The sequence below is a fragment of the Chelon labrosus genome, assembly GCF_963514085.1.
Source record: "Chelon labrosus genome assembly, chromosome: 1".
Taxonomy (NCBI): domain Eukaryota; kingdom Metazoa; phylum Chordata; class Actinopteri; order Mugiliformes; family Mugilidae; genus Chelon; species Chelon labrosus.
Genome location: NC_140337.1, coordinates 23,373,061 through 23,517,239, shown reverse-complemented (window position 1 = coordinate 23,517,239; position 144,179 = coordinate 23,373,061). Strand labels below are relative to the sequence as shown.

The 144,179-nt window shown below is 43.0% G+C and overlaps 1 protein-coding gene across 1 annotated transcript; it reads left to right on the top strand.

The window, feature by feature from the left end:
• Window positions 1-68,193: 68,193 nt before the first annotated feature.
• On the top strand, window positions 68,194-142,643 carry ank2b (ankyrin 2b, neuronal; the record flags this gene model as incomplete). Its single annotated transcript, XM_084548355.1, has 48 exons — window positions 68,194-68,334; window positions 75,262-75,363; window positions 82,506-82,604; window positions 83,965-84,063; window positions 84,235-84,333; window positions 85,296-85,481; window positions 88,703-88,726; window positions 90,280-90,288; window positions 90,862-90,960; window positions 92,517-92,615; window positions 93,089-93,187; window positions 94,805-95,002; window positions 95,128-95,226; window positions 95,670-95,768; window positions 95,895-95,993; window positions 96,082-96,279; window positions 100,006-100,104; window positions 100,450-100,548; window positions 101,729-101,926; window positions 102,165-102,263; window positions 102,439-102,537; window positions 102,776-102,874; window positions 102,973-103,071; window positions 103,254-103,326; window positions 105,995-106,136; window positions 107,560-107,647; window positions 107,980-108,077; window positions 109,493-109,531; window positions 110,657-110,881; window positions 112,102-112,200; window positions 113,839-113,993; window positions 114,092-114,303; window positions 114,630-114,834; window positions 114,927-115,023; window positions 115,121-115,349; window positions 115,751-115,876; window positions 116,000-116,122; window positions 116,602-116,634; window positions 116,916-116,937; window positions 119,290-123,915; window positions 124,428-124,505; window positions 124,642-124,773; window positions 124,873-125,022; window positions 125,127-125,352; window positions 125,819-125,879; window positions 141,271-141,354; window positions 141,478-141,642; window positions 141,953-142,643. 48 exons carry the CDS (start codon window positions 68,194-68,196, stop codon window positions 142,313-142,315), a joined length of 10,392 nt encoding a protein of 3,463 aa, XP_084404481.1. The 3' UTR covers window positions 142,316-142,643.
• Window positions 142,644-144,179: the final 1,536 nt, after the last annotated feature.

Sequence of the window (144,179 nt, the reverse complement as noted above, 5' to 3'; positions counted from 1 at the left end):
TTTAAAGTCACTGTACTCGACAGTGGACCTCCTTGTATATCCGTATAGTGGAAGTGACTGGGGCACCGAAACGCAGCCTCTAAATAACACGTTATCTGCCGCGAAACTCGTTCATTTCACCAATATTTTGTTATCGTACACTAGTGATATTCCCTGGTTGAGTCCGGAGTTACCTGTTATCTATTCGCGGCAGGTAATGCGTTGTTTAGAGGCTGCGTTTCGGTGCCGCAGTCACTCCCACTACATGGATATACGTTGTGCTCCACTGGATCTAAACATCATCCGAACGACTCCAAATTACACCAAAGTTATATGGGTGAGTAAACGATTGTATTTTATGCCAGAAATAATGTCCAGGTTGTAAAAAACGATAATACCCCTTTAAAGGAGAGAATGTACACCTATCAGCCACGAGATTAAAACCACTGACAGGAGAAATGAATTACATCGTCCAAACCAAGACCGACAGAGAGTTGCGTGCTTCAGTTCATTCATAGAAGGCCACAGCATACAGGTGTGTGTGATTTCTGATAAATGATGAATTGCTGGAACAGTGTTTTCCAAAATGGAAAGGTGGCTGCAGTCCTTGCATTGACATTAATTCCAGAAATGCTGTGACACTGAAGACTAAAAGCCTTCAGAGGCATTTTTTCAGGCCAAAGCTGGTAATTATAGCATTCACCTCTCCTGGTGTTCAGCCAAGTCACAGTGTTTCATTAAAAACAACTTCAGATGAACCTTTGACAGGGACTAGTGGCTCAGATGCTAAGTAGTCTAGTGTTTATATAGACGACACATTGACGTCTACAAGCGAGTTGCAGTTGGCGGTTTCTATTATACACGCATTTTCAAGTGTTTATATATTTATTTGAAATGTGTAATGGAGCGTGATACCCTAGGATGATGTCTACTGCTGATGAGCGGTTGTCCAAGGCAACTGTCAATCATCACGACGTCACATCCTGTTTCTATAGTGTCAAATGGCTAAAAAAATAAATAAAACATACCTCAGCATTTTATTAACCACCTAAAATGACAGAAACTGTCCTTGAAATTAATGTAACTGCCGTGTAGTTTAGTGTTAGTTTAGTTTTAGGCTCAAGTCCCATCCACTAACACGAAGGAGGTGGAGCTTATATGACCTATACTGCAGCCAGCCACCGGGGGGAGCTCCACAGGCTTTGGCTTTTACTTTTGAGGAGCTGTCACGGCGTCCTGACAGTTCTTCTCAATTTTAAAGCCACATTGTGAATTATTTATGAAACCCTGAGATGAGTGGGAGGGCAGAGAGAGGCTACTACGTTAAACAGGCTTAGAGAGTCAGGGGGTCATCTCTATCGTATCAAGATGCATAATTACTTAGTGTTGTCTCCAGCTTAAGGCTGTAACAGTAGAACGAAGTATAGTGATGACTGATGGTGGAGCCCTTGCTTTTATTACCTCTGAACGGTATTTAATTTGATATTAATTATGGATACTCAAGATGGCATGCGCATCTGCAAACATATGATGGCTCTCTGCGGGCGACTTCATGAATATTTAATGCAGCTTTAGTACACACTCACTCAGCAGGACACATGTTATTTATTGATCATTTCAACGGACCAAAAGCTTCCAAAATGGCATTTTTTTTTTTTTTATTTTAACTGGTCATTGGTAGTTGGCTGGCTGTGCATGTCAAAGCTGTCATAGTCATAATGTGTAGAAGTAGTAAGTGTGTTTGTCCTTTTCATTCTTAATCGGAAACTGCTTCTGACCTAATTTGAGACATCCACTCAGAGCACGCTGCTTCAGTGACCAATATCCAAGTCTGTATAGTGTCAGGCTTATGATAAACAAAGAACTGGAACCTTATTACACATAAGCCTCACTGGGTTTGAAGGAAAAATACAGTTGAATATCATAACGTTCATATTAAAAGGGCAAAAACAGAAGGGGCACCAGAACTGACTCCTGCGGGACACCACAAGAAAGTGATAAGTACGAGTGCGAATCGAAAACCTGTCTCGGCTCTAGTTTTTACGATGCATGACCCTTCCTAGCATAATGTTTTCTCGTGTTAATGCATCGCGGGACACGATGCAACGCTATGCGACTCCGAGGTGCTCTGACAAGGAATCATGAAGACGAGGAAGCATGTTTTACTAAATGAGATGAAAATGATTGTTTGCAATCGGTGCAAGGCTGTGGTTTTATGCTAGGTGGGCTGTGGTCTAGTGATTAGAGAAGCAGCTTCTCAGGACTCATGTTAATGTCAGGTCCTAAAATAGGGTCTAAGAAGATTGCAAATATATAGTCCCCTTTTAAGTAGGCGAAATGATGGGTTTTCACCCTGATTGGTTTCCCTAAAGTGGACATAATAATAAATCCATGCGTGTTTTGTGAAAACAGGAATAAAGGGCGGGTCCCTGCAGCAGAAGAGCCCCTTTCAGACCTGTCCAGACCTGGTATTAATGGCATTTGAGACTAGATCCATCAGACCACAAAGAGAAACTGGAAAATGAAAAAAGCCACCATCGTCGGAGTTTGTGCACAACAGATCTGGATGTTAGACTCCCACCAACAGAGAGTAAACAACCCAGGTTCATTCCGCTATCCGTTGAGCCATCTTTTATGCCGTCACTCCTCCTCCTCCGACTGCTGAGTCATGCCACAGTCCATTAAGAGGGGAGGTGTGTTTTTTGTGCCAAACTCCGACCCAATGTAACTGTAACTCAAACGCTTCTGGTTTTATTAAGACGGGCTTCACAAATCATGTTCGTAGACCAGATTTAACGTCTTTGAACCTGGACGCGTGTATATTTATCACCCTGGATGTTCATCCTATTAAATGCGATGAAGCTATACACCGATCAGGCATAACATAATGACCGCCTTCCTAAAATTGTGTAGGTCTCCCTTGTTGCCTCCAAAACGGTTTGGGATCCAGGTCAACAACTTGCGCTGTTTTCATGTTTTTTTGACTGCATCCATCAAGGAGTGTCATTGCTATGGGGTGGGGCTGCCTGGTCTAGTCTGGTCTGGTCTGGTCTGGTCTAAGTGGGTGGTACACGTCTAAGAACCACACAAGGACACTGATTTGTCACAAGATGGTCAATGTCATTTACTTGGTATTAATGTTATGGCTGATTGGTGTATATTGCACAAGAATTTGGAAATATTCGGGTTTTATCGTTTACTGGGTGCGTTTACTGATTAGGCTTTGGGGAAGGAACTGTTCACCAGTCTGGTGGTGTGAGTTTTCATGGACCTGTATCGCCTCCCAGAGGACAGGAGGTCAAACAGGTGGTGGCAGGGGGTGAGAGGAGTCCTTCACAATGGTTCTCCCCCCTTTTAGAGATAGTGAGAGATTCCCAGAAACTCAAAGCCGTGAACCCTTTCCACGCAGTCTCCAGTAATAGGGATGGTTGGGAGGTCAGCTCTGCAGTTCCTGAAGTCCTGAACGAGATTGAGTTGAGTTTTAATCTCAGTCTATGTAGTGTTAACTGACTTTTACTTTTACACATCATCTCCTCGGCTCGTCAGTCAGAGCCGGTAACCAAACACCTGTTGGGGAGCTGGGTCTGTCGGCGTCACGGTACCCTCCCATGCCAGTCACACTCCTCTCACCCCTCCAGAGCAGATCTGATTTCCACGGCACAACTTTTAATTTTATGGAGAACTGCCAAGTGAGTGCTATTTTCATGCAGGGCCCATCGGCGTCTCTCCTGCTCCCCTCCTCCTCTTTTTTCTTTTTGTGTGATGGAGCACTTCGACACGTTAGTGAGTCATGTGAGCCACTGGCCAAGAATACACGCAGTGACAATAGGCGTGAGAGCGGCAGAGAAGGTCAACAAGAGGGAGAGGACATCTCAGAATGTGGACACTGCCCTCTAGTGGACCAATGCCAGACTTTTCCTGTTTACTAATCATTAATAATAAACAGTATATCTAAAATAAGATTGTTATTTTACAATCTGATTTAACTCCAAGTGAAAGCTCTTTAAAATTCTTTTACTCACTCACAAGGAAATCTGGCGGTGTAATGACACCAATCCTCCACAAGGTGGCACCAGTCACCTACTCAAATTAGACAAACCATGGATCACTGAAATATGGTGTGAATGAGAAATGCCAAATCTTTTTTAATTTTAATCAATTTAATTTCAGTCTATAGTTATAAGGAGTGATTCTTCAAATATATCTCTTTTTTGACTGAGCAAATAGGTACGAGCCTCCTGTTGGATAATTACTGCATGGGTGATTATCTCTCAGCTGGCAACAAGTTATTTAACCCCAACTGATGCAATGAGTAGCTTCTCATTTCTTAAACAACCATGTCTAAAGACACATCCTGTGGTCGAGGAAAAGACGTTAGTCTGTTTGTGAAGGGTCAAATCATCGGCATGCATTAAGCAGAGAAAACATCTAAGGAGACTGAAGAAACTACTAAAACTGGGTTAAGAACTGACCAACGCATTAGACATTAGTAAGAAGAGAGGCAGATGAAGTGATGCACCCATCATGCCTAGTGTCTACTGTACAAGCCTGTGGGGGCAGTGCTATGATCTGGGGTTGCTGCAGTTGCTCAGGTCTAGGTTCAGCAACATTATGTTGCCCAAAGAATGAGGTCAGCTGACTACCTGAATATACTGAATGACCAGGTTATTCCATCAATGGATTTTTTTCTTCTCTGATGTTCACGGGCATATTCCAAGATGACAATGACAGGATTCATGGGGCTCAGATTGTGAAAGAGTGGTTCAGGGAGCATGAGACGTTATTTTCACACATGGATTGGCCACCACAGAGTCCAGACCTTAACCCCATTGAGAATCTTTGGGATGTGCTGGAGAAGGCTTTGTGCAGTGGTCAGGTTTGTTCAAGGTCCTTCCATCTACCACTGATTGTCAGGGACTCCAGCTCTGTCCCTACCACAGAGTCCTCCTCCTGTATCAGCTTGTCCATCAGTGACGTGTCCTTCTTCTTATTGCTGCCTCCCCAACACACCACAGCGTAGAAGAGGACACTGGCAACGATAGTCTGGTAGAACATGTCCAGCAGCTTCCGGCAGATGTTAAACAACCTTAGCCTCCTGAGGAAACAGAGACAGCTGACCGTTTTTGTGTACCGAGTCTATGTTAGCCGACCAGTCCAGTTTGTGATCCAGATGTAGACCCAGGTACTTATTGGTCTGAACCACCTCTACACACTCCCCATTGATGGTTACAGGCTGCAGGTGGGGCCTGGACTCGCTGTTTTGTTTTGTTCTTTTGTCACTCTCCAGCCCTCGGCTCTGTAAAACTAGGCCAGGAGATCGTCAGGGGCTCAGTCTTTCACTAACGTGAACCTGCTGTTGTTTTTAAATGTTTCTGGGGATGGAGGTGGGCGGGGTAGATGGCTGGGTAAATGAGGCGTGAGATAAACGAGCGCAGTACATGAAATCTGTTTAAAACAGTAATTTGGCGGCGGGGTCTGTGTGTCCGGGTGAACGAATGGATGATGCAATTTTAGTTCAACATTACAAGAATGCAACAGGAGCATCAGTATGATCTTTATGATATTCATAGATCCATATTCAGTCTGAAATCATCGCGTCTGAGGCCCCGCCCTGCTCTTTGTCGTCTCCTCCTCGCCTCCATCGGTATTTTCCTCTCTCAGCGTTCCCCTCTCTGCCCTCCCGTTGCCCTGACAACAGACAGGCAGCTAGCGCGAGGGTTTCCTTGGAGACGGGACAGATGAGGGTTCCCCTGCCTCCCCCCGCCTCCCCCGCCACCAACCCTGCCCCCCCCCCCCCCCCCCCCCCCGGCGTGGCAGCACGGCTCGGAGCAGCGTCGCCGTCACCTGTGAGCGCAAAGTCGCAAAATTCAGAGGATAAACGGACGGCTGTTTTTATATTTATCTAAACTGGGAGTTCGCTGAGGCTTAAAGCTTAAGGTCCAACGGGAAGTTGTCAACCTCCTGCTCATTCATGAGTGCAGGAACATGTGGCTGCGTGGCGTGACTGTAGATTTGACTAGTGGACAGTGATCTTGACCTGGACTGGCCTCTAACGGCACGGTAACCCTAACCCTAACCCTTAAACAGCCTCTTATATGAAACAGCGACTTATCACCACCTCCTCTAATTCCCAGCAAGAAAACAGGTGCTTCTTCTTGCACATTTACCCCTGACAGGTAATTATTACAAGAAGGATTTGGAAAGGGTGGCGGTGCCTTCAGGGAATACCTTCTATTTTCCTCTTTGTTGTCTTTTTTCCTCCTCTGCTGCTTTCGTTCCTCCTCTACATTTATTGGTTTATTTTTTCCTCACCATCACCATCACCATCACCACCACCGCCCCCTCCCCTTCCCCTTTACACCGGGGCCTGTTTGATCTCCAGCACTGAAAAAAAAAAAAAACAGCAGCTACCACGGCGCCGTCGAAAGCATCTCCGCGGTTGCTATGGTTATTCACTTAGATACAATTACTATAGCAACGCGGTTGCCGAGGGCCGGGGAGGAAGCGTGCTCAGCGGGAGCCCAGGTGTACATACACACAGCTCAGCTTTATACTGGCGTGGGCGGGGAGACATTTCCAGTGAATGATGTCTGTGAAACAATTACCCTCGTATAACATTTAATTTAATTTACTTTTATTGCTTTGCTTATGCATACTGTATCAACAAAATGGTTTTCACTGGATATGCTTTGAAGCCCAGAATTGAAAGTTATGGTAGCGGCCATCAAGAAGTGCAAGGTCCTGCGCTGTTGACTCAACTGCACAAGTCAGAATTAACTCATGCCACATTCAAACTCCAAGATACACCCATCAGTCAGCCACAACATTATGACAGGAGAAGTGAAGAACACTGAGCATCTTGTGACAATTCAATGTTCTGCTGGGAAACTTCTGGACCTGGCATTCATTGGTGTGGATGTTACTTAGACATGTAGCACCCACCTAGACCAGACCAGACACCCCCACCCCTTAGCAATGACACTCCTTGATGGCAGCAGCCATCCCCAGCAGGATGCAGCCTGACACAGACACAAAAGAAAACACTTTAGGAACAACTCAAACAAACATGAAGAACAGCAGAAGGTGTTGACCTGGCTTCTAGATCCCAAACTGATCAAGTATCTGTGGGATGATCCACAGAGGCCCCTCCCCTCAACCCATAGGACCCAATGATCACTGGCAAAAATCACTGACACTCATTAGGGTAGAGCTGCCAGAGACGCATTTTCACCTCTTTGGGTGCCGTCCCACATAATACAGAAGCGTAACTACAAAATCTGAGGGATAATAATATAATAATGAGAGAGAGAGAGAGCAGCTGGACCAGGAAAGTAGTGGATTTAAACCTCTTTACTCCTTGTCACAGTTTTGTAAAGTAAGACATCCAACGGATAGCCCAGGTCGAAGCTAACCATAAACGCAAACATCCGCCAGCCCAGGCTTTGTGCAAACAGGACACGTACCTTAATGATGTGCAAACATTGACTTTACACAAATATTGCATGAAGGCATCAAGGCATACATTACCAACCACAGCACAGTTGTGTTTCTGGAGGACAACGTTGTTCCCTCGACCAACTGAACAGGCAAGCAAACTACAGCAGCCTTCAGTTCCTAACAGACCAGCGATCTCCATAATTTAACAACTGGGACATAAGGATTGGTTGACGAAAAGGCTGACAAACGTTGGTGGCCTTTGGTGGCACTAGACAGGCTACCTTGAGGTAGTTGTTGTTGGGTGATGCACTGGTGCATTTGGCACACACGTAAAATTGGCGTGTATCCTACTCTGAGGTTGATGAATATGCACAAGTTGACTACCTATGAGCCCCCTTGTTAGTCTTCATGCTACGCCATGCTGTTAACCTCCAACACCAGATTGGCGAGTGGAGGTATCAACATTTTCGACTTTCGAACAAACAACGCATCACGGTGTCCTTATTTGCAAGGCCCTCAATCAAAACCTTCAAGGGTATGTCTATGACCTTCTTCCAATGCTCTCGGATGGATCGACGGGAGGCTGATCCAACCCTGCATCATCGGGCGGGGCCGCCAGAATCGGAGGCTGGATCCGATGTGACGTTGTTAGCCCGATCAATCGCTTCATCGTTGCTTTTTTTAGCCCCCCCGTCCTGTCCAGGTCATCAACAGCTGTCAATAGCCTCATTAGACCCTGCAGCTCGTTGCTCTCTGTCTCATCCACTTAGCCTGTGAGTGTGTGATGTGGAGATTTACAGTATACTGTACACAACTAGAGCATGCTAGGGCTTCCTCTTTTCTCTCCTCCATATTTTTCTGTCTCTACCTGGTTGGCCTCAAGCTGATGGGTCCCCCCCATATGAGCTGGGTTCTGCTCAAGGTTTCTCATTGTTATAAAGCAGTTTTTTTTTTTCCTTGACACCATCGCCATAGTGCTTGCTCTGTGGGTTTCAGGCATCTGTATTTGCCGTGAGTTGGTAGACGCCTAGCTAGAATTAAAAATGCGCTTATTGTCCGTTCTTCCAGAGGAATGCTAAAGATTCCTCCGGTAGGCTTCAGAGCAACATCTCCATCGAGTGTCTGGCCAGGCTGGCACCACCCCAGAGGTTTGAGGCACTTTGATGTGCAAATGTCATCATGCCCACATGTGCGCAGTGACAAAATTAACATGTTAATATTTAGCAGCTAATGTATACTGTAGTCTTAGTTTTTACTATAAAATTCTAAAGTTGGCTGAGGTTTTCTGCAATCAAACCAAATTACCGGACTGTTATCTTTGCATTAACAATTAAAAACATTAAAAACCCAGTACTTTGTCTCCATGTCATTGCACTGTGGCTTGGTAATCTTTGTGCTGTATTAACCCTTTATAGGGTAGTCATTGAAATACTTGGAAATTCTAAATTTCAACCCTAGAGTTTTATTGTAGGACATAAAAAGACTTATTTTTTGGGTGGAATTTTTCAGTCTTCACGTAGAAAGAAGTTGAGATCGGTGAAATTACCATAGATATGCCCTTTGGCCACATTAGGCCACTTCTTCTTCATGGTACCGAATAAAGTAGTTACGCTCAGTGTCCATGCAGAGGTGGACCTTGCAGACCACATTTCACCCTGATTTGACCTGAGAATGTCGCCTTGATCTTCTCTGATTGACTGAGTGAAAACCACATGCTTCTAAACCTCACTGAGAGGCATTGGGACACAATTTAAATCATGTGCTGAAGTTACCATATATGGTTCCTCGCCCCATGAAGGGTTAAGTGAAAGTTGAGCTATCTGAAATCTTAATAAACATCCATTTCGATCATGCATATTGCCGTTCCAGTCAGGCAGCAATATCAGCTTGTGATGGAGAAGGAAAATAAACTAGCCATTATTGACCATATGTAAGAATAAATACCTGAAGGAAAATTTTCAAATGGGTTTGTCGGTAGACGCTGCAAACGTCAACAATTTGCATGTACAGTGTCAGTTCTACAACAGTGATCTGCTTCAGTTAATAAAGTAGATTAAACTGGTTGTCCAGAATGACAGAGCATTGTACGCCGTTGTTCTCCAATAGCTCCATTAAATATCTTAAGCCAATGGAGAACTCAACAGCCTCATAATGCACAGTGTGGTTGGAGGGAAATGGACCTAAAACTGTTTATCTGTTGTTGCAGAGACGGAAATCTTTGCCACATCATATTAGTGCAAACCTGATACAGTCCGCCGTCCATTTAATTTCGCCCCCCCCCCCCCCCCACCGTACCCTCCATCCAACCTTCCCCACCTCCCCGCCCGCTCATAAAATATTCAGAGAGCCTGGCGCTAGGCCAGATGCCCCCCACCCCACCCCACCCCCTTCTCCTCCCTCCCTCTCTGCCAGGCAGGCAGCCAGCTGACAGGGCACGTGGCTCTCTGAGGGGTTCAAAGGGTCGGAGGTACAAAGAGCAGGTTTGGCTTTAAAATGCAAAACAGGGAGATGCTCGTGGTGTTAGTTTGCATACACCGATTGGGCATAACATTTTGACCACCATCCAGATATTGTGTAGGTCTCCCTTGTGCCTCCAAAACAGTTGTGGCTCATCAGAGAATGGACATGGGCCTTCTGAGGGTGTTAGTGGGGGGGGCCTTTGGGTCCTACGGTTTGGATGGATGGATCATCCTACAGATACTTGATCAGTTTGGGATCTAGTGAATTTGGAGGCCAGGTCAACACCTTGTGCTGTTTTTTTTTTTAGTTGCTCCTAAAGCGTTTTTGTGTTTATGTATGTGTCAGGCTGCATCCATCAAGGAGTGTCATTGCTATGGGGTGGGGGTGCCTGGTCTGGTCTCGGTGGGTAAGTAACATCCACACCAATGAATGAACGCCAGGTCCAAAAGTTTCCCAGCAGAACATTGAATTGTCACAAGATGGTAGATGTTTCCCATGCCACATAATCAACATTAACAACACTACTTCCCGCCTTTGTACTATTCGTCGTTGTAGAATTAAATCAGCAGAATGGCCCCGATATAAATTCCTGACAGACAGGCCCGTGTGAAACACAGTATTATCAGGGCTCTCTAGGATTTGAGGCCCAGGGGCATGTGCCCCACTTGCTCTTTAGGTAATCCACACTTGTGCATAATCACGGCCTTTCCTGCAACGCCTAATCCCCCCTCGTTCTCTTAGAATACTCCTGTTACTGCTGAGAGAGAGGAACAGGAGCTCAGACACAGATTTAATACCATACAGTGTTTTTTATCTCACCTAAAACCCAAGAGCTTTGTCACTGCACTGAGACGCAGACTGAAACATCACTATATCCACTAGGATGCGGTTTTTCTTTTCTGATAGATTGTCTTTTTCTTCAACCTGAGGTGTATCTGTATTTCATTTCCTCTCTTTCCGGCCCTTCAGTGGAGATTTGTCTCCAAGCTCTTGTTAAGCTGTGACAGACACGTCCACAGTAGCATCCCTCAAAGTCACTTCTTAAGACATTTGCTGCTAAATCACTTTGATTGCACTGGGAAGCCTTTATGCTCGTCCTTTATGTGTGTGTGTGTGTGCGTGGGGTGTGAGGCATTCACTGGCAGTGAGGAATGTGTGGAGTTCCTTTTGTCTTGGTGTGTAACGCACCACAGCCGGGCCTCGTAATGGAAGTGGTGTCAGGCCAGGTCAATGTCACTGAGGCCTGGTCTGGAAAACAGTTTGAAAAGACTCCTTCTTCTTCTCCTTCTTCTTCTTCAGGTCATAAAGTGAAAGATCTCGGTCCCCCCTCTTTGTGTTTTAATTTATTAGGGGTAGAACACAGAATCCCCTTGTTCAGGCTTCAGTACACTGTTCTCATGGAGATGCACAGAGGCGACAAACCAACTCCAGCTGACATGCACTTACTTGGTTAAGCTGATCCTCAGCTTCAGTTGGATTATTAACCACTTAATGTGAGCATGTGGTTATTATTCCAATACTGTTCCCCACTTGTGTGCAGATATTTCAAGGAGACCAGTTTTGATTCCTTTCCAGATCACTTGTTCTGTTTGGGTTCCCAACAACACAGTTAGGCAAATACAGTCTGACTTTGGATCGGTCCAGGCTTCTCTAGTGATCACATTTCTCCTCTGCATTAAATCCCAGAACAGAAATCTAGGTATTATCTTTCATAAAAACTTCACTGTCTACCTACAATTTCACTTTGTTGTACAACTGTACGTACACCAATCAGCCAGGAGAAGTGAGTAACATCGACCATCTTCTGACAATTCAATGTTCTGCTGGGAAACGTTTGGACCTGGATGTAACTTAGACATGTACAGTATCTACCTACCAACCAACCAACCAACCAACCAACCAACCACCTAGACCAGACCAGGCACAACCACCCCATAGCAATGACACTCCTTGATGGCAGCAGCCATTAAAAACGCTTTAGGAACAACTCAAAAAAACATTAAGAACAGCACAAGGTGTTGACCTGGCCTCCAAATTCCCTAGATCCTAAACTGTTAGCAGATGAAGTTTCTTCAATAATGCGTCACTTTTCCTATCTTTACATCTTTTTTTTTTTTTTTTTGCAGCTTTATGTAAAGGTCAAAAAAAGCCCATTCAGCCAGCAGGCATTCAGCTTGCTATTGTACTGCACCGTATCGAATCTCATCGCTGTCAAAAATGAAAAGGTGGGGAAGCCATTTATGGATATAGTGACAGGAACAGCGGCAGAGGAAAGTAATACAACACTAGCACAGCTTTAAAAAAAAAATCGGAAGCTTGGATTTCTGCTGAGTGTCTTTTAAACGGTGGAAAATGTTAGTTTACTGCGTGTTGTCGGTGTCTTTTTCCTGTTGGCAAACGTCTGCCATAGGGGAGTATAGCTGCCGGTATCGTCTCATTAGAAAATAATTGCGTCGCTTGCACAAACATATTGCCGTTGTTAAATTTTAATGACCGTTCCTGAGCTGTGTTTGCAATAAAAGCCTATTAGATCTCTCTGCAGTGTTCAACAAATTGCACATAAATGTCCAAGCCACGAGAGCGTAGTGTATGTAGTCCGCGCTATAACCCGACGTCATGAGCTTTTGTAGGTTTTTGTTGTGGTTGATTTCTGCTGTGATGCAGTATTTAGAGAAACATATCTTCTCCACCTTCATGGTGATTGCTCTAAAAGTGTCTTCTTCTGCATTTAGGATTGGAAAAAAAAAATGTAATTTCAGTTTGAGTGTTGACCTCCAGGGTAGTGCTTCTGCAGTCAATGAATGCCTTCTTGAGTACTTTGCCTCCTTGTGCAGTATTTTCCTAGTTACGTCACCGTCCAATCAAGTGGTCTCATAGATAAAGGGTTTATTGTCCATGTGACAAAGCAAGCAATGGACTGGACAAGCTTGTGGTTGCATCCAGTGTATCCTGTTCTTTTGACAACACAAGGACAGACTGTGTCTAAAATGTCTGGTACGACATTATGTCATGTCGTTGCTCATTGATTTGACATCTATGTACCACCAACGCCTGTCTGACTGTCCGGAAGTTTGGTTTGGTTGTTCGAGGTCTTGACCGGATAATTTTAAATTACTTCAACCTGACATTGAATTTTAATCCCCTTAACCTCAAGTCATCATCAGCCGAGCCATTCCACTGATCAATTTCCGGTTGCACGACGCGTGGCAGCAGGCTAAGAAAGTTAGCCTGAACATACGGCCTTTTCTTGGGGGGGATGCTGATTTGTTCCTAAGCTAGATGCGAACTACAATCTCTTCAGCATGTTTTGGGTTTATGTCAAAATCTCTTCCTAGTTGGACCTTCCAGTGTGATGCATTCTCTTCAGATGACCAAACTGCTTTTAAGTTTCTTTAAATTCTAATTCCTAAAGCCATCAAGGGGGTTTGTGAAATATCAGTCGTGACTTCATTGGCTGAGCGTCTTGGTTACAGCTTTAAGTTCTTCAAAGGTACTTTTATAATTAATTAGTGTCCTCTCTCCTTTGATTTTGAGAAAGTGGTTTCCTCTACAGTGCCATGGAATGCAACTGTACAGAGCTACAGACCCCAGGAAGATGTACGTCTGGCGTGGAGACATGCAACAGATGGCATTGGGCTAATAAGGTGCGCAATTAACATAGCTGTTGGTGTTTGATCATAATGACGGTCTTACCGGCTTGTTTGGTCTCTGATCTGGTCTGGTCTGGTCTGGTCAGGGAAGTTAAACTTAATCTGACACATGAATACAGATGCATTACAGGGGTTGCGCGACTTCGGATTTTTTAAAGTCGACTCTTATGCAGTGAAAGTCAAGTCGACATGTCTCTGATGACGTCACTAATAAAAATCCAGTAGAAAGTAATGAAATCTATATTCTTGACCTGAACACATACGCTGAGAACAGACAACTCATGTGCTACATACTGTGCTCTGCAGATATGTATAGCCTGTATAAAAACAGGCAGTGACTCAGCACCATCAGTAGCATACTTCAGCTAAAGGTCAATGTGCAACCTCCTTGCCTCTGTTAATGTCATAAACATAAAAAAATTCCACCAAATCAAAGCATTATTTCTTAATAAATCACGTAAAATCACTATTTTTATCAACCTTATTGGAGAAAATTTAGCCGCTTCATCTTGTAGGTTACACACATAATCTCTTTTCATATAAATCTACCCGTGCTCTGTAGATTATTTCTTCCTGCGTCGACGTGGAAGCTTTGGCCTGAGGCTGGAAGTAGAAGAAAGATCAGAAGGTCACTGACATCATTATGAGTCATGAATATCTGCAAGGCCTGGTTCAAAATACACAAACAGAGGCAAACAGGCAAGAACACTAGCCCTAACCCTAGATCCCTTATTAGACCAGTCTTGGTCAAATTTAAACTCTAACCCACCGCATTATTAGATACTAGATGGAAGGTCGTAGAAGTCAGGGGAAAATGAGCATACTCTAATTGTAAACCGATAGTTGTCTCGTGTCGTATGAATAGACCATGCTGCCAAGTGCCAAACGGCCACGTGCTGTGCACCTTTTCACGAACAGCTGATCTCCTTTATAGACTGGCTGTCAGCGAGGACACGCTGTATGTTCTTTAGGGTCACCTTTAACTCACATTCACACACATCAGGTACAGTCAGAGCGGCCGTGAATGAGGCCAGGGTGAAGGCAGACGGACAGATGATATGTGCCGGTCGTAAGTGTGCAAGAACTGAAAGCAAGCTCAGGCCTTTTCTAATTTGGGAACCAACAAAACCACAACTGAACTATTTATTCCAATTGTCCTGGACCGCTTGGGAGACTAGCTCTGGAGATAGCTTTTAGCGTCTTTCAGGAGCTTATTCCAAGTCAGCTAGGAGAGTCAGTGACAGCTTTTGCTTTCAATTGCCACCAACTCAAGAATATTGCTAAAACCACCATGTCACACACCTTATTGTGAGTCAGACCAAGAAGATTCACTGTATTTAGGGTTATGTGTACATCTTTTGGATGGATCTCCTCAGTCAGGCTGATATTTTGTAGTCTGAACCCAGCATTATAAGTAGGTTCGGGGTACAGGTCATAAAGTTCCTGTAGTGGAAAAACCTAAACTTCCATTTTTCAACCCCCTATAATGGGATACTGCTCCAACCTGCTGTGACGGGGGAACCCATAGCCGGGAGCCATCATTAAGATACAGACAATCAATGTTGTTTTTTTGTTTTTTTTCAAAAGGAAACTCATAAAGCTGTGGGTGGAGGGGTACACACATGGATTTAAAACCTAGCAGGCCCTCAGACAACAAAGACTGACAAGGCGGTGTGGATTTGCTGAGTGTGTCTGGGTGTGTAATCCTCACTGGTTAGAAGTTTATTGACTGAATGTATAGAGCAGGCATCCAGACATGCTGGCCCTGCTGTGTGTATGTATAGATGTCTTGTTGCTCCCTGGTTGCATATGATTTTATGCAATTATGTTGGTCGGTGTTGAAATGACTAGTATTAGTTATTAGAGAGTACATTTATGTCATTTATCAATCAAAAAATACAATTCTTCCAGCACTTGCTCCAGGTTTTGTATTTACTGTATTGACATATTCGCAACAAAAATGCCACATTTCTTTTGCAGCCAAATGCCTCCAACTAGACACTAGTCATGTGTCTTTTTGTGCAGGCTCTGTTATGCATTGTCACATTTATTTTTTTTATTCGTTTGTTTTTCATCAGGTGAAGTGACCAGCTGCGATGCACCTGTATGAATATTTCACGCTGCGGTTACTGTAGCTGAAATCATCCCAACAGTAAATGTTATATTTATAGACGGTATGATTCAGTTCACTTCAGTTCGCCACATCATGAGGACAATCTCAGGGCAATTAGGTGTTTTAGAATGAAAGATTAGGACTGAATCCTAAATAACCCTGGCCTTTCCTAGCTTGGGCTGAACCAGAACCTAAAGGCTGTTACATGCTCCTCGAGAAGCGAAAGTTTTTCTCGTGTGGGGTCCGTCAGCTATTGCTGTCAGAAATTGGAAGTGGGCGTGGTTAATCCGGAAAAAACAGAAATGCTAGCAGCCACTCTGAGCGCCCCGATGCTAATATTTGCAGTGTGGTCGCTAATCTCTCCTGGGTAGAGATCGACATATTGTGTCTGGGTGCATGCTGTACGAACGGTGTGATCTGACGGACACAATCGTCAAGACGGCTGGCCGACATCCGAAAATAATAAGAAAAGTGCCTCTCGTCGTTCGTCTCCTGCATCTCCCACAATGCTTAGAGGGTGTGACGTATACTGCAGTGGGAGGGGCCTATGAGTTCGGCAATTTAGTTTCTCGGAAATGACTATACCAGAACGAGCTTTGTTCTTGTTCTCGCAGCCCTAGGAGAGAGAACAAATTTCTCGCTTCTCGCAGAGAGCTTAACAAGCTTAATGCCTGTTCCTCCAGTTGTTGTTCCCACAGTCATGGTCATGAACTGTGTTTGGTGACTGATCTGTGCTCAGCTTTAGAGATAGGGTGAGAAGCTTATCTGTGAAGATATATCCAAAAAACAAAGCTGAGCCCCATCTGTTCACACCTTGAGTACCATTCATTGGAGAAAGAAAGCCATATCAAAACAGCTTTCCGGTGGGCAACACCCACAGATGTACCACGAAACCCCAACTCCTCCTCCAAGAACTGAAGCATGAAACATCTTCAAGTAACCCAACAAGTCCTTGTCTCAGCTTTGTTTTTGGATAAGTCAGGAGCTTGGATATCTTGAGGGTAGAGCTCCCTTGCGTCGAAAAGGGGCCAGCTGAGGTGTCTCCGGCATCTGTTGAGGATGCCTCCTGGGTGCCTTCCCTTGGCGGTTCACCAGGTTTGGACAGCTTGGAGGAGACGCCGGGGGTAGAGCCAGAATACGCTGGAGGGATTACATATACCAAGCGGGATTCCTCGTGGTCAATTAGACTGCGTTGCTAGGACCGTCGCCACGGCGACCTGACTTAGGATGCAAATAGGTGGAAGGGCATATCGTCGTACTCTGAAGGACTCTTTTGCAATTGCGCTCACTAATGACCAAGCCCAACATCTTGGGTCTGAACTTTACCACAAGTTGCTAGGAATCTCAGTTACCTCAACTTTCTTGGACCTGACATTCATTCATGTGGATGTTACTTAGACATGTAGCACCCACCTAGACCAGACCAGGCACCCCCACCCCATAGCAATGACACTCCTTGATGGCAGCAGCCAAGGTGTTGACCTGGTCTCCAAATTCATTAGATCCCAAACTGATCAAGTATCTGTGGTATGATCCACAAAGACCCCTCCCCTCAACCCACAGGACCCAAAGGCCCCACACTAACACCATCCTGTCACCCTCAGAAGGCCCACGTTCATTCTTACTTTTTTTTACCCTCATGTGCCTACACACACTTGCCACTTCATTCATATTATTCTTTCTTCTCCTTCTGTTCCTTTGCACCTTAGGTTGGAGAGATATTCATATTTCTTTAAAATTTTATTTTGATTCATCACAGTTGCGTGTGTTAAATCATATTTGAGTGGTTTCAACAGAGCCGGATTCAAAGTGTGTTTGTGTGTGTGTGTGCGCGCGACATGCACGTGTGACAACTATTTTGGTCCGCCAGCGAGGTCTCCAGATAAACACTGGTGGCAGCTGCTGCCATAGCAACACCATTGTGCTCCCTCCCCCTTTTCCTCCTCCCTCTCCCCGACCACTCCCCCCACCACCACCACCACCCGCCACCCATCTCTACTCCGCCTGGCTTGGCACTCCACACAGCCAGAGTGTGAGGACCGGAGAGGAGAGAGGTCAGCTCGCTCTGTTTCACAGTGGCGACTCGTTAGAAAGTAAGGGAGAAAGAAAGAAAGAAAGAAAGAAGAAGAGAAGGAAAGAAAAAGAAAAGAAAGAAGAGGTGGAATAAACCAGAGTGAGCCGCGGTTGGGGTTCTTCTTTTTTTTTTTGTTGTCCGGCGGGGTTGGGGGGGACACAGAATGAGTGAGGACAACCACTCCCACTACAGGCTGGACCCCACCGATCGTCTCAACGGGCTGGGGCAGAGGAGAAAGAGACCCAAGAAGGTAAATGAATGGATGGAGAGCCACATGGTGGAAGGGAGTGTGAGGAGCTGCTCCCCCCCCAGCAGGAGAGCAGGAGCTGGAGGGGTGGAAGGGGGAGTAGTGGAGGATGAGTGTTTCCTCCACTAATTGGCCAGAGAGTGTTCTTGCATTATGGTTTAGAGTTGTGTTTGGCTCGTATCAAAGCTAATCTCTTCACATTCTGACTCAGTTCTGCTCCACGTCTCCGTCTCCTCCAGTGGAGTGGAGCTTTTCCCAGTGGGGGCGTTCAATCTCTTCTGATTCAACCTCTTTTCACTCTGTGGTGGGTTACTCCTTACAGCTCCCTCGTATCAGTTCTGCTTTTTGCACCCCCTCCCTGCCGTCCCCTCTCTTTTTCTTGATCTCCATCCTTCAGTGCATTATTATTATTATTGTTGTTGTTGTGCACACGCCTCTAGGTAGTGAGTAGTAGGCGGAGGCTCCTCTCACATGCTGACAGGGTGGGTCCCTGCTCCGCTCTGCTCCGCTCTGCTCTTTGTGTTCCCGCTGTTGTGGATTTCAGCGCTCGCAGATATCGGCTATCAAGTAGTTTCTTTTTTGTTATCCCGTCAGCCCCGTTATAAAAGGCGTTTGTGACATTTGTGACAGCCTATTGTTTTTTTTTTCCTTTTATTTTTTTTTCTGCAACCACCACCAGGAGCGTGCACACGCCCATCACCCTCCGTCCAGAGTGTCAGCTTCCGATGACGGCACAGATTGTTGTGCTCGGAGAAATTGCAGGAACATTATCAGCGCTCACTGTTATTTATTGAAGTGTTCTACAGTGTATTTTCTATATTTATTGATAGATATTTTACGTATAATCTAACATTTATTCATTCATCTTCGCTTTATACGGTATATGTAGGATCGAAAAGCAATAAAACAATTTTAAAAAATGGCCACAGTGCTCCACAAACCCAAGGCTACATCTTTGAGTTGCATACAAAAGATGTTCAATTCAGCATCACACAAAACCGTAGGTGGATTCATTTTCCCCCATTGTCTGAGCTCTGATGTGATTATATAAGCAGACGGACCAATGAATGGCATTTGGCGTGGCAAATTTCTGTTTTTAAGTTAACTTTTTAAAAATAAAATGTCTGTCTAGGTAAAAAACAAAAAAATAGGGTTAAGTTTTAGTATTTCTACGCATGTGCCGCGTTTAAAAACAACAATAAGTTGCATTGCAATGGATTCGTACCGTGAAGAGCGGTATTACGTGGCTTTCTCTTCTCAAAGTGTTCTTTATTTGTCAAATGCAGTCGAGCAATATCAGCCGCCGAGCTAGCGAGGTGGTTAAAAGCCACAGCTCTGTTTGTTGCTGCTGCTGCGGGGAGGTGATTTTCAGGAGGGGGTGCCAAAAATGGGCGTTAATGGATTTGTGGAAATGATTTGACAGTCAAAAATGCAAATCACCTGCGCTCAAATGTCAACCTGCGCCCCCTCATTTGTCGCAAAGTGCCACAAAGTGGGATTTACTTCCAGCTCATTCTGCAACAGGTCCCGCAACCCGTTCACCTGTGTGAGTTTAGTTGGCTGTACTTGGTTATGGTTGGAGAAAGAACCAGGTTCTTGTTGTTAAAAGGCGCCAACACTGAATGTAAGACTGAACGTAAACCTTCATTTTTGGCATAATTCTCCTTTTTGCCTAATATATAATGTGTATTTTGTCTAAACCGTTTAAAAGACAGTTGGTCTTTTAACATTTATGGTGCACAACAATAGAGTAACCGTCATTCATTTTCCTTTTTCAATTTTAAATGAATCAAAATCGGACTAGACGGTGCCTTTTTTTCATATTTCTGTCTGTGCTAAGATGATCTATTCTCGCTTTTTGACTCTACTTCATTTCCTCTCTGTCTTTCTTTCTCATATACATATGAAAGTCGTGTTTTTCCCTAAAGCAGAAGGCGACACACAATTCATTTCTGTTTGCTTTTTAAGGGAATCCAAGAGATTGAGAATTTGTCTTTGACCAAAAAGGTAGTAGTAGTGACGTAGTGATAAACCTCAGTGGTGAGTTCACGTCGCCATGTCGCCATTGAAGCCTAGTACTCCGTTTTCCTGAACCGTGTCCTTAAATGTGCAAGACTTTTAAAAATAAGAGTGGAAATGGCTCTTTCCACCATTCCACCAGAAAATATTATGATCGCTGCCCTATTCCGAACACCAGATATCACTCTGTGTGGACAAACACTTCCATAATGACCACTTCCCCGACTAATCCTCAGACAAAATAACATGACAATACAGCAATTAGCATGCAGACACTCCTCCATTCATCGGCCGGGATGCCTGCTGCCCGAGGGCGTGTCTGCTTCTTTAATTGGCCGGGGAGCGGCGGAGAGGTGCCAGAAAACAAGTGCGCCTCGCCGTTTGTAGCCAACGCAATGGCAATATGTGGATAAATGAAAGAAAATGGGCAAAAAACATGAATAGAAATAGCCGGGAAGATTCCAGTTTCCAGCTGAGCCTCATCAAATGTGAAATATTCACAACCAGTGGCCTTAACCTAATCGTATTTTAGTATTAATACGTAGAACACGAAGAGGTTATCTAATATTTACGCATGGCAAATAAGATTTCGCATTAAAAGTATAAAATTCTTAATATTAGTAAAAACACTGTAAAAAATGACAACTTACTTTGTCTTCTAGGGCTTTTAATCTGTCTTCATCAGCAAACTCTATATGCATGAGATATTAAAATAAAAATAATGAAACGTCCTTAAAGACCTTAGAGACTGAACACATCCTTAAAAAAAAGCATTTGTCATTTCAACAAACACCCAAAATAAGTTACATTTACCTCATGTTGAAATGAAGGGAAGTTCCTACTGAGCAGAGGATGAAGTCGGGTGATGCATTTGAGGTTGTCACCGACTCCACAAGAAGCAAGAAATTTGTTCTCGCACCAAAATTACATCATTTTGTTCTCACAGACCCAGTTTGGGAGTTCTTGCATCTTGTTCTCGGCATGTCAACTGGGCAGAACTTTTTTCTCGTGTAGTGTCCAGCAGCTATTGTGCGATTGGTCAGAAATTGGAAGTGGGTGTGGTTAATGTGGAAAAGCGGAAATGCTAGCGGCAACTCCGTGAGCTCCCAGATGCTAATATTCACAGTGTGACCGCTGTTTGCGGGTCCATGCTGAATGAACTGCGTGATCCGACGGACACAGTCGTCAAAATAACTGGACGAGATCCGAAGATAACAAGAAAAGTGCCTCTCGTCGTCCATCTCCCAGAATGCTTAGCACGTGTGACTTATGCTGCAGTGGGAGGGGCCTCTGAGGACTTCCCCGGAGTTCGCCTTTTTTATTGTGAATTATAAATGACCTGGCCAGAACGAACTTTGTTCTTGTTCTCTCTCGCCCCAAGAACAAGAACAAATTTCTCGCTTCTTGAGGAGTATGTAACAATCTTTATAGAGCCCCAGATTTTGTCCAGGGGAGGAGGTTGGTGTGGATGGATGAGTTTGCAAAACGCTGGACTTTAAACATTTCAAACTGAATTCCTCAAACTTAACTGCATGTAGTTCAGGCTAACCAAGTTGTGCCTAAACATAACCAAATCTTTATCGTATAATAATTTATCTTCGTGTTTTTAACAGTTTATCAGCTGCATATCTCCTCCGGTTCATTCTAAACCAACCAGTGTGTAGTTGGAGGACTTATTGCCCTTCCCCTGCGGTACCGCCGCACCACATGTAATAAATCAAGCTGACACATTGCTCAGAAATTGGCACTTTTTTTTTTTTTTGCTGAGCATTGAAATGTTGGAGCTCAGAAGCAGCAGCCCATTGTGACCAACCAGAGCGGGCAGTGATAACAAATGCTACATGACAAAAACGGCTGTACCCGCTATTCTGCACAATTTTATTTTGTCCCAAAAGAGCTGGAGAGAAAATACACAGGCTAAGGCAGGTAAGGCAGCCAGTGTCTTTAACGCTGAATCTACAGAAGGAAATTATCAGCGGCAACGCATTTGGCAGCGAGGGGGCAATCGGAATCAATGGATGAATTATTGATACGCTCCCTCCCCCATGCTTAGATGGTGACCTATGGGAGCTGATCTTTGCTGTGTGCAGGGCACGAGGGCGAAGAGTTCCGCTTATGTTCGCTGTCTCGAGTTCATCCGATGTGAAAAACACTCCAACACACTGCGCTCTCAGCTTTTTCACAAAAGCCCTAAATCTTCCTCTGCCTCACTTAAAACTCACCACCCCCTCACACTTATCCAGAGCGTTGTTCGAAAACACAACTGTGCTGTAAGGGTTGCTTGCTCGTTGCGTGACTTTTAGAAATGTCGGTTTTGTTTTTTGTTTTTTTTTTCTGATGAGCGCAGCAGGGTTTCAGGTTCTTTCTGTACTGCAGGGCGAGGACAGTTTGGAAGAGATGGACTGGTGTTCTGTTTCAGCAGACGAAGACTTCTGTGATTTTTTTTTTTTCTGTGACTCAGCTGTTTCGGTACTGGGAAAAAAAAGGAAAAAAACATGCCAGTCATATTCTACAAATCATTTGACTGACTTGACCTTTTGTTGTTGCTGCAGTCATAATTGATCAATATGTCAATCTGATACAGTATAAATATTGCTGTGTAAACCTGAAATGAGGATTGGGTCAATTTCCATTGCTAACGCAAACTCCTGAGGCATGATGTCCACAAAGTTTTGCACGACTTGGTCAGTGCTAACATGTGCATGCCATGACGGAGATGCTACTTGCTATTTTAATGCATTAAGAGCAGATGTGTCCTCCACTAGGGGTGGATGCAACTTTGTGATATATCCTTTAGGAGGTTGTTGTCAAACATTGGTTTTAGGATGAATTTTTTAGAGGGTGCCTTAAAGAGTCGAAGGAAAAACTCACAAACTCACTGAAAATGGCAACTTGACGTTGTTCTACATCGGGCGAGGTGACTTCCTCTGATGCATCAACCAATCATGTGTGCTTGCTTAACCCATTTCCGTGTTATATTTGCCCCACCAGTCGATGGCGTCACCAAGTGCTTGAGTGACACTCCCAACTGGGATGCTGCCGCACGATTTGTGCCTTTTGTTGCTTGTGGTATGAACAGTACGAGTGCCACAATGGGTAGCAAGAACGTAGGACCTGAGTGCGAGGGAAGCTACATCCAAAAACACAAGTCAAACAATTGCGAAGACCCTTACTCTAACCCTCACTCCTAAGGAGAGCATAGCATATACTCTCCCTAACAGTTTAGGGGTCCTCCTCCATTGGGTAATCCCCCTCCAGGACTAGAGATACATATATTAAGAGAGTTTACCACTTTCAAAAAAGGACTCACTGAACCAGTGAGCGAGAACTTTCTCAAGCTTGCAGTTGCAGAGCTCTTCCTTGATCCTTGATGTGTTGGGCGGTGCGGACAAGCCTCCAGTCGAACAAGTTCAGCCACCGAGCTAGCAAGGTGGTAAAAAGCCAAACTTCTGTTTGTTGCAGGTTTCAGGAGGGATGCCAAAAATGGGTGTTAACGGGCGTTTGGGGAAATTATTTGGCCGTCAAAAATGCTTTCCCAAAAAGTCACCAATTTGGGCCAAGACCAAAACAAATGTTGCGTTCATAGCATTGTTAACAGAAGCGTGGATTCTTGCTAGCTTACCGCCTGTATAATGAATTTTATGAAGGATTTTGCATTGAGACAGGATATTTTAAAGCAAAAGCAAAAACCGAGTTATTCTTTATCAAGGATAAAATTCTGATCAGATCTGATTTGGATATTCATGCACTCAATTCACTCAATATTAAGTGTCAATCCTTAAACAGCTTTAATCAGTACTGATCATTTGTCTTGATTTCTTGGTGTCCCATCGCATTGGACCGGCTCAGCTCTCACATGCTGGTCTATAAATGGCATCCATGACTCACAGCTGATCAGCAAAGTGATTAAAGCCAATTTCCTGTGCTCCTTCCACAGACTATCCACCCACCAGAATGGGCACATTTTCAAATCCCGCTCTCACAACAAACACTACAACTGAAAACCATAAGATGTCCTTCGTCTCTCGGGGAGGAAGACATTATAGTTTTGGCACTCCCCTTACCTTCTGCTTTTGAACGAACACTTTAAGTCTCCCAAGACAACCCGTCCAAACCAAACTAACTTTTCTTATTGGCCAAATGTATGATTTAGCCAGGTGAGTTTAAGTTTGGAGGCAGATGCTAAGAACGGCAGGTAAAGATTGCCTTTGATTATGAGCGATGACAGTTATTATTGACGTGAACACTTTGGCGCCATTTGTCAGGAAGGTGTGAATTAGATACTTTCAAGAAATCAAACACATGGTGAATGATGTTCTTACCTATTTTCATCTGTTTCATCCAAAAATGGATGAAATGGCAGAGCACCACACGAAAATATGTTTTTTGTTCATCTGACAATTTAGGGTAGCATATTGGCGACGGAGCAGTGGTTCAGGACTTGTTGCTATGTAGTCTGGTTATTTTCAAAGAAAGAGATGTTAATAAATGAGGAGACCGTGGTCCCTGCCGGAGGAGAAATAGAAAGTCGATTCTAATCGGAGGATTGTTATTGACTGGCTCGACACAATTACTGGTTCACGTCTCTGCTGCCTGGTCTTGTTTGTCTGGAAATAACTCTGAAGGATAAAGAGGAAGTACCACAGTGTGTCTAGCTGATCCAGTGACTCTTCCCGCTGCGACGCTGCCCGACAGGAGACGAATGAATCAGACTACAAATCCAAGAGTTGGTCTTTGTACAGTTGAGGCTTCCACAACTGTATCGCTGAGGCAAGCGTTAAAGAGAGAATTGGGATTAGGTCTAGACTGCAGTCAGGATTAAGATTAAGCGTGTGTGAGTTTGAACTGTACTGGTGGGAAAAAAATAAAAAATAAAAAAATTCCCAACAGACCCACGTCCTACTTCATCAGCTGTTTTGAACAACTGAAGTATTATTTCAGTGTGTAGCCATGAAGAAGATTTGATGAGTTCGTTGACCGTTGGCGGATTTCTTAAACCGTCAGCTGTTTTCTGTGGGTAGCATGAGGCCACTGGAAATTGTGTGTGTGTGTGTGTGTGTGTGTGGGTGTGTGTGTGTGTGTGTGTGTGTGTGTGTGTGTGTGTGTGTCAGGAAATATCCTTATTATTCCCCAGTAGACTTGCTGTTTTGTTGACTGTGTGCGTTTGACCCTTTCGTGCAGCGTCTTTTTTTTCCTCCTTCTTTTTCTTTTTCTTTTTGGACGGCAAACAACGACACAGATGGTCTGTGAGGATGACACCCCGACGTTGCCATGGTGACCGAGAGCCTTTGCCGCCAAAAAGAAAAACATCTGAGACAACGTCTCAGACTTTGGCAGCATATTCTCTGACTGCCAGCTTTGGTTTTTGTCCGCAAAGTGATAATGCAGGCCATTTTGCCCCGCATCTGACAACAGACAACAGAATAAATAAAGTGTTACTATACACCGATCAGGCATTATGACCACCTTCATAATATTGTGTAGGTCTCTCTTGTGCCTCCAGAATAGTTGTGACTCATAAGAGAATGGACATGGTCCTTCTGAGGGTGTCCTGTGGTGTCTGGCAACAGAATGTTGTTAGTGGGGGCCTTTGAGGGGAGGGGCCTCTGTGGATCATCCCACAGATACTTGATCAGTTTGGGATCTAGTGAATTTGGAGGCCAGGTCAACACCTTGTGCTGTTCTTCATGTTTGTTTGAGTTGTTCCAAAAGCGTTTTTGTGGTTGCATCCTGCTGGGGATGGCTGCTGCCATCAAGGAGTGTCATTGCTATGGGGTGGGGGTGCCTGGTCTGGTCTAGGTGGGTACTACATGTCTAAGTAACATCCACACCAATGAATGCCAGGTCCAAACGTTTCCCAGGAGAACACTGAATTGTCACAACATGGTCAATGATTTTTACTTTTCCTGTCAGTGGTCATAATGTTGTGGCTGTTATGTATGATAACTGCAATGAACCAGTCCCTGATTCAAGTAGACTCCCTTGGTACATATAATATCAACCGGATGGATTTTGTCTGATTTTTATTAAAATACTTGGGTTTAAATCATTCAAAGCGTCTTGTTGTTTTCTTCTGTTTCGACATGTTCACATAATGGGGAAAGGAAGCGATGCAGATGAATAGAAAAGACTAATAGAAAATGTCAGAGTTAAAAAAAAAAAAAAGGTGGGGGAAGAAGAAAGAAAGATGGGCTTAATGAGCGTTTAATCTCAGTATGGTGCCACAACTGATGGTGCATCAGGAGCTAGCTTCAAGCACTCTCCCTCTGCTTGGACTCCTGCTGCCATGACAGATGAATAATACTGAGCGAAGTGGAGGCAATGGTGTTCTTGTAGGGCTTCCTCGTGAAGCGCTTTGCTGGTCCTCCACTTGTAGTAAATGAGATGACAATGGAGCGTGTAGCACAACCATAATCAAAAGTTGATAACCCAATTAGCTGATTATAATAGGTCACAAATACATTTACAGTTACAGCTGGCGTTATGTTAGAACTGAGCTCTGTTCTTTAACATTTTCTTGTGATAAATTCAAAACAATGACTGGGTGTTGGATTTCAGGCAGTGGTACACCGCTTCCTGCTGTTATTAGGCAACCACCGACTAGCTAGCAAATTAAAATGGACATTAGGAGTTGGTGGACACTTCCATACCTTTCTGACGAGTTCAATGTGAACCCTGTTAAAGGGTCTTGAATACACACTTTTGGACTGCATGATGAAATTGTATAAATTAGCATGAGTTTGGCTAATGTGATACTATTCCAAGTTTCTCTTTGGCTCCCGGAGTCAAATGCCAAGCTTCCAAGTGATATTTGCTTTACAACCTCAAGAACATGAGAAATCTAAATCTCGACCAAGCTAGATGGATTGAACCATTCAACCGGTCATTCACGGTGCATCAGGGCTGCATTAGCCCTGCAGTGATGTGTAGTGACAGGTCTGAATGCCAGCTCTGGGCCGGACTCGGAGTGCTCTGTCTAACACCAAGCAGGCGTCTTCTACCTCGTTTATGGACGGCCAGGGATTATTTATTGATGAGAGGATCTATCCATTAGTAATGCTCGGGGACTCAAGGGTAGTGGCGCGTGGATCAATTGAGCTTCTCTGGTTCGGTTACTGCAAGGTGTTTGGGCGAGCCAGTGGCTTGTGGCCTCAGTAAGAGGTCGCACTGCTGAGGGCGAACATGGCGCAAAGGCTGTTTTGTGTGGTTTCATTTTCGTCTAGAGGAGAAGTTCTTTTTAGATCCCAGTGCGGACTGTGAACTTGACCGCTTAGACTAAAGTCTACAAACACTGAGCACCTGATCTGGATGATAAATGATTTTCATATGGTAACGCCTTTTCTACCCATAGGTTCTTAAAGTACTTTACAGTCACAATGACACATCTTCACATTCACACACCATTGCCAAGCACTGGGAGCAACTCTGGGTTCAGTGTCTTACTCAAGGATACTTTGGCATACGGCCCATGTACTGGAAATCGAACCCCTCTGGTTCTTGGACAACCCATTTGACTTCCATATACCTCTTTTAAAACGTAAGCCAAAAAAGTTCTGTATTGGGACAACATTATAATTTCAGTTTTATTCCTAAAGGTAGATTTACACACAATTTTTGTTCATAATACAATCTCTTCTATCCACATCTCTCTATCATCCCCTCCTCTGCCTTATATATTCCTGGTTTTCTCCAGTTTCTTTCAGTTTCTTTTCCCCTTTGGCTGGTTGCCATGGCACCTGTGTCCTACCTTCAGACGCACAGAGACACACTTTCATGAACGCATCAAAAGATAGGAAGATGCAAAAGAAACTACTCCTTTGCTTGGCAGTAGGATTCATTTACATAGGAGTTCTCCAAACAAGTTCATCTTTCAATGTTTGGCTAGTTATAGTTGGGATTTTTGTGTTTTTGTAGATAGCATCAAGTTGAACTGAATCTATCTTAGCAGTCTGGAGATAAAAGGACGTCATGTTACAGGGTTGTAATGATTGTGATGAGGATTATGGGAATGAGGATAGCCAGAACATCGACTAAATGGGGGAAATCAGATCCGTAATAAAGCATTCGACCTTAAGTGCAGTGATGGGAGTAACACATTAAGGAGGCCCGGCTATTAGCTACAGAAAGCAAATGGAAGGCAATATTGCTCCCCTGTGCTTTGTCCACCGCCCTCACCCTTAAAGGGGAGTGAAATTTAACCTGGTGAGGTTGGAGACAATGATTAGCTGTGATCACCGTGCATTCAAGCGCGCACGCCGACGCTGTAACACTAAGCCCACGTTTGTTTTTCTTTGTGTGTTTTTTTTTTTTGTTTTCTCGTGTCACTCAATCCAGATTAGGAAAGCGTAGGCCCCTGTTAAGATGTCGGTTGATCAAAGATTCTTGGGGTAATTCCAGCTGTATGGGAAAGAGTATCATTTAATACAGTATTTCCTCCCTTTTTCTTTTTCTGGAAAACCCCAACTTGGGAGGGAGAGGTGAAGTAAATGGTGAATAAAACTGGAACTTCCAGGATCAGTTTCAGTTTCAAGTTAGAAAACCTCAATTAAGGTCCTACTGACCTTTATAGGTACTTTGTGGGTACAGTAAGACAAGTTCATGGGTTACTACATTTCTGCATGAAAAATATTATTTGTAACTGTATTAATATCAAATAATATCATTAATAAAATATCAAAGCATGCAAAAAGGCATTCTTTTTTAAAAGTATGGATAAAAACTTCGGTAATGTAAAGCACCTAATGTAGAGGACACCTAATGAAAACAATTGGACTCCTAAAAACTATAGGAGGCAGATTTCATATTGCATTGATCCATGACCGCAACCTGACAGCAACCTGACAGCAACCTGACCGCAAAACGACTGTCTCCTTCACCTTCACCTTAAACTCAAAAAGGCCTAAGAGCAGTACTCGAGGATAAACATTCACCCTTTTCCTTCCTTTCAGACAAACTTGAAGCACTGATGAGAGTAGAGTGTTGTTGGGGTCTGGATAAGGATGATTTTGATGAAGAAAAAGCTGACCGGTTGTTCCTTGTCAGAAGTGCACTGTCTAAAGGCAGGCAATATCTGCTATTAACAATAGGTTAAAAACATCCCTTTTGGACAGAAATGCCAGTTGAATTGCCGAAATCATCCTCAAATGGAGTTGCACTCATTTTTATGGTAGTATGTGATTGGTATTGGTAAGTATGTACACCCACCATTACTTGCTGGTCATACCTACGGGCATCAGTCAACTTTTCATTTCTGAATATATTGCGCTCTTTCTTCTTTCTTTCAAAGGTTACATAATCTCAAGAGAACAGCTCTTATCCAGCTTCCTCTGTCACATTTGAATTGTGTGGGAGTAATTGCTCTACTTTCGATTTCCTGACTGTGCACATTGTTTATAGGCGCATGCAGAAAGCATTATCATAATGTAGACATGATGATTTATTTTCCCAGACTGAATTGACGATATATTGAGGCATCAGTGAGCTACGTTTTTCTTATTTTTTTTCTAATGATTGCTTTGTGTTCTCCAGACCTTATCGCCCGAGTAACACTATTTGGACAAAGAAATCATTACAGGAAAGGTTACAGCCGAATCTGTGTGCGTTGAACACCGTGCTCGAACTGGCCTTGATCCAGCTTGATTAGAAAGCATACTCGGTAACCTTTGCCTTTCATAGTGAAGACAGGCGTGTGTCTGGGTGGGTTTAATAATCCCAGCATACACTGTGTCATGTTGTGGAAGCCGAGCAGATTTGATCAGATTCGCAGCATTAACTTACCTCCTTCCAATGAAATCCCAAGGCCATGACTCCGTGCGAGGCCTAGAGCGGAATACGAGTTGAATTTCCCTGTCGGCCTTTCTAAGCACCCTTGTGCAGCTATTTCATCTCTATCTGCTTTTTAAGGCCTGATGGAAAGAGTCACTGGAGTAGACTGAATCCTCTGTGTAGATTATGAAGACACCATTGTTGTACTGGCAAAGGTTTTTCGTTTTGGGCTTTTCAACAAAAGGGTTACCCAAAGGGTTACTCTGCTTTCAGTTGTCAGTCGTTCCTAAGGATTCGGTGATGATTGGTGACGATTGAGATATTGGTTGATTATTGAGTGACTGAGACCTAGGGTGGCCATTTTTAGTAAAGGTTTTCTTTGGTTCGTCTTGTTTTGGGCTGTAGTTTGGACACCTCTGCTGTAGATGATCTAGAAGATCGTGATGCATTTTTGTACAGTTTCAAGTAACACATCTGGCACATAAACCTCACTTCCCTGGAGAGAACTTTAATGCCACCTGACCTCCCGTTCTATAAATACACCCCACACTGCTTTCAGTTCAGACATACATGGATTGAATTAAGTGATGTGCAACTCGGCTTAAACGGTTTGACATTAATGAGGCCTGTCAGATCCAATGCAGCCAATGAGAATAACAATTTCCCTGAATGCCTCGGTCTACACATATGGCAGGCCTCTAACTTGCCATCTGTCCTCTGTTTAGAGACGGGGGGAAATGCTCAAATATCTTGCATCTCGTGAGTGACTCCAGTCAAGTTTGGAAGGAAGACAGAGGGTTGGACTGTTGCAGAAAGAAAGAAGGAAAGAGAGTGGGATGCATCCAGGGTATTCTTGATCATCTTTGCTTTGTTCTACTGGGTTTCCAGCTCTCATCGTGAGATTTTTACTACCTTTGTCAAACTATATTGTCGTTTCCCAGTAATCCAGATTTGATTATTCTTTATTGATAGTTTCAAGGCCGGATTGTAGCTGTCATCTGAATGGCACAGCCAACATTTGAAAAATATAAAGTGCGTATAATTTGCAGTTGAGGAGTGGTCCTTTATGTGGATTTCAAGTCATAAAAATCCTTGAATGAATGCTGGAGCTGAGAATAAACACTTACCCAGCGGCCCTCTGCTGTAGGGCTATGTGATGTAACCACTCAAGCCAAATCAGCCTCTGACTGTGCTTGCGGATGCTTGTGTTTGACCTCTGCCTCGCTACAGACTGCAAGCATGGAGACCACACACACAACCCCCTCGTCCCACACCACCACCACCACCCAGCATCAAAAGACTTTCATTTAGTTGCCCTGACCTCGGCAGCAGATCGCCTCCCCCCTGGTTTCCTGATTGAAGATCGACCTTTCTGTGAAGACCGAGGGGTTATCTGGGGATTTGTTGAAATTTGCTGTCTTTTCAGATTTTTTACTCTTCACTGGAGGGTTGGTGGAAAGGCAGCCAGAGGCCTTTAAAGGGTCTTTCAGATTTGTTCTGTTCTGATTGTATCCCGGTCCCAGTTGCATACTTTTATGTTTTTATTTCTACTGTTATTTGTCTTGTTTCCAGCTGAATCACCCACCTCTGGCTTTTCTCGTTTGGTACTTGTGTGTTGGCTGTTGGCTGGGCTGTTCTTGTGTGCCCGTCTGTGTCTACTTTCCCGCCGAAGCCGACGGCTGCTATGTTCAAAGGCCTTGCTTTGTTGGCCTGAGGCTCAGAGGCTCAGGTGCAGAGATAAACAACAGAGGTTGCTAGAGTGTAAGCACGCACGGTTTACACTGTGTGCCTGCCACGTCTTGACTTTTAGATGAACTCTAATGTTTTAACTATTCTGTGTTTGTTTTGGATCCTTGATTTTATGTGGGTGAAATCTGTGCATCCACTCTCGTCCAATCCCCCGATATGACTCCATAAGTGTTGTGAAAGCTTTAGGATGCTTCAAAGCATCAAAGTTTACTTTTAGAAAAAGGTAAACCTTTTCTAACCTGCAGAGGCATGGAAAACTATAAGACATCTGAGGGGCCTTTTGAAGTCTCGCGGACCATGCTGTTAGCAGCAGATCCACTAGGTAAGGGGCCACCACATTTTTTTGGCCTGCAAGCTACTTTTGCAATCACCAAGTCAAAATGACCTACCTACATTAGTCAGTCAGGGTTGCTTTGTGTGGACAGTTGATGCTGGTTGCCAGCCTCAAACAGAATTAGCTCATTTTTACACCATTTCTTTCGTTGATAAGCTCACTTGAGTTTTGAGGAGATCTCAGACTGGCCGCCCGTCAATCTGCCATTGTATTGTACGTGAACAAAGTGGAAGGATAGATGATAGACTAACATCTAAAACATTACTTTTTTCAATGGCACGCAATTTACCCGCACTACCTTTGCAATCTACAGCCCCTACATCGTAAAACGTATTTGGCATATCTAGAAAGAGACCCAGGGAGGATGCAACATACTGACAACAGGTGACGTATTGGTAAAGGCTTGGCCCAGAATTGCCAGCAGCATTTGTGACTTAAACATGTTTGCTTTCAATCTTTGGCCAAACCTTTCCTCCCCTTAATCTTTTCATTAATCCCTTAGCCTCGTCCTGACATACCCGGCTCCACATCTCTTTTCTGCACCCCTCTTGACACTTTCCCTTCTTCCCCCCCGCCGCCCCTCGCACTCCATCTGTGTGTTTGAAGGCATGAAGCCGTGGCGCCTTAATGACAGTCGAGCCCACAGTGGTTGGGCTAATCCAGTTTGCTCTGCTCTGTAGTGGGATCCATTCACTGCACCAACGTCAGCTTTTGTTTCCGCTAATCCCATTGGCAACGGCCTCGCCACACGTTACACGCATACAGGCGCCTGTACAGATGCGCTTCAATATTATTGTCACCCTTCAGGTACAGATGAACAGTCGCACAGATAGAGAGAGAGAGAGAGACAGGACATCCTGCTAAATCTGCTGCTTTTGGAGTAAAACTTGAATGTTCCCTCCATGGATTAGGAATGCTTGAGCGACACCTCTTGCTGTGTAACACGATAAAGCAGTAGTGTATCTGGGGGGGTGATGTACGTTCAGAAACCCCAGCATGTGTTTGGTTTTCTTATCGTGTTCCGACACACCGCATCAGTCAGCCATCGGTGAATGTTAAAAGTGTCCACGGCGTGTTTTCTATGGCAGATTTATCCTCGCCTTGTCAATCACCACGCTAGTCTGGAGACAAGGTTTACCATTGTTTGGACTGAATGTAGGACTTGGTTGGAGTGCTGTGAGATTAGAGAGATTCTTATTCATACTACTCATGTGACCATGACGTCTTGGTCTGGGTTTTTTTTAGTAATTGGCTATCAGATGCATTTAGCTGCTTGCTAAGGCAGCTGTGTAAGGCGCTGTGTTCAGTTGATAGTCTCCCATGGAGGCATGGGTTTAAATCCCACTTCTCACATGATACTGGGAAAGGGAAAACTGATTTATTCAAAACTTTGGTTGCACATTGAGTGATAATATTCGTAGAAAGACATTTTTGAGCCAAGGGGTCACCGGTTTGAATCCCTCCTTGTCCATGGCTTAGGCAAGTTGCTTCCACAGCACTACACAAGTGGTAGCCCACCGCTCCCAGTGTGCACACTACTGTGTAAACAAATAAATGTGTCAAATGCAGACAAAGAATTTCTCCATATCTACAAAAAATGTTTCTCTATTTTGGAAAATGCATTTTCAACCCTGAAGTTATTGACTTAATTTTTTTAACCATAGTGTATATTATGTAAGGCAAATTGAAATATTTTATTTAGATTTATTTATCTCAAATTGAAAGATCCTCTTGAAGAAGCCATTCTTCCATGTCTTAAGAATCTGAGGCTATAGCTGCAGTGTGCAAGAGGTGTCACTCGAGCATTCCTAATCCATGCCCTAAACATGTTGTCAACCATGCTGATAGCATGAAGCTCTTAGCTTAGCCGTCCCTGAGGGCTTTATGGCAGGACATGCTTTACCACTCAGTGAAATGAAAGGGGACCTCTATTGGAGCCCTGTGGAACACCACACTGTCTTGTAAAAAAGTATAATGTTATCAGTAATGTCCCAGCGTGTACCAGTGGACCTAAGACAATGACATGCATGTTGAAGAACATACATATACCTAAAGGGAAGTGAGGCTTGAATTGGTTTTAGTCTAGGTCCTTTCTTTTATGATAATCTGTACTCTGTTAAGTGAATGATGAAATCTGTGACAACTGGGCAAGAAACACAAGTTAACTGCTAAAGACACAGGCTGTAAACAAGCCCACAGTTCTGCCTCTACAACTTCACTAGAAAGCAAGATAAAACATGAATGCAATAAGAATGCCAGAATATGTGTTACATACACCAATCAGCCACAACATTAAAACCACTGACAGGAGAAGTGAATCACATTGACCATCTTGTGACAATTAAATGTTCTGCTGGGAAACATGTAGCACCTACCTAGACCAGACCAGGCACCTCCACCCAATTGCAATGACACTCCTTGATGGCAGCAGCCAAGGTGTTGACCTGGTCTCCAAATTCATTAGATCCCAAACTGATCAAGTATCGGTGGGATGATCCACAAAGACCCCTCCCCTCAACCCATAGGACCCAAAGGCCCCCCACTAACAACATCCTGTCACCCTCAGAAGGCCCATGTCCATTCTCTGATGAGTCACAACTGTTTTGGAGGCACAAGGGAGACCTACACAATAGTAGGCAGGTGGTCATAATCTTATGATGGATCACTGATCTTATGACCCTGGTTCCCTGAGCTGACTTCGCTTACCCACAGTTCTTGTTGTCTGTGTGTGTGTCATGTTGTTGGGTGTCCACATTCCAGAGACTGTGCGTGTCGCCGGGTTAGGTTCAGAGGAAGTGCCTGTTAGGATGAATTGCAGCCCATTTTCAAATGACAAGGCCCGTCATAGATGCGAAAGGAGCACTGGAGACGTGACAGCTCTCCGAGCTGCCAGAGCGAGAGGCAACAAAAAGGCCAGCCTATTCATCGGCGCAGAAAGATCGCCTTGTTACGCAAGGCCTCTCCGCTGCACCTCGCCGTCTTCCACCCCCAGAAGTGACAGAGGAGAAAGAACAGACAAGGCGACGTGGTCGTCTGTGTCTTGGTGATTTTCTGTTGATGTTTTGGTCAGGATTGGAGTTCAGATGAAAGAATTAGATTACGGTTTAATCAAATACAATGGAGAGAGGTCGGAGGGGAGCAGCTCTGGTGTGGTGTCTGCTCCACAGCTGGGGGTTACAGACATACTTAATAGGTCAGACTGAGATGGTCAATTGCAGGCGCGTCTTGTTTTCCACATTAAATACCCAATTTATATTCCGAGCTAGCCTCTTCAGTGGCATCTCATTATCTGTGTTACACTAGGGGGAGTTTGAATGTCCGATCCAATTGACTTTTTCCAAATTAGACTCCACGTTTGTTTGACTTAGACTTAGATATACTTGATTGATCCACAAGGGAGATCGGTTGGTTACAGTAGCTCAGTAGCTAGTAAAAAGAAAAATAGTTGTAAGATAGTTGAAAAAAAAAATAAAAATAGATAATTAAATACATTAAAATAAAATAAAATAAAAAGATAATTAAATAAATTGAAATAAATAAAATAAAAAGATAATTAAATAAATTGAAATAAAATAAAATAAATAGATAATTAAATAAATTGAAATAAAATAAAATAAATAGATGATTAAATAAATTGAAATAAAATAGATAGTTAAATAAATTGAAATAAAATGAACTGAGTAAAAAAATAAAATAATTATAATAATTTATTTTTGTTTTCCATTATCTTCCCGAATGAACAATAATAATTATGAAGGTTACCGACAGTAATTAAATGTCTTTGAGCTATGGTGTGATGTGTCTGCTCTATCCAGCAACCAAAACAACCAATCAGAAACAACCTGCTCCCGTTCTTTGATTGGCTGAAACCTTGGCACATGTGCTTAACTGACTCTAAAAGCCCTTAGTCGAACTGGCCAGACACACAGGGAGCTCGTGACCTTTTCAGACCTGGATTTAGCTGTCCACCTACACCTGAAGGACAGTGTGGATGTACACATTTTAGCCAGGGGAGACAGGTGGTTTGATAGACAAGTAAAGGAAGAAGTCAATGTCAGAGATGACTCCTTCTCTGAACAGGGAGAGGTGGTGTGAGATATTATCTGCCGTCAGTCTGCAACACAGTCTGTACATATGTCCTCAGGAAGTTTCACACCTTGGGACTGGAGCCTCAGGCTGAAAATGAGTCGTACCATTCATTGGGGAAAGAAAATAGGATCAAAACTGTTTCCTCCAACTACAGGTACACAAGTATCCGGTAGTTAACATACTCTAGTCACATCTAGTCAACGTCCACAGATGTTCCTATTTAAACCTCAACTCCTCCACCAATCATGTAGAAGTGAAGAAGATACTTGACAAGTCCAATTTCCTTTCTTTACAGCTTGTTTTTTAAATATACCACGACCTGGATGACAGAGAGCCTTCACAGACGTGATTAATGGACAAAAATACATGCTGTCGCTGGTTGTTTAGCACTATACAAAAAAAAACATGCAATATACTGTATGCTGCATGTTTCTTTGCATATTTTCCATCTATCCCACATGTTTCATGGCGTTACCACCGTCAAATTAGGTCTGCAATTATTCCCCCTTCACATGGAAGACTGTGGCTCTGTAGGTTTAGCGGGTTTCTTGCAGACCAAAGGGTTATCAGCTCAATACCCGGTTTTCTGACAAACTACATTTGAATGATTTTGTTCTCAATAGTCCAAACTGCTAGTTTCGCAAGGGGAAATGTCCTCTGGTTTTGTGGCACATGAACTTATACCTTGTCAGAGCACAGCGTTGATTCTTGTTTAAGAACTTCCTATGCGTGTCTTTTAAAATATAACTCCGGTAAAGCAGACACAGTGCATTTCAAATTTGCGCTAACAGAGGTGAACATTCAGAGGCGGCTGATTACTCCACCCCTCCTCCGTAAATCAAAGCTGTACGTCAACAAGGTGCAGTAGCGGAGCCTCAGAGCGGCAACTTTTAATCAAAGCTTCCTCCTGCACCGGAGCAATAATTCACAAATGGTTGGCAGGTAATAGGCAACCGGGATTGAATTCAGAACTAATCTTTTGGTTGTTATCCTGTGTTGTTATTATTCCCTGAATCTCCGTCAAGTCACCTCTGACCCCTTCGTCTTATCGATCCTTGGACATTTACCTTGACGTGACATGCAGCCCTCCTTTCATGCATCCTTCACCCGCCGCCTTCACTGTCACTGACCCAACTGGACGTCACCGGATGCAGGAAGGAAAAAAAACAAATGTTTTGATCATGCTGAAGATGCTAATCTAAACCCCCGAACGCGTCATGTGGATGGAAGTGCATTCACATGAAGGGAAATGAGCCTGCTCCCCTCTAGCAGCCCTGCCCCCAGCTCTAGTGTTCCAAAGCTGCTGTGAATAATCACTATCCCACCCCCCTCTTAGCCCCTTCCCCACCTTCCCTGCCTCCTCTCTTCGCCCCCATCCATTATTCAACACTCCATGGAGGGTGTGATGTGTATCTATGTGTGTGTGTGTGTGTGTGTGTGTGTGTGTGTGTGTGTGCATAAATGTACCTGAGCTTCACCTTTGTGCGTTTTATTGTGTTGTCTATTTTTTATCCGGGTTTGTCGGATACTGGTGTTGGATTTGTATGCACTGATGCAAGCTGTAGCAGGATGATGGGGCCAAATGTCAACCGCCCTGTGAGGATTTTACAGGCGCACTAAGGCTCGTCCACAAATTTGTTGTTCTGTCATTATAATTTAAAACTTTTGAACGTTTGATATGTAGTAAAAGGGTTTGGATATTTATGCAGCACCTTTACCGGTTTACCCGTTTTTGTGCGTGAGGGCCTCCAGGACAATAACAATAGGAGCATCTGGACAAATGACGCTGCTTCAGCTTTGGCGACACCTGCTGGCAGAAACCAGTTACTACAGGAATCCTATACAGGACACAGGGAGAGTAAGGAGGCACGGAGTCTCCGGAGGGATCAAATTTGGGGGGCGTTCTTTAAAAGTGTCATGGAAGACGAGACAAACATTGTTCATACGCCAATTTCCTATTACAAATGCACGTGCAGAGACTAAATTTTAAAAGTGTGTGCAATGTAACACGAATTAACTGTGCAAAGTTGGACTATATTCAACTTTATTCGATATTACCAGTTTGTTTTGCATGGCGTAATACTACCTAATCAATGCACATCACAATGTGCATAAAGCCAATATTAACTGCCAGTTGCTTAATTACTTTTTTCTTTGTGGCTATTTTTAAAAAAAAATATGTATTAGTGGATTAATAAGGTCCGATAGTAAGATCTGTTTGATTTTTGGGTGTCCATTTCTGGCTGCCCACAGACATTTGCACTGAGGTACATCATTACTTTAGGTCTTTAATTGATAAGAAACTGCAAACCCAGAGAGGATGTAATGATCTTTACAGGCCCAAGTGGAAAAAACAAAAAAAACCATGATGATTAAAATAGATTTTGCTATTCTTAGAGCCTCGGAAGTGGGTCAGAAATGTAAAGCCACCCAACGTTACGTAACAGAACTCACTGGATCCCGTAGGACTCGATGTTTCCATCTTCCGTCACAGCTATATGAATGGATGAACCTGGTTGTGGTGGAAAATAGTAATTTATTCATGTAGTTTTAATAAATTAATATATGAATTCATTTACTGATTGATCAGAATAAGATATATAATATGTTCAAATGCTGAATCACTATTTATTATTCTTGGGTTCCCATTGAGGCTTTCGTACATAGCTAAATGCTGACATTGTACATTATGACATATCACATATGCATTCAATCGTACCCTTACGAATGATGATGTGTGCGCTACATAATCACTAAGACCATCAATCTTGAAATAAACAGCAGCTGCGAGCTTAGCATGTTGTTTGCACACACACAAAACAAAACAAAAAAAAAGATGGATGAGACTGTGGAGGTAGCCAGATGTTCTTAGGAAGGGGATTTACCGTCTGGAAGATATTCATCCATCTACATATAGGCGGGACGGTCCATTTATTTGCAGGTTGATGTTTGCACATTGCAATCTTAGCTTTTTTGTGTTTTGTTTTTACACAGTTTGGCTCATATGTGCCTTTGGAAAGTGAAAATTTTAGTCCGGACGGGTTTTATAAACAACATTAGTAGTGAATCAAGCCCTTTTTGTTGTTTTTCAGAAAGCTATGACGGCTTCAATCAGTTTTTCAGGTCCCCCGTTTGCTTGACTTTGCTTTTTTGCCGCATGTATATCTGTGAGAACAAGTCTACCTGCAGGCCACGCCTTCCAGATAAAGGAGCACTGAAATCTCGTGGATTTAGTTTCCTCTCTAGGAAATGACCCTCTTTTGATTGAACTGGCCTCCAAGCTGCACACTCAGGGCAAGCTTTACATTTTAGACCCACTTTTGAGGCGCTAAAAATAGCAAAATCTAATTTTAATCATCATATTTTTTTTTTTTCCATTGGAGCCTGTAAAGATCACCGCATCCTCTCTGGGCAGCAGTTTCTTATCAATTCAAGTTTTCTCCCACTGTTTGATAAATTCTGGAGGGACCGCTGCGGCACCACAAATGACACCGTTAAAAAACAGTGAGGCTGCATCAGCGTAACCTCTGATGCGTGGCGTGATGCAACAAACCTCATAAACCCTATAAATCCCTCTGGTGCTGCAGGATTGTGATTTTTGATTAACAGGTTGGCTCAGCGCTAATCTGCTCCTCAGATATGGAAGACAATCCAGCCTCCGTCCAGCGCTTGCTGGCGTCTAGAATCTTCCAGTAGACTGGAGCAGCTCCAGTGCCCGTTTTACTGGGTGATAAAAATCGTTGACCGTGTCCAACAGCATCTCATGACATTTTGAAATACCATAATCATAATCTAGTATGAGTAGCTGATGTCAGTGTCTTTGTAATACACAACCTTTTGTGCACCCAGACCTAGAGGAAACAGGATTGAACACCTGTTGTGATTTAAAAAGTTACAGAGCATGCATTTTCTGTCAAAGGAACTCTTTCTTTTTGCTGTTTGTCTTTGTTTTTACATCAAAGATTAGTTTGCGATATTGGACTTTCAACTTCTTGCTCAGCTGTATCAGTTTCCTCTTCACGGCAGTTTGCTCCTCTTTCGTGTAGCTTCAATATCTAAATAGCTATGTAGGGAGATGACTTCTGAGAACTCTCGTAGAGACTAAAACAACTGGTTTGTATCCAAAACTGATGGCATGTTGTCCACAAATACATTTGTACGCCGGTGTGGCACGGAGTTAAGCCGCTTGAGGTTGGCAAAAGCAGGACGTTCAGGTGTTAAGTTCTTCTTTAAAGGCCCTGATGCGCCAAACCTGCATCAAAGAACTACTGGAAAAGACCTCATGTTGTCCGGACAGTGTCTGGTCCAAATACATATACAAGTCATTGCAGAGACTACTGGCGCACAGGAAATAACTCTTCACACTAGAAGAGTGTGTGTTAATCATTCAAACCAGAAACCTGGAGACCTCGGACTGGCAAGGAAGCTAGTAAGAGATACACCAGTGTAGTGATTCTACATTAACCTGTCGTTGTGAAAGTATTAGTTTACGAGTATGTCTAAATGAAATAAAGATGGAAAACAGTCTTTAGTTTGTTGTTGGCTTGGTTTCGTCACATCTGATTTTCTTTTCAGACACTAGGTTGACTAAGCCAAACAGCCAACCAGAGTGGTCTCTCTCACCAGCAGTACAACAAGGTGAATGAGTTGAGAAAGTGTCATCAGAAATAAGACTATTGGCACTATGTAGGGTGTTAGCAGTGGACATAAACCTACGGTGTGTTGACAGAACTTGAGATAGTCGAGTCTCCGCCCTTTTTTCCCCCTACACACTCCCCGAGAAGCGAGAAATTTGTTCTCACTCGTAGGGCTGCAAGAACAAGAAAAAAGTTCATTCTGGTCAGGCCATTTACACTTCACGAGAAACTCAAGTACCGAACTCCGGATAAGTCCTCATAGGCCCCTCCCATTAGAGCATACGTCACACGCGCTAAGCAATGTGGGAGATGCGGGAATTTTCTTATTATTTTCAGATGCCGATCGCTACCCAGGAGAGATTAGCGATCACACTGCGATCACACTCACAGAGTGGCCACTAGCATTTCCGCTAGAACAATAGTTGCCAGACACGACACGAGAAAAACATTCTGCCCGGTTGACGTGTCGAGAACAAGCTGCGAGAACTCCCAAACGAGGGCTGCAAGAACAAACTTCTTGCGGAGTATGTAACGGCCTTTAGAGTACCCTTTAAAACCGAAAGCATCTCGTTTGCACAAGCGCACTTTGGAATACCGTAATTACGTTACAGTTTGCACGATCAGAAAAATCCCAACAGTTTCTCAAAGCTGAGACATTGCGCTTTACGGCCAATGTGGTGCCATTACGGTAATTTCACTTGCGCCCCTCCCGGAAGGTGATTACACTCTTGTAACATGCAGGAAAATGTTGAATAACTTCCGGATATTGGAAGTTCCAGGTTTAAACACTTACAAACAGGACATTTTCTAGAGTCAAAATAATTAAAAAAAGTCCACTAAAGAAGCAGCGCAAGCAGTAAAACCCAGCTGATAAGGATCCAACCTGTAACTCAGAGTAGTAGTGTGTGAGTGACAATGCAGCAGGTTGTATTGTAGTAGTAGCTAGTCCACCCTTCATTGTCTCTTTACCCCTGCATTCTGATTCTAGGTCAGTAGAAAAGACTCCTCTATTTTTGTCCACATAATCCCTCCTAAGAATGCACACACCCCTTCGGCGTGCATGCATCCGTGCGTCGTCTGCAGCGTGTTAATACCTCCCGCACGTTACGCACTAATCCACTCTGCAAGACCGTCCTGCCCGGGCCCCGTCTCCAACGCACCGGGACAGTCGCACACACTTTGGATATATTTTGGTGTTTTGGCCTCTTTGTTGAGGGGGGGCGGGGTTGGCACCCATGAGCACAGGCATGGTGGTAGGAGCAACAGGCCAGGTAAGCGTTGATTGACGGGCCGGCACCACATTTTCACTGACAGTAACTGGCATAAGGGGTTTATTTAGAGCTCCGTGTGCTTGTTTTGCTGTCAACATTACGTCTAATCTGAAGTTCTTGGTGCACAACTTGTGAATTTAGTCCATCTAACGTAGACGGACTCAACTCATAAAGAATAGACAAGTTATTTGGGACACCATGTAGACTTGTTTGGTGCCAATTCTGCTTTGAAATGTACAAACAAAATATATGTGGCATAACACTATGAAAAGGTAATTTGAAATCTGGCGTCCAAAAATTGGTTTACAGCAAATCCCAAATTGACCCCATTTGTCTGTGAAATTGGATGTGAAGGAAATTAAATTTTTCGCAAATTTCTTGTAAAATCTTCTCATAAAGTAAGTAATCTAAATTTGTCTTCACATTGGTTGTAAAAAAAAATATTTTGTCCTAAAAAATTTGTTGCAAATTTGCTGATTTAGATTTCAGCAGACTTTGTTGATCCACAAGGGCAATTGCTTGGTCACAGTAGCTCTGTTGCAAAAAACCCTTGAAAACTACTAGTAAAAATAAAAATAAAATAAAATAAAAATTAACAAAAAGTTAAAGAATATTTAAATAAAATGAAATAAAAAATAACAAAAAATAAAGAAAATGTAAATAAAATAAAAATTAAAAATTAAATTAAATTAAATTACCAAAAAATGCACACGATTTGCATTTGTACAAATGTACAAGAAATAGAGACAGAAATAAATATACATAAATAGAAAGGATGAAGAAGGTACAATAATATGGATGGAGGGGCAGAAAGGTGAGTTGTTGTACAGCTGGATTGAGCAGGAGGTCCTCTCCCAGTGGCGTGTCCTGGCTCTTCCTAATTAAAAGCTGTCAGTTGGGAGTGTTCCGACTACCTTGCTGTGGTTCCTTCTCCTCTTTATTTCAGTGGGAAACCACCCATTTCTCTCCTGGTTTATGGCCGCTAATCACCTCATAACCGCGATTACATGCGCCGTCTTTTCACCCCCGGATTAAAATCTGAGGCTCATTAGCCAGACAAAAGGCTATAAAGCTAGTTAAGCAGGTCTTTGCATCAGTGTGCAGCGCTTGACTTAAAGTTGGGTTCGTATGGCATCATGAGCCCAGTGTGGCAGTACGCGTATTGCAAATCAATGGGAGAGGAGAACCTCAAATGACATGTTATAAAGTGTCTGACAAGGGTCATTCACATATTTTATGGTATAATGGTATATTGGCATTGCCCTGCTTTGAGCCTTAATAATACAGATTCATTGTAAATTTACACCAATCAGGCATAACATTATGACCACCTTCCTAATATTGTGTAGGTCTCCCTTGTTGCCTCCAAAACAGTTGTGACTCATCAGAGAATGGACATGGACCTTCTGAGGGTGTCCTGTGGTGTCTGGTAACTGAATCTTGTTAGTGGGGGCCTTTGAGGGGAGGGGCCTCTGTGGATCATCCCACAGATACTTGATCAGTTTGGGATCTAGTGAATTTGGAGGCCAGGTCAACACCTTGTGCTGTTCCTCATGTTTGTTTTTCTTTTTAGTTGTTCCTAAAGTGTTTTGTGTGGCTGCATTCTGCTGGGGATGGCTGCTGCCTTCAAGGAGTGTCATTGCTGTGGGGTGGGGGTGTCTGGTCTGGTCTAGGTGGGTGCTACATGTCTAAGTAACATCCACACCAATGAATGCCAGGTCCAGAAGTTTCCCAGCAGAACACTGAATTGTCACAAGATGGTCAATGTTATTTACTTCTCCTGTCAGTTGTCATAATGTTGTGGCTGATCGGTCTACATGCCTTTATACGTCTACTTTGCCTTTACATTTAAAAACAAGCCAACGGAACATGCACAGTTTGCAGAATACTAAGCATCTAGGGGGAGTCGGCCAAGCTCAACAGCAATAGAGGAACATATCTTGCAAACTTGACCCAATGACCCTTCGCCCACTCTACGCCCTACTTCTAAAAAAGTGGATTAAGAGTGGGTGTCAGAAAGTGACAGACTTATTCAGACTAAAGGCAGACACAGATAGTGTAAGATTCATTTAAATATATTTTTGTGGTACCGAGGTGGATCACAGGCAACCTTTTCCCAAACAGTGTGTTCAACAAGGTCTGAAGCTGTAAATGCTCCACCTACAGTATGGGTGGATGCGTGTGTGTGTAAAGGGCCGCTCTCCATTCAGGTTTTATCGCGCGCCTCTGCTGCCACATTACAACAGAAACTGGGCCACGTTAAACATGTGTGTGTGCGCGTAAAGATGAATAATGCGTGAGGCAGCGAGCGGAGCAGCCATGAACGATGTCATCATGGCCCCGGGGGAATTCTGGGACGGCTCATTTGGCTCCGCCGGAGTGGGGCGGGGTTGTGGGGGGGCTCTGATGAATTGACCATCCTCTTCACATTTGCTCGCTCTCTTTTGTGTCCACTATCAGCGGAGACGAGGACACCTGATTGTGTCCATCCGTGACACATCATAATGGCAGTTAGGACCGTCTCTCATCTCTCTCACACACACAACACACTTCTCGTTTTTCCGTGTGAGCTCATTAGGTGAGAAAAGGCCGCGCTAATGAAGCCCAAGGGAATCGGTTAGCCAACATACACACTCTGCCTGCCTCCACGGAGAGCCTTGTCTTCATCCCCCTGCTGACAACGCCCCACACCCTTGTTGCTAGGCGATGGTTCGACGGAGAGCAAGCAAGCTGCTGTGTTGATAGTGTTACTACGAGGAAGTGAAGGCAGCGCCTGGTCTGAAATCAGCTGTTTTTGGTAAACAAGCGTGTGGGGTTGCATGTGAATCTTTCATCTTTTCTTAGTCCTTTACTTTTATCGTTAAACATTGGCTCAGAGAATATTAAGCGTTATAATAGAGTCCTGATATTACAAATTGGTCAAATGAATACGTGTAATGTGAAAGGTATCACTGCTAGCATACCCATCCACTAAGAATATTCACCAGCTCTGTTCTTGGCTCGGTTTCGCAGCCTGTTACGTCTTTATTTTTATTTTTTTTATTTTATGCTACAGGGCGCATTACTGCCCTCTGCAGGGTAACATGATTTATTACGACCGCACTTTAGATTCTGCTTGCTTTCCACAAGGGATTTCTACTGATTTGGTCGCTAACTGATTGCGTTAATGTCAGGAGTTTGCGTTAATGCGCTACTTACGCGCAAAATTTTGACAGCCCTGATATACAGTATATACATACTGAACACACCACATGTAATTCAGGTCTTGACCAAACGTGACTTCATTGAACTTAAGGTTACTACTCTAAAAAGTAATCCCGGCTGTACATAATACATATCAACAAACCCTCCACGAATCAAGAAGAGCAGATTTGAAACTGAAATGCGGCGTCTCTGGCGGTCGCCATCTTGGCCGTTCCTGACTCTGCCTAACTCCTAGCTAATTTAAACATCTTTCAAAGAGGTGGAGCCTGAGTGGTGTCACATCTAGGCAAACAACTAGCAACCCGTGACGGCACCAATGAAAATAGTATAAGCAAGATTGTACAAAATTAGCACATGAACAAATGTACAAGATATAGAGACAGTCCAGTCTGCTGTTCATGTGGACTCGCAGGTACTTGTAGTGGTGAACATGTTTATTTCTGCTGTAGAGTTGGACGTTTTAACATGGAAGTCAACGGGGATTGTTTCACATTCGGAGGAAGCTAGGAATGCACCAAAAATTTTCGTCCGAAAACCGAAAAAAAGGACTTTCGGGCCATTTTCGGCCGAAAATGTATCGCTGAAACAATACGGCGGAAACAACACGGCCGAAACAGGATGTTGTGATGATGCAAGCAACAACCGCAGCAGTGCATTTTTGGTTTTTCGGATGAAAACTTTCGGTGCATCCCTAGAGGAAGCCCTAAGTGACCCTTTGAGGAGCTAGGGAACTATTTTTTCAAAACTTGCCATTGGTGTCACTTTTCAGCCCCAGAAATTTGCCACTAATTGGTTGTTATCTGTTATTATTTCCTGCCCCTTTCTGTCTCTGCTTGCATGACTTCAATAGAGTAATGTGTATTTTACTCAGGTCGTTGTTTTTCAAGCTATTCGCTGTGATTACGGCAACAACTTGAAATTCAGTTTTGATGAAAGGTTTCATCAGGTCACGGCTTCTCGCATCTGGATGTTTTGCTGCATTGATTTTATATTTAAAACCCTTTAATGTGTCGGCGACGGGACGCTTGTTTAAGTGCTCTTTTGATTACCGTAATTATTTGAATAAATCCAAGGAAATTGAGACATTTTGCTTTACCGCCAATATTGGTGTCATTACGGTAATCCGCTTGCGCTGCTCCTGGAAGGTTATTTCCCTCCTATAGCATGCAATAAATTGTGATATACTGCCAGATGTTGGGAGTTTGAGTCCAGGCAGAGGTTTTGGCGGTTAACCAAAAGGTCCTCAGTGGAAAAGTGCCAAAAAATGTGACATGTAATCTTAAAGTCAGCAATAATCATCATCATCATCAGTGTAAATAACAGCAACAATCCAAGAGGGGACTCATCCTGTCATAAAACTAATAAAACATGAAGTAATATTACATCCGTTGCGTTTGGAGCCGCAACAGACTGATGTATATTCTCCCCTCGGGTGCCCATCAGGCAATTTGGGACATGCTCGAATATTTACGTGTCTAAATTGCTCCGTCGTTGTCGATGCTAACAGCAACCTGACACAGATTACAGCTCAATCTCGGCAGCAGCAGTGCAGTCATCTCGCCGGCGGTGGCGATAAATTAAAGACCCTTCCCCCAGGGCTTCTCGACACGACGCCCACGCGTGCATACAGGGGGATGTGTGCACAACCCCCCTACAGTTTGGCTTCCACCGCGCTGGCGTGTCAGAGGTGAAGGATTGCGTTTAAATGGTTTTCGAGGAACAAAGCATCACTCGGGGAGGGAGCACAAAGGAAACAGAAAACACTCCACGCGGGACATGTGTCAGGGATCAGTTTGAAATGCAGATTTCGGGCCGAGACACGAGCTCATCTTGACGACGGTGAATGTGTTAATAAGGGCATGCGCTCGTGTCGGAGAGGCTGAGGCACGGCCACCTTTAGAGGTGCCTCTTCGTCTGCGCCGCACCCGAGAGACCCCATCCGAAAGGACGCCCGAGGCCTCCGAGCCGGGCACCTACGGGAGACCGGAGGGATGTTTGTGCTGCCTGTGTGGCGTCTGTTTGTCTGGTGTGTGAGTTCATCCGAGGTGTAAGGATGAGTAAACCCCCCCCCCCCCCCCACACACACACACACACACACACACACACTAACAACATTGTGTTACCAGACACCACAGGACACACTCAGAAGGCCCATGTCCACATTTTCGTGCATGTTTGTATTTTATTCTTTTAAAATCGTCCGCTTCATCCCGGTGTTCACGGGCAGATGATGTCGTCTGCTTATCCGTTACATAACTCCCATTATCTTTTGGCGCATCAGGGATGAACGAGCTGTACAGTTTGACACGGTGGATGACCTTTGAAACTGCGGTTAATTTATATATGTCAAGGTAGATCAGATCAGATCAGATCAGATCGAAAGATCAGGGTTGTGTCATGTGTTCAGGTCAATGCTTTCCTGTCATTTTTCCTACCTGTATGTATATTTACTTTATTCTTATTTCTTGTAGATGTGCAAATCTTGTATATTTTTTGTCAATACGATTGCATTTTATTTATTTCATTATTATTATAAATCTTATGTTATTTTATTTTATTACACCTATTTTTTTATTTTAATCACATTTATCAAATTACATTTTATTTTAAAACTTAATTAAAAATGTTTAATTTAATTAAGAAAATCTAATTAAATTTAAATTTTATAAATGTATACATTTATATACATTTATAAATGTTTTATATTTTATTTTATTTTATTTTAACTATCTTACACTTAGTTTTCTTTTTACCAGTGTTTTTTTTTTCCTTTTTTATGTGCAAGTAAATCATAAATGCATCATTTTATTTTATTTTAGTACACCTATTTTTTTAATCACATTTATTTAATTACATTTTATTTCAAATTGTAATAAAAAATGTAATTAAATTTTAATTTCAATTTCAATTTGTTTTATAAATGTATAAATTCATATAAATGTATAGATTTTTAAATAAATTAATTTATTTAACTATCTTACTAGTGTTTTTTTTTCATTTTTATGTGCAACTGGTCAATAAAGTCTGTCTAAGTCTAAGTAAATCATTAAAAAGTGATTTTTAAAACAGCTGCTGCAGAAAATGTCTATGTACAGATTTTAATTTGACTCCAATATGACGTTAAAATGTTCCTAACAATACTAACCCATGCACCGATGTTAAACTAAATCTTCTCTTTCTTTTCTTCTAGGTAAGTTCAAATGGACCTGGGGGAGGGAGGGAGATGTTAAGACCGCTCATCCTTGTTAAAGATACAGCTGAGCTGCTCCGGCTGCAGACCACAGTCGTATCTGCTCCAAACCTCAGTATCGATTGTTACGCTTGGACGAGGGCATCTACAGCTGAGTAGTTAAACGTGTGTGTGTGTGTGAGTGTGTGTGTTTGTTGGTATGAGCTGCACAGTTCTTGTCGTGGAAACATCCTTAGAGCTAATCCGTTCGACTCTGTCCCGTCATCTTGTTTGTTCTCATACCGGCCGTAACAACAAATACACATCGGAGCAGTTATAACTCTGATTAATTACGTGACCCGTGTCCAGGGCCGCCTGAGCCTAGACCCGTCCTGTAGCAGGACCTCGCTCACTTGTTAATTTTCTCAAACAACCTCCTGACACAGTGACACATTTCCTCGTCCTCCTCCTCGTCCTATCCGGGCTGTCCTTCGCTCCGGCCTTTTCTGAACCAATTACCTGAGCTAACACCTCCTGAGCCTCGCGGACCCAGAGGTCGCAGCTACGTCAGGGTTTTGTGTTTGTTGCGGCGTTTGAGGATCCTCAGCGAGGTGGAAGCAGCTGGACGTCCTCTAATCACGCTGAGACCCTCAGCAGATTATGGGTATAATGCAAAGGCTTCTTCTCCGCCCCCCACCGGCTCACTGTTAGAGACGATCTGGACAAGATTAGTAACCGGACAGACTCATCACAGGCATCGTACTGTAAAATGAGACAAGTATACTTATTAATATAAAACATCCACAAACTATTTTCTGGCATAAAAACGATTCATGAAGGATTGAATACAAAAAAACAACAACTAAAATTCATTGTGATAACTTGCACTGATCAGGCATAACATTATGACCATCTTCCTAATATTGTGTAGGCCTACAAAACAGTTGTGACTCATCAGAGAATGGAAATGGGCCATCTGAGGGTGTCCTGTGGTGTCTGACAACAGAATGTTGTTAGTGGGGGGGGGGGGGGGGGCTTTGAGGGGAGGGGCCTCTGTAGATCATCCCACAGATACTTTATCAGTTTGGGGTCTAGTGAATTTGGAGGCCAGGTCAACACCTTGTGATGTACTTCATGTTTTTTTTTTTAGTTGTTCCTAATTTGTTTTTGTGTGTGCCTGTGTCAGGCTGCATCCTGCTGGGGATGGCTGCTGCCATCAAGGAGTGTCATTACCAGATCAGGCACCCCCACCCCATGGTAATGGGGTGGGGGTGCCTGGTCTGGTCTAGGTGAGTGCTACATGTCTAAGTAACAGCCACACCAATGAATGCCAGGTCCAAAAGTTTCCCAGCAGAACACTGGATTGTCACAAGATGGTCAATGTTTATTTCTCTTTCCTTTGGAAGACAAGTAGGATGTTGTATTTTTCTGTTATCTTGCACCATGTGTTGGTTAATTTCTTCTTTTGCACCTGTGTTTGTAATTTCTATTCATAGTTATAGCGGTTTGTCTGTCTTCTCAGTCTCGCTTTGTTATTTTTAATTGCAATACCGGTCGCGACCACAAGGTGTCGCCACTGTACTAGAAACAAAAAAGGGGTGAGGCCTTTGTAAAGATAAACACTGCAGTCGATGACTTCATGAGGAGTGCTATAAGAAAGGACTTCATACGTGATTATTTGGTGCTGGGTGTGCTTCTGTTAGAGACTGAACGCTGCTTCTCTTTCCTAAAGGCTGCCTGCACTGAAACCCCAACAGATAATAATGTCCCCTAAATAAATTACCACATTATTACACCATGTGAGCTCATGTTGTCACTTCAGCACCAAGGACAGAGACATCATGGACTCATTACGTGATATTTGACGCCAGGTCGTGTTGCTCAACCAACAATACGAATATCTGCGACACCTACAACCTGCAGACTTCCCCCCTCCCGGCATTTTTTTTACACCGCCAGGTACGTTTTCTGCCAATGCTGCAAACCTTTACGAGTGTCCTCTTAAATCTGCAGTTTTTGTGCAGTTTTGTGACTAGAAGGGCAAAAAAATAAATAAATGTTGAAGCGTGCTCGGGAATAAACAGACTTGTGTGTTTTACGAGTGTGTTTTCTCCTGAGCTGTGAAATATCCCAGTCACCGAGCAGACTGTACCATTTGCAGACTTGTCAACGGGGAGGTTGATTCTGAAGCCTCACCTCCTCTGACATCAGTGAAGATGGTACCATCCTTCTTCTTCTTCTTCTTTTTTATTTTTTTTTTCCCAAAAGGACACACCGGGATGCTTCCGCGTCCTCCCACATATTGTGTCCTCTAACTCCTCCCCCTCCCCCATAATCCCCCCACGCCCCCCTTTACTTCCCACCTCCCCCTCTGGAAGTCATGTATTTGGAGAGCGGTGCAGATCGGAGGCTCCCGTGGAATCTGCTTCTATCTCTGCAGCCCGAGCGGTGAAGGGGGAGGTGGTGGGGCGGAGCTTTCCTCCGGCTCTGCGCCGCCATTGGTCTTCTGGCTTACCTCTGGTGGTCGTGCACGCGGGGGCCACCCCTCCTCTCTTTCCATCCCTGCCTCAGATGCAGTTATCCAGGCAGCAGGGAGGGAGGCTCGCAACAGACACTCACACTCTGCGCGGGTGAGTGAGGAGAGCTGCTGGGTTAAAGGACCGAGCGTACCGGCGCTGCTTCTCCACCTATGCTCGTCCACTTGTGAGGATTCGTCCTTGGGCTAAAGAGGAACGGTCACCTGGTGAGGTGCGGAGGGCTTCTCCTTTTCTTTCGGTGACCGGCCTCGCCTTCCCGAGGGGAGGACTTTTGACAGCCGTCTCTTTAGTGTTCAGCCGTCGCTTGAAGACATGGCTCACGCCGCGGCTCACATCAAGAAGGCCCGGTCCGAGATGGAACAGCCTCCGGACGTGAAGGCTCTGGAGAAAGCCAAAGAGAGGAGGAGGCGTTCCCGGGAGCGGGCCGAACGCAAGCGCAAGGTACCGGGGCTCGACCTGCTCACGAGCAGTCGGTCCATCCATCAAGCACCCCCCCCTCCTGCACCTCATCCTCATCAGGTGTCATCTCATCATTGTGGAAATGCAGACCTTCTCAGAGTCCGTTATCAAGGACCGCAGAAGAGTTCACTTCGACTGTCTCCCATCTCCACCATCAACATCATCTTGTAGTCTTAAGTGCAATCATCAGGAGCTAAGAGATGTGTTAGAAAACTACAAAACACAGAGTGAGAACCACACATCCACATCTGTGTCCAATGCCGAGCGTCCCCAGACCGCTACTAATTCAGGAAAAAGGACAAACGACAGTCAGCTGAGATTTCCAATTTAGCAACGATTGCCGCCGCCACCTCATCTCGATCGCGGCTGAAGGATCCTTCCTCAGTCCGTCATTCCACTCATCATCACATCATCCCGCCTTCCTGTCTTGCCCGCCACAGCACAACCACAAACAAAGTCATCGATCACTCTCACTCCTCGGCATTGCCGTCTCCCAACTCCATCCCAAACTCCTGTGTCGTCGCCGTCATCATAACACATCAAAATTCCTTCAAGTACTCCCTCCTCCGTCTGTTCACGTACCTGCACAGATCAGTCTCTGGTGCATTACTATGCTGCGCAGTGTTTGCTCAAGGATGGTGTCTGCATTATCTCAGGCAAACACCAAACGCTCCGGCTGTGTATTTTATTTATTTTTTTTATTGGTAAAGGTGTTCCGCTGAGACGTGCTGTTTGTTCGTGGTGTGTGATTCTAACAGGCTGTTTGATGTTTGAGGGAGCGTGTCTGTGCAGCTGATTGTGCAGGATTACTGTACTGGATGCTTTTTTAGCAAAACATGAAAACACACTGGACCTCAGGTCGCACTGATGCTAGGAAAACTATACACACATGAAGTCAATGGACATCTCTTCCTAATGCTGAACTTGTGATGTTTAAAGGAAAAATAAAAGACATACGTACGCCGATCAGGCACAACATTATGACCACTGACAAGTGACAGTATATAACATTGACCATCTTGCGACAGTTCAATGTTCTGCTGGGAAACTTTTGGACCTGGCATGCATTGGTGTGGATGTTACTTAGACATGTAGCACCCACCTAGACCAGACCAGGCGCCCCCCACCCCATAGCAATGACACTCCTTGATGGCAGCAGCCATCCCCAGCAGGATGCAGCCTGACACAGACACACACACAAAAACACTTTAGGAACAACTGAAAAAAAACATGAAGAACAGCTCAAGGTGTTGACCTGGCCTCCAAATTCACTAGATCCATCAAGTATCTGTGGGATGATCCACAGAGGCCCCTCCCCTCAAAGTCCCCCACTAACAAGATTGTGTTGCCAGACACCACAGGACACCCTCAGAAGGCCCATGTCCATTCTCTGATGAGTCCCAACTGTTTTGGAGGCACGAGGGAGACCTACACAATATTAGGAAGGTGGTCATAATGTTGTGCCTGATTGGTGTACATCTCTGTTGGACATGTAAATTAACCATCAAAGTGTTTTAGCTTGAATCACTGCATACTAAGATAGTTTGACGTGGATAACTTGAGCAGCAGCGATATTTGTATGATCGCGTAGGCAGCCTTGCTGAATACCAACTTTTGGATTTAGCGACAGATAGCAGCAGCCTGTGCAGTTCATCTACATTAATACTAAGCATAAAGTTGTAGAGACGTGGTATTCTATGGACAAATGTATGTGAGATTAAACAAAGTATCAGGGAATAAAAGGACTTTATAGTAAACAGTTGACTTTTCAAGCTAACTTTGCTAGCTAGCTTTGTTAAGCTAGCTCACGTTGCGTTCGGAGTTTGTTTCCTTCAGGTTTTGACCAAATCTCTTAAAATAATTTTAAATCCTTGTGGTCTAAAAAATCAAGAGCACCTACATCGGGTTTTAAAAAGTGGCGGTAATGTAAATGTTAAGTAGTGAACGACACTAATAGCTTCACATGCTACATTTTCTCCGTCAGATTAAATTACAGAGCATTTGACCGGGAGACGCTGATGCTACACCACTCATAGTTCAGTGACAGACTCAAGAAACCGCCTGTCCCTGTTCATCCCCTCCCCCCTCCTAGTCATGGCAGTGGTTCTGTGGCAGACATTCACTCGGCATCAAAATAACATCTTTCAAAGCTGGAGGCCCGATGTGACCTTTGTTCCCGCCTGGATGAAAAGCGTCTGTGTTGTTTTAGTTTTTTTTTTTTTCCTCTCCGCTGTTATTACCGATTGAAGCGCATGGGAGATTATCACATGGGATTACTGACGCGTCCTCCCTCGTCTCTCTCGTTCTATCTAACACACGCCTCGAAGTGATTAATAGATTCAATTTGGTGGATTGTCCATAAAGTTGCCCCCAAGGGGCGGGGGGACGACATTTACATCACAGCCCCACTCCTGTCACATCGCAGTTTTATTGCCAGCAGGTCCAGTCCTTCTGGAAAACAATTAACCCTGTGTAAATGGTACTTAGTGGGTATCAGAGGGCTTGGCCTGGACGCCTCTTGGCCGAAGCATGTTGTTATGAAATACCGAGGACGCAGTATTGGATTTCCTCTCAGATACTGTACGTCATCATGGATGCCCAAATGTCCACCACTTACATAATAAAGATGAGAAAATTAATGCAAGTTTATGCATTAGAGCATTTCCTTCGTCCACAAGAGTGTTTTCTTAACTCATTTTTTTTGTATTTTACTTTGAAGAAACTGTGAAAAACCTCAAAAATGTAATATTTATGTTACAGTTGGAAGGGCAGTGTTTAATTGTTTCCTCAATGCTGGAAATTCGGCTGAATCTGTGCTAGTGTTTGATAGAAGCTTAACAACAGACCCAATTTCCAGAGTCTGGTGGCAGGAAGTTTATCGATAACAACATCTTAGCGTACTTTGGTAAAGTTTTTTTGGCTGATTTCGGACCAGTTTGAAATTTGCTGTTGATTGCAAAACCGATTTCAGTTTCTCTTCTCCCAAAGCCTTTCCCCAGCTCAAATAGCATAGTCCATAGACTACGTTTCTGGTACTGTCATGTTATTGGATTTGCTTTTCTCATATAAGAGCCCGGAAAAAGAACAGCAACTTCTGAAAGTGAGTCAAAAGTAAGATCTCATCTCTGTGGAATTCATTCTCTACAGCACAAATATACCTGCACAAATAAATACTACTTGACCGGTTAAATGCAAACCACTGATCCCCACGTCTTTGGACTATAGACTGTATATAAATGTTCCTTCCTTGCATTGGCCAAACTGACGCTATTTTCCCGGGGATATGGGCGGTAGTCACCATTATGTCACATCCTTGGAAACAGGATGTGACATAATGGTGACTACCACCGTCAAATAACTAAAACTAAACTAAAAAGAAACGTATCCAAAAAAACGACACTTGAACATGTATCAACATTATATCAACTACCTAAAATGACAGAAACCATCCTTGAAATATTTATTTTAGTGTTTTAGTTTGGCCCAAGTCCCATCCACTAACATGGAGGGGGTGGTGCTTATGACCTATACTGCAGCCAGCCACCAGGGGGAGCTCTACTTGCTTTGGCTTCACTATTGAGGAGCAGTTATGCCGTCCATCTTTATACCGTCTATACTTTGGACAGAACATAGCAGGAAAACATTTTTAATGCTCTCTCGTGCATTTTCACCTCACCTTCCACCATTTGGGGCGTAGCTCCCTGTAGGGTTGATAGTGCCATTAAACCTCAGTGATTTAATAAGCGCCCAGCCTGGGTTAGATTCTCGAAATTACAATTATGTTTCGCAAATATGAAACAGCGTCCCGAGAGGGAGGGGATTCAATTGGCTCCCACTGGCAGCCTTGCATCACGATATATCTCGATGAAACCCCCAGCAGCAGATGTTGCAGGGTTGTCGCCGGTCTCCAAAGACATTAAAGACTAATTTCAAAACAGACACGCAGAGTACAGACAATTAGGGCTGGGATACTTTCTGAGGGTTGACATGTTTAAGCAAGGTACGCTTGGTTGGAGTGGAGCCAGTGGTCGTTGGAAGATTGTTTGTTTAAACTGATCACATTGTAGATCTGATACTCTCTGTGAACCTTTTACTGGACCATATCTTTCACTGTGAGAAGTGATTCTATTGAGGACCGGAAGTTAATTGCGTTTCAAAGTCCTTCTGTCAAATAAACACATTGATTCTGACTCCTGAGGTGGCTTTGGTTTATTGTGGACCAATATAGACAATGTTCCCTCAAAGACATCATGACATATATGAACAATAGAAAGGTGCACTGGGCTAGGAAGAACACTTGAAAAGGAGACTATTGCCCACCTTGATGAGGAACCCACAGAGTGCCAAAGTTCCTGTGCAATCAAATTCAATGTTAAAGCGCTAAATGTCATGTATACACGAGCATCTGGCCCAACATTTACCCAATGTTGGACCTTTAAAGTTGCTTTAAAGGTCCCTCAGACTTTGTTTTCTGGGAAAGACGGCTCCTCCATAGCTCTTTGGGTTTGTTAAGGAAGTTGCACGAGTCCGGCAAACAAAGGTTTCTCACACTTACAATTGAAACAACACAACTTTAGGCTGGAGATCTTTAAAATGCGGTCAGGGATATCTGCCCAAATTCGGCACGACTCTCTCTTTAAGATAAGATAACCTTTACAGTTATTACCGCTGTTCGTACGGACAATGCTTTGGACATTTGACCAAGGTGGAATCAAATAAATCCAAGCTTGGCCGTATAAATTGACACTGACAGATTCAGTGAGCAGATTCTGATCTCCATCTGTGGGTTCTGACCTGGCGACCAGCTCATACGACCACAGCATGAAACAGCTGATACGCCATGCTGCAGTGGAGGGATTTTTGTGGATTCTGTCATTGCACACTGAGAGGATATACTTGTATTGTTTCATATTGTTTTGTCTGTCTTGTCTGGCTCCTTTTTACTGCTATTCGACTCAGACATCTTCTCATTATGTAACATTTCTAAAATGATCTGCACTTGCAATCATCCCAACCCTAACCCTAACCCTTTGTAGTACGTTCGGACTTCCTTCCTGTTGGTATGGTTTCCCTGTGCATGCACACCTTTCCAATGTCATATATTCAGAGTAGCTGGATGTGAGCTGGTTAATTTTGTCTTTCTCGCTCCGCTTTGCCTTCCCCTTGTACTTGCTCAAGCACTGCAGTGCAATCTGAAGTACACCCGTCTCCTCTGCAGGCACAACACACCCAGAGAAACTGCACGGAAGCAAGTGTTTACCTTCTTTTTATGCTACAAGATTGTATCTCATTCTCTTGTTCCCTGTCACGGAGCATACCTTAGCCCTCCCTCTTCCCTCAGTCCTTTTCTTACTCTGCAGACTAGTACACCTGCAGCAGAGGAGGATGCTGCCTACAGCTTAGAGACTCATCTTTTATCTGTCCTGACGCAAAGCAAATGCATCGCAGTATCTCGGTTATACCCGTGTAAGGTTAGACGGTCAGTTTCACCCACCTCAGGTTTAATATTGTCCTCACACTGACAGCAGCTCCTAACAAAACTGCAGTCTGTGAAATTGCTCAATTCAGTGCAATCAAGGATTTTGGCGATAGAGTTTCAATTGTTGCTCAGTTGATGTGAGCAGTTGTTTTTAGTGGCTAGGCTTAGACCAACTTTAGATAAGATTATTTCTACCTGTCTTACTGCTGCGATGTCCTGAGCCTGGCTTTTTAATGGTTTTATTGAGAACGGGAAAGAATAAGTGGACATGATTTAGTCACACGGTGGTGATGTCTTTCCAGAAACCCGAGACGAGCTTCGGAAATGAGGGGAAATTCAGTGAGTCATCGTCCCGTAACGGGGGCCGCTCTTCCTTTATTACATTATTCCGCTTTAAAAGTAACACGTCAAGTTATGTTTAACCGGCCTACAGACCTTTTTGTCTCGAGAACCGTATTGGTTTTGGCTTAGGTAAAGACATGATGGCATCAATGCTGTTTCTTCCCGTAAGTACCAACAAAATAATGGATTTAATGGCAACTTCCAGTCAAAATTATGGGTTTCAAATGAACCCTAACACAGCACTGCTTAGTATTTTTTTTTTAAGTAAATTTTTGGGTATATAAGTCAAAGTATGGGTAATGACTTACACTAAGATAGACTTTATTGATTCACAGGTCAATAAAAAAAAATATAAATAAAAATAAATAAATTACATTAAATAAAAAAAATAAAAGTAAAAATTATAAAAAATAAAAATAATAAAAATAATTAATAAATAAACAAAATAATTAATAAATAAATTAAATTGAATTAAATTAAAAAAGTAAAAGTAAAAATTATAAAAAATAAAAATAATAAAAATAATTAATAAATAAACAAAATAATTAAATTAAATTTAAATTAAATTAAAAATAAGAATAATTTAACTACATAATACTTTGTGCCTGTGGCAATGTCAAGTCTTGAAGTTGCTATTCTATGTTGCGGAAAACCAAGTTTAACAATTGACAAACTCTAGAGGTATTTGTTGTACCTTAAGTTAGATGTTCAAATCTTTTTGAACATATCATTGTTTGGATTGCTGCAACTAACAAGAAAACGAGTCCAAAAAAGACAATGAATAAATACTTCTACGCTTTGAGCCTCAAGAAATTCTGCTGCTCGGCCTTGTATGTGCAGAGTTATGACCGACACTTCTCAGCCAGAGGCAGTTGCCATGACTACGCTGCCAGCTGTTCGGTTGGAAAACTTATCTTACAAACTTGTTTGGCTCTCACATTTCATTCTTAATTACTCGATCGACTCACCCAGAGGAGTTGTTATGAAGCTCCAGCCAGAGCCTAATTGAAACGAATTGAACGATTACATAAGCCCCCGCCACCCGCCCACCCCTCCACCCTTAATCATCCCCTCCCTGTTCGTTCTGTTCTCTGGCTCTTTCTTCTTGTTTCTGTCTCTATCTCTGAAATATAGCGGGAGATTGATGGTGTAATACTAATCCGCTGTAGTGGCCCTCGGTGCGGTGGTAATCCATTTGCCATTTTCTCTCCATGGTTGTTTTGATGCCCATTTGTTTTTGACATTGTGCATTTGCGTCTTAACCTTTCAAAGGTTTTAGCTGTTTAGTAAATGGACTTCCGCCGGAGCACTAGCTTTTTATGCTATTAGGCTCGATGTACAGGTTGATGGTGCAGACTGAAATAGAAGAGAGATTCATAATGGATTTTCATACACAATACTTACGCCCGAGACATTTAGTGTCAGCAGGAAACTGATGATGTGAGAGAGGAATCAACAGATAGTTCTATTGAAAGGGCATCATACTGCACGTGGGACTTTGGCTCTGTGGATTCGTAAGAACACCTGGGACTGAGCTATACACTTTTGTAGTGTTTGGCGTCTCATTGACGGCCGTGTCCTCAAGGAATAAAAACAACAGCTTTGTAGGAATCTAGTTACTTTTAGGTGTGTGTGTACCTTGTGTCAAGTCGAATGAATCCTTGCAACGACCTTTTGGCAACTCAGTGGTTGAGAGATGTGGTCAACACTGTTGATAGAGCCTCCTGAAATGCCTCCTGAAATGCTCATTTAAGGTACTACGGGACTAGACCCCGTAACCTACGTACGTAGCCTACACCGGTGTGATCGATTTGTACTTGTACGATTGTCAGTCTGGCTCACTCTGTAAAAACGGCGCCCAAACACTAGTCGGGTTAACTTTTGTTTCCACTTCCTGCTTCACGTTCAAGAATGGCAACTGGAACTTTTGCTGAAATTTCGCCGAAGACGAGTCCTACAAATGTTCGTGTCTCCGAAACTCCTCAGTTAATCTTTCCTCGATGCATTCCATCTTTATTGATCCAGACAAATTAAATTGTCGTCATTGAAGCCTAAATCGTCTGAAGCGTCTGTAATGACCAGATTCCTAGCTGCAATTGGAGGAGTTTGTTTTGTGGATGGTATACTAACAATCCATCACAGGCCAGAAACTCCAGTCCCAAGGTATAAAAAGGGGGACAGATGTTCTTCTGGTGAGAAGTTCTCACCGAATCCAGTTGCTCTTAAAATGTAATTCTCATGTGAATCCATGAAGTAAACTGGACTCCATCCGGAACGTTACATTATTTTTCTGCCATACTGGTAGAGCCACTCTCAGCCTGTGTTTTTTACATCTAATCTCAAGCCACAGCTGGATGCTGATGCAATTTAGGGGAAAATGTTTGTGGTGGAGATGTTAATCTCTGCCTCTGCCACCCCCTCCCACGTCCGCTCCGTCTATCTATGGATCTTCTGATCCGCTGGATTATTAGACGGTATGTTTCTACACTCTATGTCCCTGTTTGCAGAGTGTACTATACGTCAGATATTACAGTAATCTGAACATTTACTAACGGTTTAATACATGTTGTTGTGCAGGCAGTGCACCTGAAAGTGATTTCATGTCTGTGACTGAACAAGGACGGTTTCCTGTTGGTTTGGTGGCAGGAAAACCTCTTCCCTTAAGCCACCCACACGCAGGCGCCCACTGATGGCACATGCATGTTGGTTATGCACCACTGTTTGATGCCGAACTGGGATAGGCAAAATCCCGGATTAGAGCATTTATAATCTGGTTGCTGTGGCACTATGGGACTCTGCAGCTCAGCAGAGATACCAATCCTATTGCCATGGCAACCAGGAGAGGGAGAATCCACTACAGAGAGCAGCGACAGGGCCTACCCTGGATGTGCAGAGGCACAGACCAATTAAAGGCTCTGAATTGCTGTTTTATTGTTGTAATTTCAGTCTTCCTCGATGATTGCAAGTTATTTGTGAGTCAGCGTAATGTAGTAATACAGCTCATAGTTGCAGGCCATCTGGATGTTTGTAAGATCTACACAGTCTACTTCAGCATTTGATAGAATCATCAAATGGATGGCAATGCTATCCAAATGTCACCGGTAGTTCGCTGCAGTACGGCAGATGATAGCGAGGCTTAGTTATGCAAGGGGAAAAGATCACCAAAAGGAGCTTAGGCTGAGACAGAACTCTTTATGAAAAAAAAAAAAAAAGCTATCTGTCTACGCGTCTTTTAGCGGAAGAAAAGATTTAGCTACTTCAGCACGTAATGACTACTGTCACTTTTTTTCTGAGGGTGTCCTGTGGTGTCTGGCAACAGAATGTTGTTAGTGGGTGGGGGCCTTTGAGGGGAGGGACTTCCGTGGATCATCCCACAGATACTTAATCAGTTTGGGATCGAGTGAATTTGGAGGCCAGGTCAACACCTTGTGCTGTTCTTCATGTTTTTTTTTGAGTTGTTACTAAAATGCTGCATCCTGCTGGGGATGTCTGCTGCCATCAAGGAGTGTCATTGCTATACCTGGTCTGGTCTAGGTGGGTGGTACATGTCTAAGTAACATCCACACCAGTGAATGCCAGGTCCAAATGTTTCCCAGCAGGACATTGTATTGTCACAAGATGGTCAATATGGTCTTAAAGTTGTGGCTGATTGGTGTATATTTAGGATGCCCTTTTAACACCAGATAAGTGAACCCACACAAGAATTAGCTTTCTAAGCAAATTGTTGTTGAAATGAAGAATAAGTGCTTTGTGCTCATAATAAGTCATCAGGTTTCTCTTGGTAGCAGTCCCATGTTGGTAAAACATTAGCGAATGCTAGCTTGTTCTTATGATAGTGGTGTCAGTCAGTGGGACTAACTGTATTGAACATTGAATTTTGGTCTCCACCAGGTACTGAAAAAGACATCAGACTTTTTAGCTACTAAATGCTCCACCATGCTGATAAACGCCCGTCTTCTGTTTGCTGCTGATGGTGGTGTACGTTGGGTTTATCAAGGTTTTTACTTAGAAAAGAGGTGCCTGCAGGAACTGAGGTTAGCGGATTTGTGATTGACACTTGTAGCATGAAATTCAACCATACAGTAGCCACGGGACTCATTTTGAATGTGGAAATATTGAACAGTGCGACTCTAATTGTCGAAAGTCACCGAGGAGAAATTGAATTTTGCATAAAGGGCTGCAGTGAGGACCCTGACGTCAGTGATGCTGGATGGAATGCAGCAAAGTTGGAGGGAGTGAGGAGGTGGAAACGGCGGAGCTCTAGAGCGGGAGGCGATAATTTAAATTCACTGTCACGACTGAGAACTCCAGCCCGAACTCCGGGCAATGCGAGGTGTGATATTAGTGTTACTACCTGGAGACCTGGTGTGTTTATGCATGTGTTTTCCCCTCCGTCTACTCTCTTCCATCACTCTCTGTCTTCCCTGTCTTTTCCTTCCTAGAGCTGTTCTCCTTTACATCTCTCAAACAGCTCCGTGGGCGTCTGGCCTGCTATTTTAGGCGGGTTCAACAATCCACTGCACACCAGCATAGTCTCTCTTGTGTTTTTTTTTGAGATGCAATGCTAAGGTTGCCAGGGTTATGACGAGACTTTAGTCTCACCGATTTTTGGTACCTACAAGTGTGTGTGTTTTCTCCTTGTCCTTCAAGTTAGCAACCCTAACCCTCTATGTACTGAATTATTTAAATCCTTACGCTTAACTGTACAATTGAATCATAGTAATCATAGTAAACCCTAACCCTAACCCTCTGGCCCTCTAGCCCTCTAGCCATCTAACCCTAACCCTCTAGCCCTAACCCCCAACCCCTAACCCTCTAGCCCTCTAACGCCCAAACCCCTAACCCCTAACCCTCCAACCCTCTAGCCCTAACCCTAACCCCCAATAATCTTAGTCTTAACCCTTAACAACGAAACATGAAGAATGTCCTTAGTACAGACTCACCTATCTTATATTTCTCATCCAGTAACCTCAAAGAATATCATTAAAACCTGCTGACTTTTCTTACATCGTATCCCCTCCACTAATTTCTTGTCACCTCTCTGCTGTCGACTATCAAATAACGCCTCCCCCCAACGATTATGGCATTTAAAATGCACCTTTATATGTCAACTGTACCCCAATCTTGGAAATCTAATTTGTTCCTTCTGTGCTTCTCATACAAAATTAGGTATTTTTGTGCCGTCACGGTGTTATTTTTAAGATAAGATATGATAAAAGTTTAATGATCCACTTGGAGAAACTGGGACAGCATCAGAAGAAAAAATAATATTAATAGGATGCAGCAAAAAGGAAGATAAGTGACAAAACACAAAAGCCAGTGTTGACAAAAAATACGACAGAGACAGGCGTGTACACTCTTATAAAATACATGGAAATAGTAACACAAGAGTTGTTTACCGCCCCATAAGGATAAGTCATGTGTGAGGTGAATGTGACATATGTACAATGCGTGGATCTGAATTCATGGCATGTCCAGGGCTGGAGCAGGTCAATGTCTGTGGCAACTCAGCTGTTCGTTTCATTGGTGTTGTCCCTCTGCACTTATTTCTCCCAGGACTGACAGGCTTTACGGAGGCTGCAGGACTATGTGTAGTGCTTAAATCTGCAACATCTGGCCCATGATAAAGTGATCAGCCACAACATTAAGACCACTGACAGCAGAAGTAAAAAACCATCTTGTGACAATACAATGTTCAGCTGGAAAACCTTTTGGACCTGGCATTCATTGGTGTGGATATTACTTAGACATGCAGCACCCACCTAGACCAGACCAGGCACCCCCACCTAGACCAGACCAGGCACCCCCACCCCATAGTAATGACACTCCTTGATGGCAGCAGCCATCCTCAGGCAGCCATCCTGTGGTGTCTGCCTGTTGCCAGACACCACAGTCCATTCTCTGTTGAGTCACAACTGTTTTGGACACTCAAGAAAGACCTACACAATATTAGGAAGGTGTTCATAATGTTATGCATGACCAGTGTACAATCAGACCCCAGTCAGTCAGTGAACGCAGGGCCAGTCTGGTTTGGTTCAACTTTTGAACTCGGTCAAAATCTTTGGTGTTTTGTGCACATAAAAGAATTCATGTGAATTTTTTTTTTTTTCTCTCCTTGTAAGGGCATGCTAGACTTGTTGGTTCAAACAGTTAATCAGGAGTGTATTCAATAATACAGTATGTGGTGTCCATCCACATACGTTTTTGACTTGGGTTTGTCGTTGGAGTCTGGAAAACGAGGACACACAATGCTGCCGGATGAATAAACCACTTGGAATTTGATCTTGACTGCTGTGAGAACTCAATTCTTGACTCTTTAAAGTGTGTGACAAAAGCTAACGACAACACTATTGACACAACTGAAAAAGTAGTTTTCATTACTTTTATGAATGACACACTACTTGGCTCACTGTTGACCTGCAGTCTCAACATGCTTATAACTCTGACTGTATGGTTTAAAGAGGTTTAACCTTGACTTGACTAACCATAAACTAACCGACAAAGACATCAGATTTGAAATAAAAAAAAACTGTTAATTTTTGAGTTTTGCTATGGTAGGCTATGCAAAATAATGTTAATGCTCTTTAAAACGTCTTTACCTACTACCCCTCTTGTGAATCGACTTGGAGGGCTACCAAAAACTAGCAAACCGATGTCTACATTACAGCCCTTGACCCAAGACAATGTGTGTTTCCCAACAAATCCATCCAGCCCCTCAGTTCAACGTGCCAGGCCTGCCTTTTGGACATCCATCGACATCCATCAACATCCATCATCTGTCAGTGTTACTAAGGTTTAACACAAAAGAAGCCATTTTGCTTTGAAGCAAATGAAAAAAACCCCAACGAGGAGTAAACCTTTTCTAAATCTGTGTTTCCATAGCAACATTTCCCTCCAACTTCTATAATTCATGTTTTCTTTTAATAGCAGTTGTGTTAAAGCGTACCCGGTTTCACGGTCTAACTCAGACTTAGTGTACTTATGTATTTAATGCTGATTAATACATATATCTACATGTTTGATGCCATGTGTTAAATTGTAAATCCCAGATTTGTGTTTGCCTGGATGACTGACTGCACCCCCTGCTGCATTACATTACTCTGCTACACGGACAGCACTTCCTGTTGATCGGTTCATGTTTGAGTTCACGTAAGCAGCGGCTGGTGCTTTTATTTTTGTTGTGGCATGATCGAGAGCTAAGTTAAGGGCATTCACACGTCTTTTCTTCTCATGGGTAATATTATACATGTTTCAATTATGACCTATATTATAGAAAGATGTGTTCTTGTTAACATATATGCACGTTACCACCTACATTAACACATGGACCGTCAGACCACAAGCAGTAAAGCCCTTTCTTTATACTGTAGACTCACACACACACACACACACACTACATTTCCCCCCACAGCAGGAACATAAAGCAGTACAAGTGGCTTTACCCGACATCCCTCCTCCCTCCTGTTGCCAGCGGGCCATATGGCCGATCGCAGATTAAAAGCGCTTGTCGTCTGCGCCTCCCCTGTCCAGTGGATTACCAAGCAACAGTGGGACAAAAAAGGGTGTGTGCATGTATGTGTGTGTGTGTGCGTGTCATGGGGTTAGGGTTAACCCTAGGGTTGGGTGCCTAAGGTTAACCCTTAACTAGTTGAGAGACATATGAACTACCTTTTCAAGTCCAGGCTTGACCTCATACCTTAAACCTAATCATTTCAACCAAGTGCTTAACCCTTACCCTAATCCTAACCGTAACCTAATTGTACCCTTAACCCTACCACAACACCGAGTCTTAACCCTCAAACAGTCTTCCCAAAATGTTCACACACATACAAACACTTGCCCAGGATCTCATCTGTTCGCTGCCCTAATTAGATGAGAGTGCTGGCAGGTGATGGCTGCTTGGTGAGGAGATTGGAGGCGACACTAACTAAATTACAGCCTGAAGAAGGTTAATGAAACTAAAAAGGCCTGATAGGGTGGCAGAGCAGCGTGATGAGCTGAAACCTGGATGTGATTACTTTGTGTGAAACTTTGACCGCGCTAGCATTTAACCACAACCGCAAGTGTGTCCTTCATACCGGATACATGACTGCCGGCAGTTCCCTATCAGTTGTTTCATTTCACAGTGATGCGAAGCTTGTCATATTTGATCACGTGTCAACACACAGGCAGGAGTACGTGCTAAACAGTGGTGAAACAGCAAAGTAGAAACTGCTGCAAAGTGCGTGAACCAACCTGGACCCAAGCCGAAAGTAGTTTCGGAGTCACTCTATTGGGAACTGATCAGGCTCCGGCAAAGATCTGCCGTTCGCCTAATGTTTAAGAGCCAACCACTGCCCTGTGGCTTGTAATACCCCTTCCCCTGTCTGTTATTTCGTTGTTTCTCCACGGACTGCCAAATTCGGTATTATAACAAATGTGCTGTACACTGCACAGAAGGATTTGTTACCATGTTAAACTCAGCTGTGACCTGTTTGTGCATATCTACATGGATGTGCCACTGCTACTTAACACCTGCCCAACTGCAGTTCAGAAGGCCTGATATTTTCACAAGAGGAGCAGGTCATTCCTCTCACTTTACATCTGCAGCAGAGAATCCGACCCCAGCATGGTACACCAGTGTACTGGTAAATGTCATATAGGGCCTCACTTCTTGACAGACATTGGTCATGTGTTTGTTACTTACACCCTGATCAAAGTTGTTTTTGACTAGTTGCTCAGGTTCCAGGGCTCCAGTCATCATGCCGTTATTAAATTAAAGTATTTGTAATCATGTTTCCTTTTCCATGTGGCGTTCCACAAGGTGCCATACTTGGTCCACTATTTAAAAAAAAAAAAAAAATTCTACATACCTCTGCTTAAAACTGGAGTGCAGTAGAATTTTTAAAAAAAATAGTGAATGTACTCTAAACTAACAAAAAAGAAAGATTCAAAACAATAAAAATAATCATATATAATAACTGAAGTAATAGCTAAAAGCTGAAATGCAAAATTTCTACCTGGAGACAAAAGTTTTTCTGGAGATGAATTAAGCTTTGACCTATGCCAAGGTATTTTTCCAATTTAGAACAAGATCTAAACTTGGGCCAGCCCATTTCCATGTCCATCAAATTATACAACAATCATCTGCTTACCAATGAAAAAGTTCAGGAAGATGATGAGCAATATTTGCAAGCACTCAGTTATAGCCAGCACTCTAATCTAAACTGTTTGACACACTGTGTTACAAAGAACTGTACTGGAGCTTTGGTTTAAGGACAACCACATTTTTAGTGGCCTTAAATTTCTGGAAACCGTCTTGTGCTTTATGAGGCAAAGAATTTGATTTACTCTCTGCTTTGGCATTTGGAAATTTAACTGGACAACCCAAGAACTCAACGAGTACATGTTAGCTTTCAGAAATGTCCGTAATGGATGGGTGAAATTCTTGTCACGTAGTCCATAATGGATTCTAGAGCATCTACAGAGCTTGTGATCATGTGCTTGCTTACTCACTTTATGTTCATTCATTCACAGAAAACTCCAAAGCTTCTTTCTCATGTGGTTTCTCCAGACTCTGGACAAAGACGAGTCTTTCCCCCTACGCTAACATATTCAGTGAATGAGAATTGTTTGGGTGATACTTCAACAGTGAGGTTATTGTGAGTCATGACCTATGAGACTGCAAAGAGAATGGGGGCATTTACCTCCCTGATGTCACACACAAGGACACACACATGCACACCAAAAAAATAATAAAATAAAACGTACTGTACATCCGACCGTGGATAAGACGGACGCGGATACGTAGTGAACCCAGGGTCTGAAGCTTTTATTAAACAGCATGCCATTAATTCTGCGTGACCGGTCAGTTGCCACGAAAAGGCCTGTGCGACTTTAATTTGCATTCAGTCTGGGAGAATCAATACAGCCCTGCTCTGGGCTACAGTCTGACACAGATCTGCATTAGCAAAATACCGCGCCTGCTTCCATTAAACAGGCCTTGACATGAGGGATCCAGACCATAATGCCAAAGAACTGTGACTAAACTATTGCAGAAAGCCGGAATAGGTCAGTCAATATGACGACCACCACTACTCGTGCTTTAATTTTCATATTTAATTACTCTATAGCCGATGTGTGGCGCCAATACCCAAAGACGTCCACGCCTGATAGTCCCAAGCATTTTCTTATCTGAACCGTTTTTGTTTGTGTGGGGCTTGAACAGCACTGAAGTATAGACATTCAGCAAGCATGTAGTTCAAAAGAAGAGCTTAGTTTGCAGTGTGGGTGAATGCATTTAGGAAAAGGTCACATGGAGGCCTGTTACAGGAGCTACTCAACACCGTTAACACCAGGGGACTACATACTGACAATGTTACCTTCCAGTATATTTATATGTATTCAGGTTCTATTTCTTTACAGATACTTGAACTCTTTCACTCTGTCATTAGGCTGCACAATGAGCTTGATTATAGCCCTACTTGAATGACAATAATGGGCGCCAGGGACAGGAATTGATAGTTTAAGCCCTTGCAGTGTATCTTGTGCACAATGGCACATCTTGAACGCCTTGCGATGTTCCAACAAAACCTTCTCTTACCAAATGAGATGACTGTCACCACTGTGAAGATGGTGAAGAGAAACAGCATGGTTTCAATGATCTGGTTTGTGAAAGTTAAATGGCTTTTATCTTCTGTTTCAATGGATTTGCAGCAAATATGCCTTATTTGACCCACATTGTGTTGGCATAGTCCATACTTGGTGTGTCTATGATGTCTCCTCCCTCTTGCTAGTTTGGCATGCCGCCCCGTCCTGACCACCCTCTCTCGCCTCTCTATCCCTCTCTCTCTCTCTACATGCATAGCTAGGCTGGTGGGTGTAAAAATAGATGGGTGGGGAAAGGGGGGAAGGTTGTTAGTCAATGGTCAGAGAGTTGGAATTAGCAATGAAGACAAGCTAGCTGCTGGCAGTAGTTACAGGAGTCCAGTCAAGTGCTGCAACAGGGACCGGAGCTCCACTGAGGCCAAATACGAGTGACGTTTGGCCAAGGCCGAGGGGGTTACTCCTCCTGGATGGTAGCCTGTAAGGTTTTTAGGGGGAGGGGAGGGGAAGCAAGGGCAGGGATTATTAGAGTGATTAAATCCACTCACTAAGATTCCTTTACATTCTCATGGGACTGTGTTGAATACCTTGCACCATGGGCAATGCAGCCATGTGTAAGGTGTGCGGCTCGGACAAGGGCCTCAGGACAGTTGGGAGCCTGTCTAACCTGGACCAGAATGCCTTGCCAGACTTCTACTGCATGGAGCATTTTCCTGTGCAGCCTCCGCTGATGCTGGTAAGATCTCACACTGGCAGGTGCAGCAAAGACAGGGCAACTTCAGGCAGCCGGGACGCTCCTGCAGTGAATTATTTTAGGAAATATGTTCACATGAATAGGTTTTTGAGTAAAGTTTTTGAAGCTCCTGGACGCCGGTGTCAGCTTGTGCTTTTCAATGTTATTTTTATTTTGGTCACTGACAAGATTCTTTGTAGAGCTGCTCAGCATGCATGCTGCTTCCTGATGAAAACAGTTCATAGCGATTTATACCTTGCAATTACCCAGGTAATTTGGAGTTGGAGTGTGAATGTGTGTGTAGGGATGGGGTGGGGTGTTTTCCCCTGTCCTCTCTTTTTAAAGGCCAGTGTGACATTTTTGTTCTTAAAGTATCCCTGCACAGCAGCACGTGGACTCTTGCGGCTAATTTGAAAAGAGAAATGCAATGCCTTTAGCAGCTGGAAATGCAAGCGAATAAATAAATTATTGCCTTTTTTAAAAAAACAGCCGTTTAGTCTGGGGCACAGTTTTAACTTGTGTCTTTTCCTGGAGCGACATTTAAAAATATAAATTAGGCTTCTTGAATTACTGTAGGTGACATGATGCAGTTGATGACCTTCCACAAGTGTCGCTTAAACTTGGACTAACTAAATAGGTTATGAACATTAATATATGTAGTTGGTGAAGATGTTTGAATGGTATTCCTTAAAGTTTCTTGTTCTTACTCCCCCACATTGGCCTCACATGGTAAACTAGGACGCCGACAGTTGCCACTGCACTTTCTTCTGCCAGTTCGGAAACTGTGTTTGTGTCTAATTACAAGTAGCTAAAAATGTAATGGCTAGGACCCAAAAATACAACACAAAACAAGATCAAATCTTAGTGTTTCTATCAGGCAAAGTTGATGGTAGTTGGTGGTATAAGTAATAAGGGATTGGAGAAGTGGATGCAGGTGGATGCATCTGTAGGTAACTTGTGTGGACATGGTACAACCGGGTATCCTCCCACCCTCGAGAGTCTGTACTTGAGAATCAAAGCTTATCAAGTCTCAAATTAGCGCTGGGCACCTTCATAATGTGCTTGTTCAGAAAAGCAGAAAAGGTCTGGGCACAGCTCCCAGCTTCATCGAGAACTGTCCATCTAAAACGGCCTCCAAAATACTGAATGAGCTGCATCCTGCTGATGCATACCATGTTCCTCCGACGGTGCAGTGCACCTTCTAACCACGCTTGTTCAGGTACCTTGTTCAGACATTTGGACTTGTCATAGTAAGGAAAGCACGGGCAGATCAATCATGACTCAGTTCTATTAAGTGCCCCAGTAAGCTGTGGCAGTGAACCAGCCGAGACACTCCATTGCAATGTTGGGCTACTGTAGAAACATTGCTCGGGGGTGGGGTGTGTGTGTGTGTGTGTGTGTGTGGGGGGGTCTTTTGTATAATTAAATGACTTGCTATTCTGTTTTGCACTGTGATTTGAAGAAAAACTTCCTGAAGACATTCCGTCCTGTTTTTAGACATGGCGAGCTGTGTGTCTTGACCTGTGACCTTTGCCCCTCTCTCACTAATATACCATAGTCATGTGCAGCTTCAAAGCGCCGGTTATATCCTCCTGCTTGCCAAGTTGTAAATTGAACTTGTAACGTGTGAAGGACTAGAATTAGAATTATCTCTTCTGCTGTGTGCATGTCTATGTACAGTTACAGTGTATACATACCTTATTAATTGCAGTGGTGTACGGTTAAAATTGTCTAAAACAACAATTCATGCAAGTATATCTAAATTTAACCAAAAGCAAATATTCCTGATGTGCTGTGCATAAATAGGTCCATGGGGAAAGCTCTGATTAAATGGAAGCAACCCAGGGCAGTTTTTAATTTGTCTTTTGAGGCGGTGTATTACTGCGTGCAGGTGAGTAGTTGAGTCTCCGACTGTAATAGTAATCAGAGGCTGTATAGTAGAGTCCACTTATGCAAGCATAATGAGTTTGAACAAGTTATAGTTACTCTGCGCGCATTATATCCTTCATATCGTGTTGATGAGAGTGCTGCGGTAATCTCGAAAACTGTGGGACCACATTCATTAGCTGATGTGCTCTGCGACCCAAAGGAGCTTTTAATATCAGAGGCACGCACAAACAGAGGCAGCGCCGATGGGTGAAGTGCATACAGTTGCTAGTAAACAGAGATACTGTTATTCCATCCAGACAGCTCTGAATAGATTGTGCTCCTTCCCCGTGATGGATAGATACGCACTCACCTGCCATAACATTAGGTACACTAGCAAAAACAAATGTATTCTGATATAATCCTCTACTTAATTAAACATTAACACCTACTACATTATTACCAGTGGGTATAATGTAATGCAGGGAAAGCAAAGAGGCAGGAAAGATAAAGGGCTAAATTATATAAAACATATGCCATTTCCGAACACGTCAGCAAATGCACCAACTCGTGTGCTATGAGCTTTCTGACAATTTCCAAGGTTGTAAATACCTTGGACGCTCGTGCGTCCCCCTTGGCCACATTTGAGCGTATCCTTGAAAATGCTCAGTTTATGGCCATGATAAGTGGGCAAACATGTTGCCTTCATCAACCGCTTCATTAAAGGAGCATTCTGACATTTTCGGAAATCCTCTTATCTGCTGCGTTAGTCCAGTCACTGGTAGCGGAAAAGAGTTAAGCTAGTCCGACACTAGACAGTACGAATATGATGACCTTATCTGATGTTTAAGCTGGCAAGTACAGCTCTGGAACAACCTGAAGGTATGGCCCTGGGGCTTCATTACCTCCGGGTGCACCAAAGCTCCACAATGGTGGTCAAGAAAAACAACTAAAATCATACTGGGGGGTCCGGTATAATTCATATATTAGTAGTTCATACTTTGTGCGGCTGTGGTTCTGTTGGTTGAGCGGATCGTCCTCCAACCAGAGGGTCCAACCCTTGGTACATGGACCTTATGCCATAGTGTCTTGGGCAAGACACTGAACCCCGAGTTGCTCCTATGTTTCCAACTTGCCTTGATAAGTAGACAAACACTTGATGGATGTCTTTGAGATTGGACCGAAACCTACCTAGGGAACTTTTAATTAGATTCATTAGCTAACAAAGCTGCTAGCTTCTCTTAGCTTTTGTGTTGGTCATGGTAGCCCAGGGTAATTTGATTAAACCATAAAAAACAAGCTATGCTTCATGGAGGTGTAACACTTAAGTATAAAATATTATAAGTGATTCACGTCCACAAGTGAGACACTGTTCTTGCGCTATTAGCTAGCTAACAATCTTAGGGTGGCTACAAATTGAACCTCTCAAGGTTCAATGTTCGAGCTAAAGCCTTTAAGTACAAAGTATTTTTCTTCGCCCAGCTACAGTACTTCATTTGATCTCACTTTGCTAGCCTTACCGACTGACGGAGGCTCTGTTGTCATGGTTACCACCATAGAGGGCAATGCTCATGTCATGTAATTGTACTGGGAAGGGTGATGCTCCCAGCCTGGCCACTGATCGCTCAGAGTGCGCCTATGTGTTTGCATTATTGATAAAGCTCCTGGTCCCTCAAACGACCGAGACAGTGACTTTGCAGATGAATGTTTGATGTGATGTGTTGGTGGGCGAGCTTTAGCGCACCGCTTTGTCACGCCTCACAAGGGTGTTTTAGGTCATGAAGTAATGTGTTGCGACACAAGCCGAACCATAAGCAGGAACTTGTTATTGACCAATTCCAGGAGAAACAGAATCAGTGGCCTTCATCCTTATTTGATTTTCTCTTTTATTTTACTCTGTGTTAATCTCATTCGTCACTGACACGACCTTTCAGTTCAACGCGTCATCGCTTCCATCAACGTGAGTGACAAGCCGCCTGAGCTCTTTATAACCAGGAGTTACGAAAGAATTTCCGTAGGATGCCGACTGCCACAATTCCCCTTTTCTCTCCGAGTGTTTCTCATTCAAAAGCCTCGGTTGTCTGAGGTCCTGTTGGTCTAAGTGTCGCCATGGCAACCAGCCAGTCGAAGAAAGATGATTAGGGTGAGCTCTTGTATAATGTGACTCTGCAGCTCTGAGGGAAACGGGAGGATATTGTCAGGGCTCGATTGTGGTCATGGCTGCTTTGTACAGTGCTGCTAGGAAACAATGTGAACTCTGTCAGAAATATTTAGTTATGTATTTATTATAAACGCCTAAGAGCTTATATAATTATGGGATTATAACAGCTGCTACTGTAACATGCCACTATAAACAGTATGCAGTAGTATTGTAAATAAGTAGCTGAGTAACCATTAAGACACACACACAAAAAAAATGTCTATCTGGTTTATTTGTGAGTTCTTATAAGATCCCAGTTTACATCTCACACAACTTGACAAATGCGATTGGCTAAGGTGTTGTTGAGAAATACAATAAACAAAAATAAAATAAAAAGTTTCTTGTTGATTCACAAGAACTTGCTTCAGTCTCCGTCCATTGTCTAGAGTTGTGATTCTAGAGCAGGGGTGGCAAATATACGGCCCGTGGGCCAAAACCGGCCCACCAGAGACTCCAATCTGGCCCATCGAAAGAATTTGCACAACAGTAGAAGACATTCACTGCAATTTTTCAATAACAGTTTTCCGTAACCGCTTGTTATCGTTATCGGTGGGGTCACCCTGGACAGGGCCAGTCTGTAGCGGGACAGCTCTTGTAGCTTTTGCTATAAAAGTAACGACTATACCTAATTTTGCGACTCGGGTTGCACTGTTTTAGTAAGAGTTGTGGACATAACAGCTTCACAACAAAACAGACCCAGAACTATTCATTCATTGGTTCTTTTTCTGTAACCGCTTGTCCTCTGGAGGGTTGTGAGGGGGCTGGAGCCTATCCCAGCTGTCATTGGGCGAGAGGCGGGGTACACCCTGGACAGGTCTCCAGTCTATCTCAGGGCTAACACAGAGAGACAGACAACCATTCACACTCACACCTACGGCCAATTTAGAATTACCAATGAACCTAACGAGCATGTCTTTGGATACTGGGAGGAAGTTGGAGTACCTGGAGAGAACCCACGCAGACACAGGGAGAACATGCAAACCCTGAACTAAAATGAGGTTGACACCCCTGCTCTAGAGGGTAGTAGTAGGTCATACTGCAACGGCTGTGGCTCAGTAGGAAGAGAGGGTAGTCCACCAACCAGAGGGTTAGCTTGATCCCCAGTACGTGGATCATGCGCCCGAGTGTCCTTGAGCGTCCTGTGTGAATGTGTGTGCGCTTGTGTGAATGAATGAGTACGTGTGTCATTGTGACTGTAAAGTGCTTCCAGAACCAATAGGTTAAAGAAGTGCTATGCAAATGCAAGACCATTTACCATTCCTGATAAAATAGCTTTTAACTAAATTACCACTTACAGGTATTTTTTTGCCCCTGTGCGCCCTGCAAAGATCAATCCAGCCACGAGTGCAGAACATTTTGAAATAGCCCTGCTTCCAGCTGCTCTGTCCATCTCAAAACAGCTTCACGTCTCTGCAAGCTGACTTTAGCAGTGTATTGTAGTGAGCTGAAAGCAATGGCTGCCTGTATTATACAACTTAGCACTTTCAGGGTGCGTAAATGGCAGTCTGAAACATGCAGAACCATCGGTTTGGTCCTTTGACGCGATTGTGTTGGTGTCGCTGTGAGTCTGAGTGATGCAGTGCAGGTCTCTGCAGCAGCCAGACAGTAGCTGACTGCAGGTCAGCTGAAAACACCAAAGCAGGGCTATTTGTATGAGTGAGAAGTATGCATCAGTAGTGGTGCAGCGTCAGTGCCTGTTTTATCATAAGTGCTGTATCCTCTTTTTGAACTCTGAATCAGATATTGTAGGCAGTGTGACGCTGTAAGTGACTGAGTGACAGAAAAAAAAAAACAGGCTGCCAGTGAAGATTTATGCAAACTTTGACCTTGATAGCCCGTAAGAGAACATCCTCTTAGTCTGAAAGCAAACCAAAAGAGATAAGCATCAGCTCTAGTGTGATACCACAGTATTCTTTTCATTTGACCCCTGACCTCCCAGTAGAAAGAGTAATGCAGCTCGAATGCAGTAAAAATAAGCATCATCACAGTGTTTTTCCACAGGATGAGCAGAGAGTGCGGAGCTTTGAACAAGCTGTAAGCGAGCCAGGATTTAGCTTTAGTGAAGGCACCCAGAGGAAAATGCTGAATCATTCTGCCTCCATACTGTCCTGGTCTGCTTCCAACTGCAGTCCACTCAGCATCCAAAAACAGGCAGGGGGCATGTCCTTCCCAACCAGGGACATACATATTGTTTTACATTAACGAAAAGCTAGATTTCTAATAAGTGCACAATTACTGCAAACAATGATTCGTGATGTTATTCTACTCTGTGATGATTCAGACCTTTAGTAAACTAATAGTTCTTTCCTTGTATGTAAAACTAAAACACGCAAGGAATGATGAAGGCCCTATTCACAGAGGAGCAAAAGAAAAGAAAGAAGAAAATCTGTCAAAATGCACAGATAATTAATCTGATGTTCCTAGAGCTTTACAGGGGATAAAACAGCATTAAAAACAAATGTTTAAGCCAACTTCCTGCGAATGTCAGGGTAAAACTCGAACCCTAAGTGGAGAAAGGCCATGAAGACAATTTACCTGTTTGGTTCTACCCAAGATACGAGTTGCAGTAGTTAGCAGTATTTTTACCTGAGGTTGTGGAATTGTGTTACAGTAATGTAATCTTTGGTTCATCAATACAAATGTTCCAGATTTGATTAAGAGAAATAGTTGTACTAGATTTTCACTATATTGTAGTGAAATATAAAGTTGTGTATCATCTGCATAGCTGCGATAACAGATCACCGTGTTTTTGCTGGTGATAGATCTATTCAGATGCATATAAACTGAATAGAAGAGGTCCCAGGATGGATCCTTGTGGTACACCACACAGCTAAACCTGTTTCTTTCTCTCTTTTTGTTTCCAGTCGGACAGCAACACCAGTTTCCTGCGAGCGGCGAGGGCAGGGAACATCGACAAAGTTTTGGAATACCTGAAAGGGGGCGTCGACATCAGCACCTGCAATCAGGTAAGAGATGGACACTCATGCGTCAGTCACATTACCCACATGTACCCACAGTACATACACACTGTACCACAACATACCTATGCTACATACATACAATGCACTCTTTTAATTTTGCCAATTAAATTAAACCAAACAAGAGATAATAAATTGGAGGAAGCAAAACAAGTTGAAAACACAACATCTGACATATTATTAACTAAGTGTTGTGTCCAAAAGACACAAAGCCACATTTTGAGTCCTGTCTTTCTTGACTTGAGTCCAGAATTTCAGTATTCACTCAGTTTTTTGCAGATTTCTGACTAGTTTGAAAGCAGTCCCTTCTCACGGACCAACTTTAGCATCCATTCATGATCCTTTTTGTGTCCGCCTAATTGACCCTTGTGTCAAGCTGCTGTTGCTAAATGTCTGCGTGCCGTTGGGAAGGCAGTGTACAGGTTTATTTTGGCTAAACTACCTGTTTAACTTAATTTGAAGACATAGCTGGCTTCATTGTTGTTGTTCCACGTGTGTTATTCCTAATCCTTTTTGTGTTCTTATGATATAAAAATGCCTCTACATTCCCATCACGAGGAGGATTATGTTTGATCAGAGAGTTTCTTTATTTAGACCTTGTCATTATCTAGTCTCCTCTAAGGCCATTAGCATTCCAACCAAGGGGGCGGTGGAACCTGATAGGGTGTAAACAGTCCCGTCCAGGCAACGATCATAATGAGCAGCCCAGCAAACAAAAGGTCACATGAAATGGAAATCTAGGAATTGGGGTTGGCTCCGTGGTGGTGGAGCTAATCAGCTAATGTGGTAGGAACGTTGCTGGCACCAATCACTTCGCCCTTGAAGATATTTTGAGCTCCAGTGTTTCTCTCGTGCTATGGGCCACTTTCAAGAACATTTTTGGTAAAGTTTTGAAAAGGTTGGCAAAGACAAAATGCTACTCAGATGCGCAGAAGTGAATAAATTGAATTAAACATGATTAAAAGGAATGTCAGTCTCTCTACATTGATAGATAGCATGTTCATATGATAATGGCTTTTCGTGGATACTATTAATACAGAACCTGGAGTATTTGTGTGTGATATTTTTAATGTGTTAGAAAGTAACTTGATGTGTACAGCTAATAGCTTTGTTTAAGAGACTGATGTATGGCGTCTGTCTTTAGATTTTAGATGATTGCGCCATTGGACTCAAATTGCAGAAAATATTAAAATACTACTGTTTTCTGGTACTATCAACCTCATATGGAAGAAAAATGATAACCTACCTATTTAATTCCACATATTTCTTCATTAAACAAGAAGCCTGGGTGGCACCCCTCCCCAAAGCCCAGTTTACCCCGATTGGTCAGTTCAATGGGCTGAGTGGGAGGGACTTGAGAATTTGAGAAGACATTTTACTGGACGCAAAATTAATTTGTTTCCCAAGAAATGACAAACTGAAAAATTCCATTTAGAGTGGGGCAAGAAACATCAAATAAAAACACTTGGTTGGCAGGCGCAGAAATGAAAATGAAACGTGTACGGACCTGCTGGTCCCATTTTAAAAAAAGTCAAGCTAAATGAATACCACCACGTTATTTTTCGATTTAATTTGAAGGCAACCATCCTAAACTCTGCTGCTGATTTTGTATTAGGATAGCGTTTAATACTTCCTACGCTGAAATGGCAGCTCTGATCCCAAATAAAAAGTGGCAGCTCTAGTCCAATTTGGAGCATATGGCAGCAAAATGTAATAAAAATAAAACTGCACACGGAATAACGGAGGGAACGAAACGAAAGCTGACACACTCATCAAACGGGAGGAGTTAAAATGAGTCAGACGCTCCTTGCCACATCTAGAAGTATCATAAATGCAAATGCAGTGAATGGAATACTGGAAACGTTCTCACCCTGCAGTTATATGAAAAAAAATTCAGTTGCTGCTGCGGGACATACATTTACCTAAATACATAAATACATTGACAGATGACGTGCAAAACAAATGGTCACTGTCATGTCTTTGGATGGACGTATATGTCCAGAATTTCCACTTTAAACACATTTTAGCATTTAACAGAATGCTAGATGGCTTAAATAGGTTAATGCTATATTTCTCTCATATTTCACTGTGAGTTTCTCTTGAGATATGTATGAACGTGCAAAGACATATCATTTTGACAAAAAAAAAAGGTTCATAACATCCGTCAGAACTTACATACATGTCGACACCCCTGGGATCTTAATGACTCCATTATTGTGATGGAGTGCTGGCACTGGTTTGGACAGTTGTTTGTAAGTGGGTTTTTCACACAAAGGACCAGTTATTTTTTAAGATTTTCTATGAATCCAGCATGAGCAGGGCTGTACGCTTAGCTTTTTCACTAGGAGCACAAGTGCTCCTAAATGAAAAAATTTAGGAGCACAGAAAAAAATTTAGGAGCACTACTAAATTTCATAAATAACACAATTTTATTATTTTACACTCAAATCACGTACACAGTAACACATGTGCACTAATACATATAAACACAGGGCCATCATAAGGCCTACTGTAACCCTCAATTAAACACAGAGAACACCCCTGTCCCACATCTTTTTGTAGTCAAGTCGCCTGGCACGCTTGGCTGAGTTCATCCAGCGGTCCACTGCAGGACTTGGATCATAGTCCTCAAGACTGGGCTTTGCTTTTTTAGGAAATATGAGTCAATTTTCTTCATTGTACACGGTCAGTTAATTTTCCTTCAACGTTCCAGTGTCCGGGCTACGACTTTCACACCGATATCGCTCCGCTCAACTCGCGCCGCATCGTCGGACTCCGCAGTGGCGAGGAGAAACTAGTCCTCCTCTCGTACACACGTACACACACACACACACACACACACACAGATCAATCTCTCCTAATTTTAACTTCCGCGGGCGGTGAATCGCCCGTGCTGGCCGGGCGGCGCGGATGTTTTCATTCATAAACTCGCCGCAGGGCGACGTCACCGCATCTCATCACATGAGTTCTGTGTTTTGCAGGTGTGAAAAAGAAGTTGTAGGACAGTGCTTGTCCATTTTTTATACAGAGATGCGCGAGAATTGTGGGCTACTCTACTTTGATACACATAGTATGGATTTAGTTTAGGAGCAAAATGCGAATGAAAGGGTTGAAATCCGTAGTCGCACCGGTGCTCCCTTTTTATTTTTTCTACTCGCACAAACTATTTTTAGGCGCATATGCGAGTGAAATGCTCGCACTGTACAACCCTGATGAGTATGATATCCCTTTTTGTGGTGCTGTGAAAAAGTATTCCACCCCCTCCTGGTTTATTCTATTTTTGTGTGTATCATACGAAACTGTGTCAGATCTTCAAACATAATCCAACATAAAATGAAAAGCAACTGGGCCTGTGTGAAAAAAAGTTTTTCCACCCCATAGTTACTAGCTATAAAGTGCATTGAAAATGGGTTGCAGCTGGAATCGACACAGAGATTTCCACTACAGCTCTGTTCAATCACTGAAGCACACCATTTTCAGAAGCTTGCAGGTGGCTAAAAGGTCTCCCCAGTGTAGCACACTGTGCCAAAAATCAAAAGTAATTCCAGAAAAGATGAGGAAGGATATGATCGAAATACATCAGTCTGGGAAGGGTTATATGTCTATGGCTGTGTAGAGACTTGGTGCAATGGTAAACCTTCACTGAAATGGCCTAGAGGACAGCAATGATGCCTCCAGAAGGTCACAGAAGATCCAAGGATAATGTCCCAGGACATTGTCACAGTTCATGACTCCCCTGTCTCAGAGAAACTAAAGGGCGTACATAGGAGAGTGGCAAGGGGAAAACCACTGCTGAACCGGAACGCCAGTAAGATTCATCTGAATTTTCTGAAAGTTGAACTTTTAGGGAGACAGGGTCCTGTTATATGTTACAGAAAATTCTGAAGCAGAACATTCAGTTACCAAACGATTGACTACAAGCTGGATGACAGACAAAGACAGTGACCCCCCACTCAGATGCTGTGTTGTTACCTGAAAAGGGTGGTTCAAACTTGAAAACCCTACAGCTCTGTGGCCAAACCACCACCACAGCGGCGTCAGACACTGGGGTCCAGTTATTAGAAGCATTTGTTTGGGATTTAGTTTGGCAATTTAGGTTTTAGTTAACTTTTGTGTTTCAGTAAATACAATTGTAATTTAAAAACTAATATTGCACATTGTCGTTCCCTCTCAGAGCCTGAGTTTACCATAGGATGCAACTGAAAGCTTTGGTAAAGGCTAGCTAACAGACCTTGTCTTGTCTTGTATTGTTACTATGGTCAAAAATGAACCTATTGTTCATATTAACAATCAATTAATTACATATAATTGTGTGGGGTGCTTCTCAGCAGCCCCCCTGAGGTGCAGTGGTGGGCTATTTTTGTATTCTTGACTGTGTTTTGTGCAGAATATATTATTCCGCATCATAATAATTGACTAATGGGCATCAGTGTTTTACTGCACCACGCCGCTGATTATAGCTCCGTAACAAACTGCGCTGATGAACTGGTATTTACTCTGATTATAACTGGTCGACTCCCCTGGGACGACTCCGGCACGGCTAAATGAGATTTTCACCACATCACATTTGCGCTGCATTGAAATTGCCGGTGTAATAGATCTATTAGATAATTGGGAACAGTCTTCAAAGTGACTGTGTTCATGTGGGCCGACAGATTGAGGTGACAGGTATTATGGATGGGGGAGTGGGAGGACAGGGTGTGGAGCATGATAAAGGGGTTAGCGGCTTCTTGGAGGTGACTGCAGAGCACCGTGGGTGGGTACACAAAGATGAAAAGTACCCATGGGGGTTATGGCAGGTTGTATGTTGCAGAGGAATAGTAGTTTATTCTCATTATTATGAGAAAGACATACATTATAAGATGTACATGTGTAGACAGAGAATGAGGGCAATTAAAAAGTTCCATATCGAAACATTATGGTCTAACCTTTCCCATCCAACGTCCCCAATCTGTCATTGTCCATTGGGACAAATGTCACAAATGTAATTTGTGCTGCCTGATAGCTAGCACAGCTGAAAAATAGCTGTTTGGTCTTTTATGGGAATACAGGTGACAGGTGCTACTTCAAACAGTCTTTGATGTGTGTTGCTGAAGAATGGTGTTTAACGGAAACCAGGGAGTGTTGGATTTTGCAGTTATGTTTTCCCCTGCTGTCCCATAACTGTCGTACATCGTCTCTATGTGCCGTTTAATACCCGAAAACAAAGCTACAAGAATAGCAGTTGGAACAGTTTCCTTGAAAACCTTTCATCACTCACCTAATTGACCTAGGTAGTTCAGGTATCTGTGGGTGGTGCCTACAGCCAACAACTCAATATTAATCTGCAATTAGAGGGCAATGAAAAGATGTAACGTCTTTCTAGAACTAAATACATCAAGGTACATGTAACCTTTTACTGCCAACTAGAAGTACCAATAGAAAGGGTTTAATACTTGGGATTCCAGATCTGCACCCAGATAGTGACTACATGATGGGTGATATGAGGCCAGTTTTGAGCAGACAGGTGCATAACCATGTCAACCGATCCCAAAGCAGCAGGATTTCAGGAAACTAAAATACATATTCCACCGTGCTACTGAAAACAATGCCAGCTGTGGAATACCTCTGAGCAATGCAAACTCAAGCACAGTCAGGTCATTCAAGGACAGGCATTCGCTCTCATTGGGGTCCTATGCAGGGTCTCTATAGAGAACCAGAGGAGTCCAGCAGGACATCCAGCCTAAGGGTGCTGTGTGATAGCAATTTGGACCTCATGGAGGAAATAGCGTATTGACTCAACAACTCTTTTTGTACAAAGAGCCTAATGTTCGCATTGCAGAAAGGATTATTGAACTATGGCCACGTGCACTGCAACAAGTTATAGAGAAATATTTGCTTTGGGCTGTACCCCTGTATTATGACAGAAATAGGTTCAAGAGACAGGAAATGCGGGAGTGCTGGGGAGTACATGCAGCAAATAGTCTGGGTGTTACAGGAATTCAACCAGCAATCCAACCCTAGGAAGTTGGTTATGCTAAAAAGCATTGCCTAGAATTGCAAACAGCAGAAGCTAGTAGATGCTTTGGTGGATGTTGGATTTGCATGTTTCAGATACGTGAAGTTTTTTAGCTAAACCTGCTTCTGTTGCATTTAGTTACAATTTACCTTTATGTATATGCCAACCCTTCCACCTCAACCAAATGATCGTTGGTGTTTTCATTGTGGGTTCTGCAAACAGGTAGCCTATGGTTTGTGGTGGAAAATTAGTCTGGAGTCACTCCATTGGGAAGTGATTATGCTCTGGCAAACACCTGCTGGGCCAATTAAATAATTTGGGCAAGCTTTGTGTGGTCATACATTTTGTTTACAACAAAACAGCTCTGATGGGTTGTAGGACTATCCAATGGCATGCAGAGACTTTGTTTTCGTGTGTTTCGCCGTGTGTTACCAAACTATAAGCCAGGCTAGCAAAAGATTGATGGAAATGTGTGGCAATGTCCCAGCTTCCAGCCATGATCTCTCACTTGTTTGTTGAGTCATCTCTCAGTTGCACCACTCACCTCCTCCCCGGAGCACATGACACTCATGAGGCCAATACAGCTATTAATAGAGGTAATAAGTGATTTAAACTTAACTTGAGCCTAGCATTACGTCGTTAATATGTATGAAATACACCCTCTCCCTGATGAAAGATTCAAAGTTTCTGGCTTTTTTACATATTTTAGACTGAATCAACTGTATTTTTTTTCCAGATTCAGCTACGCCATAAATCCAGTCGAGTAATATTAGTTGTAGGTTGAACATCTACGAATGGGAAACAACAAGCACACAGAGACACTCACAGCTATTTATAACTTGATACCACGGACTGGCCTTGTACCACAGCATAACATGGCACAACATCTAACCCAACAACTTTGATAGCCAGCATTGAATTTCAGTCCATCCCCCGCCTCTGCATGTAAGGCTGAAGAAGAGCCATCCACATGTTCAAAAGATGGACACAGACAAAGACAGGCAGGCTAAGTTAGATCCGGAGGAGGAGGTAATCCATCCTCTTTCCATTTTTTGGGATTTGTCTTTGCACGTTGTTGTTGTGGGGTTGCGGCACTTCAAGCCTGACTCCGTTTTTTTTTTCCTCCCACCAGAATGGTCTTAATGCACTGCACCTGGCGGCCAAGGAGGGTCACGTGGATCTGGTCCAGGAGCTGCTGGAGAGAGGTGCAGCGGTAGATTCGGCCACAAAGGTAAGACAACTCGTCCTCCTGCTGAGTGCTGAGCTGCTTAAAAGATGAAAGAAGCTCAAGGTACGGTATTCAGCAGTTTGTAGTGGAGGTTGTACTACTCACTCGAGGGTTTTAATGCCGATTTGCAAGTGATGACAACTTTGTGAAAGTGTACATACTTGTATTCGCACGGACTACTGGAAAAAAAGAGAAAGGAAACTCTTCGAGACAGTTGCAAAACTATAAAACTCCTAAATCTGAGTCATAAGGGTTTCAGATTTGCTCTATAAATCGTTCTTTAAAGATGCTTTCAGAAATAGGAAGAGTGAATAAAACAAAAAAGTCAAAATTTGTCCATTATAAAACATCCAGTGACAGTTTTTATACCTCGTCTACTGGTCCACAGTTTTCGCTTTTTCTGTCCTCACACTTCCTCGCAATCACCGATTATGTGTCTGCAGTATTTTGTGTATTGCAGAACTTCCTCTCTTATTATATATCACGATCAGTAATGTTGCACTTGAGTCCCACCACCAGTGATATTTGAGTCAGTATGTATACATGTGTCTTTAACAAGCCTTGACCTTACAGCTCCGTGACTGCTGAACTTATCTCTAACACCCACTACTGAAACCTTACACCTTGGACCAGGCCCTTTTAGTCCCTGAAGCCCAGACACCACTCAGCGTACAAGTTCTACTTTTCATGCAATCGTTATATTAAAGTTAAGCTCCTGCATTGACCCCAGCCATCGGTGAATTGACTTCTTGCTTCAAGTAGTTTCACAGTCGGTGTTGTAGAAAATTCCAGAACAGCATTTTAAGAAGAGAGGGCAGCTTGACCTTACAATCACTAATTGAGAAAAACAAGCTTGTAAAGAAAGTGGAGCGCTGAAGGAAAAGTGATAAGTTAAGCGAAGTAGTAAACACTGACGCTTAAGCAATGCTGGTCATTCAAGATCCTGCAATTAGAGAAGGTCTGTGCTCGTTACTGTGCTGGTTTCTAGAGGTGTGACTCTCATTGGTGTCCATCCAAACTGCGACTACATGCTCGAGAGTGGTTGCTAAATTGCAGAGGTGTACTGTGAGGGACACATTTGGCTTGGTTAATGAAGACAGCGCACTTAAAAGTTACAACATTTCAATTATTGTATTTATAGGAGATATATTCTAGGCATGTTCATTGCTTATGTTTGTAGTTAAAGATGCAAAGTCTGAAATACATTCAATGGCCTCCTGAGAATTTACTAAAGAAAAAGATATTTGGGACTCAACCATTGATTATGTTCACAAATACCATTTTTAAAGGACATTAAATCATAAATATATACAGAAAAATCCTAACATTTTTAATCAACCTTTTATGTTTTCTGTCCATCCAGAAAGGAAACACAGCTCTTCACATATCGTCCCTGGCTGGTCAGGTCGAAGTGGTGAAAATCCTGGTCAAACGAGGAGCCGACATCAACTCACAGTCTCAGGCAAGTCTCTGACTTCTAGGAGGATAACATCAACATTGAATCAGAAGCAAACAGTTGGCAGCACGTCCTTATTGCTTGTGGCTTTACCTTTGGCTGTGTTTGGTAGGCCAAATGCAGAAGATGCAATCGACCGTTGAGTGGTAATCCATTGCGTTTGTTTTTGCGTTGTAGAATGGATTCACTCCTCTGTACATGGCAGCCCAGGAGAATCACCTGGACGTGGTGCGATACCTGCTCGAGAACGGAGGCAACCAGAGCACTGCTACTGAGGTGAGAGGAGTGTGTACCCTATATGTGCTGACAACTGTCAACAAGGGACAATTAGAGGATTCAAAAAGTACAACTGAATACGACTATACGTCTACAGTCATGCTTGTGGCTTCTTGAGACTGTACCCTTGCTTTGAGCTAATGCTAATGTAAGTCTGGCAACATGATTTTACTGATTAGTTCAGCTTGTTAGCCTCCTGTATTTGCCAGTTATTTTGCAGGTTGCTACTCATTCATTTCAGAATTGGGAAAGTTATACTTTTTACCTGATGGTGACTAGATGAAAATAGGGTTTTCCATACTTTCAATCTCTCCATGACAATCCAAATGGCGGAAAAAGAACTTCGAGAGACTCTGGTCAAAAGTCAAAAAGTTTTTTTTTAATCAGCGATTTGCAGGTTCTCTCTGGAGAGAAGCTCCTCTGGCTGTCTCCCCTACACACACAGCTTTTATACAGATAATCTTGGTATGTGGTTTCCATGGTGATGTGAGTTGTGTCAGTCCCTTATCACTTGTTGCCTCCAACATTCTCAGTGCAATGACCTTGTGAAGGCAGAAGAACAGCTGAGAAAACATTCTGAATCCAACCATAGAGATGTCACATAAAGGATCATAAAGATGTTAAATAAAGGATTATACACAGGTTATACATTAATTTGTATCATGGTTATACAAGTCTATCTATGTGTAACTAGTCTAAAGCTGAAGGTGAGGTGAGCGTAGAACACGACAAAAACATCAAGCATTTCAAATGGCACGATAGCTCTGTGTCGTGTTTAATTTGAAATGGGCATGACGTTCCTTGACAGCATCGTCACACAGATCAAAGAAGCAATGACAGTGATCACATGTCATGTGTATAATGAATGCTTCTTAAAGTTGCACTGTGTCAGATTCGGCAATTCCTTTGTGCTTGTACGATGACAAACAATCAACCTTCTCTTTCCTGTCGCCCCTCTCCAGGATGGCTTCACCCCTCTGGCCATTGCCCTCCAGCAGGGCCACAACCAGGTGGTCTCCATCCTGTTGGAGAACGACACTAAGGGCAAGGTCCGCCTGCCCGCCTTGCACATCGCGGCCCGCAAGGACGACACGAAATCGGCCGCCCTGCTCCTCCAGAATGACCACAACGCTGATGTCCAGTCGAAGGTATGAGCATTGTGCAGTTAGACTCACAAGCGCTGGCATGTGTGGTCATCAACGTAATGTTGTGCTTTGAGTCTGTACTAATGTTTCCATACTGTGGTTATGAGGAACTAAAAGAAGGATTTGGAGTTATTCTGGTAGCCTGCGGTTCATTTGGCTAAATAGTATCCGGTCATATGCGGAGTACAGAATAGAGAACCTTACCACTCTGGTTCCTATAAGACTCTTTGAGAGCTTGTTTGCATCTGCTATTAAAATGTGATTTGTATCTGGACATGATGTCCCTGATCATTATCATAATCACAAGGTTTCATTTTTTTTTCCTTTGTCGTTATGCAAAATAGAAGAGTAGGTGGAAAGCTGGGAAGACACAGTTTCATGGAAGGTGATGTTCCAGCAGAATAACGAGGACCCGTTATGTGTGGGTTGTACTCTAGTTGTAGAAACGACATTACTGCCGGTGATAATGACTTTTGTGATGCACTTTCCGTGCCAGCTTTGTTGAACTCCTAGCCCACGGCAATGATGTCCGTACCTACAAGGACTTCAGTGTAACAGCGGTTATGATAGTTCTAACCATGTAAAGTATTTTTCCCAAATGTATTGAGATACTTTATAAGCTCACAACAATAATAATTGTATCTCTACTCACAGTGGCAATGGGTTTGTCCTCAGTTCAAGTGTCTTTACCCACTTTTGAACCATCGTGTGCCATTGGGATCTAGATAGAATACCAGGATCAGAAGAATTTGGCGCATTTATTATATGCCACAATTGTCGTTGCCATTGTGTACATAGCTGCACTATTTTGACCAACTAGACTCCTGGTCAGCTTCTCAACATTGTTTTTTCAACACTTTAAGTACATTGGAGGTCACAGGAGGATGTTTTTCAATACTCAAAGGCAAAGTCTCTTTAGGAAGTTTAGGTATTCTTGAGTTCTGACGGAATTAGCGGGACATTGGTAGTAATTAAATCTAAAGAGGATGTCAGGGTCAATAGTTGGGTCAACAAAGAAAGTGGCTTTGACTGAGCAGTTCTCTGTTCGCATACTGTCTCCTGCCAACAGTTTAAAAGTATTAAGCATATACACTGATCAGGCACAACATTATGACCACTGACAGGAGAAGTGAATAACATTGACCATCTTGTGACAGTTCAATGTTCTGCTGGGAAACTTTTGGACCTGGTATTCATTGGTGTGGATGTTACATAGACATGTAGCACCCACCTAGAAGAACATGAAGCACAGCACAAGGTGATGACCTGGCCTCCAAATTCACTAGATCCAAAACTGATCAAGTATCTGTGGGATGTTCCACAGAGGCCCCTCCCCTCAAAGGCGCCCCACCAACAACATCCTGTTGCCATACACTATAGGACAACCTCAAAAGGCCCATGTCCTTTCTCTGATGAGTCACCACAAGGGAGACTTACACAATATTAGGAAGGTGGTCATAATGTTATGCCTGATCAGTGTATACACCATATTCAAATGCATCTTTAAGACTAAATTCTCAAGTTGAACGGACTTTTTAATGACCACCATGTCTGCCGAGTGAAGCGTTGGTGTCTTTTAACTATGTATGACTACAACCTTTGCAAGTAGTTTTAGTTGCCTAAGGTTAAAAGTCATACAAATGGTTTTGTAAGGCACTGAAGGACAGTGCCCCGATGGTATGGGCACCAGAACGAATGTCTTCTGGGAGCCATGTTGGAAAAACAGGACTGGTTCCGGTTGCTTCTGTTATTATTGTTATTACTTCTCTCATTTACATAGAATTATTCAGATACAAATCACAGAAGGGGTAAACGGAGTCAGAGTTAAGATTTACCTTATGGCAGAGGACCACTAACGTCCCTAACTGTGTCATGTATTGTCCCATAAAGCTGTACAAATGTGTCTCCATCAGTGTGTCTGTGCGTTTTTTCCCTCTTTCTCCCTTCCTCTCTCTCGTCCAGCATCTGTGTGCCTGCCACGTCACGCCTGGTCCTGCCACTAACTGAGTCTCTCAATCTTTTCTCTCCCCCCCCGTCTCTCTTTAAACGCTACCTCTCGCACACTCCCCCTCACCCCCCCATCCCGCTGCACCGGTGTCTAAGTGTAGCACTGTCCACTGCATGGAGTGTGCCACTGTCTGCAGGTTGTATGGTGACTTTTTAGGCTGCATGCAAAAAGTGTGTGTTGGGGAGGTGGGTGGGTATTGTTGTAAAGTTCCCCGGGGGTGGGAAGGGTCACTGTTAAAGACGGTACTTCTGCAAATTAACAATTACATGTTGAAAACTGATTCATAGTTGAGACTCGTCGTCTGATATTAGCTTTAAGTGACGTGGCTAGAGTGAAGGTGGTGTACTTCTTTGACTATAAAGTTGACTATCAGTCTCTCTGAATGTCAAACACCATTTTATATTTCAACGATGCACCAATTATGTTGTTATGCAACCAAACACGGTGGCGCCTGGTGTTTGCATGCATTTACTAAAGTGCCTTTTGCTGCTGGGTTGCAGCCCCGGTATCTACAGTATGACTCATAAGGAAGGCCCAAAGGAGAATGCTATAAACTGCAGCATGTACAATCACACCACTGCCCACACAGACACGTACAGTATGTCGGTGCACGTAAATGCACTGGGAAAACAGTCCAGTGACAGCGGACTCACATGGTCTGCTTACTCAGTCCAGCAAACTAAGAATTCTCCTGGAGAGCTGCAGCCTTAAAGCACAGCAGTGACTTATTTCGGCGTTTTCCTTCGTTGGCTGTGATCTCCGAGTGCAGGGACACTGCTAACAGGAAAGCTGAACCATTGTGAACGGACTCTATATTTATCCCGTCGCTGTGTTCTCAGCAATAACTCAGAAGTACAGCATTACTGTCAGAACTCCTGACAGGGGGATATAATACAAGTTTCACTTTACTGGCTTTCCCTTTATGACTTAAAACATCTAAGTACGACCACTGATGTGTTAAACGTTGACGTGTTGAAGGTATTAAACGTAGCAGGAGTAAAACTTCCGTGGCAATGCATTGCAAGAACTTGCTTTGCATTATCGGAATTCAAAGGATCATAAAATTGTTGAGAATTTTGAAAAAAATGACCCGCTCTAGCCACGTCGCTCGCTCGGTTGAGTTTTTTTTTTTTGACTGCCGTCGACTGCAGTACGGTGATGTGTCGAACGAGCCTAACTGAACTGATGTTTCCCTCCCTCATTCCTCCCGCGACAGATGATGGTCAATAGGACTACTGAGGTACACACCAGCTCCTTCAATTCTCCACAGATTCACTGTACAGCCCCATCCCATCTGTCGTTTCTCTTCCCTTTCCACGACTTTTATACCTTCCCTTTCCACACCACCGCATGGTGTAGACAAACAATGACTTGTTCCATTTCACGTTTTTTTTTTCTCACGGTTGGTTTTGGGTGCTGCGTAAGACGAGGCCACCATGCACGGCTGACGGGAATGGCCGAGCTGCTGCTACGTGTCCTGCGCTCGGGCACTGCTTATCTGTCACTATTGCCTTTTTCTTTTTTTTCCATACTCAACCTGTATGCATTTCCTTTTTCTTTAAGTTAATATTAATTTCATCACCGGCTCTTAAAAAAGCCCCCTTTAGTTTCGTTTTATCTCATCCGTGACCCTGAGCACATTCAGAAATATATCCCCAAAACAGCATAATAACTGAGATGTGTTGTTTATTGATTTATTTATTAAATTAAGCATTTTTCTCTTGCCATGTTTTGAGTTGATGAATATTGTGCCGACGCATTTTCGGTAAAGCTATGAATGTGTGCTGTCTCTTAAGTCTGTCTGGTAATTTTGTCTATTTTTGTCACGTTGCATGATTTTTATTTTGTATTTTTTTTATTTTTAGATGCACTATGAACTACTTAGAGTATTTTAAAGTATTGCATATATATGCTGATTGGTGACTGATGACATTACAGTACATTGCTGCTTACGTATGGAAGTCCAGAGCTGCCAAAAAACAAAGAAAATGATCTTTTAATCAAATTTGAATGTTATTAATCTATGAAAATCAAGTTTTAAAACGCGTAAAAAGCTTTAATGACAAACTGCCTTTGCTAGTTTCAGGCCAGTTGCATGTTATATGTATTATTTTTATTTTTATTTTTTATTTTTGAGGTATATCTTTTAAAGAAATTACAAAATAGGTATTAGACAATCATTCCAATCACATTTAATTAAAAAAATACATGAGCTTAGTCATTGTCTTTATCAAATATAAAGTCAAAAATTCATCTTTAATGTACTTTAATGTACATATAAATATTACATTATCTGCCATTTTTAACAATTATATATTTTTTTTGTTAAAATAGATTCAAAGGGGTTTTTCTATGAAGTAAATTAAAAAATTACAATCAGTGGATTTGTTATTTTGTTAATCATTAGTTGCCCATAATGAGAACACAAAACTGATTAAATCATTTCATTTTAATCTTGGCTGCCCTGATCCTCCATACGTAACAGCTGTGAGATAAAGTATTTAAAATGCATGTTTTCTTTAGAAAATATTAAATTTCCTGGCATATATCTTTCACTACTACAAACAATACTAACCAATAATGGCATGATTAGAAGATGATATGAAGCTTTTAAAAAGTTTAACCTTTTGGCCAAAGACTTGCCAGTGAAGAGCATGTTGCATCCACGCTACCTTAATTTGCACCATTCTAAGCTTTTGACTGTGTAAAGTTTTGAAACCATCACGTTAGTCACTGTAATCTTCACGCTTTTGTAAACAACTTTTTCACATTAAATCGGACCAACACTTACAGAATGGAAAGGTAAGGCAAGAATTTCACAACTACTCCAATCTGCTCTGCAATCTCTAACTCTTTCTCATATACCTCTCATTGCTAACTCTTAATGCCTCTATGACGTACAGTTAACCATAGTGCACTTTGGTGTTGATGGGAAAAACGTTATCTTTGTTACGTGCCACTTTATGAGTTTGATTTGATTTGATTTGGTATAATTTTGGGTAGAGGATATTGTTTGTCCGTAGTCGTGTCAACCTGTGTATACTGTACGTCTACGTTCTCTTATTTTTACTCTTTTTTTCTCTCATTTTTTGGTTTTTGGAGTCCATTAATTATTTTAGACTTACAACTTGCATGGAAGTGATGTGTGTATTTTAGGGGGTTGTGGGTATTTTTAAATTTTAGAGGATTTTTGTTAAGAAGCCTTTTTCATCGCCTTGTTTTTTTCAGTTTGTTCTTTGTTCACTGTTGATGCTTGGTGCGACTGCTGCATGCTGGGAAGACTAAAGGTCAAGAGTCGTGGGGTAAAAGTTGAAGGACTTAACGGCAATGCTAAGGTCTGACCCCTCTCCCTCTCTGTTTGTCTGTATCTTCCAGAGCGGATTCACCCCGCTGCATATCGCTGCCCACTATGGAAATGTCAACGTGGCCACACTTCTGCTAAACCGAGGGGCAGCGGTTGACTTCACAGCAAGGGTATGACACCACACTGTTAAAAACCGATATGAGCACCTGACAAATGCATGTGGAAATCTGCAGTAGGGGCATCAAATTTTAAAATGCAGTGTTTCAGAGCTAAAAACACCTCCATACAAATTTAAATTTCAGTTTGGGTGGAGATCTAAAACAGACAAATCTGGACACGAGTAGGAGTACAAGGCTGCGGCAACAGATTTTATAGCAAATAAACAATCCAAGGCATTGTTGGCTCTGCTTTTTGTACCTGTATGTGTGATCTTAGCAGTGGGTGTGTTGCAGGTCTTTCAGGAAGAACAAGTTCTGTCAATTAACAATGACCCCCATCTTTTCCTAACTTAAACCAAGCGCTTTCAGTGAGAAAACACTCTTAGTAACTACTGCCGCAAGTTCTTTTGACAGGACATACTAGCATGACCTCTCATGACCTGGATATTAGCTTCTCGTTTTGGCCCAGTGACAATTATTGTTTTATAGGGTTGCCAAATGAGAATTCACAAGGCCAAGTTCTTGGTGACATGCCTTGTCTTTGGTTCTCTGTACCAAACTCAGAGGGTTTGGACCTAGCGTAAACATAACCCTAATCACCCCAAAACCCAAACCTTAGACAGAATACAAGGTTTTATATATGAATATTATTTTAACACAAATACAGACATGAACAAACTTTCTGAGGACCTTTACGCACTTCAGATACAGAAATGCTGCATGTAAGCCACAACAAATTAGAAGGTTCTGGAGGACATATATATACTGTATTCTTGTATAATGCTAACCCTATATCCAATTGTGCACCATTGTCACGTTGGTGAAGATTTTTTTCTCCTCTTTGTTGCATTGATACCACTCAGCCATTGCTGATGTACTTCTTAGTACCGAAGTCAGCAGATCTGTAAAGTTCCCCGTCCTTGTCCACCCATCCCCTCCTATTATTCAGTTCCTCTCAGCCTTGTCACTGTGTGTGGGCTCCGTGATCTACAAGCATTCTCTCACACAAAGCCCTCTCCAGGCGGGGGCCCTCAATTTTTAAACGGATCAAGAAGACACGACCGTTTGAGAGAGGTTTTTAACCAAAGCTTTGAAAAGGCCAGACTTGTAGGCGGTTTTGTGCGTGGCCAAATACCAAATCCGTCCCCACCTCCAGACAGCTCAGCCGTCCAAAAATGATGACTCTCATTTCTAGTCAGGTCTTTTAGAATCTGAATTTTGCCCTTTTATCAAAGATCATCCAGAAAACAACATCAGGTTTATTAGGTCTCACCGAACTAATTGGATAAAAATAACTCCTTGTTCACTTTGTGCCCAAGAACAAAACTCAGATGTATGGAGTCTCTTGAGCATTGCTGGCAGCCGAAATGTTTTAATTCTATATATGTAATTTATGTACATAATGCATGCAATTATTTATCGGAATGAGTCCCCCCATTTGTATTTCTTTATCACATACATATATATATATATATATATTTTTTTTTTCAATATCCTTCATTTTAAACCCATGTTGTGCCCAAGTAAGTAAGACAAATCTATAATCTGTGTTTCTGTCCAATCTGCAGAATGGGATCACCCCCCTGCATGTGGCCTCTAAGCGCGGCAACACTAACATGGTCCGCTTGTTGCTGGACCGTGGCTCTCAGATTGACGCCAAAACAAGGGTGAGTATCCATCACATTTAAACCGCAGAACAATAACACAGCCCCTCTTCCCTCCTCTTCACTCATTCCGAACAATTTCTCCATGATTACACACTCGCTGTTTGTGATTGAACGCTCTCAGGGCGAATGTTTCATCCACAGCAGCAAAAAATAATGTTGACGGTCATGTCCATTAGCTGATAACAGATGTGAACTGCTGTTGGTTTAATTGCAGACAGTAGGTCAGTGGATTATAGTCAGTGTCACAGTGGATATCCTGACCTCTGCTCTGTTATTTTGTCGTGTGCCAAATACGTTGAATGAGCTAACGTTATTAGCTCATTCTCATTATTATCATTCAACTGACATCTCCATTGAAGCATTGACATCATTTAATTATGACCACCTTTGTTCTTTAGCATCCAGCCATGTCAGGGTTAGCATGTAATGGATGTCCTTCAATAATACTAGAGTTTTGTGTTTGTGTTCTGTAGGATGGTCTGACTCCCCTACACTGTGCAGCTCGAAGTGGACACGATACAGCTGTGGAGCTGCTGCTGGAGAGAGGAGCTCCTCTGTTGGCCAGGACCAAGGTTTGTCACATGTTCTTTCACCATTTACGCCAGGAACATGATACCGGCTCTGTAATAACCCAACTCAACAAACACAGACGGTATTTGGGCAACTCATGGATTTTAATTCTGTGGAATATACCGTAACGGACGCCGGATCTTAAATGCACCCCATTTCTTCTACTTTGCATTGCAACTTCCATGTCAATGTTCTGCAATGCTGACCTGCAGACACGCAAAGCACCTGATTGTTTGTGTCATAGACTGTATAAATATGGACAATGTGTCGCCACTTCCTTGAAAAAAAGTATTTGACTGTATTTCAGTGTTTTGGTTCGGCCCAAGTCCCACCCACTAACACAGAGGGGGTGTTCATTGATAATGAATATATATGACTCGATTTAATTGCCTGATCCGACACAGTGATCAGCTCATCAGACAGAAAATACTGTGTAATTTGAACCCGACATTAATTTGATGTTGGCAACACTTTCCCAGCACTGCATGATTTATTTTTTTACAGAGATTTACCCTTCCAGACTTGGTAGCTGCCCAGTGCCGGGAACATTTCTGGTTGGCAGGAGTTGATAAATGGACTAAAGACACCGCTTTTAAAAGTGGCAAGACTGGAGATATTTCTTGCTCACTCTACTGTGCCACAACTCAATCAATAATGAAACCACATGCAAATGACAGTTATCCAGTTCATGGTATATCCAAAAAACAAGAAGATGTTTCTTGAAGATGTAGCTTTTTGAATGAAACGTCTTCAAGAAACTCTCCCAAGTTTAGCTGCCCTTGTTTCAGCTTGTTGTTTTTTGGAATATAAGATACAAATGAGGCAACTTTGGAGTTCCTGGAAAGCATTACTTCATTTAGAGGTAGATTAGCAGTGTTAATCCTTATTCACACAGGATTAAGATCACATTATTACAAATTACAAGAAGTTCCCCAGGTAAAACTAGTCCCATGCAAATAGGGCTTTAGTGCATAGGTTCTTGGCTAAACATGTCAAGTATTCCTCCCCTTTAGACTTTAAATAAAAGCAACACTTTAAAGATGCCTTAATCAAAAGCTTTGGTCACGTGGTTGCTCTTTTTAGCAAACTGTTGCTAGTTTGGGCTTCTGACAGTGCACACGACAGTACTAACAGTGCAAGACTGAGAGACAGTACAAAGACAAACAACACAATACAGACACTGCAAAACATTTGGGAGACAATGCAAACAGTATTAGCGAAATATACTAAGAAATAATTTGTTACTCCACAGGCAATGCACTGTGGACACATCTGAGCTTTTGCTTTGCCTGGAAACAGCTGCCTTCTGCTGCTAGAGACAAGGTTTATGGGGACAGGAAGTCTAAAGCAAAGCCTTAAAGTTTCAAACTGTAAAACCAGGACAGTGAGCTTGGAGAAAAAAAACTGGGAACTGAAGATTCAGGCGTTAATCAGACATAGAGTGTTTCTTAACGGGGCACTAAACAAGATGTTTATAAGAACATTGACTCAGCTGACTAACACACATGAGAGTGTCCTTTCAGTCGTCATGTACTACGCCCCGATCTTAGCTGTACCTTAATGCGGCTGTTGTTTGCCCAGGTCAAACTAAAAGGCCTTTTTTTTTGTTTCACTTTCAGAACGGGCTGTCTCCTCTCCACATGGCGGCGCAGGGCGACCACGTCGAATGCGTCAAACACCTTTTACAACACAAGGCTCCCGTTGACGATGTGACTCTGGACTACCTGACGGCGCTGCACGTGGCAGCTCACTGCGGCCACTACAAGGTCACCAAGCTCCTGCTGGACAAGAGGGCAAACCCCAACGCCAGGGCACTGGTAGGTCACGAAGAGACTGTTTAGCAACCAACACATAAATCTTTGACCAGTTTACTCATAATCATTAAGCAAATTGAATGTTTAGCTGTACTTAATATTGCTTGTGCACCACGTTTCCTCCGCAGAATGGCTTCACTCCACTGCACATAGCCTGTAAGAAGAACCGAGTGAAGGTGATGGAGCTGCTGGTCAAGTATGGAGCCTCCATCCAGGCCATAACAGAGGTGAGTCTTTTCTTGACTATGACTAAGACTTAAGGCTCATTTAAAGTACTGCAGGACATAGACTTTGTTTGTACTTCCTGCTTCGCTTTCAACAAAGGCAACTGAAACCTTGGCCGAAATTTCGCCGAAGACGAGTCGTACAAATTCTTGTACCTTTGAACCTCCTCAGTTAACCTTTCCTTGATGTGTTCCATCTTTATTGATCCAAAACAATCGATTCAAAAAATTGCGGAGATGTAGAAGCAGCTGGAAATACTAAAGCGGAAACATGCTACTACCAAGCGGACCAATCACAGCTCTTGCCGTCTTTGTTGCTGCAGCGGGTAGTTACATTTCTGGGGAGGTTAGGGCGTTAGGGTCTAGGTCCAATTGACACAGAATGCATGCACACAAGCCTTTAACTTACATTCTGTCCCTGCGTCTCTACCTCGTCCTGTGTGCAGTCCGGCCTGACTCCCATCCACGTAGCAGCCTTCATGGGTCACCTGAACATCGTCCTGCTCCTGCTGCAGAACGGAGCCTCGCCGGACGTCAGCAATATCGTGAGTGACGGGAAAACGAGCCAATCAGGGGACAATACGATGCTGCATTCTTCATTACAAACGTTGCTATAGCTCGTTGATATTGCTGGGTTTAACACATGTTAACGCTGTGTGCTTTGTGAACAGCGTGGGGAGACGGCGTTACACATGGCAGCCAGGGCAGGTCAGGTGGAGGTGGTCAGATGTCTGCTGAGGAACGGAGCAATTGTGGATGCTCGGGCACGGGTGAGTCTGCTGTCATTTTTGCTGTTAATCCTCATTGTTGTGAAGAATATGAAACTTTGTAGTTAGAGCCGTCTTGTGTCCCGTTCAGGAGGACCAGACTCCCCTTCACATCGCGTCCCGTCTGGGGAAAACCGAGATCGTGCAGCTGCTGCTGCAGCACATGGCCCACCCCGACGCCGCCACCACCAACGGCTACACCCCCCTCCACATCTCCGCAAGGGAGGGGCAGGTGGAGACTGCCTCGGTCCTGCTGGAGGCCGGGGCTTCACACTCGCTGGCCACCAAGGTGGGTACAGGAGTTGATTGCTGTAAATGCAGTTAGTACAACCACATTCTGAGGCAATCCCTCAAGCTGACAGGTCTTCTGACTCCACCTCTTCCTGCTCACGCAAGCGAGCCAGACAATAGCTACAGGTGACAGCAGTGACATTAGATTACCAGTGAAAAGAAACGTTAATTCTCGTGTACAAAAGGCCCAGAACATAGGGCATTCTGATTCTGAATATAAGATGAGAAAAGAGAGATAAGGTATTACTTGTCACATGCACAGCCATACACAGTACAATGCACAGTGAAATGTGAGACTCAAGAGTTCAGGCTGAAGGACAGGACTTGAATGAAAACAGTTCCAAATAGACACAAAAAAAAAAGATCAGGAGGAGCTGGCTGGCAAAAAAAAAGCCTGGAGCGTGGGCTGCACCTGGAGCAAACAAAGAAAAGCAGGTTAATCGGTTTGTGCGCGAAGGAAATAGGCTGAACGACAGTAACTGGTTCGCGTGTTACTACCACGGGGGCAAACTGAAGAACTGGTGATGAGTGGGAGAGGGGAAAGTCCTTAAGTAGGGTTCGGCTTGACTGGGTGGCGAGAAGCAGGTGAGATGTCAGCCCAGCCCCAGCGTCTAACCACCAGCAACAGCTCAACTCTGCAAAAAAAGAAACCAAACAAACACAAAAGCAAACCAATAGAGGGCGGCAAGTCGCAGCTGTGTCAATAAAGTGCAGTGTTTTGTTTTAGTGATATTTGAAAGTCCAGTCCAGAGCAGACGGATGGCATGGACATACAAACTCTTCTTCAGCCTCTCGGTTTTTGTCCTCAGGCGGCGGAAACGCCGGCAACTGCGCAAGCTCCAAAAAAAGCGCAATTTCCCATAACAACTTTTTCTTTTTTGGCGAGCTCCTCCTTGCTCTGCAAATGCCTCCAAACCACATTCCCCAAGTGATGCCTGCCAGGTGCATGAAGCTACATTTAGATTTATCGGAAACCACGTCTTAAAGATCAGGTGTGGCCGACGTCGCGATCACGGTGCAGGAGCCTCGGATAAAGAGGTCACGGTGTTACCGTATCTGCAGGCCTCTGTCTGGTTGACCCACTTCTGATGAATGATTGATGAGGCCGTAAAGCTCCTGCAATTTGGTCTGAATTGTGCACGCTCTCCAAGCGACTCCTCATAATCACTGTTTAACTGACGGGGGAGGGGCAGGTGGGGGGCTCTCCAATCTGCACCTAGCTCAGGACAGACTAGCCCTCTGGTTTATTAAGAAGGGGCGAGACAAAGCGTTTTTGTGACGCAGCATTCGTCGCAGTTCATGGCTCCTGAAGCTTCTCTCCTAGTCTTGATGAGTCTCTCGCTGGCTTTTCTCCGGGGACGAAGGGTGTGGCCGTCGCTACAGAAACCAAACCAGGGAAATTTGTCACGCCGTGGCGCAAAGTGTGGCACCGGCCATCTAAACATCCATGTTTGTAATCGTCTTTACAAGTCTTTCTTGCTCACAGTGTTCTATGTTCTATGTTCAGCGTTCTCCTGTTCTGCACCTATTACATCAGATGAATCCAGGGATTGACGAACAAAGGACTGCTCCCTCAACGGACAGGGCTTGGTCATAAACACACTGATCATGTGGTTTTATGTCAGACCCATGCCTCGGTATTTTAAAACGGTTAAAGTGCGCCCTCTGCTGGCTTCAATGCGAAACTTGAATTAAATGTATGGTGGAGGTTTTTAAGTTGCCTGGAATTGCATCAGCATGTCAGGAAGATGGGCTTTCACTATTGTTTTTGTGACATTAACAAAACAGACACTTGTGATGCTACAGTGAATCACGGTGGCCACAACAACCGTAATATCAAGGAGACTTTTCTATCCAACAAAGACGTATTAATTACACATTTGGTCAAAATGATGGCCATTGTTTAGAGTTTTAGAGATCTCATGTGCATTTTCTTGAGAGAAAAAAAGACATAAATATTCAGAGGAACTAGAAAACACAAACATAACCTGACTGAGATTGTTGAAATCTTAAACCATATTCCTGAAAGAAACTTAACAGTTCGTCTAGGTGCTGCCTAGCTTGGTTTGGAAGCGTAGTAGCATCCGACTGCTGTGTATTTCATGTGGTTTTCATCTAGTCAAACTGCCTTTTAATAACATTTTATAGTGGTTTAATTCATGATTAGCTGTTCAGTACAAATGGACAAGAGAGCCTTCGTCCAGCATCCTTTGGATGTCTCAAGAATTGAGTGCAGCATAGGGATGATTTTCTGGAAGGTCTATGGAAAAGTTTGAATTATTGGCCAAAAATGCATGGTGTGCAGGTTTTACTAGTTGCGTGCACTTCTATCTACTTATAAGTTCCCTTGCTACTCCTTTAAATCCTAATCTGAGGCGTACAAACCTCTCCACACTGTGAAGGGCTTTAGGAACAATCATGCAGCATGTTGGTGTCCCTCAAGGAAGACTGTCAGTGCCACTTATTTTTCGATCGCAGCCTTTGTGAACTGAAAAGCATCCATGTTTGATGCAAGGACTAGTTATGCGCAGGCTGACCCATAACCTGTAGGTCGCACTAGTTAGCTGGAAACTATCCCATGTATGGACAGGTTATGTCCAGTGACAAAACAGCATCTCGACTAAGTTTTAAACAACTTACATGAACATTGCATTCAATATTTACCCTTCTCCTCTTTTGAACTCTCATGTAAACATACTGGAGGGTGCAGGTGCCATGTCCCAGCTGTCAGCGTGCTGTTGCAGGGGATCAAAAGGATTATAGAGACACACCGCTGCCTGTATCATCCTATTCCTTTCACCTTTCTATGATCATTCATTTGCGTCTGTGCTGCCGGCTATACACGAACAGACCCAGCTGCCTCTCTAGCCAAATACGTCAAGACGGGCATGTCTGCAGATATACAGTATCATGATTGTAGTATTGGTGTTTGGCGTAAGCAGTTAGTCCGCACTGACCGACCACTACAGTTACAGCCCACCTACAGTACATAATTGAAGGTCGTGCATCTTAAAATAGCAACGCTGCGAAGCCTAATGCGACTATAAATCTCCACCTTAATAAACCCAGCCAGCTGCATGAAATGGCAAGGTGCACTTGCTGATTACTTTAATACATCTTATGTGACTCTGTTACAGGCTCAGTTAAAGGCCTTTTTTTTCCACTGCAAACCGTTTGACATGCTAGTTCATGGTGGTTGAATTCCATTTAGCGGCTCTGGTTTCAGGCTAGTATTGGCTCATTCTAGTTCCCTGTCACATGGACGTGTAGGCTTTTTCCGACAATATCCAAAAAGCAGTTAAGAAACTGGACTTGTAGAGCTTTTTTGAGAAGACGTTTCGCCACTCATCCACTCGTAGCTTCTTCAGTTTTAAGGGACTGGTGGGAAGTTGAGGTTTAAGTAGGAACATCTGAGGCTGTAGCCCATCGGAAACTTACTTGTTTACGCTTTTTGGATATACCATGACCTTCACAGACTTTTTCCTACAATGACAAATGTTGGGAATGGAATACCACCAAGATGCTTGCGGACTATGCTTTCTCCAGGGCTTTGAAGAACCTGCTACAGCACTAAAGCAGAAAATAGTCACCTCAGTTTATACGAAAACACTGCTGCATGGTCACCGAATGCATAATTGCATTGAGTGTCTTTGTTAAGATAATGGGTGTCTGCTGTCTTTCCGAACACTCCTCAGTGTGTCCTCTTTTGTTGTTTTCTCCACAGAAGGGTTTCACTCCCCTGCATGTGGCCTCTAAGTATGGAAGCCTGGATGTAGCCAAGCTCCTGCTGCAGCGCCACGCTCCACCTGATTCTGCTGGGAAGGTATGCATCTAAAAAAAAAAAAAAAAAAATTCTTCTTTTAATATTCAAACCCTTTCTGTAAATTTAAATTCACGTAGTGTTTTGATGGTTTTCTGTATTGAGTTTAAGTTGACTGCAACAGCACTGGTAAGCCTAGGATTGGATAACACAGATTTATCACAAAAAACGTAAAACTAAACAACTGCCTACCCAGTTATCCTACCAGCTTTTGATGTCTTAATATAACTCTAATTCTCTTAGCCCTTATAACACTCCTTATTAACTTTGTGTGTGTGTGTTGTCGTTACTGCCTTGTTGCTGCACTAACCGTTTAATCCACGTCCACTCACCATCCCTCCCTTCCAGAACGGCCTCACCCCGCTCCATGTCGCAGCACACTATGATAACCAGAAGGTGGCGCTCCTGCTTTTGGATAAAGGAGCGTCGCCTCACACCATGGCCAAGGTGAGAGTCCGCAGTGAACGAAGGATGGGGCCTTAGGTGTCGACAGAAGGGTTAGGGTTCACACACAAGGACGTATGACACGGCACAAACCACACCAGCACACCTGTGAATCTTGGTTTTGGAAATTGACTCCACCCCTTTTTGGAGGAAAACAAATAACGCAAGCCATAGACTTTAAGCTAAAACATTGGTAAAAGACTGGTGTGCTGAGTTTAAGATTGTATTTTGAACATCTACCCACTTGAAACTCACATGACTAGGGTCCATTAACATCAGATACTCACTCACTTTTTCAGATTAACATGGGTGTTGTCCTGTTTTTGCACACATACACCCTTTCCACATAAAACCTAAGCTCCCCACTAGTATTTTACAACTAAAGATAGATGATTATCCATGTCCATCCAGGTCCCTTCAGTCTTTTAGCATCAAGCTACTGTAGTAACGCCACTCGCAGATGACTATACAACAGAAAAGGCCTCTCATTAGTTAGTACTTCTCTGCCTTGTTGTCAGAATTTCCATTATAACTGTGTCAAAGGACAAAAGCGTTGCAGTTTAACCCTTGAAAAAGGAGTCCAGATGAGATATTGCCAGTCTGATCTGATGAAACTCAATCACTATAAATCTGCCTTGAAAATATGGTTAGAATCACTTCTCACCAAGTAGGACTGGTGTTGCAAAGTTTTTGCTTTGTTGGCTCATTACTAAAAGCCCGTTTTAAATTGACAAGCTGAAGTGATTTGAAAGGTCAGTGACTTTCTGTTGCTGGCAGTTCTGTAATAGACGCTTCTAGTCTTGCTCGGTTTTCTAAAACTTTAGCGTCAGACTGGAGGAGACAGTGCCTTTTGTTGTCTCAGCTGCAGATGAATCCACATTTTATTCTCTAGTGGATGAGCAGTGAATGTGGCATTGAGTCACGATGAACTACAATGTGTAGCCAGTGCAACAGTGTGGATCGCTGGAGTGCTGTCAGTGGTTTAAGGGACAGAAATAGAAGTTATCCAACTTTCATAGAGACACAGTGCTTGTTATTTGGGATAGAGTCACTTCTGGCTTGATTTGTTGGCAGTGGAAACAGTACGAGCCAGCCTTCACCTTTAGACGCTAGTCAGAAGTCTTCTACAACATGCAATGCCGGCTGACTTCCAGCAGTAACACCGCTGTCCGTCCTGATACAGAATGGCTACACGCCCCTGCACATTGCGGCTAAGAAGAACCAGATGGAAATCGCCACGGTGCTGCTGCAGTACGGAGCAGAGACCAACATCCTGACCAAGCAGGGTGTCACTCCGCTCCATCTGGCCTCCCAGGAGGGTCACGCAGACATGGCTACCCTCCTAATCACCAAGGGAGCCCAGATCAACGTTCCCACCAAGGTACCGTAGCAATGTCCTTTAACCATACCTAGCTCTGCAAGGTATGTTAGACAAGTTTCGCCTTGCTACTCTGAATTTAAGCTGAATACTATTTAATGAACCAGAATGTCACAAAGTCTGAATATCTTAAATATTGTAAACATTGTAAAAATAAGAAATACAACCTTAAGCAAACATGCATTTTCCTCTATGACCTCATATTAGCTTCATCACTATTCTGTGTGCGTTTCTCATGCAGAGTGGCCTGACTGCCCTCCATCTGGCAGCCCAGGAGGACAAAGTAGCTGTTGCCGAGATCCTAGCCAAAAACGGAGCCAGCCTCGACCAGCAGACCAAAGTATGACAATATGTTTATTTTCTGCGTGCACCTTTTGCAAGATGATGGTGTTCCTAGCCCTGTCCAGATATGCGTAATTCATCATTTTCAGCAGAAACGATACATCGACAGTGCGGTATTTTTGTTTTATTCACGACTGGAGGACTAAAATGGATTTGTTGTTGTTGTTTCACAGTTGGGCTACACCCCGCTAATTGTAGCATGTCACTACGGCAATGCCAAGATGGTCAATTTCCTGCTTCAGAACGGAGCCAGCGTCAACGCCAAGACTAAGGTACTGGAGCGAGTCGAGCGATATCAGCTTCATGAGCAATTTATCACTCAGAAATTATCACTTTTCTAGATTAGCTGTAAGCTTTTTGTGTTTTTGAATTTTCGATATCTTACTACTCCTGCTAAACTGTTAACGTGCACTTTTTTATCGTAGCATGTTTTATACGCGTAATATCTTAATATTTGAAGCCATGTCAATGATTCAGTTTGACATATTAATCTCCTTGTCTCCTCTCCAGAACGGATACACTCCCCTTCACCAGGCAGCCCAGCAGGGGAACACACACATCATTAATGTACTGCTGCAGTACGGTGCCAAACCCAACGCGATCACTGTGGTACGTAAACACACGTCCGTGCAAACATACGTCCGTGCACGGTAGGAGTAGCTACGCAAATATTTTTTTTGTTCTTTTTTTTTTTTTTTCTCGTCCAGAATGGTAACACTGCACTGGGCATTGCTCGGAGGCTGGGCTACATCTCCGTGGTGGACACACTGAGGGTCGTCACTGAGGAGATCATTACCACCACAACGGTACGCCAAACCCACCCAGAACATTTAGTACTTTTTAAGCCCTTGAATTAATACCTTGAATTCTACTTCCTGCTCTCCGATTTTTTCTGTCTGTAGTTCTTCTATCTATCTATCTATCTGAACTGAACTAAGTGCGTCACATGGACTATATTTAACGGCATCCCTTTCCTCTGTGCTGCCAGACCGTGACAGAGAAACACAAGCTGAACGTGCCAGAGACCATGACAGAAGTACTGGATGTATCCGACGAAGAGGGTGAGTCACGCTGGAGCTTGTCGACCCACATTCCAGCTCTCGAATGGGAAGAGCTTTTCCCTCGGTGTACCTCAACCCCGTGTTCAACTGTTGATCAGTTAAATTAACTAGATCAACTCTCCGTTGCACAACAAATCCCTTTCTTCTTTATTTGCTCTGCCCAAATGAGCTTATTGGTCAGTTGGCTTACACCCGCTGTGCACAATTTGTAACGCAGTTCAGCAGCTAAAGAGCCAGATTGTTTTTTGTTGTTGAGACCAAATATCTAAGAGAAGAGTATTTGACCAACATCCATGAGGCGGAGGTTAAGGTTCAGATTTTTATGAGGCAGTGAGTGACTGCGCTCTTCGCCTACAGCGTGGAAAACCATCGACGATGACGAAATGTCAGACGACCTCATAGACGAGGAAGGTATTCAGCATGGGGCAGACGTGTGAGGGCTCGGTGTGCAGATTTTAGCAGGAGACAGAGTACTCTGCTGTGCATGATGAATGAGCCTGTAGCTACTGTCGTTTGGTTAGAGGCTACCTTACTAACGGTTTCATGGTGTTAAGTAAGAAGGAGGGGGTTCATATATTTGAATTTGGAATGAAAGAAGAATTTCTAACCCAGTTAGACCACTCGAGGAAGTACCGTCTCCCTGGTGTGCCGCCAGACTAATCCCATCTCATCTCAGGCTCAGCTGCATCAGGGGGATGCTAGCATTAGAATAACAAGATTCATTTGATAGCCAGGAGGTGTCATTTGTGTAGTTGACAATAACTTTGGAGTTTCTCTAATTTCAAATTACTTTGAGGAGTGGGTTAAGAAGGAGCAGGGGAAGATTCAGCTACACATGGACATGATAACAGACTGAATTGTGTTTCTATCTTCTTACACTCTTCCCTCTCCAGGTAGCCAGTATACTCTTGGCACCAGAACCTCTCTGTCTAACTACAGTATGTCTCTCAGTTGTTCTGCTGGCCTTATAGCATAACGCTTTCTGCCAGACCTGGGCCAAATACAGTCAAAGTGTATAACTACAGCTCCAGTATTCACCCTAGTAGCCTGCAGCTTTACTTCACCCCGAGCTGCTATGGTATCATTACCATAAAAACAACGGCACTGGAGGTCATGCATGTACAATGAATATAAGCAGCGGTTTGTAGCGTTGTGTTGATGAGAATATAAATTTATAGTATTGGGCATGTGGCTCAATTGTATGGAAGGCCCTGCTACCCACCAAGAGAAAGAAAACAACAAAAACACACTGGCCAAGTTTTTTTAATTTTTTTTAATTTTTATTATTAGGTTATTAATAAGTATCCCCATATTTATTTTATGTCATAATTATTAATAGTATTTTTTTATGTATATATTTTTTTAATTTTTTTTTTTATTTAGTAAACTTTTACAATTAGTGAGATCATATATAATATTCGTAATAATTATCTTGTTATCTTATTAAACAGTTTTCTTGTAATTATTATGATGATTATTTTTTTTGGGGCAGAAACAGGCTTCCATACAATGGAGTTTTTGCCAATACCATCCATATTATAGTATACTTCTAAATTGCGCTATCATTGACATGAATGCAGAAATAATTTAAACTGTATTTGGACCAATCTTGACTTCTTAAATTGTTTGAGATATATTTCTTCAGGAATCTGCAACAAAATGTAAAATCTGAATTTTTTTTATCTTGATCTTGTGCAAAATTACTTTACCATTAGCTTAGCTCAGGCTAATGAAAGTGCGGAAAATCTAACCCGTTTTATTCCCCCAGTATTCAATGAGTGACCTCTAGTATTAAAACCAACTTATTTAACTTTCATGTGCCGAACATAGTGCCTTAGAGCGAATACAATAGCCATACTCACCATACTCACACTTTAGAACATAAACTTAACTCTGAACTCAAAGTCTGACATTAACACCTGAGTGTCTGCTATGATATTTTTTATTTGCATTTTTCTCTCTTTTTTAAAATTTTTTTTATTAACAATGAATCGAGAGTCTTCTTGTGCACGCTCTGTCAACTCTGTAGACCCCTGCTGTAAAGTAGCAGCAACAGCAGTAGAGCTTTGTCACTATGGTGCAGATAACACAAGGACCTAGAGAGATGCTGCCGTAACATGCATTTGCCTAGATGTTAGCAGGTAGATGTAGAAAAGGAAATATGGTTAACTGATATTCTGCACTAGCAGTTAAAAAATATATAAATAAATTCCTGTTGCATTCAGGAGTGAGAAGCTAAATGTCGCTAATTTATGAGTAATGCAGCTCCTTAGCTTGCTGGAAGCTGGAAGGTTTGTGAAGCAGGGAAGGATAACTGACCCGCTTGACAAAGCAAATGTCCTTAATAAATAAAGACCTTGAGGTGCAGGTAAAACCTTAATTTTTTCAAAGTACTTGAATCTTGGCCCTCAAAACCACAGTTACCTGAAGAGTCTCTGCACCAAGAAGTTTGTTTGTAGATGTCATCAACGTCTTCCAAGGTATTTGAGCTAGTTTCCACAGGAAGCAAGAATACAGAGTATATACCTAAGAAGCAAGGATATATTTAGGTACTCTGGCATCTACGTCCATCAATCAGAGGTCAGCTGACCATTAATCATATTCTCCAGAAACCTAAAGGGCTTTTTCCTTCATGATTTCACCTCCATCCTTCTTCCTCTCTCCCAAGGCGATGACACAATGACCGGCGATGGAGGGGAATATCTGAGACCCGAGGACCTCAGGGAGCTGGGAGATGACTCCCTGCCAGGACAGTACCTGGACGGAATGAATTACCTCCGCTTCAGCCTGGAGGGCGGACGCACCGACAGGTACGTCACGCTCTGCAACATCAGCAACGCAAGCTAACTAGAGCTTGATGAGGAAGCTGTTGTTAATGTTGTGTATTATTTGGAATGATGTTTCTGTGTTGATGATGCCTCTCTTTTAACCCTTACCTGTTGTTTCTACTTACTGACACTTTCTATGGATGGTTGTTCTAATATTATCAGAAATCCAAACAACTAACAGCTTGTTTTTTTGTACATGTGTGTGTTTCTGTGTATTTTGCAACCTCTCCTCTTCATATTTCATCGTTGGTCTCCCTTGTCATGACTCCATAGTCGAATGCAAAGGTATGTGCTGACTCCGGCCAGACATCTGGACTTTTTAAAATCCTCAGCACTACTGGAATAACTAGTTTAACTGCCTTCCCTAGGGCTGGGTATTGAGCTCTTTTAAATTCTGATTTAACTGTCAGATCGTTTCTTTTTTTTTTTTGCATTGCTGATATGGCGTCAGGGATGGAAATCTCGGTCACTTATAGGTGGTTTAGGGCACCTTACGCAGACCCTAACGCCGTAGCCTGGCATGCACCTCCCCAGAAATGTAACTCCACGTCACCGTAGTAGCATGTTTCCGCTTTACTATTTCCGGCTGCTTCTCCATTTCCACAATTTTCAAATTGATTGTTTTGGATGAATAAAGACGGAGCTCATGGAGGAAAGGTTAACTGAGGAGGTTCAGAGATACAAACATTTGTACGACTCTTCTTCTGCAAAATTTCGGCGAAAGCTTCAGTTGCCATTGTTGAAAGTGAAGCAGGAAGTAGAAACAAAAATTAACCCGACTGGCAAAAAAGACACAGCGCCGACTAGTGTTTGGGTGGAGTTGTTACAGAGCGAGCCAGACTGACGAGGCACAAGTATAAATGGCTAGCACCAACATAGGCTACGTACGGAGGTTACGGCGTCTACGTCCCACCGTACTCTAAATGAGCTTTTAGTCCATTCACTGGGATAGATTACAAAATAGTGGATGCATTAAACAGGAAACAGACATTTATTTTTACCCCTACGTGACTAATTATAATGAATGTGGTCTGTAGGATTGAGCATTCAGATTCTGCCCTGTGGCTAAACGCAGCCTTATAGCAGCACACCTGCTGGAGTTGCTGTAGACTCTTGTTATTTTGTTCCATGTTAGCGTTGCCTTTTATATTAGCAGTCGTCTAATGTAAAACAAGAACCCTAGCCCTAACCCTCTACGATGAACAATACCCAGCCCTATACTACTACATTTAATTACATTAGCTTTCCCTGTGTGTCATTCATTCATGTCGTAAGCTCCACGGTGGGAAATTTAAAATACTTTAAAGTTCAAAACCAGAGCTCATTAATTTCCATTTGGATCTCTTACTGTCATAAACTCTGCTGGTTTCACAGTTTTCTTGTTCTTTTTTTATCTGTGCTCCAGTTCAGACAGGTCCTTCACCCCCACCCACCACAGCTACTACTCCCCTAAACATGAAGGCATAATGGACGAGATGCTCACCTGTCACCAGGTACACTGCAGGGTCACAGTGATCACAGCTGGTTTGAATTATGTATTCTGAGGAACAAAATGCGTAATAATTTGTGTTATAGTAGTTAATTTATCATCATAATCAGTATTATTTATTACAAGTTAACCACTAAATTATGCTATTTCATTAAGGGAAATGACTTTCCACTGGTTTATCAGTGTGTAGTCTGTCAGAGATTGGACTTTACTCATAAATGTATACATTTCTTTAACTTAGGTAGGTTTTAAAATGTTGAATGTTGAATGTTATGTAAGATAATTACAGTTGTGGTTGTTTTGTCCTCTAATCTGAGGTCGTCTGTTTGCTTCCAGGTTTCCACACTCACCAGAGAGAATGATTCATACCGGCTGAGTTGGGGCACAGAGAACCTGGACAACGTGGCTTTATCCTCCAGCCCCATCCACTCCGGGTAGGTACAGTCGCTGTGAAGGGAAATATTGTCGACAATGAGCAGAAACAAAGCGGTAACAGCACGGACAGCCACTGAAATACAGTGGTTTGAATAATATACATGCATATGCTGACAAATTCATAGATATTCATAATTATGATGATTATTATTATCACATCTCAGTTAGAACAATTTTACAAAGATCTTGATAGCAGAGCTAGAGTTTTAACAGGGTAATAACTTTTAAGAGTGACACTCTTGGCTCGACTAAGAACGTCCATTGGCCGCCAGCGGAGTGTGAATGCTGCTGTAAAATGTGTCCTCTAACTGAGATCATTTCAGCATTTTATGAAGCCAGTTTATTTGGTTTCTTTTTCTGAGAGTAAGATTAGAAGATTTATAAGAATCAGACATCTGCGTGATCACTGAAGATAGTATAAAGCAACCTGTGTATTCGATTGGCTAATGCATTCGTCAATTTCTCAGTGCATCCAGGTCCAAGTTGTGTTTAATGAATGACATTATTGAGTATTATTTTTTATTAGAGCTGGAATATTGTCAGTTATCAAAGTTGTTAAACAGTAGTTGAGTAATTTTTAAAAATCTTAAATTAGACAAGCTGAATCTTGCAGCCACTCCGTGATGGACGATGAAACTGCTCCTTAAAAGTGAAGCCAAAGCAAGTGGAGCTCCCCCTGGTGGCTGGTTGCAGTATAGGCCATAAGCTCCACCCCCTCCATGTTAGTGGGTGGGACTTGGGCCAAACTAAAACACTAAAATACACAAAAAAAAATAATTCAAGGATGGTTTCTGTCATTTTAGGTAGTTAATATAATACTGATGCATGCTCAAGTGTCAATTTCTTCTGATAAGTTTTGTTTTAGTTCATTTTTTACGCTATGGAAACAGGATGTGACATCATGATGAATACCAGTTGCCGTGCCAACCCTCTGTGAAGGTTGGAGGTTCCGTAGGACCGTGAGAATAGCAAACTATAAATAAAGTACAATGTATAATCCTACAATTAGTCCCAGGAAAGTAATGTCGGCTTGGCCACTGCAAGGAAGTGGGGACGCATTGTCCATATTTATATACAGTCTAGGTTTTAAACTTAAAGCAGTCAGCCAAGCTGTTTCATCATGCTTGTAGGTTTAACATTGTTGCAACAACCTCCTGACTCCAGTTTTGCAATTACACCACAAAACTGGCACTGATATCCAACGTTTCACCTCTTTATGTAAAAGAAAACATCCAAAAACGTCTCTTTTAAAGGGAATGACACGTGTCTTCATGTCACATTACAGAAGTAACAAATTACGCTTTGTTGTTTTCTTCTTTTCTGCATTCTGATTGTCTCAGACTTGCTCTCTCGGTTTCTCTTTTTTCTTCTTGACTTTTGATTCCTCACCGTCTGACGTGGTTGTTCTTTCTAGCCATTCCTCTCCGTGCCCCGATCATGGAGACCACAGCAGGTGACGCTCTGCACCCTTGGTTAAACTTATCCTCCCGCTCATCTTCATCGTTCTCTTGCTCCACCCCTCTCACAGTGTGCTCTCCTGGGCGGAGAGGTGTACATGTCACTGTCCTCGACGGACACCGCCTCAAATGCTTTTGCTCCATCCTCGCCCCCCCCCGCGGCACAACAAAGCCATTTTAATCTGACCGAATACGCCGTCTCCACTGGGACAGATCATGTGATCCAGCAAATAAAGGAAAACAGTAAATTGAGGATATGACGGCAAAAGGAGGCGGTGAAAGCTGAGGACATGTTTGTTGATTTCATACAATGTCTTGTGAATTGTGCATTTTCACTAACACACCGACTATGATACCTTTGAGGATTTAGGTGCAACATAAGTATTATTATTATAGACTGTTTTTGTGGTTGAAGTAAGTTTTTCTGTGTTGCTGAACTCAATAACCAGTGTCTTTATGTCTCTTATGTGCGTTTTAATAAAAACCTTGCTGTTTGTGTAACTGAAGCCGAGGCAAGACCGCACTGGAACCACATTAGAGTTTAATTCACCTCATTTCACCTCCTCGTCACAGCCAGTCACTCTTTCATCGAGATGTGTGATCCACATGCATATTGGTCACTTTGCATGAGGAGTGAGATTAAACAGTCTTGTGCTATATATGAGGTCAAATAACTGAATGCAAACATGTCCATTCAGTGTTAAGAAAACGGACACCAAAGTGAGTCCAACATTAATCAATCACCCAATCAGCCACAACATTAAAACCACTGACAGGAGAAGTGAATACAATTGACCTTCTTGTGACAATTCAGTGTTCTGCTGGGAAACTTTTGGACCTGGCAAAGACATGAAGAACAGAACAAGGTGTTGACCTGGCCTCCAAATTCACTAGATCCCAAACTGATCAAGTATCTGTGGGATGATCCACAGAGGCCCCTCCCCTCAACCCATAGGACCAGACAAATATGTACACTTTTCGACTCAACCTGAGAAATACTAGGGCTAAGTGTTGACTACTGTTGGCAAACAATCAGCTTTGGTGTCTTTGTTCTCGTCACTCAGTGGGCTCAATAATTCATGTCTAATACTCATGCGACTGTCTCCATGTTCCACCCTCAGCTTCCTGGTCAGCTTCATGGTGGACGCCAGGGGCGGGGCCATGCGCGGTTGCCGGCACAACGGCCTCCGCATCATCATCCCGCCCAGGAAGTGCAGCGCGCCGACACGGGTGACCTGCCGACTGGTGAAGAGGCACCGCCTGGCCACCATGCCCCCCATGGTCGAGGGCGAGGGCCTGGCCAGCAGGCTCATCGAGGTGGGGCCCTCTGGAGCCCAGTTCCTTGGGTAAGGCTACGAGAACGAATGATAACAGGAAGGAAATTAATAAATAACTTAGGAAGTAGTGTATGTAGAAGGTTAAAGAGAAAGGAAAGAGACTGCTGAGAAGTGCAGACAGCAGGCTTGATATTACGCTATTATACATTTTTATTATCATTTCTATATTTGCATGATTTTGCATAGTCTTGGAAATGTTATATTTTATAATATTTGAAATTAAATCAAGATTTATAAGGTGTTTAATATTTGTTAAAGATGCATCTCTAATCTAATAGAGATGATTATAAGAGACTTTGAGTAAGGGTACCCTCTCTCTAATGCCAGTCCGTTGACATTGCTTCTTAACGAGACAGCTTACAACTCGCTGCCCCTCCCCCCTTTTTTTAATTTCGGATTAATTTCCGCCTTTCCCAGCCTCTGCCTTACTAAAACTGTTTTTTCGGATCTGCTCTTGCTTTCTCCCAGCGCCAGGGATTTGCCAGTCTTTGCTCTTCAGCATGCCCTGTTTCTTTCATGAAAGCTGGAGTCTAACTCTTTTTAACCTTTATCCCTAACCCTAAATGAAAGAGCTTTTCTGATTAACTCCACCTGCAGTGTATCGCACCATGATTGGTTTGATATGTGGCCTCCAAATTTGCTATTTGCTGGTAATGTAATCGGAGACTGTGGCATTTTATCACTGTAGACTGTATGCAATTTGTTTTTTGGCCTTATGTCATTCATGAAAAACTTATCCATTATCTATCATCTGCTAATATGATGGAAAAAATGCTGTTATTATGTGAATATGATATTATTCATATCCAATCCAATCCAATAATGGACATATATATTCATATTAATAGTAATAGAAGTAAATAAAGATAAAATATAACTTAAAATGCAAATGTAAATAGAATTTTTAGGTATATAAAAACAGCATTGCCAATCACTTTCCAGTTATTTTTAAATAAAAACATCAGCCTCCTTTACTGTGAAAAAGAAGCAGGAAGAAATAGCTTTTCATAATGATGCATTATTATTTGTGGGCATATGATGTATTTTGTATGTATCTATACACATGGATATTTATTTCACAATTTTGTATTCATCAATAAGGTTTTACACACTTTTGGACCACAAAAAAAAAGTCACGTCAGGGTTTCTATTTTACACCCAGTCAAAAGAAAATTGTGTGTGCTCTTTCTTCCTCACTGCTGCTTATGGACGCTTGGTCGATCACACAGTAAACTTCACCTACCCACTGCCCCTCCACCTCTTAATGAGGGAGAGAGTTTGGTTAGCAGAATCCTCCAGCTTGGCCCGCCGGGGACAAAGTTCCTTGGGTACGATGGAATAAAATCTACGGTTTTACATATTAAACAATCCATGGATGCCCTTCTCAGTATTTTGCCTCTCCGAACCATTCCATTTCATGTTTTTATTGTGTTGTCATGCTTGCACTAGTGCCCTGTATCTCACGTCATCTGTACTTACGACTCTCTAGAAGATTTTTCCCCTCCTCTACCCCTCTTACTGCTTTGCCTATTTTCCCTTTCTGTGTCGATGTCTTCATGCTTCCTGTCTACTTACTAAATGTGTGCTACGTTTGTGTGAAATTTAAATGGTTGTGTGGCCTGTGTTCAGATTTGGAACCGGTTCTGCGGTGCTTTGATTCTTCCTGTCAACCAGCTGTTTTCCCAAATTGTTGACGCAACTAATTGTAAATCACAAACTTCGAATTCTGGAGAGTCTTGCATGATCAGATTCCTGAGGAGTATTTTAGCTCTTAGCCATAGTCATTTTAAAAGCTGGCTGCAAATCATAAACATTAATCTATTTTTTTGTACCAAGTGAACCAAAATGAGCAACAACTGTGTAATCACACTGCATAAACTGTAAAAGATTCTTGTGCCATGGACCAATCAAAGTGTGAATGCAGTCTTTAAAATATTTAAAAAATGGTAAGAGGATCTGTTATCGTCCACTGTCAGGCCAAAGAACCCTCTAAATATCACATGGAAGTGTCAGCCATTCTGCTGTGTTTGTCAGCATGCGTCTTGTAGATATGTGTTGTAGCTATCTTGTCATTGTGCACATCTGGTAAGTATTAACAATATGTAAATTGAAGAATATACCAGACAACAATACACATTCAGAGTAATTTGCTGCAGATAGTGACAGTTTGCGACAATACCGACAATGGCGTTGATGACTGGACAAAGAAGTACTCTATACTTTTAAAAGACTCCTCTCTAGACCCCATGTCCCTATTTTCCACTAGTATTACGACACATGAAAATGGCTAAATGGTTTTGCTTGTTTGATGAATTCAAATTTCCCTAGCCCTAGCCCTAGCCCAAACCCTAGTGCAAACCCTAGCCTTAGCCTTAGCCCTAGCCCTAGCCTTAGCCCTCCTGATAAAACTGTACAGATCTGAAGTAAATAGCTTAATTATAACATTACTGCACAACACACTTACAGACATTTGATTGGCTGAAGAAGTGCACCCAGTGACTAATGATTTAGCATATGACCTTTAATGATCTTGTAGCAGCAAATTAGGAAAGTAGTTTGTTTTGTTTAGTTTTTTGCTCAGTTGTCAATGTCCAACTATTCTGAAACCGACTGAAACGAAAATGAATGAGTTGGGTAATGCTGAACAGTGCAAACAATATGCATAAATTAGGAAAAAGTGTAAAAAAGTACAACTGTTAGGTTGGGTGTCAGGTTGTACCTTAGATAGACCTATGATGGAAATACAAGGATACATATTACATAGAACTGTGATTATGTTATAACCAATATTTGATGTGAATGGAAACAGTTGTAGAGAAGATATGGAAATAAAAATTTGACACTGAAAAAGACCCAAGTTCCAGATGATTCAAATGGCAACCGAGACAAACGCACACACAGTATATTTCCAAAAGTCTGTCACATTCGTTCTTGACTCCAACACTAACTGCCCTCTACCCTTCCAGTCCTGTGATTGTGGAGATCCCCCACTTTGCAGCCCTACGGGGGAAGGAACGGGAGCTGGTGATCCTCAGAAGTGAGACAGGCGAGAGCTGGAAGGAGCACCACTGTGAACACACCCAGGAGGAACTCAACCAGATACTCAACGGCATGGACGAGGGTCAGTTACTGATGGCGTACTAGTAGAGCAAATAAAAAAACAACAACATCCTAATGCTACTGGCCGTGACACATGTCCCTCTCTGCCCATTTATTCAGAGCTGGATACTCCAGAGGAACTGGAGAGGAAACGCATTTGCCGCATCATTACCAGAGACTTCCCACAATACTTTGCGGTGGTGTCGCGCATCAAGCAAGATAGTCACCTGATTGGTCCTGAAGGAGGCATCTTAAGTAGCACGGTTGTGCCCCAAGTACAGGCAGTGTTTCCCGAGGGGGCCCTCACTAAGAGGATCAGGGTCGGACTGCAGGTAACTGACTGACTCTTATCATAGTATACTGTAAGAGATTGTGGTCAATATGTGTTCAGAGGGTTAGGGTTAGGAGTCAGAGGAGTACAGTCATATTGGACTAAAATGTCCCTTAAAACTGATGTCTATATGTTAATTATTGCATTGACTGATTTGAGGCGGGAACATTTGTGAGGTGGAGATAGTCATTACTGTTTTGTGCCAAACTCACTGTACTCTATGGGTGTCCGGAATTCTATGGAAGTGCCTCTACCATTGGTCTTCATTATGAAAAACCAGCTCCTGGTCTTAACTCCCTGAACTAAAGTTGTGGTCTACTTGTGCAGGCCCAACCAGTGAATATAGATGTGGTGAGGAAGATGCTGGGGAACAAGGCCACCTTTAGCCCCATTGTCACCCTGGAGCCCCGCAGGAGAAAGTTCCATAAACCCATCACCATGACCATCCCTGTCCCCAAGAGCAACTCGGACCCGGTCCTCAACGGTTTTGCAGGCGACACGCCCACCTTACGTCTACTCTGTAGTATCACCGGTCAGAGGACACTCACAAATACTCAGACAAATCTGTGCAAACCAACTTAAGCTGCTCATTTTCTGAAATTTAAAACTTGTGTATGTGTGCAGGTGGAACAACGCCAGCCCAGTGGGAGGATATAACAGGAACCACTCCATTAACGTTCATCAACGACTGTGTCTCCTTTACCACCAATGTGTCTGCCAGGTAAAAGAGCTAACTGAGGCGCATTTAATATATTAATGTATTTTCACAAAGTGACTGAGATGCAGCATCAACCAAACACCTTCTTTCTCATATCCAGGTTCTGGCTCATAGACTGTCGGCAAGTCCAGGAGTCTGTCAACTTCTCCACTCAGGTCTACCGAGAGATCATCTGTGTCCCTTACATGGCCAAGTTTGTAATATTTGCCAAGACCCACGACCCCATAGAGGCCCGTCTGCGCTGCTTCTGCATGACTGACGACAAGATTGATAAAACACTGGAACAGCAGGAAAATTTCATGGAGGTAGCCCGCAGCCGAGACGTAGAGGTGAGAATGAGGGGAAGAGGAAATGTCACACCAAACTGATGCCATGATGGCAGCCCACTGTAAAAGGCTACTGAAGGATAGAGTTATTGTGTGTGCACATAGCCCAGGTCACTTTTGAAGAGAAAACCCCTTGAGAAACAGACAAATATCCCAGCTTTTTAATGCAAAGTGGCTAGTTAATGGGTTTTGGAGGACTATACATAAAGTAGATTTGTGCTTTAACACAACTGCATAGTAAGAACAAAAGCGGGCCAAGGAGAAAGCCTTGTGGAACACCACATCTAAGGGTCGGCAATAGCCTGCTGTAGTCAAATCAGTTCTTATTAGAGTCTGGTAACGACATTTGATCACGCAATGAAACTATTTAGATCTTGTACCCATCAGCTTGTGACTCTTCTCAGGTCCTGGAAGGCAAACCTATCTATGCAGACTGCTTTGGAAACCTCGTCCCCCTCACTAAAAGTGGCCAGCATCATCTCTTCAGCTTCTTTGCCTTTAAGGAGAACAGACTAGCACTCTTCATCAAAGTGAGCACTGTTCTCCATTTTTTCATTCAAATCCATCACGCTGAATTGCTTTCACTTGTACAGTATGAGCTTGTTCCTTTTTTTTTTTTTTCCTAATTACCAATTAACTGGCTTTTTTTCTAGATCCGAGACAACACTCAGGAGCCGTGTGGCCGGCTGTCATTTATGAAAGAACCCAGGAATTACAGGTCACTTACGCAAAATGCCATATGCAACCTCAACATCACCCTGCCATCGTACTGCAAGGTGAGGTTGATACACAAAGTTGAGAGAAGCACTGTACTTAAATATCTGCTTACTTGTTACACTGGACCATTCTGTTTCCCCTATACCTCTAATATTCATACTAATCTATCAGTTATGTTATTATAAATGATTTATAGATTCTTAAGTCCCAAGTAGCAAACTGTGCCAATGCTAAAAATGAAATAACTGCTTTCTGGTGTTTCTTCTTTACTGTTGAAATAGCTCACTGTATATACCAACTTTAAAGCTGTACTACTTTGTGACTTTGTGCCAAAGCGTCAAGAGAACCAAAACCTTGGCCTAGTACAACTTTAAACACCAGCTTGACTTTCCCCAGAGTCCCACTGACTGGTTTTGTCTTTGTCGCTATGGTAACCACATTATTCCCGTCATCTTTGTCCCCCCCCACCTCTAATGTTGCTGTCGTCTCTATTTGTTGTCCATCTCTCTGCTTCTCGCTGCCTCTTGCTCCCAAAAAGGAGTCCGATTCAGACCAAGAACAAGAGGAAGAGGTAAAAGCAGCCACCGCACCCCTCCCCCCCCCCCCCCCCGCTCCCCTTTTCTTCCCATTAGCTTTGCAGATCTATCCTGTCCACTGTCTAACCGCAAACAAGTTTACTTTATAGGTGTCATTTGTTTGCTCTTGTAGATTAGATTGGGATTTGTCATTCTGCTATTCTATGCGTCTTTTGTGTTCTTTTCCTGACTTAGCTCTTGTCACATTAGTAGTGATTTTTAGTATAGTCAGCCCCGACTGTTGATCCACACTAATTTTCCACATTTTCTCTTCCAGACCGGCAGAACACAAGAGAAATGTAAGACATTTTTTATCTATTTAACTAAAATAACTGCTGCTACTTTCATTATATTGCATGTCTTTATTAATCAAGCTTGTCTATTAATAGCACTGATATTATAGTACTGATAAAGTAGTTTAACAGTGTGCAGAGGAATAACCAGGCTGACACAACCAGCTTCACCCCATAGCATAATTTTCACACCATTTGCATCTTGTTAAAGTCCTTTAATCTTCATGTCTTGTCACACAAACTAAAAGGCTTTACCTGCACCACCCCATGTCAATGTTCTGTTCTTCCTGAGGCTTAACTTCATTTTTTTTATGCTCACTTTCACTTTTTCTTTCTGATTTTACACCTGCTTTACTGTATACCTTTCACCTTCATAATTTGAGACTGGACATATGGAGAAAGAGTTAAACACTGCCATCAACGTATGTACATATACGATTAAACTCATTCATATTGTGGTGATGTTTATGTGATGGCCTCTAAACACTGAAACGTTCCTTTGGTGTATTTGGTTGTGCTTGTCTTGCGCCCGTTTGGTCGTTTATTGGCTTAAAACCCACTTATGTGAAGTTGGGGGGAGCGGTGCAACCGGGGTTCTGTTTATCCAACTCAGTGCAACTTGCGCCTGCACTTTCACCTCCTCAGGCCATGGTACACAATGAGACCTCTTTAAAATCACAGCTACATACTGTGACATATACTTTACAAATGCACAAATACCAGCAGAAACGACTGAAATGCACATCAGATTCAACTTTGATTAAAATTAAGCCAAACGTCAATGAGTCACTCGCCAATGAAGTCATTCACAACTGAAGGAAGGAGTGAAGCTTTTTGAATAAGATGGGGGAAGTTTCCTTTCTCTTCATAATAACGTGTTCACCCTGCTGTGGCCCTTCAGTTTGTGCCATGCTTTTTCCAGCATTGTGGTGGTGTGGATGGTGCAGTTTCAGCGTCATAGACTGTCAACCCCACGTTGCTTGTGCTCCAAGTTCCTGGAACTGGGTACTGGTGATTGTACAAGCAACCAGCACCAGGAAATTAGAGGCCATGACATTAGTATTACACCAACTACAGTCTTTAGTGTAATGGTAAAGCAAGATATAGTCCACCTCCTCACCCACTCTGAATCCTTCCCCTCCTGCTTTCCTTGCCCTGTTAAAGTAGTAGTATATAAACATTCAGATAGAAAAAGGTAAATTGGACTATATATCTATCTATCTATACATATTGTAAACACTATGCATGAATAATTTCATGTGCTTTCAGAAAACAAGTAAATCAAAATACTCATGTACAGTATGCTTAATACTGATATTTCTATCTACTATATCTACTATATATAGTGTGATAAATTAAAGGATTATCTTAAAGGATTGTCTTGTATTATGAAGAGCCCTAGAACTCACCACATTACTGAATCGGGGCAGTTTTTGATTATAAGCACTTCCCCTTAGAAAACTGAATTAATCAGAACAATAACACTTTTTTTTTTATCACTCCATTCACTTCTATCCAAGACCTTTGCTTTTGCCTTTGCACTTCCCCTTTTCTTTGCATGGAAATAACTTGCCGTACATAAATGTGTGTGTATGTGTGTTTGTGTGTATTTTTGTGTGTATTGTCTTGTTAACAAGAGTTCATTTGTTATTTTGAACAGCACCATTTGCTTGTAGTTTTTTTAACTGTTTAATTGTGTTATTTGTTTCCTTTTAGTTGTATTTTAAACGCATAGCTACACAAAGCACATAGCGGAAAGCGAATTTTGTAGTGTACTGTAAAAGTAAATGATCCGCTTTGTGTTAGAATGAAAAGCATGGCAAATCATCTTATGTTGTGTTAAGTTATCACTGGCTTTCTTTGATAGATGCATCTAGCATTTTCAGTTGTTTTCAAGCCATTTGTCATACATCCGAGCAATCTTGAGATGTGCCTTTCTTTCCTCTCTTTTCTTGTCTTTGTTTTTTTATTGTCACCTTTTCCATTGTACTTGTTGGTTTTGGTTTGTTGTTTACCGGGTCATATTTACTAGACGGTATAGTAGGTTATATATTTTAGTTTTGCTCTATAGTTTTTGTCTTGTGAGTGTGGGCGCGAGTGTTAAGCAAGTTATTTCCTGCTCATACCCTTTCCCATTGGTATTATTTAGCATTTGCTTTACCTCAGTTCCCCAGAGACATATGAAAGTATAAGCCCAATTCCTCTGATACCCTGATGTAGAACCCGTTGTGAATTTGTGTCCTATGATCCCTGCATTGTGCTCCGATCTTGTCCTGACCACATTCTCCAATGTCTGTCTCCTTTCATTTGAATTTTTAATTTTCTTTACTCCTTAATTGTTCTTCTTCCAAATGGAAGATGAAGAGACGGAGACATCAGTCCTGAAATCAGAGCTGATTCGAGAACCAGATCTTCTCTCCGACGTGTCAGAGATGAAACAAGATTTGATCAAAATGACCGCTATCTTGACTGCAGACTCGACAGACAAATCCCCTTCCTTAGGAGGGTGTGGCCTAGAAAAGGGGACTGAGGAAGTTTCTGGAGAACCTTTAGAAATAATGGAGAAAGACTTAGAGAAGGTCAAAGAGGACCTAGAGAAAGTCGGTGAGATACTGAGGAGTGGGACATATGAGGGGGAGGCTGCAGAGGAGGCAGCTAAAGCAGCTAGAATGGCAGAGGAGTGGGTTCTCCTCTCAGACAGTGATATAGAAGAGGCCAAAAAGATGGCAGCCTTAGAAATTCAAGAACCTGTCTTACGTGAAAGTAGATCTAACAGAGGAGCTCCCAGACCTAAAGCCATAAAGGACAGTGGTGATCTTAAAGAATACCTCCTGGATGCGCCAGTAAGCTCCAAAGTAAAGGGCAAAAAAGAGCCAGGTGTCCAAGAAAGATTCACTGATGTTGTACTACGCAAAAGTGCAAAACCAACCACTCCAACCAAAGTGCATGACAAAACCACCACTGGTGATGTTAAAAAGCCAGTGAGAAGGAAGGGGAAAGACCAGGGGCCGACTGAGGAATCAACAGATACTGGGGCTCTTCTAAGTGTGCCTACACCACCTGGCCCAGCATCACCTGTATCCCCTGTAATTGAAGAAACTCCCATTGGGTCAATAAAAGACAAAGTTAAGGCCTTACAACAGAAAGTGGAGGCAGAGCAAAAGAACAAAAAAGTCACTGGAAGCAAGCCTTCACATTTGCCTGTTATGAGCAAACCCTCACCAAAAGCCAAAGAAAGCCCTAAATCAAAACAGGGCCCCCCTAAATCACCTAAAGCTGAATCTGAAAAACTTGAGGAGACCATGTCAGTTAAAGAGCTGATGCAAGCATTCCAAACGGGGCAGGACCCCTCGAAGAGAAAGTCTGGGCTATTTGAGTTCAAAACATCCTCTACAACAAGATCGGAGAAAACCACAAAATCTGAAACCATCCAATCAAAGTCCATGACCAAAGCAATAACCTCACGTGTCTCTCAAGAGCGAGAGGTATCCCTGGATACCAAACCTCGCAAGAAAGAGACCACTACCCAAGACAAAGTGAAAGAAACCAAGTCAGTTGCTGCTGCCCAGCCAGAGCTAACTGAAACCGTAGACTTTGGAAATGGTGGCCTTGATGATAGCTCTGACAGCTTAAAACATGAGGGTGTGGCAGACTCACTAAGTGCCAGTTCAGGAGATGGAACCCCTCATTTGAGCTCTGAGGACAGTTACAAACATGAGGGTCTAGCCACTCCAGGCACAAGCCCTGAAAGTCTGCCTCTTTCTCCAAAAACTGGACAACAGAGCTCCACAACTTTGGACACAACTTCCGCAACAGTCAAAAAAGAAAGTAAAGACACAGAGAAGTCTGGAGACTCTGGTGTAGGGACCACTGGTGACCAACTGTCTACAGAATTGACCCTCCCTGTCTCCTCCAGCGAAGCTGCTGATGACAAGACTACAAGTGAGTCCTTATCTGTTAGGAGGAGTGAGTCTAAGCCATCTAAACCTCAGAAGCTTACAAAGAGAATTTCAGAGACTGTAGAAACTTTTCTTAGTGATGACGAGAGCCCTGCTTGTCAGCTAGCGTTGCCTTTAGTTGGTTCTCCAGCCTTTATATCTTCCGCTCAGCGTCACGAAAGCTTAGACCTGCCTTTAAAACAAGACTCAGATGCTCTCAGTCCAGTAGGTGATGACTCCTTGACAATAAGCCACAGAGACTCTTTAGAGGGTAGCCCTCTCATGGAAGAAAATTCCTCCCATAAGTCCCCAGACTCCATTGAACCCAGCCCAACCAAGGAATCACCCCCGCATGACTCCTTAGAGAGCAGCCCTGTAGAGCAAAAAAGCCACCCATTCCTCCCATCAACACTAGGTCCACCTAGTAAATCCTCTAGCCACCCAGAGCCCTCCAAACCTGCAGAATTCCCCCAAGATCCTTTGCGTGGTAGGCTGCTTCGAGACCATGAGGCTAGTGCTGATGATGACAGTTGTGAGCAGACATCTCAGATGACAAGTTCCGGTAAGAGTCCCCTCTCCCCTGATACTCCTAGTTCTGAAGAGGTAAGTTATGAGGTAAACCCCAAACCCCCTGACCATGCATTCCTCTCAGTTCCGTCCAAACCGGCTGTCATCCCTGAAGATCCAGAAGAAGAGGAGACAGCAGACAGCTATGAAGCTAAAAGAAAAATCACTCCAGAGGATGAGATGTTTAAGATGGCAGCCAAAATAAAAACCTTTGATGAAATGGAACAAGATGAAAAAGACAAAAAGAAGTCTAGAAAAGATTTGTTTCCCTCAGCAGATGGAAAAATAGGGGATGGCAGCTGTGAAACATTAGAGCCCACAAGCGAGAACCTTGCGCAGGGTGAATGTGGGCTCAGTAGACCCACAGAGGGTTCAAAGTTAGCTATTTTTGTTGATCCCCATATTAAAGTACAACCTCCCTCTCCTTTTTCAGCAGGTTTGCATGATGGACCCAACAGCAAAGAGGTCAAGAACACAACAACAGCCAGTGTCACTTCAGAGGGACCTCACTCTGTCTCAGACCGGCAACATTCAAATTCTAAACTGAAAACTACACAGGAAGAAACAATCCTGTCCTCTACAAAAGCTGATAAAGACAGTAGTGCCAAAAAGGCATCGGCATCAAACACTGAAAACAGGACTGATGAGCAAAAGGAGGAGAGCTTAAGGAAGTCAAAGGAAAATGAAGGAGACAATAAGAGTGTTCAAGAGTTAGGTGTTAGCAGGCTACAGACTGGCACGCTAAAAACAAGTGGCAATGTAACAGATGAAGTGAAGGGAGATCAACATGTGGTAGCACCAGAGGCTGGCCTCTGTGCCTCTGCCACCAAAGGTCAAACAAGGGAAACATTCAAACCCGAGGTCTGTATCTATGATGATACAGAAGAGGATGATGAGGGACTGGAACCTCCCAGAACTGAGTCAAAAGGTGTCACTGCAAGAGCGGACACAGACCCGTGGTCTGCCATGCGAGAGGATGATGCCACTTTTGCAGCTCGTGTAAAAGAGGAGGAACAGAAGATACTGAATCTAGTGGTCGACCGTCAGCCTCTGCAAGGAACTCCAGACACCACACCTGGTAGAACACCAACAGAAGAGAGCACTCCTACCAGTGAACCCAATCCTTTCCTTTTCCAAGAAGGGAAGCTCTTTGAGATGACCCGGAGTGGTGCCATTGACATGACTAAAAGAAGCTATGAGGAAGAAGGGGGTGGTTTTGCCTTTTTCCAGATAGGTGAACAGCCTTTAGAGGAGCCTATCTTAGAAGAGGCCAGGGAAGAAGGTAGGGGATCAGCAGCAGAATCTGATGTTGGCCTCAATCTAACACTAGAGGTTAAGACTGAAGAAGATGAGAAATCAAAAGAAACAACTGATTCTCAGCTTCAGTCCCCACCTGAAGGTGATCAGCCAAGCTGTAAAGCTGATGCCTCCAAATCTAAAATCCCTAAAATGGGCATTTCAGCTTCAGCCAAACCTACAAAAAAAGACCAAACATCCCCTGAGCCTTCAGAAACTAAAACAAACAAAAGTGTAAATGAAGAATCCTTAGATTTAGACACAAGTTCCGCCGACCAAATGATAACAAATGTACAGACAGCAGAAACTACTGTGACTAGATCGGTTTACTCAGAGCAAGAGTCCTCTGATTCCTCTCCAGAGGAGCCGCAGTCAGTGCTAGAGGCCCCCAAAGCAACAGGCAAGCCCAAACAAACTGCACCCAATAGTGTTAAAAAGACTCCAGTCAAAGCAGCTAAGTCTACACCTCAAGGTCGGGGTAAATCTTCAATTCCTTCTCCATCTCATGCAACTTCCTCTTCAACCACTCTTAAAAAAGAGCCCTCCTTCACTTCTGAATCCAAATCTAGAATTCCTGTCAAGGCTAGCGCTGTCAAGCCTGATTCTACTGTCAAACGTCCCGAGTCTACCCAAGACAAAAAGCTTAAGGTCCCCGTAAAAAAGGATTCAAGGAGAAAATCTGAGACAGACGCAGGTCCCTCTGTGGATTTCAAAACCAAGACAACATCATCCAAAGCCAAGAGCTTCTGTGAGGGCGAGTCTACCAGGTCACCAGCTAAAAAACAGGGTCGTCCCTTGAGTGCTGAATCAGCAAAATCTAAAGCCTTCCAGTCCAGATTGCCAGTCCGGGGCAAAAGTGGTCAGTCTTCTCATTCAACAACGCCCACAAAAGAGAAAAGCGAGCCGCTCAAACAGTCCCTTGAATTCTTTGAAGAGATAAGCGATGAAGCAGCAAAACTTGTGGCAAGGTTGGCACAGGCAGAGACAGAAAAAGAGCAAGAGGCTGCAGCCGCCATCTCAGATGATGAGAGCAGTCTCATTGATCCATCAGTCATAGAAAGAGAATCTTTCCCAGAGATGCAGTTCCGTCCCTCAGGAGACGTCTTTCCCATTAGACCATTGTGGGACGACCCTGTTGAGACACAGATGCAGCGAATCCCAGATGATAAAGTCCAAAGTCAAGGTATCCCCCCAGTTTAAGGGGCTATTCTCTATCTCTTGTGCCTCATTAGTACACTAGCTGTGAAGGTGCTGCCTCTCTGTCTCTTGTAGTTATGTCCCGTTGTAGTTGAAAAGCCCTTGTTGCTGTGTTGCTTGAGCTGTGTTTGTGTTTGTAATGACGTCTCTCTTTCCTTCTATGTGTGCTAAAAATCTCAAGATTGACTTAAAGGCTTTATGGAACTTCTGAAAACAACTTTAAATGTTTTAAAGATGAATATGTAAACAACTGTAATATCACTGAGCTGAAAAGTTCTTAAGAAATGTCAGTACGTATCACAACTACTTTCCAGACATGTGTTGTACTGTTATAGGTGACAAATTGGTAACTAATTATATATAATATTATCAAAACAGTCAATAGGGCAATAACAAGAAAGCCAGTGAAGATTATTTTCCAAAACCATTTGTGACTGTGACTTAATTTGGTATACCTTGCGACACGGACCGCTCATGGCTGTCTGGTGGTATTTGCAGTAGATCCACAGGATGAAGCAGAGAAAAAAGAGCAACGGTTGGCCATTATAGCCGACCACCTGGGCTTCAGCTGGACGGGTGAGTCACACTTAATATCAAGCTATGAACCTATCAAACTGTGCTAATACTTGGCAGGCTCTCAAGAGACACCAGACATTTCTAAATTTATCTGCAGATCATCATGCTCAGTACTATATCTAACTTTTGCCCACAGAGTTAGCACGAGAACTGGACTTCAGTGAGGAGAGGATCAACCTAATAAGGATTGAAAACCCCAACTCACTGCAAGACCAAAGCCATGCCCTTCTGAACCTTTGGGCAGAGAGAGAGGGACAGCATGCCACAGGTCAGTGATAAGTACCTACAGTACATAGTACTAATTTGTCAGTAAAGTAGCAAGTAGAAGTTGTCTAAAGTAAAAACTTTTGATTTCCTGTTTCAACAGAAGCAACACTTATCAAAAGGCTGACCAAGATCAACCGAATGGACATTGTTCACATAATTGAAACCAAGATAATGAAATGCACTCAAGAGGAGACATCATCACACACCTATGCAGAAATTGAGCGGACCATGGCACTGGACCATAGTGAAGGTGCTTATGCCGGTGTTAATTTAAAGCAGGCAATTTGGCTATTATATCTGTGTTGAAAGTTTAGTCATATGTACTAACATTTCCTGCCCCATGTGCCCGGTCAGGTTTCTCTGCCCTTCATGAAGACTTTGACAGCCCCAGGCCAGGAAGGCGCACAGAGGCTGCACGTAGGAGTCCAGGCTCAGGACAAGAGGTACCCATGGTATCAGCAGAGGATCTGTCGTCCAGTTTGTCATCACTTCACGAGCCGACAGGGATGGACTCAACAGCAACAGGCCTTCTCAGGAATGCCCAGAAAGAGAAACTGCAAAAGGAGATGGAAACAACATAGTAAGTTATCCTGAAATTTTAATTTAGGGTGCTTTCACACCAAGATCGATGTTCTGAAACCAAAAGCATTTTCTTTTTTTGCCAGGTAGGTTCTTTTAGTATGGTCTAAACAAAGCAATGGTACTTTTTTCCACAACATAACAATGGGGCTGAGGCTTGTTGGAAAGGGTGGTCTCAGCCATTTTCTTGCAAAATTACAACCAATCACAAAACTGTTTGCAAGCATGTAGAGTTTGGGGCGTGTCAGAATGTATTGAACCGTCGCTAGCTTAAAAAGCTAGCAAACAAATATCCAAGAAAGAAAGCCAAAAACCTGCAAATAGTTTTAAAACATTTTGCTGTACTCAAAAAGAGCAGTTCTAGGTTTTCTTCAAAGAGCTTTATTTTTCAGTAATAACAAATTTGAAAATCACTTTGACACATTCAGTTATCTTGTGACTGAATACTGAAATGTTTTTTCTTTCAGCTCGTCGCAAAGAATATATGAGGAAGTGACAGACTCGGTACACACGGGCAGTTTTAAACAAGTAAGTCCTTTCTTCACGTTGTACCGCACCTCTCCCTACCATCTCCGATCCCATGTGATAGACCCTGTGTACAAAGGGGGACCGAAGTTGTGTGCGCGGCTTACCCCACCTCCCCACCCCACTACTTGTGAACCATGCGATGACGAGGGGGCTGCTGAATGTGAGGGGGCGGAGGGGGGAGAGGAGTGGAGCTTGGAGTGTCTACAAACCACCCATTCCGGAAACAGCACTCATTATTTATCCCCGTTGTCTTGGAGAGAGGAGTCCAATAGTTCCCGAACAGGTGTATGCGAAAGTCGACCGTTGTCTATGACTGATTTTGGAGATAGTTTGACTGAGTGTGAGCAAGCTGAGAAAGACTTCAAGGAATTGTCTATGGAGCTTACAGAAAGCAATGAGGAAAAAATAAGCTTTTCACAACAACCTACAGGTGAACAAATTGCTTCCGGGCCTCCCTCTGGTCCTGTCAGTGTGACGACAGAATGCAAACAAACAGCCACAAGACACGCGGATGAAGTATCACGTCGACTCTACAAAGTCCTGTATGGATATGATGTTGGGCTCACGGATTCAGATAGTGAGGATGTGTCTGTATTGGCTCTGTCAAAGTCCACTGATGACGAAATTCAAGGAGACAAGAAGGATGAAGGTCAGGTAGTTGGACACTTGAAGGCTAATGAAGAGGTGTCAAACTCTATGCTTGAGATTGATGTTTACCAGACTTCAGTTTCAGGTGATCTTTATTTCAAATCTATTCTAGGCACAGATCAGAACACTCGGGTATTAGCTGATCCCCCTGATGTAATATGTGAAATTACGAGTTCAGTGACTCAAAAAACAAAATTGACTTCAGGTTCCTTCATTCAGGATGTCTCAACCTTTGATAAAATAGATGTTCATTCAGTAGATAATGCTAAGTCAACTGTACCTGGTGTGGAGTATGACATAAGTAAGACGCCATCACTCAGACTGAATGCGCCTGAAGAAGAGGATGTGGTTTCTGTAGAGTCTACTACTGAATTTGAAGCACCTGGATATGTGGTGTGTTCAAATGAATCAATACCTGAATTCATTTGGGAACATAGCTCAGCTCATGGTAGATCATCTTCACCTGAATTTGCTGATGACGCAGCAGTATTACTGACAGAGAGTAGGGCTTCTTCACCTGAGTCAGTGCGGTCAATGAATGAGCTGAGTTTGCTTGCACCTGATTCTCCCATACCGCAGTTTAGGCCTTTGTCCCCCCTCCCTCCAACTGTTTTTCCATGGGAACCTGATGATGTTGAGGCTTTTGTCAAGAGACAGCCATTAGTAACTGCGCTGAGGGGCACTCCTCTGCTGTTACCATCAGAAGCAGAGGAAAGGCCATTAACACCAATGGTATCAAATAAAAAGCCATTTGGAAGACCGTTATCCCCAGGCAGTGACAATAGCGGAGAGGGATCCATCTCACCTCAGTCTTTAACTTTTGACATCGAAAAACGAGCCTCATCCCCCGAGTCGGTCATATTAGAAAACGTGCACTGGCTTTTTACGTCTTCAGACCATGACTTTACGGATTTCCATGAGTTGAGAACATCGTCTCCTGAATCCATAGGGTCCATTAACGCACATTGTCAGCCTCCAGAAGACTTCATGGTATCAGAATTTAGACAACCTGCCGATGAACTTTTCACCAGTGAATTTAAATCGTTATCACCCGAGTCACTGTCATCAGATACAGATTTCCCGGGGGCACTTTTATCAGGGCCTTTTGAAGAACGACCCTCATCTCCGCAATCTGTAGCATCTGTAAATGAATATAAACCCCTGTCGCCTGATTCACCTATACCTGAATTCACGCACAACTGGCCTGACTCAGTTGCTGTAACAGTAGGAGAAAGATCCAGTTCGCCAGAATCAGTATGCTCAAATGTAGAATATGGCTCTATGTCTCCGGCGTTGCTTAGCCATGAAGAAAGAGCCTTATCACCTGCTTCAGTCACATCTGTAGATGGATCTGAATCACTTTTACCTGTTGTTATACATAGAGCATCCATCCTTGAATCAGTTGAAACTACACAGATTGTGTGTGATTCCAGCCTTGCTGATCTTACACCAACCTCACCAGTATTTGATACAGAGAACAAACCATCCACATTAATGGAATTAGTACCAGAGTATGATGATGACTGGGTTATTATTTCTCTGTCTGATATAGAGGAAAGCCCACCTTCTCCAGAGTCAGTGCCCGACTATAGACCAATGTCACCACAGAAAATGATGTCAGACATTAGAACATACTCTCCCGAATCGGAAACATTGAATGAGTCCTTGCCCCCTGATTCTCCCAAACCCCAGTATACGTCATCCGTGCATCATGATGTTACTAGAAAAGATTACTCATCATCTCCAGAGCCTGTGTTGTCAGATACAGAGTATGGGGCTGTGCCAGTGCTGTCAGATTTAGAGAATAGAGCATTATCTCTTGATTCTAGTGGCTCTCTGAGTGAATATGGGCCACTGCCAAATCCTGAGACAGACCTCCTATCTGACATGACAGTAGAACAGACACAAACTACCGCTGTTGTAGAAGAAGCATTTGAAAAGTCTGAAACTACAACATATGTAAGTATTGACATAGAGAAGTCTAAAACAGAAGAAAAAGAATTGACTTGTATGTCATCAAAATGTATAGAAGAATATCCTATGAAACTCAACGAAGCTGGAGCTATCAAGACACTGTCATTAGTATCTGACCAAGACGTCATGACACCACCAACAGGAGCTGAAGTATTGTCAGGGGATGGAATTACAGAGATATTAGCTCATGGATTCCCGAATTCTGGAAAATCAGAAGAGGATATGGACATCCCTGTAAGAGAGAAGACTAAGAGTGTTAGAAAGAAAAAATCTAAGCAAGTAACTAGGACTGATGAACCTGCACAGGACGTTACAAAATATCAAAAAGAATCATCTGACTTTATAGCTAATACATATGAAGAGACTCAAGCATCTGATCAGACTTTGGCACCGGAAACTCCATATGAGGATCCGAAATTATCATTGGCATTGTCTGCAAATGTGACCAGAGGTCAGCAAATATCCAAAGAGTCTTTAGCCTTTGTGCCTTTATCTGAAACAGATCATTCAGTGCCAGTCTACAGTTTATCTTATGATGGTGAACTTTGGAAGCTCATCTCTCAAATCCGTGACCCACAATATGTAGGAGAAACCTTCATGAGTAAAATAGGAATATTTCATCTTAGTGGAACAAGGACAGAATCTTATCATGTGAATTCAGAGGAGACAGTTGAAGATAAATCTGATGTTTTGCAATCAGAAGGTGATTCTGGATCCGAATATAGACCCATGTCACCAGAATCCTTGATGCTGCTGGACACGCTTAGACCTGATTCCTCCCACTCAGGCAGATCCATAGATAGTCAGCATGCTTTGACACCAGATTCCCCTATTCCTCAGTACTCTTTCTCTGGACCTTCTCAAGTTTATCACAGATCAGCTTCAACTGAGTCAATATCGTCAGATCTGGAGGTGGAGACAGATCTAAATGCCTCCCTTCTTTCTGGCATTAGGCGATCATCTCCTGATTCCGTATTATCTATGAACATGTACACGGCACTGCCGCCTGATTCACCTATTCCAGAGTTTAGACGGTCTGTACCAGAGCCCTTTGTAAATACTGTCTTGGACTGGTCGTCATCATTTGAATCAGTTGCCTCAGATCTAGACTATGGGTCTATTTCGTTGTCATCATTACCTGCTGAGAACAGGCCATCATCTGCAGATTCTGTCGATGAAAACAGGCCACTCTCACCCGAGTCACCTATTCCGGAGTTTGGGCACGTTTTGCCTGAATTTTCTGTTTCAACCATGCTGGAAAGATCTTCATCACCTGTTTCCCTTTGCTCAGATATAGACTATGGGGCTGTGTCTCTGTCAGTGTGCTCTGAAGTGAGACCATCATCACCTGATTCAGTAGTTTCTGGAGGTGACTGCAGAGGTGATTCACCAATACCTGAATTCCAAACAGGGCTTACCGAATCTGTTTCCATTATCGCTCGTAGGTCATCTTCTACTGAGTCAGTTATTTCAGATGTTTCAGATGCACAATCCAGTGGCGACATAGGTATTTCTGAGCAGAGACCTGACTCACCAGAATCACAAATATCTGACACCGCAGACAGACTGGTGGGTGATAGTGGTCAAACTCTAAAGGCAATTAGGGTGCCAGTCTACAGACTTGTTTATGATGCTGAACTTTGGAAGCTCATTTCACAAATACAGGATCCTCACTATGTTGGAGAGATGTTTGTCAGTAAAACAGGGGTTTTTGAGTATACTGGAACAAGAATTGAGTATGTTCTGGAAGAGAGGGAGTCAGAGGATAATGTGAAGCTGGACATCGGGGATTCATGCAGTCCCGAGGGAGAGGAGAGACCAGTGTCGCCTCTTTCTGATTCAGAATACAGGCCTCTATCGCCAAGCGAAATGACATCACTAAGTTCTCTAAGGCCTTATTCGCCAGAGTCTTTGCAAGACTTGTGTCCAGATTCCCCAGTTCCCCAATTTTCAGCTGACTTTGCTGACAGTTCACAGCCCCGGTCATATTCACCAGAATCAGCAGTGTCAGATGAAGAATCAGAGCCTTGTGTACCCACGATTTTTAGTGAAAGTAGACCTTCATCTCCTAGTTCAGTAGTATCTGTTGCCCAAGACAGTGCATTGTCAACTGATTCACCCATACCAGATTTCAGACCTTCAGTAACTGAATCAGTCACAGCTGCTTTTGGGTACAGGTCTTCCTCACCAGAATCAGTACTTTCAGATATTGAGTATGGACTATCAATGTCAGGGGCTGTTGTATACCAGAACGTATACCATACGGCTGAATCAGTTGTACCCATGGATGAACACAGTCAGTCAGCAGCAGGTGCAACATTTACAGAACACCAGCTGATACGTCAGCTTTATGACCCTCATTACATAGGAGAAGCTTCTGACAATGCAGAAACGAGTACAGAAAATGTTCCACTTGATTCATGTGTAGAAGACACGGTTGGGCCAGTTTCAGCTGAGTCTGAGGCAGAGTATAGACCTCTCTCAACTGACGCCCTGAAATCACTGAGTATGCTGCGGTCTTATTCCCAGGGGACAGAAAACTCTGTGGATGACAATAGACCCTTATCTCCAGATTCCCCAATACCCCAATTTTCTGTTTCACTTCTCGAATATCCAATGGTACCTCATAGTCCAACATCTTCTGAACCTGCATCAGATACAGAACCTGAGCAATGTGACGTGTTTGCCACAGAGTTGAGGTCTTCATCTTCTGAATCTCTGTGTGACCATAAGGCTCTATCTCCTGACTCACCAGTCCTTGACTTTGGGACTGAATTACATTACTGTTTTAATATAGGTGATGGCTCTAGAGCTTCCTCACCTGAATTAAGTTCCTCAGATCTTGAGGATTCATCGGGGTTCATTCCTGCTGAGCCATGGGTTCAAGACAGACCAGATTCTCCTGAGTCAGTCTCATCAGAAATTGAGATGAGGCCACATTCACCAGAATCAGTGACGGATTACAGGCCCATGTCACCTCAGTCACTGATGTTAATGGCAGAAATAAGAACGTCCTCTCCTGATTCAGCAACATCTGTTAACGAGTTTAGGGCTCTATCTCCAGACTCTCCTTTACCACAGTTTAGCCAGAATAACGAACCAAATGTGTTAGTTTCAAGGAGCAGGTCATCATCACCTGTATCTGTAATGTCAGACACTGAATTAGAAGTTTTGGATATGTCATTTATTGAGGTAAATGAGAGATCTTTCACACCTGATTCTGAAATTGAGTCCAGGATACCTGATTCACCCATACCTGAATTCATGCAGCTGTTGCTCCCAAATGTTTTAACTTCGGAATGGAGATCCACTTCACCGGAGTCAGTTTGTTTTTCTGACATAGAATATGAAGATGGTTTACTTGCAGTGTTATCAGATGAGCACCGACCTCAATCGCCTAATTCGATAGCTTCTGCAGATGAACACCAGGCCCTGTCACCAGATTCCCCTGTACCTCAATTCATGGCAAGAGAAGTGGAACGTTTCCCAACATTTCTTCGGTTTAGTTCAGCATTTCCTGACTCAGTTTCACCAGATGTTGAATATGCATCTTTAATTAATTCCCCATTTGAAACTGAAGCTAGATCAGACACTCCAGTGTCAATAGAAACAGGGGCTGAAGAGGGATCTTTGTCAAATTTCAGATCATCCTCTCCTGAATCAACTTGCTCTCTAAACGAGTTCAGAGCCCTTTCAGCCGACTCCCCTGTTCCAGATTTTGGACAGGTGCTACAGGAGTCCATAACCCCATACATGGAACATCGATCCTCTTCATCAGAGTCAGCCTCATCAGATTTAGAAGTAGAAATTCAACGTGGGAGTGTGTTGCTTGAGGACCGACCTTCGTCTCCAGACTCTTTAGCATCACCAAGTAAATTCACAAGACTCTCACCCGATTCTCCCATACCTGAGTTCAGAACGGCTTTGCCAGTTCCATGTTACGATGCCACTGGTAACAGGTCATCATCACCTGAATCTTTTACTTCAGATACAGAATTTGCTCCACTGATTTCTCAGTTGTTTGAAATCGAAGACAGACCAGATTCTCCCCAATCAATGTTTGAATGCCAACATCTGTCTCTAGACTCTCCAGTACCCCAGTACACTCGTGATGAACCTAGCACGTTGACACTAAGATGTAGATCTACTTCACCTGGGTCAGTATATTCAGACGAGGATCTGGAGACTGATTTGTGTAACCCCTGGATTTTTGAGGACAGAGATGATTCTCCTAATTCAGCTGCCTCCAAAGATAGACCTCTTTCACCAGACTCACCCATTCCTCAGTTTACACAGGCACTACATGAATCCTCCATATCATATATATACTCGAGGTCGTCATCACCTGAATCACAAGCTTCAGAAATAGAATATGCTCCTTTGATTTCAGAAATGTTGAATGAATTTGAGGACAGAGCAGAATCCCCCCAATCAAGGACATCTGACTCTGATCTCAGATGCTTGTCTTGTGACTCTTCGATACCTCAGTACACTATGATTGCACCCACTACTTTAGGAGTAAGATACAGATCCACATCACCTGAATCAGCTCATTCAGATGAGGATTTAGAAACAGATTTGTGTATCCCCTGGCTTTTTGAGAACAGACCAGCATCTCCTGGTTCAGTTGCATCCAATGATGAGTCCAGATGTCTTTCCCCAGACTCACCCATTCCTCAGTTTGCACAGGCGCTATATAAGTCCTCCATATCACTTGTAAACTCAAGGTCATCCTCGTCTGAATCACTGCTGTCAGATTTGGAAATGGAATTACTTTGGCCAATGGTCACAGAGGACCGCGCTTTGTCTCCTGAATCTTTAGAATCTCATAGTGAATACACAAGACTTTCTCTTGACTCACCTGTACCTGACTTCAGACAGGGTTTGTTAGAGGTATATCTTGATTTCAATGCTGAAAGGCCATCATCAATTGAACCAGAAGCTTCAGAAATTGAATACGCTCCGTTGATTTCAGAGATGTTTGAATTTGAGGACAGAGCAGAATCCCCCCAATCAAGAGTGTCTGACTCTGATCTCAGATGTTTGTCTTGTGACTCTCCGATACCTCAGTACACTATGATTGCGCCCACTACTTTAGGAGTAAGATACAGATCCACATCACCTGAATCAGCTCATTCAGATGAGGATTTAGAAACAGATTTGTGTATCCCCTGGCTTTTTGAGAACAGACCAGCATCTCCTGGTTCAGTTGCATCCAATGATGAGTCCAGATGTCTTTCCCCAGACTCACCCATTCCTCAGTTTACACAGGCACTACATGAGTCCTCCATATCATATATATACTCAAGGTCATCATCACCTGAATCACAAGCTTCAGAAATAGAATATGCTCCTTTGATTTCAGAGATGTTTGAATTTGAGGACAGAGCAGAATCCCCCCAATCAAGAATGTCTGACTCTGATTTCAGATGTTTGTCTTGTGACTCTCCGATACCTCAGTACACTATGATTGCATCCACTTCTTTTGGAGTAAGATACAGATCCACATCACCTGAATCAGCTCATTCAGATGAGGATTTAGAAACAGATTTGTGTATCCCCTGGCTTTTTGAGAACAGACCAGCATCTCCTGGTTCAGTTGCATCCAATGATGAGTCCAGATGTCTTTCCCCAGACTCACCCATTCCTCAGTTTACACAGGCGCTATATAAGTCCTCCATATCACTTGTGAACTCAAGGTCATCTTCGCCTGAATCACTGCTGTCAGATTTGGAAATGGAATTACTTTGGCCAATGGTCACAGAGGACCGCGCTTTGTCTCCTGAATCTTTAGAATCTCATAGTGAATACACAAGACTTTCTCTTGACTCACCTGTACCTGACTTCAGACAGGGTTTGTTAGAGGTATATCTTGATTTCAATGCTGAAAGGCCATCATCAATTGAACCAGAAGCTTCAGAAATAGAATACGCTCCTTTGATTTCAGAGATGTTTGAATTTGAGGACAGAGCAGAATCCCACCAATCAAGAGTGTCTGACTCTGATCTCAGATGTTTGTCTTGTGACTCTCCGATACCTCAGTACACTATGATTGCGCCCACTTCTTTAGGAGTAAGATACAGATCCACATCACCTGAATCAGCTCATTCAGATGAGGATTTAGAAACAGATTTGTGTATCCCCTGGCTTTTTGAGAACAGACCAGCATCTCCTGGTTCAGTTGCATCCAATGATGAGTCCAGATGTCTTTCCCCAGACTCCCCCATTCCTCAGTTTACACAGGCGCTATATAAGTCCTCTATATCACGTGTGAACTCAAGGTCGTCTTCGCCTGAATCACTGCTGTCAGATTTGGAAATGGAATTACTTTGGCCAATGGTCACAGAGGGCCGCCCTTCATCTCCAGAGTCCTTAAAATCTCATAGTGAATACACAAGACTTTCTCTTGACTCACCTGTACCTGACTTCAGACAGGCTTTGTTAGAGAAGTTTCTTGATTTCAATGCTGAAAGGCCATCATCACCTGAATCAGAAGCTTCAGAAATAGAATGTGCTCCTTTCATTTCAGACATGTTTGATTTTGAGGACAGAGCAGAATCCCCCCGGTCAAGGGTGTCTGACTCTGATCTGAGAAGTTTGTCTTGTGACTCTCCGATACCTCAGTACACTATGCTTCCGCCAACTACTTCAGGAGTAAGATACAGATCCACATCACCTGAATCAGTATATTCAGATGAGGATTTAGAAACAGATTTGTGTATGCCCTGGCTCTTTGAGGAAAGACCAGCATCTCCTGGTTCAGTTGCATCCAATGATAAGTTTAGACCTCTTTCTCCAGACTCACCTATTCCTCAATTTACAAGACACGAGTCCACTATATCTCACATAAACTTAAGATCCACATCACCTGAGTCTTTGTTTTCAGATTTGGAAACGGACCATCCTTTCCCAACATTGCTGGAAAGCCGACCTTCTTCTCCTGAATCTCTGACATCGGTCAGACTTTCACCAGATTCACCTATACCTTACTTTGTACAGCCACTGTTTGAAATGCCTGAAACTAGTTTTGGACATAGGTCAACATCTCCTGAGTCAACATGTTCAGATATTGAATACATTGTTATAGACATAGGATCACTAATTTATAACAACAGGGCCTCCTCACCTGCCTCAGGAGGATCTGGTGATGAATACCAAGGTCTGTCACCAGACTCGCCCATACCTGAGTACAGACCAGCAGCCCCTGAACGTGTTATTATAAATGAAGGGTATCGGTCATCCTCACCTGAGTCTGTTGAATCAGATGTTGAGTTCGCTTTGAGTGAGCTTTTGATGTCCTTGTGTTTTGGTGTTGAGGATAGACCAGATTCTCCCAAATCAGTAGAATCAGAAATACAAGAGAGATCACTCTCAGTTGAGTCCATACCAGAATACAAACCCATGTCACCCCAGGCATTGATGTCACATAGAAACATTGGTTCAATTTCTCCAGAATCTACTAATTCACTTGATGAACACACAAAGTTGTCTCCAGACTCACCTCTTCCTTGGTTTACACAAAATGTTCCTGAGACTGCAACAGTAGAAATTCAGAGTGGGAGATCATCCCCTGAATCAGTATTGTCAGATTCAGAGTGTGATTTGACATATTCTGCTCCATTTGACATGAGAGTCACTGACAAGAGACCACAGTCACCTCAGTCAGAAAGCTCGGGTGATGAATGCAAGCACTTGACCACTGAATCCCCAATACCAGATTTTACAGGGACATTTGTGGAAAATGTCATAAATGTGAGAAACACATCGCCAATTGATTATTCAGATTCCGATGATTTATCGCAAACTTCAGTTTCGTTTTGTGCAGAAGAGAGATCAGCATCACCAGAATCTGTTGAACCAAATGTGGACAAAACATCGAGCAAATTAGAAGCCACTGCTGACAAGGAAGGTAGCACTACTTTATCAACAACAATAGAGACTTCCACTTCTGAGGATTCAGCCTATGTGGTAGCTGAGTATAGTCTCACATATGATGCTGAGATATGGAAGCTGATTTCTCAAATACGTGATCCTCAGTATGTAGGTGAAACATTCAACAGCAAAACCGGGTTCATGCAGTTTCTTGGCAGCAAAGTAGAATATGAGAGCAGAGTGCCAGGGGATGAACAGGTTAGGCAAGTGGAGGATAAAAATGAGCAAGGTGCTACTGCCGAACAGCCACATTTAGAAGTAGAATTATCACATCAGCTGACTACTACAACAGACGGAAATATGACTGACTTTGGCACTTCAAATACACATGTCACATCTGACATACCTATTTCAGAGTCACTTCCACCTATGATTGAAAACACCTCAGGAACAGCTCCGTACAGACAGACAAAGTACACATTTGAATGTCCTGGTCCTGATGCTCAAACTGAATCTGAAGCTGGTACGCTGATATCTGTATCTGACACAGAGTCTGATGAGCTCTGCTATTCACCAGAATCTTTGATAGACTACAGACCCATGTCCCCTAATTCAGTCGTGTTAGTAGAGGCAAGAACATCGTCACCAGAATCTGTAAAATCAGTCAATGAATTCAGACCACTCTCACCAGATTCCCCCATACCAGAGTTTACAGTGGCGTTGCCAGAATGTGTAGCGTTCTTGAGATCAACATCATCTTCACCTGAGAGAAACAGAGCAGTTTCATGGGAGTCTCTGCCTGAATACAGACCTATGTCCTTTGAATCTGCCATGTACATGGCTGACAAAAGAGCCTCATCTCCAGAATCGATGCCTGAGTTCAATGAGAACAGGTCACTGTCTCCAGACTCTCCCGTCCCTCAGTTTTCAATGTCAGCTGAGGAAGTCTTCACTACAAATGGGTCATCGTCGCCTGAGTCGCTGGGGTCGGACTCAGAGTGGGAGCTTGTGGTTACGTCATCGAGAGTGGATGATACCAACAGACCATCCTCACCTGAATCCATATCATCTGTCAATGAGTTCAGACAACTATTGCCCGACTCACCAGTACCTGTGTTCATGAGAATATTATCGTCATATTTTATGGATGATACCGGTAATGATAGATCATCTTCACCAGGGTCTTTGTCATCCGACTCTGAATTTGTGGCGTTGCCTATTGATTGTTGGATTGATGATAGCCCAAGACCGATGAGCCCCGAAACTCTTGAATCAGACGAGGAATTATGCTTTAGCTGTGAGTGTACTGAGAGTTTAGTCTCTAGCTCAGAACATTTGAGCCACGTGGAATTGTCCTCACGACCCGATCAGCCATGTGAGAAGAAGTCTGACTGGCAACACATGAAAGGATCAAAATCAGACATTTCTTCGTACGAAGAATGGATAGAGCATGGATTAGAGGCTGGACGTTTCTCAACTTTACAAACCACTGTCTGTGAGGAAGGCTTCGGAAAAGACTTGTCACCAGTTAAAGATGTTAAAAGAAAGGAAGAGAAGACAGCCTCTCAATGGGTAAGACTGAGAGCATGACAATCCGGCAAAGACTCACATGGTTTGGACAAACTAGTAGCTCGCTGCTTGAACAAGTAACACGCAACTCTGTGTGAAACAAAAGGACATGTCTTGATGAACTAATAACAAACTGGAGATCTGGAATGTGTCTGGAAAGTATCTGGAAAGTTAGAGTACTCTTTAAATATTACTAATTACTCTTGTTCAGGTCTGATTCATCTGTCTGAATCCGGGATGCATTTATAGTTGCATGTTTTGGCTACACACATACAGTTTGAACTTAACAAGATATATTTTGCAGGGAAATTGCACAACAATGCTAACCCGATGAAATGTGCAACCAACCTCTCTGTTGATTTATAGGTAACTCACTCAGATCATGTTGACATTTCGCTTACAGGAAACAGACTACGAGATTCGAAGCAATCAGTTGTCTGCTACGACAACGACACAAGATGCGAGTAATATATGCGTTCTGTTCAGTGACGGCAAGCTGACGACATCCGTCGCCCTACAGCTACCCGATCAGAGCTCGTACGCGACCCACAGAACTGTCACTCCAGTTCTACCTACATATGAGAAGACTTCTTGTGCAAAGTCAGACACCTCTCACAGGTTCTCAGAGTGGGAGTTGTCCCCTAAAGAGTCCCAAACTAGTGAACTTTTTTCACCCATGTCATCTGAGTTTTTGGTACCACCAGATTATGAGGACATATTTTCAGGACATCAAACCCTGAGAGTTTCTGAGTGTAGCCAAGCCACCTTGAATGATTTAAGTCCAGTGTCTTCAGTGTTCAGCGACTCGGCTGAAGTGGCGGCCCAATCTACCACTGAGAGAGAATCTGAAACTGTTGAAGACTTTGAGTTTTCCCCAGACTTTAAGAGAGTCCTCTCAGAATTTGAGAAAACAGCCTCAGAATTTGAACCGGAGACACCAAAGGTTCCACTGAAGGAACGGGGTAAAGGCTCTCAGTCTCCACAACACTCGGATTCAGATGTGGAATTTTTCGACTGCAGACAAGCCTTCTCCGACTTTTCCGAACCAGAAGATGTGAAACTGGAACGAGACATTGCGTATCACATCTGCGAACCCCCTTCCCCAATGCCTGGAGGTACCCCTGATATCGGCTTTCTGAAAGGAAGCCATCAGTACGCCGCTCACCCTTTCCTCCAGGTGGAAGATTACAAGCGCTTCTCCTCCGGCAGTGATAGTCTCGGTGAATTTGCGTATGATTCAGAGGCTTCACGGGAGTGTCAAACAGAGGATCTCCCCACATGTGAGGAGCTTCCTTCCAGAGATCAGGCAGGGTATTATGATGATGACGACTTCCTGGGAAGGGTAAGCTGTTGAGCATGAGGACAATGCTGCATTGGCTAGTGTCTTACCCGGATCGGGGCTGGTTTGTTGTGGCGTTGCATTCGAGACTCCGGACATTAAAAAACACAGTTTGCACTTTATGGACTAAACAAGGCTGACGAGTGCTTTTGTTTGCATGATTCCCTAAACTTTAAGGAAATCACTGGTAATTTGATAACCGAAAAAATTGTTGACACCAGGTTTTGTGACATAAAAGCAGTTCCTCCACCTGATGTGTTGGTGACATTTACAAGCTGCTGTGAAGAATTCTCTAACAATTTGTTCACATCTGCATCTGTTTGCACCTTTGGATTTTGGCTTCTTGTTGTTCCCGCCAGTGTGCGAAATATCCTTTGATCGTCAAAGTATACTTATCAACAGAAAAGTAGGACTTTTAGACCTTTCTTTTGACCTCTAAACCTAATTTAGTTATTAGTTTGTTCTTGGAAATAGGGATAGTAAAGGACCAAGGAGAGTTTACTACCTTGCTTAGTTTGCAGAAATGTACAAGTATCTATGGTGCATGTGAGCACTTCCAGCACCAAATAAGTCATCTTCTCAGCGTCGGTCACATTTTTTGTGCTACTCCTCAGCCATCATTTCAACCTTCCAAATTTTTTTTTTTACCAAATAGCAGGAAGTCCTAGTTGACAGCAGGGCACAATGGAAAGAAGTGAGTAAACCAGATGAGCAGTTGCTCGCAGCTCTTCATCTAACAGCTCACTGAGGCTGCTCCTTCTTGTTCCATAGCTCCCTGAAATGTTTCTGGTTGCATTCTTGATGGTTGTAAGCATTAACAGCACTCTTCAAACACATCAGCCATCATCTGACAACGATTTAGCGTTCTGAGTCTATATCCAGACAGCTGTTTATTGTTCCAGAATGTTTCTACAGATAAATAGCGCACTAGATTCATCAATAAGTAATACGTTCACCACCGCTGAGTTTTTGGAGATCTTTAAGATTGCCATTTTGACTTTATTTCTTCTACTTCTAGATATTTTACATCTTCCACTCAAGATCCCAATATTTCGCACACTGCTTCTGATCCTTGCACGTCTGTTTCGGTTGAATCTTTTTTTTTTTGCATCACCGTGCTTTCTCTTCATCTCACATCACCAATGTGTTCAGCCATACCATTTTATGTTTCACTCCTCCCTCGTTCCATTTGTCTGTGGAGGAACATTCATGGCGAGCAAACACAAAAAGTGAGGTTAAGAGAAAAGAAAATAATAAAAATCAGCCGCCGCCGTCGCTGCTGCCTGCACGAGTCTGCGATATAGCAACGGTGTATATTGACCCATGCTGGTTGTGCTGTCTCCCAGGAGATAGCGGAGGAGCTAGGGATGCTGTCCTCTGATAGCTCAGAGGAGGAGGTGCTGACCACTAGGGTGGTCCGACGCAGAGTAATCATTCAGGTAAAGAAGCATGATGCAGCTGTGCAGCCATCATGCAGTGGCGAGTAGAGTTTTAGTGCTACTTGGTGTTTTGTTTTTAATGCAGAACTCGATTTTTCAGCTTAATGCTACAGTACATCTTAGTCTTACTGCAATTTTTGGCACAAACTAACATTGAGCCAAATAGGACCTGTAATCCACATTTGCTTATTATATTTTGTTGCTGTTAGTCACTGGTTTCTTCTCACTCATTGTCATTTTTTCATGTTTGTGTCATTTTTGGTTTGTTTTAGATAAATTAAAGCCACAGTGTGTAGATTTTAAAGACTGTTGTGTCCTCGGCAACAAGACTGGTGAACATACACCTTTCAGAATGATTTAAAGGAGACACATGGGCCTTTAAAACAGAAAAGTAGTAGATTTGTAGGTGTCAGGTGTTTTTGAGCAATGCTGAATGACAGATGTTGCTTCACATTGTCTTCCTTTGATGTAATCAACATGATGCCGGTTGTGTTCCTTATTTTCTTTAAGGTGATAAATGACGGCATTTGTTTTGTGGTTTATTTTGCAGGCGGACTCCCTGCCGGACATCCCAGCCCAGACGGTAACAGAGGAGAAGTACACAGATGAGCACGGCAACATGGTAACCAAGAAGGTAAGGAGCATCCGAGTGTTGCACCTAAAATCTCAGCACTACGCCTCGACCTCCGTGATGAAAACTGGTCATAAGGTTGCCAGTTTTATGGTTAAGTTCTCGTCTCGCTTTCTCCTCAACCAGATCACGCGGAAGGTGATTCGTAAATACGTATCTGCGGACGGCACGGAGACTCAGGAAGTGACCATCGAGGGCTCCCACCAGGAGACGGTGCAGATAGACGAGGGGGACACCGTCTCCAGAGTGGTGAGGAGGACCGTGCTTCGCAGTGACGGAGACCAGAAAGAGGTCAGAGTCCTTTAATCGGAAACTATATGTCTTGGTTTAGCCATTAAAAATACTTTTTATTGTTGTGTATGCAATCTAATCTATCTGAATCTATCTGAAATTCCTGGCTTTAAATGTGAACTGATAAATGACTTGATTAATGATCAAGTATCTTTCATTTCTTAAAGTCTTCTAAGTTTAATTCAGTGGAGGTGCCACCGTCTGACCCCCCGTTAGAATGGATGCAACTTTATCAACTAAAACCTAAGTCTGCAGTCTCACTAGCTGCTAAATACTGGTCTCTCATCATCTTCACGTTCTGTGTCTTTAGCTGACCTTCTCGGAGCCCGCAGCCCTGGGCGCTGCCACGCCGTCGGAGTTTGAGGTGGAGCCGGTGCAGGGCCGAAAGGTCAGCAAGGTGGTCAAGACGACGGTGGTGAGAGGAGAGAGGATGGAGAAGCAGACAGGAGACCCCTCGCTGGCTGCAGATCTCCCCTCGGCCAGACAGGACTTTGAGAAGGTCAGTGTGTCCAAAGTAGGGGATAAAAATACTCCATACATACTCCATCACTTGTCTGTAACTGTAACTGCAGCTGGGGTCAATACTGACCGGTTTTGTCAGGTGTTTTTCCTTTATTTCCTCCCTCTGATCTCTCTCTCACTCCTCCCTGGTTCTTTCCCCTCCAGGCTTTGAGTTATGCTGGAGGCTTTGGCAAAGTGCTCATGCCTCATGTAGTAGAGAAAGAGATTGTGCAGGACGACGGTTCTGTGATTAAAAGGTTGGCCTGCATGGGAGTGTGTATAAGTGACCGTGGAGACACGTGTGAGCTCAGGATGAAGGCATGGTGTGATTTCACTGTCCTAACCTCGATGCAACAGTCCATGCGCACTCAAAAGAACAAATTAGATTTAATGAAACTGAGATATTTTCAGAGTTTTGTCCGTTTCTTACTAGTTTTATTATTTCGATTAGATCTGGGTTGCAGCAGTGCAATCTTATTAGGGAACTTTATAAGCAGTCAGACAGCTGTTAAAGCAATGTCTAACCCTTATGCCCTCCTCAGGCATATTTGTACATTTTTGGCTTTGGTTACAGCTTGTGCCACAAATTTTGGCAGGAACTTTTCTTTTTAGTCAAATTTTTGAAATCCAGTGTCTTTTACTGGTGCATTTTGCACCTTCTGGACACCTGTGTGGCAAAAATGTACACAGGCAAAAAAAGCCATAAAATCATCATACATCAATATTTTTTTCAGATTTTTTTTTCATAAATTACGTCAACAACTTGCTCAAAACTACTAAAAATTCAATAATTTTCAGGATTTTAACCCCTTAAATGCCAGTCTGATTATATGGATTGTAAATATTTTTTTGCGAAAAACACAAAAACTGAATTATTTTCCATAAAATAATTTTAATAATAATTTTAATAATACATTTTTATGGTGATTAGAGTCTTGGATATGTCAAAGATTAGTATTGTTTTATGTAGTCCCACAAGCTCCCTGTGGACACCTACATGGCCAAAAATGACTCATTGACTTCCATTCAAACCAGATTTTTTTGGTAATTTTGAACAAGTCTGAAATTGTTTGAAGATTTATGAACAAAAAAGCTGAAAAAAATATTTTTTTTTACAGTGTAATTTCTTTGTATATCTACATTTTTTTGCCACAAAGGTGTCCAGAGGGTAGTAAATTTGAGGAGGGCACAAGACAACAACTGTCTATAATTTTTCAAATGCTTCTGTTGCCACAAGAGACTTGTGCAGATATATGGAGTTAACCCTTGTCAAAGACGGTACGTTTCTGCAAGTGCACTTTGGATTATGATAATTACGCCACGTTTTACGCTATCGCAAAAATTCCAGTGGTTTCCGAAAGCTGAGACGCATGGCTCTACAGTCAGTATGGCGTCATTACGCTTGCACGTCTCCTGGAATGTTATTACACTCTGATAACATGCAGTAAATAACTGCCAGATATTGAATGGTATTCTGGAAAAATAGGCAAAAGCACTTACTCACAGGTTGTCCTCTGACCTATATAAAGTTAAAACGGTGACTCCAGGTGGACATGTTGAGGCTGAAGCATTAAAAGGTTAATGCAGATGCCGTTAATATGCTGCTTGCAGCTCGCTTGTTACGGTCCCCGAGTTGGTCCTTATCCCTGTTCGCGCGTGCCACAGTGTCATTATTGATACAACCACGAGAGGAGTGTTGACCAAAACCTATGAACCTATGGAAATGAAGTTGCATGATTTGTGTTTAATTTGCTGCAACTTAATTTGTCCACTGAATTTCACACAGCCAATTAAAATGCTCGGTTTGCCCACGATGTAGCATGGCCATATGGCGGAGGGTGACTATGGAGATCTACTGCTGCTGCAGATGTTGAAATTAAATATTTCATGAGTGCACACGATGTGTGAATAAACCAAAATGCCAAATTGGATTTGCATTTTATTCTTGTAGTCGGCTCTGCCTTGTGTGTCTTGCAGAAGACTTTGAGATGAAATGAAAATGATGGAAACTGGTTTTATTGTTAAAAAAAATAAAA